The sequence below is a fragment of the Amborella trichopoda genome, chromosome 10 (assembly GCF_054954075.1).
Source record: "Amborella trichopoda isolate Santa Cruz 75 chromosome 10, AtrichopodaSantaCruz75HAP2 v2.0, whole genome shotgun sequence".
NCBI lineage: Eukaryota > Viridiplantae > Streptophyta > Magnoliopsida > Amborellales > Amborellaceae > Amborella > Amborella trichopoda.
Genome location: NC_142345.1, coordinates 37,496,843 through 37,641,021, shown reverse-complemented (window position 1 = coordinate 37,641,021; position 144,179 = coordinate 37,496,843). Strand labels below are relative to the sequence as shown.

Below are 144,179 nucleotides of genomic sequence, written 5' to 3'. Positions count from 1 at the left end.
AAGTTGCATTGTAAAGAACGGGAAAAGGGAAAACCAAGGTTCAGAGAGAGAACTAAAACTCCACATGCACAGAGAAAGAAACAAGTTAGTTTTGAAGAACAATGAATGCAGAGAAAGAGAGAGGGATGTTTTTCTCTTACCATTTGTTTTTGCAGTGCAAGAGAGAGAAGGAAAGGATTGAGAAGCTCTTTGATATTGGCGCGGCTCAATCAGAGTAAACCAAACATCCATTTCTTTCCTTGGCATTTTCATCTCTGATCGAACCGGGCCAATGTCGCAAGAACTCCTTCAATGTATACATCACACCACTCCCTGTTAGGTACATTAACGTTGTAGAAACCTGATCCATTCATCCTAGAAAGAGTGAGAGAGAGAGATAATGTGCTATATATCTAGAGGAGAGAGTGCACAAGGTGAAGGAGGCATAGAGATAAAGAGTGATGAACTTCGTATGTATTGAGAGAGGGAGAGAGAAGAGGGTGAAGAGGCAAGAGAGAGTTAGAGAGAGAGAGGACTGAAGGTTTTAGAGAGAGAGAGAGAGGATGGAGGGATGGGAGAGAATGTCGTGGACAAATTTAAAGGATTTTGAGGGCTGCAGGGGCATTTAATACCGTGGACAGGAGTATTAAATCCTAAGTAAACACACCCCATAATATTCCTCTCTATTTATTGCTATGCCCACCTCATTTCCCTTCTTTCTCATTAATGACCCCAACCGCTTCATTTGGTTTTATAAAACCCCAACCAATAAAGTATGCATCCCATGAATTAAGGCCTGACCCTGACGATTCACCAATTAAGGTGCACAAGAGCCCTGATTCATTTAGTGGAAGTCCATAACTTTGCAAAACCCTAATGGCACTTTTGGGAATATGACTTTAAGCTGTGGACCTGGTTTTGCTAACCATATTAACAAATTTTGAATCTGAATCTAAATAAATGGGCCCCTATATTCTAACCATTCATGGAAATGGCATGATTTTGTGAACCCATTAATGAACAACCCTGGAGTTTGAATAAGTGTATTCATTTGGATCCGTAGGGTGGTCCAATTGCATAGCATGCGCTGCACATGACTCTATTCAAGATGGACTTGGCAATTATGAAAACTTGAAGGGGTTTGAAAATGGTGCCAGTCCAAAATAAGCCAAATATGTACCTATCAAAGATAAATATATTATGGGGAATTTATCAAGTTATACTTAAGATTTGAACTGCTTAACATCTTAGCCATATTTATTTATCTAATTTCCAATAGGCCAGTATTCTTTGATCGAATTTCAAAGAGCCCATCAAATGACATCACAATGGTTTTCAAATTGCTCGAAATACACATTGGGTAAAATGTTAAATAGCGTAGGCACGCTTCTCAAATTTTTTACTAAGGGAATTGTGAGAAACTTTGATTCTAAACTCTAAGGACCACACAAACTCTAGTGAGCCATAGTCAACTTAGGCATAGTTTAATTGTCTCAAAATTATCCAAAACCCCCGAGAGCTTTCCAACATTCAAAAAACCGCTCAAACCCGACCCATAGTAACAAGTTAAAGCTACCAAAATATACCAAGAGAAAATTACCATATTGCCCCTATGCGCAACAAGGAGTGTGTCACGCAGAGGTTGCATGCGCCACTACTCGTCGGGCTACGTGAGTCACGCGACCCAATGGGCCCCTGGCAGTGATTTTACATGCCCTATTTCTTTTTTATAAGTATTTTTTAGGCAGTTTAAAACATAATATTCTATAAAATTTGAAATAAACCTCATTTTTTTTATTAAATTTGGCCCCTTGGATTAAACCAACTATTTTCAAGTCTAACCCTATTCAAAACTTATAAATATCACCTCTAATATCTTACATAAAAAACAACCCAAAAATTAGTTAGAAAAATCCCTACAAATTACTATATAACCCAAAAAATTCTAGAAATTAGGAAAATCCCTATGTAAATCATAGAAAAATCCTATTATTCATGATAAACCTTAAGAGACCCCAAATCCCTTAACAAAATATAGGAAACCATCTTCCATCCATAGAAATAATTAGGTAATTCATACCTAAGCTCCCTAACTCTTTTTTAAGCCATAATACAATTAGATCTAGGTAAAATAACTCAAGATCTAGCGAAATCTAGCTAGCAAAAGCATTCAAAAAGTAGATGGTGACACAATAAGAGTGGCCTGATCTGAACCCGAAACTCTGGGTTTCAGGTGCCTAAAGTAAGTGATCTCCTTTATTTTTTTTATTTTACTATTTAGTTTTTAGTTTATTCTTTATTCTTAGGATATTTACTTAGTATTTAAAAGTGTTTAAGGTCATATATGGATTTGAGACCTAACACTACTAGTAGACTCAGAGGAGAACTGGATCTGTAAAGATTTGCTTCGCCTCTGAGCCTATAATTTGAACGATCTCATTATCTCTACTAATTTCTAAAATTAACTCGTTTCACAAGATATTTGAGTTGATCTCACTTAGAGTTCGGCACAAATCCGAGCGTAAATAAATAGTTCTAACTTTTGGGTTTATTTTGACAAATTTTACCACAAAATCAATGAAAACCTTAGATCAAATGCCCTTCATCTACCCTTTGATCTAGGCATCAATTCTAGATAATCCAGAAATATTATCTACTAGCTATGTATCCGTATTTCATCGCAAACCAATAGAAGAATTTAACCGCCAATATTTTTCATCTTATGAATTGTTGCTACTTGAGGCTTAACCCAATACTAAGTTTGGAATTCCTCTAGGGCATGTTTGCCAATTGCAACAGAAGTTCCATCCCAGAAGCGAAGTTCGAAATTCGGTTCATGTAGGCCTCTAAGGGCAGTCCACCTAATCCATAAACGCAAAGTGCGGTCCTCCATTGCACCCTATGGAAACCCACGCTTCAAGGCGTGAAATACCCATCTTTTTCTTTTTTTTTTTACTGCTCCAAACCTCTAACTACTCATATTTCAAAGCATGTAACACCCCCATTTCAAAGCATGTAACACCTATCTTATCTTTCTTTTAACTACTTCCATAAAACATTCTCTGTCACCCACAAAAAAAACACTCACTATACCTTCTAGTAGTACAACACGAACCCTACACCGAGCTCTATTCTCATCAGACCGGGTACAACACGAACCCTACAACGAGCTCTATCCTCATCAGACCAGGTACAGTGTATTTCCCTCTCTCTCATTCCATGCTTGCTCTTCTCATTTTCTCCTCTCTAAACTCTCCGCTCTCCTCCTCTAATCTCTCACCCACCTCAAACCTATTTCTCTCTCCTCCCTAAACTCTCTCTCTCTTTAACCGTCATTTCAACCACAAGCCCAAAACCTACTCTCTCTACATTCCATTCCTGCCTAATGAGAAGTCAGTATAAAGTGTCTCTAAAACGATCGTCCTCTATTATGGCTTTTCCTTTTTGAAAATCCAATAAATACTTATTTGGTGCCGTTCTCACCAGTGTTGTCACGAGTGTTGAAAATCCAATACATACTTACGGCTTTTCCTTTTTGAAAAGGTCAAAGTCTTTGGATTTTAAACCTAGACGGAAGCAAAGAGAAGCCTAGTATTGTTGCTTCAATCAGCTTTGGGACGATTCGGCCGAAGCGTCAACCTCCTTGCTGGAAGCAAAGAAATAGTTATATAAAAATACTCTTTTTTTATTTTTTATTTTTTATTTTTTGACTTTTATTTTTTATTTTTATTATTTTTATACATTTTTACACATAAATATTTAATTTATTTATATTAAATAAAAAAAGTCCAAAATCTTCCCTCGAATCGACCGAAGCACTTAATTGCTTCAATTTTCTCAACAAACTGAAGAAGACTCCGAAGCAAATCTAACACATTGATTCCCACAAATTTGTTGCTAACTTTATGTGACTCAGTAGTGCAGTTCAATGTAGGAAAAAAATCAAAATTTGCTCTTTAAAACATTCATTGTTAGTTAAATTTTTATGCGTTTACTTGTATTTGTTATTAGAGTTGCATTTTGGTCTTTTCTAGGACCGCCTTTCCTTTGTTTTTGGGTATCTTTTGGAAAGTTTATTTCTGGAAAGGAGGTAACGTTTTTATTTTTAGGAAGGTTGTCCTTTAGTAAGAAGGTAGGATAAGTCCCTTTTTCCTTGCATGAGTTGTTTTTATTTTTCGAAAGTTTTTCCTAGAGCAAGATTAACTTATATAAGATAACTCTTGTAGAAAGATGAGTTATGGTTTTTTTTAGCAGTGAATCCATTTAGAAGGGAATGTATCAGTAAATGGTTTGTTAAAAGATAACTAGTAGGTTGACGTGCGTTGCACATCTAAATGTAATAAGAGATAGAAGAATGACAAAAATACTTTAGAGAAAAAATAAATCAGTAATACATATTACTATAAATATATGCAGATATTGATTAAAATAAAAATAAATAAATAAATGAAATTTCAATATACTAATCTAATGTTAGATGGAAGTTAAAACATCATTATTTCAACATCCCAAATAATTGTATTTAAATATCAAAGTTTTTATGCATTTATAATTTCATTGTAATAAATTTGGAAAATACTTATAAATAAAATATAAAATATAGAAAATTGGCTTAAAATGACCTCAATTTATATTTCAAAAGCTCTTCTTAAAAGGAATGTCATTAATTGAAGTTTGAAGCATAATAAATTCAATAATTTAAAATGCAAGATATCTAAAACCGATTTTACATAGGGTAAAACATATTTTATTTGGGGAAAAGTCTATATAAGGTTGACATCTTTGTAGAATTAAAGTGCACATTTAAAATCTTTCAAAAAAGGTTATTTTGATATTGGAAAAATATCAAATTAATTATCTTGGCATCGAGATGTATAGATATAGAGAAAAAAAAGAAAAAGAAAAGAGATTTCAAGCCCTAAAAATAGTACATCTTGCAACACATTCTAAATCCTAAAAGTCTATGTATCTCTCTAAATCCTAAAATTTTAATCTTAAAATTTTAATTTTATTTATCTAATTAGAAAGATACCCTATTTTCAACTCCCTTTAGTTTTAGAACATACAATCTACCTTATCTCAGGGTCCATTTTTATTCTTTTGACACATGTACACCCGATAACTCTAGCTTAATAACATAGTATAAATAGAGAGAGATAAAGAGTAGGAGGTTTCCTTTTGTCAATGGAAGCTTATCTTTCATAAAGATAGAGAAATAGAAGGTTTATCTTTTAGAAGATAGATGGAATAGGACGATATTTATAAGAGGTTTTGGAAGTGAATCAAAGGGGGAATGTCCCATTATAATAGATGGTTTTTTTAGTAAATGGAACAAAGGTTAACATAAGAGAGAGAGAGAGAGAGAGCTTTTTTCTTGGTTATGTCTTGCTTGTGGTGCATGGTGGAGGTCGCGACTCCCCTAGTTATATATTTTCTTACTGTATCTTCTCAATCAACTCTTTCTCTATCTAGAAACACTGTTGTACCACTGGTTATTGAGTGTTGGTGATTTTCAGCTGCGTGGCATGGCATTTGTTTTTGGTCTAATAGCTTAAATAAAGGATACAATTTATTTGTTAATTATTTGTTCATTAATGGTCAAAATCATGTTTCTTGTTTATTGTCTTGTCATTTGTTGTTATTTTTTTTTTTTTTATTTTGGATTGATCTTTTGGTAGTTCTTCTTTTCCTATAGCTAATTTTTTATTCATTGTTGGTTAAAATCATGCACCTTGTTGATTGCTATATCTATTGTTTGTTTTTTGTCTTTATTTCTTTACGTGTTATTCTTTTCTCATAGCTCATTGTTTGTTGATCTTTTGTTGGTTCATCTTTTCCCATTGCTAATTACTTGTTCATTGAGGTCCATTCCTAATGGATAGGGAACCCCTTCTCCACTGAACTACCCAAAAAAGTCATGCTTCTTTCTTATTGCTATATTTTTTTTTTTTTTGGCTGATCTTTTGGTGGTTCTCCTTTTCTAAATAGCTAATTGTTTGTTGATCTTTTGTTGTCTATGGTTTTCTAATAACTAATTATTTGTTCATAGTTGGTTAAAGTTATGCGTCTTGTTGATTGCTATACCATTGTTTTTTATCAGTTCGTTTTTCTTGGGTTGATCATGTACTACTCATTCTTCTTTAACAGCTAATTGTTTATTGATCTTTTGATATTTATTGTTTTCTCATAGTTAATTATTTATTCATTGATGTTGCTGGTCAAAGTTATGCATCTTGTTGATTTCTATATCACTTGCTCTTTTGTTTTTTGGGTTGACCTTTTGCTACTCATTCTTCTCTTAATGAATTGTTTGTTGATCTTTTGCTAGTTAATATTTACTCATGGTTAATTATTTGTTTATTGAAGGTTAAAGTCATGCTTTTTGGTGATTACTATATTCATTATTTTATTTCTTCATTCATGTTGGTCATTTGTTGCTTTTTCTTCTCATAGCTAATTGTTTGGTGATTACTTGCTAGCTATTTTTTTGCCTCGTACTATTGGTTCATTGATGGTTAAAGTCATGCTTCTTGTTAACTGTTATATTATTTATGCTTTTTTCTCCTGTTTTGGTTGATCTTGTGCAAGTTTTTTTTTTTTCTCATAGTGAATTATTTGATTATTGCCAGTTAAATTCATGCATATGTTATTTATTTGTTGTTGGTTTGTTATAAATTGGAAACCTTAATGTAGTATACAATTTTTTTCACATTGTCGTATGTCTTGAAATTATTATAAATGTAAATGGATAGTACATTATGCAAAAAATGAAATCGTTGCAATTTAGGATTTTCAGTAAAATGTTCTTTTTCCCTTCTTATATTTCCTTGATTTGATCTCCAATGAATGATACTTCCTTGACAGCTAATTATTTGTCGATTGCAAATACGGGTACAGGCCCTTCTCCCCCACTAATTTACCCCAAACAAACAATGAAATATTTGTCGGTTTGTTTATTTGTTGGTTTGTTTTAAGTTGTAAATCTTAAAGCAATTCATGTTCCCAAGTTGTAAATCTTAAAGTAATTAATGATCCCTTGGCTGATCATAAGTTGGTGGTTTCTTTTTAAGTAACAGATAACAAATTTTAGTTTATATTTACATATAAATTTTGATGGTTTGCATGCTTAAGTTATTTTGCAGAACTTCCTGTAACTGGTTTACATAGAAATTTTGATGGTCTGCATGCTTAAGTTATTTTGCAGAACTTCCTATAACTGGTTGGGTTGAGTTGCTTGTTTGGTTTTAAAAATTTTATGTTGAAATTAACACCCAATATGTTGGGTTACTGGTGTTTATATATGACAATATAATAATGCATTCATGTTGTGCTGACCCAATGGTGGGTTTGATTTGAAAGAAAGACTTTGAAGTGCAGTTTTACATGTCGACATGTAAATATCGATTGTTTTATGGAATGGCCGTTTTTGTTGAATATTAATTTGTCTTTTGGTGACTATGCTCACTCCTTCTCTCTAGAAGATTCATAAGTGGCGGTTTAATTGAACCGATGAGGTGCTTGGTGAAAAGAGGTGTACAATGTGAAGGGGTGCGTGGTGAAAAGAGGTGTACAATGTGATGGGTCATGTGGCCCTGCATAGACCATATGTATAGGCGGTTAATTGAGTCTCTAAATAGTAAGATATTATTGTGATGTAGTGTGTGTTGAGATAAAAAGGGTGAGTTAGGCATAAGTGAAAGATTGCGGTTGCTCTATTGTACTACAACCTTGTGTTCTATTCTAAAGCAATAGTGAAAGTGTCGATTGATTCAATCCAAGCTTCCTATATATTTTTTGAGTCGAAACTCTTTTATTTTATATTTTGAATTCTTTTTTGTTGCAACAAAATATCTATCAAACTGGTATCAGAGCAAGGCTCGAAAAGAATGGTGTCCTCAAGTATGATGTTCCAACCATAAGTTCCTCATCTTACAAAAGAAAATTATGAAAATTGGTGCATTCAGATGAAAGCACCATTCGGATCACATGATGCATGGGAAATTGTTATAAAAGGATATAATGAACCCAAAACCCCAGAAGAAGAAGCAGAAATAACAAACAATCAGAAGGCTTCCCTAAAAGAATCAAGGAGACTAGACAAGAGAACTTTGTTTTTAATCTATCAGGGCATTGACGAAAGCACCTTTGAAAAGGTTACTTCCGCCATCTCTACGATACAAGCATGGGAGATCTTACAAAATATTTTCAAAGGAGAAGAAAAAGTGTAGAAAGTTTGTTTGAGGACATTAAGAGCCGAGTTCGAAATGCTTCACATGAAAGAGACAGAATTAATTTTAGATTACTTCTCAAGAGTGTCGGCAATAGCAAACCAACTCAAGAGAAATGGTGAGGTGCTAGATGAGGTGCGTATCATGGAGAAAATATTAAGATCTCTTACCCATAAATTTGAGCACATAGTCGTAGCAATAGAAGAAAGTAAAGATTTGTCGACTATGACTACCGATCAACTCGTGGGTTTCTTGCAAGCCCATGAACAAAGAATGATGAAGAAAACAAACACCTCTTTGGAACAAGTGCTCAAAACTAATCTCTCCCTGAAAGATGAAAGAGGAGGATTTAGAGGCAGAGGTCAAAAAGGATATGGGACATTTAATAGAAGTGGACGATACTATGACAATTCCAATTTCAATGCCGGAAGAGGAAACAACTAGATATTGCAATCCTCAAGAGGTCGAAGTGGTAGAAACTTTACTCGACCATTCAATCGTCAAAGATATGACAGATCTTGGATTTAATGCTTTAATTGTAAAAAATTTGGCCATTACAGTTCTGAATGCAAATTTAAGAACTCTCAAGAAAATGGCAAATAAGTGAACTTTATAGAAAAATCCAAAGTGGATCAAGAACCAATCCTCCTGTTGGCATGAAAAGAAGAAGCGAGTGAAAGTAGCAACTCATGGTTTCTTGACGGTGGTGCAAGTAACCACATCTACGGAAGAAAATAAATGTTCGTGGAGTTGGATGAATCAATGAATGGAAATGACAATATTCAAGAGAGATCACAAGAAGAAAATACCCCACCCTCAACTCCTCAACTAGAGTCAAGTTTATCTATTTCTTCCATGGATGACAGATCAAATGAAAGGCCACCAAGGACACGGAGTTTGAGTGAAATTTATGCTCAAACAGAAAATACTAACAATGAGCACAGTTTATTTTGTTTCTTTGTCGACTTCGAACCTGTAAGTTTCGACTATGCAGTTCGTGACAAAAGGTAGAAAAAAGTAATGGATGAGGAGATTCAAGCTATTGAGAAAAATGACACATGGAAACTTACAACATTTCCGAATCAGCATAAAGCAATTGTTGTGAAATGGGTTTATAAAGCAAGGAAGAATGAGAAAGGTGAAGTACAAAGATACAAAGCAAGACTGGTTGCCAAAGGATACAAGCAAAGAGCCGGAATTAACTACAAAGAGGTTTTTGCTCCTGTTGTTAGATTGGATACTATTAGATTAATTATTGGTCTGGCTACTCAAAGAAAATGGAAAATTTTTCAAATGGATGTCAAATCTGCATTTTTAAATGGTTTTCTTGAAGAACTTTATATTGAACAACCATCGGGTTACATTATAAAGGGGCATGAAAATAAATTTTATAAATTGAAAAGGGCACTTTATGGTTTGAAACAAGCTCCAAGAGCCTGGAATTGGAGAATCGGCAAATATTTTCAAGAAAATGGTTTTTATAAGTGCCCCTTTGACCATGCTCTATATTTGAAGATGAATGACAATGGTGGTCTATTGATAGTTTGCTTATATATTGATGATTTAATTTTCACCGGAAATAACCTTAGCATGATTGGATATTTTAAGAAATTATGATTACTGAATTTGAGATGACAGATATTGGGCTTATGAATTACTTTCTTGGAATTCAACTTAAACAATGTGACGAAGGGATATATAGATATGCACAAATGGAGAATTGTAATTCTGTAACTACTCCGGTAGAATACAAGATAAATGGAAGATATGATGATTCTAGAGTGGATGCCACTTATTTTAAAAGCTTGGTTGGAAGTTTGCGTTATGTGACATGTACTAGACCTGATATTTTGTATGGAGTAGACCTAATAAGTCGGTATATGAAAGGTCCAAATAAAACTGACTTGAAGGCAGCCCAAAGGATTATTCGTTATCTAAAAGGCACATTGGATTGTAGACTGCACTATTCTCATTCAAATGAACTCAAGATTATTGGTTATTGTGATAGTGATTGGGGAGGTGACCTATATGATAGAAAAAGTACTATATGCTATGTATTTCATATTGGATCTACAGCTTTTACTTGGTGTTCAAAGAAGCAACCAATTGTTACATTATCTACATGTGAAGCCGAATATGTAGCAGCATCATCATGTGTGTGTCATGCTATTTGGTTGCGAATTGTGCTAAGGAATTTGCAGGTACCACAAGAAGGCCCTACAACGACCAAGGTCGACAGCTAATTAACAATAGTATTGGAAAAGAATCCAGTATTTTATGGAAGAAGCAAGCACATAGATAATTTCATTCCATTTGAGTGCATGTGAAGAATAATGAAGTTGAGCTTGTGTTTTGCAAATCAGAAGAACAAGTTGCAGACATTTTGACAGAGCCAACTAAAGACTGAAACATTTTGTTAATTAAGAATGTTACTTGGAATGAGAGTGACAAATTAAGAGGGGATGTTGAATATTAATTTGTCTTTTAGTGATTATGCTCATTCCTTCTCTCTAGAAGATTCATAAGTGGCGGTTTAACTAAACCGATGGGGTGCTTGGTGAAAAGAGGTGTACAATGTGACGGGGTGCTTGGTGAAAAGAGGTGTACAATGTGATGGGCCATGTGGCCCTTTGTAGACCATATGTATAGACAGTTAATTGAGTCTATAAATAGTAAGACATTATTGTGATGTAGTGTGTGTGTTGAGATAGAAAGGGTGAGTTAGGCATAAGTGAAAGATTGTGGTTGCTTAATTGTACTACAGCCTTGTGTTCTATTCTAAAGCAATAGTGAAAGTGTCGATTGATTCAATCCAAGCTTCCTATATATTTTTTGAGCAAAAACTTTTTTATTTTGTATTTTGAATTCTTTTTTGTTGCAACAAATATCTATCAGTTTTAAGATATCTTAATTGCTCTCCAATGCCCCTTTATATAATCCCGAAATCTTAGGCATGGAGATTCAACTTTCATCAACACCTCCAACATCATAACTCAGGAGTAGTTCAGAGAAAAATTCTTAGTAGAGCATTACCAAGAGATTTCTTTCATTTAGTTTATTGGTTGAAGAGGTTAAAAAGATTAGATATACTGACAATGGGTGTAAAAAAGGTAAGAAGAAAGGGTGTCATATGGGCTTCCAATGAAACGCTTTGGATAGGATGACTGGTAAGATGGTTGCACTTAATGGTGAACCATTCGATCGTGAGAGATCGAAAGACAAGGAAACGTTAATTAAGAAAACATACATGAGCTCAAGAAACTAATCGGGACATCTAGCTTTGGATGGGATGCACTGAGAGGTATGGTGACAACTGAGAACAAAGTTTGGGATGAATACATAGAGGTTAGTTCATAGTACCAATGCCTATTCCTTTATGGTATTTATACTATATACATAGCTAGAATACTTCGTACTACATGTCTATAGCTCTGTGGGAACACCTATGGGCTGCCAAGTTTAAAGGCAAAGAGTGCCATTATGTTGACGAGCTAGAAAAGATATTTGAAGACATTGTTGCTGACGAGAGGTGTAGTGAGACTTTTGTTAATGGAGGAACGGATGTAATGCACCTCTCTTTGAAGTGGATTACTCATCGACGTCATTAGACTCTACATGTGTGGATATTGTTGATGAGGATAGTGATTCATCTACGCCAGGCGATGCTCGAAGTACATCATCTAGGCAATCTAAGAGGCCCCACGCAAATACTCCCACTAAGCTGTCTAAAATTAATAGTACAAAGTGAATTAAAATTGCTATAAAATAGTTGGGCTACTTATTATAATTTTACTGCATTTGGGGGTTCTATATCGTCATTCTTGCTTCGATGACTTACTGGATTCTCATTCAATAAACTAATATCACCCCCAATATAAATTCTTCAATGTATAGATTAAAGTGGATAATTGCCAGGTCTCCAAGTTTGATAACTTGTAGGAGTTACCAAACATAGGTTTTCAGGCTCCCTCTAAATTCTATACATGTTACTACATATAATATTTTTCAATTCAAGGAACCAGAACATCCATCTTTACAGGGTGAAGAAGCTTTCAGGCACTAGTTGACATTCAGCTTCCAGTTGTCAAACAAACCCCTCGATGCAATGGCTTTGAAGCTAAAAGCACGAACACTAAATGATGATGTTACAATTCATAAGACAAAAAGACAAATGATGATGTTACAATTCATAAGACAGTAAACCATTTCTCCATGTAGAAATAGATTCATAGTTCACAATGGATTAAGTGATATCTTGAGACATTCAAATCCCTTATATTTATATTCGTAAGACATATCAAGTACCAAAAGTAACTGATTCGATTTATTAGTCGAGAAACCTTGGGTACCTGATAATACCATGATAAGATTGAAACAGAGAGAAAGACTTACTTTTTGATAGAAATTTCCCTGTAGTTGATCAAGAGTAGGAATGTATTTTTAATTAAAAAATATCTTCATACCTTTATTTTCTAACTTTCATTTCATAATAGACCCAAGGTTTTAAAAGATATCTTGGGGCATAAAAATTGTAGATTTTATTTCTTCCAATCCTCTGAGCTAATTTAAATCTGCTTTTTAGGCCAAACAAATCTAAAAATATATGTCTAAACATCTCTCCCTTCACGTTTTCTCTCTCCCCATCTGCCGAACCCATATTTCTCTCTCCCCATCTGCTAAACTCCTCTCTATATTTCCTCATTTTCTCTCCTCGTGTCTCTCACTCTCTCTCTTCTAGTGCTCCCCTAACTCTTTCTCTCTCCCTGTGATAGACAAATTGCAAAACCCAATCAATGATCAATTTGATAGATAAATTGTATAACCCAATTTGACTGCCAACTCATCTAAAAGTTCCAATTTGACTACCAACCCATCTGAAAGCTCCAATTCGACTACCAACCCATCTGAAAGTTCCAATTTGACTGCCAACCCATTTAAAAGCTCCAATTTAACTGCCAACACATCTGAAAGAGTAGAGGATGTGTTTTGAGAACCTTTCGAAGCTCCAACGTCACTCCCCGCCCATCTAAAAGAGCAGATGATGTGTTTTGGGAACCTTTGAAAGCTCAAAGAATATCTTTTGAGAACCATATCTACACTGGTTCCTGAAAATATTTATTGACATCCATTGAAGCTTTGTGCTCTATCTCTGTTCTCCATATAATTTTAAATGTTTATGCTGTGGAGAAAGTGCGGGAGACAAGGGGAGAGAAAAAGAATGGGAAAAAAGGAAAGCGAGAGAGGACAGGGAGAGAAAAAATAAGGGGAAATATAAGGACAGAGAGAGAGAGGGGGGAGAGAAAAAATAAGGGGAAATATAAGGACAGAGAGAGAGAGGGGGGTTTGGGAGACAGGGGGAGAGAAAAAGAATGGGAAAAAAGGAAGCGAGAGAGGTCAGGGAGAGAAAAAAGAAGGGAAAATATAAGGAGAGAGAGAGAGGGGGTTTTGGAGATAGGGAGAGAGAGATGGGGAAGAAGGCATAGGAAGAGAGAGAGTGAGAGACTGGGGGGAGCTAAAGAATGAAGAATACGGAAAGAGAGAGAGGACTGGGAGAGAAAAATAGTAGAATACAAAAAGAAAAAGAGTACTAGGAGAGAAAAATAGTGGAATATTGAAAGAGAGAGAGGACTGGTAGAGAAAAAATAGGAGAATAAGAAAGAGAGATGGGGTGAGAGAGAGAGAACGGGAAGAGAGAGAATGATGTAGAAAAAAGATACATTTTTTAAGTTTGACGGGAGGAGAGAGAGTAAAAGATGCAAGAAGAGAGAGAAAGAGAGAAGTTTGGGGTATATAGGTGAAGAGAGAGAAATGATTGGGTTTAGAAAGAGTATGTCTTTCTCACATTTGTTTAAGTTAAAAAATAGGTTTAAAGTAGCGGGGGCTAGAATATATCTTTTGAAACCTTGGGCTTATCAATAAATGAAACCTAAAAATAAAGAATATGAAGATATTTTCCCTTTTTAATTTATATAGAAATCTTACCAGATGCATGTGTAATTACGAAATATCAACCAGATCATCCTTCGAGGGCATGAAACATCGAATATCTCCAAATATGAATGATTTTGATCATTCCCAATATAATCAATGCATAATTTCCTTGCCTCATGCAATCCAAAATAAAAAATGAAAAGCAAAAGTGTATTAGATATGTAACGCCCTTGCAGATTCCAACTAGAATAAGTGACACAAGAAATCTCTAGTCTGTAACTGGTTTGAATCCATGTTTGAGAGCTTTGTTCCAAACCACATCAATCATATCCACATCAATGGCTCCGACTTCATGGTGCTTCCAACCTTCTAATAAATGAACCATACCTCCAGCATGGCATGCGTGTACGACGCCTCGACCCATCACATACTGCTTGTTAACAAAAGATTGATATAAATGATCAATAATCATCTCGAATTTCATTTAATAACTTAGATTACTTATTCCTTATGTTTCTTACCTCGCAGGATCCCAAGCCCTGAACATCTTCAGGCAATCTTATGGCCGCCATTTTCCCATATTTGCAATCTCTTCTAGATTCTGTGATCACCGGAATTGCAAATTGATGGAAATATGTTCCAGGGGGAGCCCATCTTTGGTCCCTTGCGGACATCCATTTACCCACAATCCAAGTCTATATTCAAAGAAATAAGAGTCACTGGTTTTAAATTCTGATGTTAAGAAAAAATTATCAGTGCTTCTTAATTGCTTCAACTGCCTATTCTACAGTTTTTGAGAAAAATATATATGGATAATTTCTTCACTCAATTATCAATCATGGCCTCACAATTTAAAATAGAATGGCATTTACTTAAGGGAAAAGTTTATATAGAGACGAGGCTCTAAACGATCAAATTAGAGCTTGACGAGGCTCTAAACGATCAAATTAGAGCTTACTTCAAAAAATTTGCTAGAAGAGGTTATTTTGATGCCCAAATATCCTCAAATTGATCATCTCGCCATCAAGATGCATTGACATGAGAAAAAAATGGATTTCAAAGTTTGGAAATGGTGTATTTTGTATCACATTTTTTGACTGTCAATTTTCAAGATTTTCAAGTTTTTATAGATGTCAATTTACACTATTTTTTAAGCTTTAAACTTTATAAATAAAGATGAAAATATATTTTAGGCTATCACAAAGATTTTCAGTATTGAAACCACATTTCTCGATACTATTTGAAGGTAGGCTCTAATTTGATTGTTTAGAGCCTAGGCTCTATACAAACTGCACCCTTTACTTAAAAAAGATTATCATTCTAAGCTACATTTTATAATGAAAGGTTGTTCCTGATAACAAAATGATACTTGCATTACAAATGCAAGTTGATATGGCACATTTACCGGGGGAAAAAAAAAAGAAAAGAAAAGATCGGTCACATCTAGGAATAGTTATCCTAATGCATTTCGACCTGCCGATTTCCTTTTCAATTTTGTGGAACACGAGTTACACTATCTAGAAAGACCTGCCTGCTAGAGAACTACTAAATTTTTCTCAAATAGGTCTTACACTATTTGAACCAACCTTGAAACAACTTATTGATCTGACCAAGGGTTAAGTGGTTACAAGTAGAGGGGAACCTTAAGTCTCACATAGAACCTGCGCAAGTAACCTTATGTTTTGTTATGTAAGCAGGAATTCTAGCATTGAAAAGCCAGGTTTGCAGCTCCTACAACTTAGCCACTAAGCCAAGAGTCGAAAAGTCCCAAATATGAATTATGACCATGTCTTTTTTGTCCGACCTCCAAAAAGATCTCTACAAGGAAATAACTATATTTTTCTGGCTCCTAAAAGAAAGGTTGAGACATTATCTCTGATAGACCAGGCCTAAAAAACAAGTATTTTGAAACATATTTCAGATCCCTATTTAACTGATCAAAAGTAAAATAGCAATAAAAAGGAATATAACAGCTCCATTACATACAAAGAAAGCAACATTACACTTGGGGCAAATTTCTTAAAAAGAGCTTAAGAAAGCACAAGAGCAATAATTCGCATTTGATTTTAAATTTTGGTCTATAGTAGCGAATGTCACCTTGCAGTTTTTGCCTTCGTCATACCGAGTCACATGGACAAGGAACTTGCGATACTCAACTGGGGCTTCGTGCAATATGCTCTCGAATCGTTTCTTGGAGTTTGTGAGCATCTATCAGAAACCAAATTCATGAAACATGAGAGAGACGGAGAGAAGTGTGTCGTATGCATGTTTGTGTGTGTATGTTTGAGAGAGAGAGAGAAAGAAAGGAAGAGAGAGAGATCTACCAAAACCCGAACTTTTCGAATGCAAAGATAGATAGCTATGGCTCTTCCCAGTTTAGATGTAGCCCCAGTCAAGAAAACATCATCCACCTTCTCATTGATCTCACGTAGAATGACTGCAGCAGTGAGAGTGTTTCCATGGACAACTCTCACTCTAAGATTGGGGTTTTTGTCAACAAATATCTTTCCCCCACCATTAAGTGCTTCACTCTGATTAATTCATTAAATTAACAAACAAAGTTACTTAAATAAACTAATCAAGAAACAAAAGAAATGGTTTAGGAGGTGAAGTATGCCCAAATACAATGACATGATAGTACCTTATTCAAAGCTGCCAAGCTTAAGACCTTAACTCCAGCTTTATCTGCACTTAAAATGGCCTCCTCAATGGTATTATTGATCTCATCTTTACAGAAGGGCAAGAAGTACTGCAAAATTGGGACCACTAAGGTTAGATAAGCTACTTTTTCTTGTTATTTTCTCTTGTTCTCATTCATTTCAATCCTAGAAAACCCATTTTTTCATGTGAAGTATTGGATGGTCAAGGACAACTTGTTTGGTTTTAGTTTGGATGGATAACAAAGGGCTTAGCCCTTTGTCATAATATTATTAGTTTGTTTTTACTAATCTAGAAAGTTTCTATTATAAAACAAAAAGCAGGTAGTGTAAAGACGAAATAAAAAGGTTTATCAAAATGCATCTAACTTATCAACTATATAATATATTACTCATTTTGAAGTAATCTAACTCATGATCATATGTATTTCTATAGAATTTTTTAAATTAAATTAAATAAAGTTGGTAATATGTTAAATAAGTGTTCTACTGAGTCTGTACAATGTAGACCTAGTACAACACCAATTAGGAAGGTGCAGAATTAGTTCAAGTGGAAGGCTAAAAAAGGGTAAATGATAGACCCAAAAGGATATGATTAGAAGTAGTGAGACAAAATATTGGGACTTATGTTCTCACTGAGGGTATGACCCTTAATAGAGTAGAATGGCAGACTAAGATTGTGTAAGCGACCCGAATTAGTAGGAAAAAGGTTCTGATGACAATAATGATGTTTAATAGTTCACCTCTTATGCGCATTCTTATAATTTTTTGTAAATAAAATTTACTCTTTCATACCACACTTTGAGATTAAAAAAAAAAAAAGTAATTTACATACAGAAATAAAAAAAAGGAAAATACGAAATAGGCTAATTTTAGGCAAAAATTACATAGAAGGCCAGTCAACTCAAAGGTTAGTCAACCCATGTAATAAACTTAATATTGGATCAACCCATATTTTTTATTTTTCTCAAAAATTTTAGAGAGAAGCTATCTCAAATTTTAAATTTTAGAGAGAAAAAATATCTCAAATTTCAAATTTTATATATGTTGGTATTTTAGTCCTAAAAGAACCACTTTCTTACTTTGGGGGGTGGATACAAAGAAAATAGTATTGGGAGTTAATGTTGTGGTTTAAAAAGTATTTGGGGAGCACGTTAAGAAATTATGGTTCAGGTTTTCTATAATTTTCCTTAAAATTATTCTATTTTCTAGGATATGCAGTACAATTCCTCATTTTATTTCACCTAAATTTTCAATACAATGGAACAAGCCAGATACATTAAACGATACAGATTGATTGATAATGATGCGTCCCCTAATTTACCAAAATCACATCCTTGCAAGAAAGATATCCCTATCATTCATCAACCTTCATTAAAACTTCAACAACCTTCATTAAAACTTAAACCAACATTGGGACAGCAATAGAAACAGCTCAGATAACACTACAATTTTGAATTTTCAAAGCCGTTAGGACGGTGGAAATAGAAGGCTTTCTTTTGTTTTTTGTAGGGGTGGGGACCATAAATAATAAAATAAGCAGTCAAATCATTTTGTAGGCTTTGTATGAGGCTCCAATCTTAAACAATAAACGATAAGGAGCACTTCCAAATTTTGTCATAAGACGTAATTTTCGTGTCAAAGAATTTTAGGATGGCCCGAGAATCTATTTTTATTATTACGAATAAAATTTTAAACTCTACAAATCAAGCACATCTATAAGTATATGAAAATCTTGAAAATGGACGGCCCAGATAATGTGTTACAAGATGTATTATTTATAGCACCTTAAATATTTTTTTCCTTTTTATATATCCATATATCTTGATGTTATGATGATTAACTAGATGGTTTTCCAACATCAAAATAGTTTTTTCTGATGACTTATGAAGGTACAATTAAGGTGTCAAACTTACATAAACTTTTCTCTAATAAATTGATACACTCTATGTTCTACTTATGTTCTCATGGATTTTAAGGAATAATTTTTTTATCTCGAAGATAGCATTCTTAATAACTTAGAAAAGGCCATTTTTGGTGAATCGATGACCAAAAAGATAACTAAACGTGCTATGCATCAAAAAGATCACCTTTTTAAGTGAAAATGAAAAGGAAATAAGCTCTTTCATCTCCCTTGGCACTCAAACGTGAAACGTAACAAGAAGGCACACTTTTGCCATGCACCTGTCACACCTATTTCTCTCTCTCTCTCTCTCTCTCTCTCTCAACAAAAAGAGATTCATGTAATTTTTGTTGCCACGCATGTGACCAATATATCACGCATCTCCTAGGGTTGCGTCTTCATGCTTTTCACGGAAAATAGATTTGTTTTGTGTACAATATAATAAGAGTAATGATCTTATAAGACCTTCCCGCACCTATGTGCGTAAGATTCAAAGGATTACCATTAAATTTGACACAGATATCTAGAAATGTTAAGTCTCACACCCATGTGATATCTTTTTTAGATATATATAATAAATTAAATAGTGATCTTGTTGGGTCCTACATACATAGATATGGGAGGATCTCATAGGATCATTACTCTAATAATAATGACGACAACAACAACAACAACAATTATTACTATTATTATTATTATTATAGTGGTAATAATAATATTAACTATTATTATTATCATTATTATCGTTAATATTATTATTAGCAGCATTACTATTTTTATAGTATTTAATAATATATTATTATTATGTATATTATGATGTTATTGACGCGTGATAATATCATTTTTATAATAATATTATTATATATTATTAATTTTATATAATAATATTAATATTTACTATTTTTATAATATTATAAATTATTTTAATATTTATATTATTGTTGTTTGATTATTATATATCACATTAATTTACCAATAAATTATTATTGGTAATGTAAAATGATGACTTTCATCATTTGCTAGATTGAGTTGTTTGTTTATTAATGTGTGTGTGTATGTGTGATGGAAGGTATCTGTTTATTAATGTGTGTGTATGTTTGTGTGTGATGGAAGGTATTCTATTATGTATTATATAAAATAATATGCATTGCATATATTCTTAAGTAAATAAATAATTAAATATAATATATTGTATTATATTCTGTTGTGTCATATTACACTACAAGTTATACCATACGATATCATATCTCTCATACTTTTACAAAGTAACATTTTGCATAAACCAACTTTTATTTTCTTTTTGTAACTTTAAGTACCCTTATTTTGTCTTCCTTTTTTGCTTACACAAAATGTGATTATAGGTCCAAAACAATTGTCAAACGTATTCTTGTGGAAAATACTCATGATTGTGCATACTCTAGGATAGCACAAGCCATTTTTGTTCTTTTAAGTATAGATACTAGATACCCAAATATTCATATTGAACTTCAATGGGAACTTCTCTATTTATTGAGGCAATCCCGCATTGATCTAGTGGCCACTGGAGCCACAAAGGACTGTATAAGCGGATTCGTTTCTGACGATAACCTTCAAGCGTATCGTAGAGAGAGAGTATACCTGGAAGCCATATCTTGTGACACCCCAAGTCTGTTGCATCTTTTTTCTGAGGTGGTAAGAAGAGATGATCATGGTATTCCCCCTGAAGGACGACAATCCCAACATGAACAAAAATGCAATGGACCACGGTGGCACTAAGCATAACCTCATCTCACATGGCAAGGAACTGAAAGACCGCATCAGAAATGCATGATGCAACGAAGCGTACACGTCCACATTGTGAGCAAGGAACACAAAATCCGCTACTCTCGCTTCTTCACCTAATCAACAAATACAGTCTTCATAAATTAAGAGAATAACATATCATTTAAACATAGTTTCCACACTAGAAAGGAAAAGGATTTGAACAGCTCAATTTTCTCTTAACCACCTTTTTCTTTTTCTTTTTCTTTTTTTTTTTTCTCTACTTTTTTTTTAATAAAATTGTTTATTGGGATGAAGAGAGGTCGGAGGTGGTGTAATGTGTGAAAATCGAGATCTCACAGATACGCGAATGTGTTTCTTGGCAAACACTCCAGAAAAAAAGGGCCGACCCAATTCGTGTTGCATATATGGTAAGGTCGTTTATTTTTTGTGCGAGGAAAGCTTAGTCTAACTGCCAAACACAAACTTAGGTGACGGGATGGGGGGCCATTTACTGGGTCCTAAATTAAAAAAAAAACTTTTGAAGATCATGACAAACCCCAAGCTATCAAATTTGAAACACAAGCTAAAGGTGGATATGATCTTGTACTAGAGGCAAATACCGTTGTACTATTTAGACCCTACTTTGTATAGGGGAATCTAGTCTACTTTCTTGGTTTGTATTGGGAGGCTATGCTTTAATTTTTTAGGAAAAATTATTGATACCTACTTAAGGCACTTTGTAGACATTCTACCTATCTATTATTTTTAGTGTCACACCCATAACTCAATTGTTGTTTTTTTTGTTTTTATCCTAATTAAAAAATTAATGTTTTAAGTACTAACCTAACATTCCCCTCCCTAATCCTACCTGTTAAATCTCTCTTTCTCTCCAATATCAATCAAAATGTTCATCGATTACTAGAAGCCAGTCCGACGCAGTTTTGTGCTTGACCACATTTTAATGAGATAAAGAGATATATATATATATATCGGGAGGGGAGAGAGAGATTCATATCAAGAGGGTAGAAAGAGAGAGAGAGAGAAGAGAGAGAAAGAGTTTTAATGGATAGAGTAAGAGAGAGAAAAGACAGTTTAATTTTTAAAACAAAAACTTTTTAACTAGCTAAAAGTAAGAAAAAGTGTAATTGAATTATGGATGTGATACTAAAAATACTAAAAGTGGAATGTATTTTAGGGGATGTCTGTAATTTTTTAAATTATTTAAGCATCAAAAGATACAGGCGACTGAGAAGGACCTTTGCTGTTCTTCCTTTGGAGATCCCACGATTTAGGGTTGAGAGTGTGAAATAGGGCGTCGTAAAGGGGCATGGAAAGGCAGAAGTTGGTGTCTTGCTCCTGATGATGTAAGCTGTGGTATCTGCATTTGTCAAAATAATCAAAACTGGAGATTAATGCATAGCCAAAAAGTTAAAAGTTAATGGCTAATCCTCATTCACTTCGGAAAAGGGGTTGGCATCATGGTGGTAGCATCTCCACACCGTAGTCACCACATTGTGGTTTTTATTCTCGTTGACATTATCTTATGGATGCTTTCAAAAAACTCCTAAACTATTTGAAAAAATTAACTCGTAAACTATTTGAAACGCTTTCAAAAATTAACTCCTAAACTATTTGAAAAAACGAGTAGGGGTTTATCTTCCTCACTGAATTACCCAAAAAAAAAAAAAAAATCATATTCACTTGGAGATGTAAATTTAGAAATAGAGAAGGAAAATAACTTTCACAATGGTACATGCATCAAAAAGAAAACCATAGATAAAAAATTCAAAAATACTATTGAAAAATAATAAAATTCAAACTAAAATAAAAAAAAAATATAAGTCCATAAGGCAGAAAAAATATATAAAACATAGACTTAAAAAAAATTGATTAACAGTTGGAGCCATTTCAAAAAAAATCCAGAAAAGTGGAAATATAAAAATATGTCATATTACCTAAAAAAACAAAAACTCACAGATCAGAATAAAAAAAACTGAATCACATATAAAAAATTTTATATATTGATCAATAATTTACTATAAATTTGATATATTCTTTTTTAATTACCCTAGATTTACTCAGCTCGACGAGGACCAAGTCCAGGTCGACTACAATTTTTACCCACTTTTAAGAAATTCTAAAAAAACACTAAATTATCTAAAATTAAACAACATCCAAAGAAATTTGTGTCCAGATAGAAACACAAGTGACACATTGGTCATTTTAAAAAATCAATGGTCGATTTTGTCTCTTTCGTATTGTTATTTCGTTTATTTGAAATAAACGAAATATTGCGCGAAATTTCAGGCGGTGGAAGAACGATGGTGACTTCGCCAACCAGTTGGTGTTAACGCCAGTCCAACCAATCACGTTCCAAACATAATAGCTGAAATGACCATTCAGGCCAGCTTTTCCTTTGCAATTATTATTGCTCTGATGAAATATGTAGTGAGAAAAGTTTTCTTTTTTTTTTTTTCCTCCTATTGTAAATTTGAAAGTTAGAAGATTTATGCCACGTGGGTGCATATTGTCCGTTCATTCCTTATCTCGAAGGACTTTTAGGACCCTAGCTCTTGAGATATAACTTCCTCAATCTAGCTAAGAAGAATATGGAGCTATAAATTTAGTCTTTTGAAAATGAAAGTCTTGAAAATATGTAGCGTTGCAAATCGTCAAGCGCTATCTAATTAAGCTCGGGCTCTTTTCCTATAAGTTTTGTCCTTTGAAAATATTAGTCCACTGATTCTAAACCAGATCTGAATTCCTCATGAGTTACGCTACAAGCTCCGAACCAGTGTTTCAAATCTAGGATTGGTGGGGTAGATTATTTATCCACAAATCCACGTCAAATTGTTGCATCAGCAATCACAATCAAATTTGGATCGATCTGAATCGGTGATTGAGAAAAATATTAAAATTAAACAAAATAAAATCAAAATCAAAATATAGGTTGGGGATTTAGCAGCGACCTAAAAAAATTATTCGATAAACTTAAAAAAAAAAAAAAAATCAAGGGGGCGAATCAAGCTAGAACCCTTGGCATTGAGAAACCGGCTCAGTCCCATCAGATTCCCATCTGAATGGATGATACAGATCAAAAATCACTGCTCCAAACAAAAATGAGAGGACTAAGGTGTTACTAAGTGCAGGTGAGCCTCCTTTACGTAAACTTAGTTGTTTTCCAAGGATTAAAAATATAAAGATAAAAACAACACCAAATGCCGAACCTAAATATAGTTGCAAAGGAATCATAATAATAATTTTAGGTTAGTTACCTACTTTACAGTACTGAAATATTGAATTGATATTGTGGCCTTTTTGGGGTGATCAATATCTGTTCATTTGAATGCAAGATATTTGCAATCAATTTAGCTAACACGCCATGTAAATGATACTCTTGAAAATGATTTATGCGCCTCTTTCCCAGGTCAACAAAAAGTGAACTATACATCTAGTTCTCTTTCATATGCAATTGAATTTGAATTTGAATTTATGTCTCTTTTTATCTTTCATATGCAATGGAATTTGAATTATGCCCCTTTTGCTCTTTCAGATGCAACTGTTCAATCTAACATGAGGCCATTATTATCTGAAAAAATATATAAAGAGATGATTTATTTTTAATATAAAGAGGCCAGAATCACTGTTATCGTCAGATTTTAAATCAAGTGGTTGTAAGAGCGTCATTGACTAGACTCAAAAGTTGAAAAAAATTCCCAAACCTCACGACACACTAGAAGCTTTTCAATTTGACATCTAATAGTTAGAAGCAATTGTGTGCTCTCTCCTTGTAATACAGATAAATAGTCGCATACGGATACAATCTTTTATTATCTCTATATTTCGATTGTGCAATGCAGTAGGCCCTTTGTACATCAAAAGACAAAAAACAGAAAACCCACAATGAAAAGGGAAAATTTTACTTACGTTGGAGAGTAAATAAGATATCTTATGAATGGGAAGCAATCGAAGAGCTTGGCAGGAATAACTTCAACATTGCAATGGCCTAGGGACCTCAAGAAGTCAAAACCCAAAATATAAAGATAGATAAGGCCTGTAGATGTGCCTCCAAGCCACATAGAACCTAGAAGAGGGATCCCCATAACCATACTGAGGACCATGTGCTCTAGTAGACTTGCATTTCCAGCTGCAAAACCCATATATTATTAAAATATCTCACCTTAAAGACCACATAGTGTACATATAAGGAGCAAAAGAAGGACCCAATAAATGATGTGAGTATAACATTTAAATAAAAAAGAAAGCCCCAATAAATGTCCACACTGTGCCCAACAAAAAAATAAATGTACCAAAATATTTTCTCTGCATCTTTCACCAACTTTTAGGCACTTTTATTAGAGAAAAGTGCCACACCTACCCTTGGCATAATGTGAGTGCAAGGAGATTGCCCTTGAGACATTACCTATGGTATTTTAATATCTTTAGTTTAAAACCTACCCTTTTTCTATTATGAAATGAGATCTTTTTAGTAGTTTAGTGTAACTACAGCCACATAATTGATGAGGGGTCTAAAATAGTACAATTAAAATTTGTTGAACAACTGGAAAAATCAAGACTATATTTTAAGGGAAAAGTTTATATAAGGTTGCAACCCTAAAATATAAACTCACAGATGCACCTTAAATATCTATCGGAAATGTTGTTTTAATGTTGAATAAGCCCTCTAATCGATCATCTCGACATTGAGATATATGAATATGAAAAAAAAAAAAAATTTTGAGTCCCGAAAATAGTGCATCTTGTAACATATTATCTAGACCGTCTATTTTCAAGATTTTCATATATTTATAGATCTACTTGATTTTAACTATTTTTGGAATTTAAAATTTCCTAATTAGGTATGAAAATAAATTTTAAGATAAGACTAATAAGTTTTTACAACAAAATTACATGTTATGATAAAATTTTAAGGTGCACCTTAATTGGATTGTTTAAGGTTGCATCTTTATAGAAACCGCACCCATACTTTAAAGGGTGTGGTTTGAATAGACCCTAGGCTCTAAACAATCAAATTAGAGCCTACCTTTAAATAGTATCCAGAAATGTGGTTTCAATACTGGAAATCTTTGTGATAGCCTTAAAATATATTTTTCATCTTTATTTATAAAGTTTAAAGTTTCAAAAGTGGTTTAGATTGACAGATCTATGAAAACTTGAAAATCTTGAAAATTGATGGTCAAAAAATGCATTACAAAATACACTATTTTCAAAACTTGAAATCAATTTTTTTTCTCATGTCCATGCATCTTGATGTCGAGATGATCAATTTAAGTATTTTTGGGCATCAAAATAATCTTGTCTAGTGAAATTTTTGAGGTAGACTCGAATGTGATTGTTTAGAGCCTCGGCTCTATATTAACTTCTCGCTACTTTACATAGGGAAAAGTTTATATAGAGCCGAAGCTTTAAACAATCAAATTTGAGCCTACCTCAAAAATTCACTAGAAGAGGTTGTTTTGATGCCTAAATATCTAGAAATTGATCATCTCAAACATCAATATGCATAGACATAAGAAAAAAATGGATTTCAAGTTTTAGAATAGTGTATTTAGTAACGCATTTTTGGATCGTTAATTTTCAATATTTTCAAGTTTTCATAGATCTGTTGATTTATACTATTTTTTCAGCTTTAAACTTTATAAATAAATATAAAAATATATTTTAAGGCTATCATAAAGATTTCCAGCATTGAAACTATATTTCTCGATACTATTAGAAGGTGGCTCTAATTTGATGGTTTATCGACTTACATAACTATTCAAAACTATCCGAATATTGATTTTGATAAGTTTTCATCAAATTCCATTATTTTTACTCTAAATCACACCTACCGAGGTATCGCTTGGGGATCTTGGACCATTCTCCTCAATGATGGTTTTCAATACGGGTTTTTTACGTACTTGAACTTACCTACCCAATAGAGTACTTAAATTCGTTAAACACAGAAAGGGCTCCACCGTCCGTTCTCTTCATCTAACGTTGGAAATGCACTGTTTTTCTGGTGATGGATATGTACCTCTCTCTCTCTCTCTCTCTCTCTCTCTCAGTTCTTTCTATCTATGCATGTACATGAAAATAATAAATGGAGATGGGATTTAGTGCACCTGTGAAAGACTGGGTTTCCACAGAGGAATGGTGGAGAGAATGGTAATGGTTGTAGAGGCATTTGTATGAGTGAAAGGCTCTGTGGAAAAAGTAATACAGAGGTTCTGCAACGGCAGCATGTATGGCCATTGCACAAAGGAATCCATTTAAATTCCACAAAGGAAAGCTCTCTGAAAACCAGGAGATACGGCAAAATAAAGCAGCCATCACTGCCTGAAGAATAATGAAATTATCCCTGCACCAAAGTCGAAGAAAAATGGAAAATAAGTACCAAAAATGAGATTTGGGGTGAGATAATTTAGGGAAATTTTCAGTTGGGGTGATTTGTATTGAGAATTACCAGTCCCACTCTCTATCAATCTGCTGAAAATCGACCCCTTGCTTCATAATCCTGTGTTTTTCCGCCAAGAAATGTATAGAAGAGTAAGAGAACCACAACTGGTGAATAAAGCATCTAAGTGTTGAGATTAGGAGTATGTGGAGACACCAATCCTCTTTTGCTTGATAATTTTTCCCCCAATGTCTCAATCTCACAGTCTCTGCAATTAGTGGTCCATATAGAACATACTGCTCCAACACAAACAGAAAAAAAAAAAAAAAGTTAGTGAGAGAGAGAGTATAAATGGAAAGGAAATCCAAATCTAGAGAGAGAAATGCCTTGAAGTTGCCCAGGTTTGCCCAAGGCCAAGAAGAGAGGAAAGGCTTCTCCATGACTGTGGGAATCTCAATGGAGAGGCTTCCTTTTAGGTGGGGCTGGGTTTCTCTCTCTACAACAGGCTCATGTATGTTTGGTTTCTCTCTCTACAAAAGGCTCTATCTATGTTTGTTTATATATAAAATTAAACATTCATGGGTGATAAAGATCTAGGTGGATGGGCAACTTGGGTCTCTCTCTATTCATGCAAGTTGGCCTTTTGTTGGCCTTACAAAGGCAAAAGAGAAGGGCACATAATGCTAATCGGTTAGCAATCATTATCGCCTTCTTAAAATGATTCATCGCTCAACCCTCCCAACAGACAATGGGGTGGATGGAAACATGGCACTCTGCAAATGGAATTAGAATAGCGTGAAAGAGATGGAGATAGTAAGAGAGGAATCTTTTCTTGGATTAAGACATAGGAGAGGCCCTCCAAGACGTCCTTAAAAAGAAAATTGGCCCTTGCAATTAGGGAGTGTTTGATAACAGGAAGACATTTCGTTGAGAAGTTCTCAGTACTGTTCAAGTTCCGTGTTTGATAAAAAAAAGGAACTTCGTATCACAACTTTCCATCTTCCCGTCTCGCGTTAAAAAAAAGTTATGTCCTAAAGGTCGGAACTCAAAATAGGAAGTTTGTTACTTCATACCCTTTCGATAACCCTTGGCTCTTTACACGCCATCACCGCTGAGAACCCCTTCTCCGCTGAGTACGCGTTCTCCGTTGAGGACGCCTTCGCCGTTGAGCACCCATTCGCTGCTAAGCACCCCTCTCTTCGCAGCACGAACCCTCTGTTCTTCGAGTTTACCCGTTGATCTAAGGTATGCTATTGACTCTGATTTTTGTAATAATCTTTCTTTGTAATCTTTCTCTCTCTATCTCTTCTTCGAGTTTAAGGTTACTTGATCTTTGAGCTCTGATCAGAGTACGTATACATTAAAAACTTTATTGAGCTCTGATCAGAATACGAATACATTAAAAACTTCATTGAGCTCTGATCCAAGTTTTCAAGAGCTTGGATCTCCTAGATTTGAGCATAAAAACGAAAACTATTTCTATGGCTTCTCCTTAACTATTTCTAGGGCTTTCTGATATTCTCTCTGATCAATTAATTGATTTTTAAGCTTTTATCTGAGCTTAAACATTGGAAATCTCTAGGGTTTTATGGGTTTGTTCGAGTCATTACACGAAATTTAAGCTTGTTTTTCAGCTTATGCTATATTTCTACTTCTTCTTCTTCTTTGTTCCCCTATTTTTGTGGTGGAATAGCTCTCCCTGTTGTGATATTAGTTCTTAGTTTATTGTACTCATATTTAATCCATGAATCTAGTGGTTCTACACTGACTCTTCATTATTGCATTATAATTTCTCATTTAATTTATGTCTCATATCATGATAATTGCTCTATCTTATGTAACTGCAGATGATTGGTGTTACTGTTTGGATTATGGCAAAATTTGCCAGTGGAATATACTTCACAATTCCATGGATTAATTTATCTTTTTCTTCTGTTTTATAATGTCTTAAAATGAGTTTTAGATTGAACTCAAACTAAATAGGGAAAAAACAAAGCTGTGAAACAAAAGATAAAAGAGAAGCAAAAAAAGAATAACAGGATGCAACAAACTAATTTGTAACTACATAATCCTTGTTGAATTGATTCATTTCATTATCTTTTTTGGAGTTCAATAGGCTTGGTTATTTAATAAAACAAGGCCCCATTCAGATGGCCAAACAACTTCAGTAAGAAAGGTAGTTTAAAAGAGATCTGGAAAGAAGTCTTTTTTCCCACTATTGGGGCCATTTAAATGTAGTTTAAAAGAGATCTGGAAAGAAGTCTTTCTTCCCACTGTTGGGGCCATTTCTGGAAAAAGTGGAGTTGCATAATGGGCTCGCCATACATAGTAGTGGGCAATGCTCCACTATTTTTTTCTCCTAAATGAGAGGGGGAGAAATCAATTTTAATCCTTTTCAACTAGCATGTCCAAACAGGCCTAAGATATTAGATTATGTATATAGTAATTGTTTTTATTTACTCTGAGATTGTATGATAATTTGGCAATGATATCAAAACTATGTGCATGCTATTGGTGTTCGATTCAATTCCCAGAACTAGTGCTCAAGTTATTACAGGTTATTGTTGAATATATTGATTTCGTACTGCTTGCATTGTGCATGTGTGTTTGAATGGGCTAATTTCTTAGTTCTTGCATTTTTAATTATGTATGTTTAAACTATTACAGGTTATTGTTGAAAGGGTTGGTTTTGTACATGGTTTTCTTTATGGGTGCATGAATTGTGAATGTTGCTTGATATAGATGCATCAGTACTGAATATATGTAGTGCTCAAGTTATTGCAGGTTATTGTTGAATGGGTTGATTTCTTACTGCTTGGATTGTGCATGTGTGTTTGAATGGGTTGATTTCTTAGTTCTTGTATTTTTAGTTATGTATGTTTAAACTATTACAGGTTATTGTTGAATGGTTGGTTTTATACATGGTTTTCTTTATGGATGCATGAATAGTGAATGTTGCTTGATACAGATGCAACAGTGCTCAAGCTATTACAGGTTATTATTGAATGGGTTGATTTCTTATTGCTTGCATTGTGCATGTGTGTTTAAATAGGCTGATTTATTAGTTCTTGAATTTTTAATTATGTATGTTTAAACTTTTACAAGTTATTGTTGAATGGGTTGGTTTTGTATATGGTTTTTTTTATGGATGCATGAATTGTAAATGTTGCTTGATACAGATGCATCAGTGTTGAATATAAGTAGTGCTCAAGTTATTACAGATTATTGTTGAATGGGCTGATTTCTTACTGCTTGCATTGTGCATGTGTGCTTGAATGGGCTGATTTTGTACATGGTTAGTTCTTGTATTTTTAATTATGTATATTTAAACTATTATAGGTTATTGTTGAATGGGTTGATTTTGTACATGGTTTTCTTTATGGATGCATGAATTGTGAATGTTTCTTGATATGGATGCATCAGTGCTGAATATATGTAGTGCTCAAGTTATTACGGGTTATTGTTGAATGGACTGATTTCTTACTGCTTGCATTGTGCATGTGTGTTTGAATGGGTTGATTTATTAGTTCTTGCATTTTTAATTAGGTATATTTAAACTATTACAGGTTATTGTTGAATGGGTTGGGTTTGTATATGGTTTTCTTTAAGGATGCATGAATTGTGAATGTTGCTTGCTACAGTTGCATCAGTGCTGAATATAAGTAGTGCTTAAGTAATTACGAGTTATTGTTGAATGGACTGATTTCTTACTGCTTGCATTGTGCATATGTGCTTGAATGGGCTGATTTATTAGTTCTTGCATTTTTAATTAGGTATGTTTAAACTATTACAGGTTATTGTTGAATGGATTGGTTTTGTACATGGTTTTCTTTATGGATGCATGAATTGTGAATGTTGCTTGATACAGATGCACCAGTGCTTAATATAAGTAGTACTCAAGTTATTACAGGTTATTGTTGAATAGGCTGATTTCTTACTGCTTGCATTATGCATGTGTGTTCGAATGGGCAGATTTATTAGTTATTGTGTTTTTAATTATATATGTTTAAACTATTATAAGTTATTGTTGAATGGGTCGGTTTTGTACATGGTTTTCTTTATGGATGCATGAATTGTGAATGTTGCTTGATACAGATGCATCAATGCTGAATATATGTAGTGCACAAGGTATTGCAGGTTAATGTTGAATGGGCTCATTTCTTACTACTTGGATTGTGCATGTGTGTTTGAATGGGCTGATTTATTAGTTCTTGTATTTTTAATTACGTATGCTTAAACTATTACAGGTTATTGTTGAATAGGTTGATTTTGTACATGGTTTTCTTTATGGATGCATGAATTGTGAATATTGCTTGATACAGATGCATCAGTGTTGAATATAAGTAGTGCTCAAGTTATTACAAGTTATTGTTGAATAGGCTGATTTCTTACTGCTTGCATTATGCATGTGTGTTTGAATGGGCAAATTTAACGGTTCTTGTGTTTTTAATTATATATGTTTAAACTATTACAAGTTATTGTTGAATGCGTTGGTTTTGTACATGGTTTCTTTATGGATGCATTAATTGTGAATGTTGCTTGATACAGATGCATTAGTATTGAATATAAGTAGTGCTCAAGTTATTATAGGTTATTGTTGAATAGGCTAATTTCTTACTGCTTGCATTGTGCATGTGTATTTGAATGGGTTGATTTATTAGTTCTTGCATTTTTAATTAGGTATGTTTAAACTATTACAGGTTATTATTGAATGGGTTGGTTTTGTACATGATTTTCTTTATGGATGCATGAATTGTGAATGTTGCTTGATACAGATGCATCAATGTTAAATATAAGTAGCACTCAAGTTATTACAGGTTATTGTTGAATAGGCAGATTTTTTACTGCTTGCATTATGCATGTGTATTTGAATGGGCAGATTTATTAGTTCTTTATTTTTTAATTATATATGTTTAAACTATTATAGGTTATTGTTGAATGGGTTGGTTTTGTACATGGTTTTCTTTATGGATGCATGAATTGTAAATGTTATGCATCAGTGCTGAATATATGTAATGCTCAAGTTATTGCAGGTTATTGTTGAATGGGCTGATCTCTTACTAGTTGGATTGTGCATGTGTGTTTGAATGGGCTGAGTTATTAGTTCTTGTATTTTTAATTATGTATGCTTAAACTATTACATGTTATTGTTGAATGGATTGATTTTGTACATGGTTTTCTTTGTAGATGCATGAATTGTGAATGTTGCTTGATACAGATGCATCAGTGCTGAATATAAGTAGTGCTCAAGTTATTACAGGTTATTGTTGAATGGGCTGATTTCTTATTGCTTGTATTATGCATGTGTATTTGAATGGGCTGATTTATTAGTTCCTGTATTTTTAATCATATATGTTTAAACTATTATAGGTTATTGTTGAATGGGTTGGTTTTGTATATGGTTTTCTTTATGGATACATGAATTGTGAATGTTGCTTGATACAGATGTATCAGTGCTGAATATATGTAGTGCTCAAGTTATTGTAGGTTATTGTTGAATGGGCTCATTTCTTACTATTTGGATTGTGCATGTGTGTTTGAATGGGCTGGTTTATTAGTTCTTGCATTTTTTATTATGTATGCTTAAACTATTACAGGTTATTGTTGAATGGGTTGATTTGGTACATGGTTTTCTTTATGGTTGCATGAATTGTGAATGTTGCTTGATACAGATGCATCAGTGCTGAATATATGTAGTGCTCAAGTTATTGCAGGTTATTGTTGAATGGGCTGATTTCTTACTGTTTGCATTGTGCATGTGTATTTGAATGAGCTGATTCATTAGTTCAAGCATTTTTTATTATGTATGTTTAAACTATTACAAGGTATTCTATGTATGTTCAAATGTCCTGTGTCATTATAATCTTGCTGAGAGAGAGAGAGAGAGAGAGAGCACAAAGCATATGTGCAATTTCTCTATGTCTCTTGTGCAGATCATGTATACATTATTATGAGAATCATTCTCTTGTGCGAAATTGTTAGTGTAAAACCCCTAAGTTCTCATAATTCATGACTCTCTCTCACAATTATCTCTTGAGATGGATGAGTGGTGATGTAAGGAATGATAAAATTCGATAATTGTATAATGTATATTGGCTCATAGTCCATAATGATGTGTGCAATGGATATATATTGGCTCATAGTCCATAATAATGCCATAGCGACGTAGTTGTGGGAGGCCTACCTAAGTCGCTAGCACTTGTAATTAAACATTGTAGCTTCTGTGTATTGGATGTGAATTCTCCTTGGTAAATTATGAATGTTTAATGTTCTATGAATCTATCAATACGAAAACTCCAGTATGGCTATTGTGAAACTGTCCATGCAAATGTGGTAAATTGATTGTACTGGTTTTTTGTTGTAATTTTCAAATGCTATTTGTTCTATCTTCAAGTGTAGATGAGATTTTGGGATCAGAACTTGGTACAAACTACATGTCTAATTTGGAAAGCATATAAGGTTTTAAATTTTACCTTTCTTTCAACTACATGCTCGATTATTTGCGATAAAGGCATCCATCGCAAGAGCTTTTGCTGACACTTCCCCATCTTAGATTTTGATTCTATTGGACAGATTTTACTGCAAAACCAGTTCCCAATCCAGCTTTCATTCTTACTTGGTATTCATTTTGATTCCCTTTCCATTTCTCAAAATGATATAGCAATTTCCTTTGCAGTTAAAGTCATTTGCAGTGCCTGAACTAACCATAAATAATATCTTCTTAGGCACATTTGAAAAGAAATGCATTGTTTAATTCAATGAAGGTCTTTTTCTTAGTTTTTTTATTTGATTTTGAGGTGTTCTTCTTAAGTGTAATTGACCATCATCTCTCTTGATGTAATTGAATCATATCTTGACCAAATTTATCAATTTAGAGATGATCACATGTTGTGTGTAATAGATTAACACCACAGACAGATACATGTTGTTTTTGCATCAAAGGAATGCAACAAAATGGGCATTTGCTGAATTTATACACTTTATAATGCCATATAAACTATTTAAGGGACATTATGAGAATTGTTTGAGAAATTCGATTACTTTAGATTTTTCTAGTGATCTACTTGTGTAGAATTTCGAGTTTGTTCTTCATAATAGCCTTTTGACTCTAGGAGAAGAGACAAGCTCAAATAGTAGAGATTGATGGTCTTATAACAGAGTTTATGCATATTATCGTATGGTTGGATGACTGGCTTAGGCATGGCTTAATTCAAGCTTGAATCACCCAACTTGAGCTTCAATTGATTAAGGGAAGGTGATACGCGAGCTTGTGTTTGCTTGACTTGTTTACTTAAACAAGCTCCTAAGTGAGTCAAGTCCATCCATAGAAAGCCAATCCATATAAAATGAAATTTGAAACGATGTATAAATTAATATGGGAATCATTCTCTTGTGTGGAATTGATAGTGTAAAACCCCTAAGTCCTCATAATTCATGACTCTCTCTCACAATTCTCTTTTGAGATAAATGAGTGGTGATGTAAAGAATGATAAAATTCGATAATTGTATAATGTATATTGGCTCATAGTCCATAATGATGTGTGCAATGGATGTGTGGGGTTCAATGATTATATATAATATAATAGCTTTGTTCTCTCCCTATTTTAGGATGGATCCAAACACATCATCAAGCATAGCGATTGAGATTATACGATCCAAGAGGAACTTGCAATGGACACAGGCAGAAGATGATCATTTCATTGAACTTATGGAAAAGGAGAGTAGAGTTGTATCCAAAGCAAGCGAGGGGGGGGTTTAAAAAGGTTCCTGGAAACAGATGGTAGAAGCAATGGCAATTAAGTTTGGGCCAATAAAAAAAAAAGTAGGTTAAAGAGCAAGTACAAGTTCTTCAAAATCATGTACAGTGACATAACAAAACTTATGAATGTATCCAAGTTTGGATGGGATGAAAGGAGGAAGATAGTAACAGCCGAGAGTGCAGTTTGGATTGACTTCTAAGCGGTATGTAATTACTCATTTGCATAGGCTTAAAAAAATTTGAATATGTTTAAATATGAATATCGCTAAAAATAATTTATGACCTTTTATATGCAGGAGAATGAATGGGCAAATAAATATCATAACAAGACTTTGCCCCTAATATTCACTGCTAAGTAAGATCTATGAAGGCAACACAACAGATGTGACATACAAATCGACTGGGGGTGGCATTACCATTGAGCCAGAAAGGCCCGAAACTGCATTCTCTAATGACCCTCCCCGCAGAAGTCCAGGTCCAATCTAGCTCATCCTCATCTGATGACCAAGTATCATTTGGATCAAAAAGATGACGGACCCATACTCCGATAGGAACACAATGCCAATCAAAGGAACCCACCTTCGATGACTCCATGACTAAAGTTATGATAGAGGTGGCCGAAAGCATTAAGATGCTAGCACGTGAAACTGCAGGTAACAACAGTACTCCTATGGTAGATGGTCCATCCAAGGTTAGGAGAGACGCCTTTAAGATTGTTGAAGACACGTGGAGAGCAATTGAAGTTGGTGATAATGCCTTTGTAATGGCGGCAAGGATCTTTCAAGATTCTACAAAGACAGAGATATTATTAAACTTACCGCATCAAAAGATACGACAGGCTTACTTGGACGAATACCTCTAAATACTTGATTGACTATGTTTACTTTATGGTTTCCATGGTATAAATATGTATGTGGACGACTTCTTTCATTTGTAATTTGATGGCTTCTTTCGTTTTAATATCAAAGATTGCTTCATGGTTTTCGTTATGGATGTGGATGGCTTCTTTGATGATATGGTTTGATAAAGATTACTTTATGGTTTGCATAAATTCTTTCATTTCTATGTGGATGGTTTCTTTCAATTTAATGTCAAATGTTGCTTCATGGTTTTCTTTATGGATGTGGATGGCTTCTTTCATATTATGGTTTGATTAAAAATATTATTTTAATTTAATATGGGTGCCTTCTTCTATTTCTATTATGGATCCCCAACGGCATCGGTTGGTGGTAATATTTTTTGTTGCATATATAATGTGGTGCATTGTATGTTGGTATATCACTACACAAAAAAGAGAATGCGTGTTCATACTGCGATTTTTACTAGGGCCAATTATGTCCAATACTTGCTGTCATGACACCCTCGTAAGTGCTTCGACCAATTACGAATGGAAAGTTATGTTTTTATCAGTCTATATAATTTGTTAAAAGAGAGGACAAACATTACAGATACAAGATATTTGGCAGTTGATGAACAAGTAGCCATATTTTTAAGCACTGTCACACTCAATCAACGAAATAGGGTGGTCTAAGAACGATTCCAACATTCAAGGCAGACCATAAGTTACTACATCCATAGAGTTTTACAAGCTACTTTATAATTAGAGCCCTTGTGCCTGCAACCAGCAAGCAATAAAACACCCGCCCACATTGCTAGTGATACACTAGAATTTTACCGATATTTCAAGGTATGTGAGTGTCAAGTAATTCACATTGTTGTTCTCACATCCATTGAGAATTAATATATAATAGTATGATTGTTTTCTCTTAATAGGATTGTGTCGAAGCTATTGAAGGGACTCATGTCCCTGCTCGAGTTCATAGTCGATTGCATAATCGTTTCCAAAATTATTTCGAAGACTTTTTCTGTTTAGAATCTCTTTGCTCATGACATAGGGACTTATGGTTTCACTAAGAATATAACCCTTAATAAAGTAGAATAGCATACTAGAATTCAAGTAGCTTACCCTAATTAATGGATAAAAGACTTTTATGATGATGACAATAATGAATCTCTTTGCTCAAGATTTGGGTTGTGTTGGTTGAGTTCAGAGTGAGTTACATGGTTTTTTAAAACATTGGTTAAGAAAAAGTTAAGATGTATCCTGAATAACTAACATGATAAGGTTTTTTAAGCCAGAATGTTATAGTTGCGGTTGGTTTCTATATGCGCTTCCATTATGTACTTGCAGGTTAGGAAGGATCTGTATCAAATTCTAAAGTCCTATATGACGCAATTAGTAATGAAGGCAGTAGGCTTGCAGTGCCTGAGGGTAACTCCATTCCTTCCTATGCTTCGTTGCTTCGGTTTGTACAATATTTCTGTGTAATATTTGACCTTACAATATACTCATTGCACAAACATGGTACAGGAAAATATTACCTTATAGATTGTGGGTATCCTACTATATGTGGTTTCATAGGACCATATCGAAGAGTCCATTACCATCTAAACGAATTTACTTAAGGCCCACGAGCTCCTCAGAATCACAAGGAGTTATTCAACAAGCGGCATTCCATGCTTAGAAATGTGGTGGAGAAGACATTTGGACTTTGGAAGGCTAGATTTCCTGTACTCAGGAATCAAATGCAGTATTTACAAACACAAGTTGATGTAGTTATTGCATATGCAATATTGCACAACTACATCATGATGACTCGGGGAGCCGATAGCAGAAGAGAGTTGTGTTTTCGAAGGAAGGTTGAGAGTCAACTCGTAATTAATGGAGATGATGGTTTTTCGTAATTGACTCAGGGGCACGTTGATCATGACGTTGGCGTCAATCTGCGAGATGCCATAGCAACGCAGTTATGGAAAGCCTACCTAAGTTGCTAACATTTGTAATTAAATTGTTCTAATTTCATATGAACTTTTTATGCTGTGTTCATTCTATTACATTTTGAATAATGTATGTTAAAACTATTACAGGTTATTATTGAATGGGTTGGTTTTGTACATGATTTTCTTTATGGATGCGTGAATTGTAAATGTTGCTTGATACAGATGTATCAGTGCTGAATATAAGTAGTGCTCAAGTTATTATTGAATTGATTGATTTCTTACTGCTTGACATTGTTTATAGACTGCTTTAATTTTGCGATACAATGAAGTTTAGCATGGAACATTTGCGTGGAAGTTTATCATGGAACATTGTCTATAGACTGCTTTAATTTTGGCTGCATATGACATGTTATTGATGTGGAAGTCTATAGATGGAAATTACGTGCACCTGTTCTTTGCAAATAAAGAAACAAAAAACAAAACCTATTCTATATAATTTACATGACTACCACTGATTTACGAAACTTCAAGATGATATACACTTTATAAAAATTACATGACTGCAACTGATTTTGAGAAACTTCAAGATGATATCTGCCCCCATGATGTTTCTTTCGATAAGGGCAATAGGCCGGTTTGGAAACCAAAATGCATTTTTATCATGTGATGTTAGTGGTGGACATATGAAAAATGTAACTCTTGCCGATGGAATGAAAACCAGTCTTTTCTCTAATCCAATACAGATACCCAGTTCAAGATGATATCTAACCCCATGATGTTTCTTTTAGTAAGGACTATAGGCCGGTTTGGAAACCAAAATGCATTTTTATCATGTGGTATTAGTGGTGGACATATGAAAAATGTAACTCTTGCCAATGGGATGAAAACCAGTCTTTTCTCTAATCCAATACAGATACCCAGTTCAAGATGATATCTAACCCCATGATGTTTCTTTTGTAAGGACTATAGGCCGGTTTGGAAACCAAAATGCATTTTTATCATGTGATGTTAGTTGTGGATATATGAAAAATGTAACTCTTGTCAATGGGATGAAAACTAGTCTTTTCTCTAATTTTCTTTTATCCAATACAGATACCCAGTTCTTCTTTAACTTCCCAAGAGGTTATCAAACACAGAAACCAGGAACTTCTTAACTTCCCAGGAGGTTATCAAACACAGAAATCAGGAACTTCGTAACTTCCCATAGAAGTTATCAAACACAGAAACCAGGAAATACTTAAGTTCACAGAACTTAAGAACTTCCAATTTACAGTTCATGAACTTGCTTCTAGTTATCAAACAGACCATTAGAGAAAGAGCGTTAAATCATTAATGGAATGCTGGTGTTCAAGAAAGATTGGTTAGGTACCGATCGCTGCCCAACTCTTGAATTAAGACATGCTCCGGCTTTCCTAGGCACACTTAAAATGAAACGTCGTCGTTGTAGTGAGAGAGAGAGAGAGAGAGAGAGAGAGAGAGCTTGATCATTAATGGAATCTTATTGTTCAAGAAAGTTTGGTTGAGTTTCAGTCATCCCCCAGCTCTTGGATTATGACAAGTTGTGCCTTTTCTAACCGCCCTTAAAATGAAACTTGGCAGTTCCAATGAGAGAGAGAACGAGAGAGCATAATCATCCATGCATTGTTTGCATTCAAGAAAGGTTGGTTAGGTTCCAGCTATCCTCCTGCTCTTGGATTATGACTAACGATGCATTAAAGTTAGATAAGATGATCTAGCACAGTATATATAGATTTTAATTTTAATTTTTCTCACCAACTAGAATATTTACAAAGGTCCAAGTACAATAAAACAATTGAAATAAACAAATAAATAATCGAGTGGTTCGCACTTGTTACCGCTAATTACAACTTTTTTTATTCAATGAATAAAACCAACACAAGACTTATGCGAATAAGAAAGTATAAGAAATAAAATGTTGCAAACCACAAAGCAAGAAGCCAGAAGATGACTTCAACCAGACTTAGTACACCCCACATCGGGTTCCTTCATCTAATGATGCACAGGATTAATGGTCTATCTCAGATCTACAAAGTATGAGAAATCCTTAGCTACAACTTTATCAATATGAGAGCAATAAAACATCTATGAGCATAGCCTAGTCCCTAATGTCTAGTAGCAGTGGGGTGTGCCCCTTACTTTGCTTTTACTAATGGAAAGAGAGATGAGAAAACTAACTTAAAGGGATGAGAGAGAAAATCCCAAGGGGTGGCATGCCACCTAAGAGAGAGAGTAGAGAGATAAGACACGAGAGGTATAGAGATTAGAGGGAGGGAGGGCCCCTATTTAGAGAGTTTCCAAGGGTTAAGGTTTCCTTATGATTAGTCATCCTTAGTGAGATTAAATCAGAACCATTGATTATAAGAGATCTGTGGGATAAGAAATTTTAGTCATCCAAATCTTTAGATCACCCATTACGATTCAAATGAATGTGCTAGAACCTTATTCTTCAGCTTCCTAGACATAATTCTATCAAATAATAAAATATAAAAAATAATATCATACTTACATTTATTTTCCAAAATCTTCTGACACATACTTCTTTATTGAAATCAAATCTCCTTTATTGCAAAACCTTTTATTCTTGTTTCAAGCAAAATATCTGCAAACCACTTTCCATAAATGTTCTCTTGTTTGATTGCCTTGATTCACAAGGTTAGAAAATAAGAAAATTATCCCCACTAAGTATTACGTGCCACCCATGGAGCCCTTATATGGGACCCCCCACGTACATCACAATGGTAGACTTGGTGGGCTCCCATTGGCCCTTTCAAATATTTGTGAATTATAAAATTATTAACGCTATTTCTAGAATAATGCAAGTAAAAAAAATTCTCTCTGAATATGTAAATATTGAAAAATCAACATATCTCAATTTATATATCCATTTTTTAAAAATAAAATATCCATAGAATCATAAAAATTCAAATAATCAATCTAAAAATTATTTTAAATCAAAATAATCAATTTCAAATAATTTTCATGGGAATCGGATCCAACTAGCTGTAGAAAATATAATATCGTTGAAGTGATCCATCTTCTACGTGGACTGTAATCTATAGTTGCTTTCTCAAAATAACTCAGCAGTACCCATGACCTACAGACTATTGCAGAGATTCATGATTGGGCTGTTAAAGTCAACCAATAAGCAAGGGAACACAATCTCAATCTATATATTACAAGTTCTCCCCTAGAGACGAATCCAATGTCACATAGAACTGATGCAATCACAACTTTATGGTGCATAGGGGTAATATATCGCGCATGTACATGCTTCACCCTTAATAGTGACTTGTTTTCTGGATACAGTTACCACATGTACATGTTGTTTGATGGTTTAGTTATGATATTTTGGCCCTTGTCTCTAGAGGCCAATCATCACACACAGGGATCACATAGTCCCTTAACTCACTCTCTTGAGCAACTTCGACCGCATAAAGAGATCACCCTTAAAACCTTTATCGGTTTTGTTCCATGCCCGGGCAATAGAGGTTTTCTAACTCTACTAGCCTAGCATATCAAGCTAAATCTGAGTATCGACAAATAGCATTTGTCTATCTCCGTCCCTCTTGACCATAATCTCTTACTCCCTGATGACCATATTCTCTTGGTCCCTCAGGACCATGCTCCCACTGGAATTCTTTGTTCCACTATATCAGATATTGATTACATGCTCTCATAAGGCCTTTAATGGTTAGAAGCCCAAAAATGCAGTTTTCCTAGGGACCATAAAAATGAAACTTGGAAATTGCAATTAGAGGGAGCGAGAAAGAGCTTAATCATTAATAGAATGCTAGCGTTCAAGAAAGTTTGATTAGGTTCCATTTCTCCCCTAGCTCTTTTTTTTTTCTCGTAAGTCAGTGGAGGAGAACACCCCCTACTTGATTTTTCATTTATAATAAAAGAAAATATAGCTCATAAAGTTACAGCCCTATAGTAGGGAATTTGTACCACATCATGAAGTAACACAGGAGAGAAAATCCAATGGTCTAGATCGCTAAATAGTGCAATCTGAGAAAGTTTGTGACTTCCTTAACAAATGTATCAGCCACCATATTAGCCTCACAATAAATGTGGACTAGGGACCAACTTGTAACAACAATTAGCATCGTCAATATCGAGCACCCACAGAGCTTTGTAACGATCATGGATTACATTAACTAACAATGATGAATCATTCTCGATTTGTGAAAGGAAACAATTAAGCTAGATGGCTAGGTCCACCCCTATTAGCAAGGCATGAAACTTTGTAAAATTATTTGATGATATTATAAAGGGATTGGCACACGCAACAATAAAGGTGTTGTCATCACTTCTAATAATGCCTCCACCACCTGCAAATCCAGGATTCTGGAATGAAGCTCCATCAACATTTAACTTAAAGTGATTTGGATGAGGAAAAGACCATACAACCAAAACAGGGTGTCTTACTTTCAGCCGACACCATGTAATCTAGAAGTTATCTATGATTGCTCTCTCTGGCCAATGAAAGGTCCGAGCTTTAGCATCCGCCAACTCTTTGACATGAGAGGTGATTCCCCTAAGCAAGTATTCCCGTCTGGATATTTTCCCCTAAAAACTTCAATGGTTTTGTTCCTCCCATAACACCCAACTATGGTGAAAAAGAGATTGCCAAACTGGTAGCTGCAAAAAGTGAATTGTTAGATTTAATCAACTAAAAACAAAGTTTTAAGGAATCCCAAGACTCGAAGTGACCAACCAGAGGACAACATATTTATGGCCAAATTCGCCCATGCATTCCATATAATATAACACAAATTTTTCGTATATCATATACTGGGAACAGAAAAATTCCAAAAGTTTAATCCTTTGTTACAATGTACATTAGCCTAACTTAGGCCGAATACCCTTGATTCGGGTTTTGAAACCTATACATTTGATTCTATGAAAGAAACTATGCAGTCATACATAAATAAAAACAATACCATGGGCATATGACCCGTATACCTGAGCTTAAATGTAGGGGGACTGTGGTATGACATGTTCTTCATTGATATCACCCTTCAAGTGGGCTTGAAAAACTAAAATATATCTATTTATATCAGATATCACTCAGGAAACAGTCATAGAAGGAATTGGTTCTGGCAATACAGTCATTTTCTATCTCTCTCACACTATCTCATTGATTCAATCCTCTCAATCTAAAGGAATCGAACCGTCATCTTTATCAAGGAATGAGATTTATATAGATTTGTCAACTTTTAACCAAGAAATCTTTAGTTCTTATCCATCTACTGGTCTGCATCCTCTAAATTACGAAGTGATAAGCATGAAAAGTATGATCCTACATATATCCTTTGATTGTACGTCTTGAACCCCTTAATCCAATCTTCAAGGTGATAACTATGCATTTCAAATACTCGTGCAGGTGTCTACTGATGACAATCACACATCTCAATTAATGTTCTTCCTCAATTTGAATTCACGGATGCCAGATCCAACAACGATACCAAGTGAGCAAAATCTAGGATTATGTTACTCTTGATCGAACGTAAGTTAAGCTTCTGCAATACAGATTTGACATATCTTCGTATTTCTTCAACCGCTTTCAGATGGTAGATCAATTGATCATCAACTTTGAAGAATGAAATAGAACTCAAAGATTAACACAATGGTCTGAGTTTCACTTTAAATAGATCACGGATAAGAGAGATCTCGTCCTTCGAAGTTAACTTATTTCTGTTGGAAATTGTGTTAGTATAACCAATATGATACCAGTAGATTACGTGTGCAACTGCTTCTTAATGGAAAATCCATTGAATTTGAAACTTGGTAATCTGAAAGATGACTAAAAAATGAACACAACAATCCAAGTCTCACTTTAAATGGATCACAGATGAGAGAGATCTCGTCCATCCAAATTAACTTATTTCTCTCATAAATTGCATCAACAAGACCAAACCGCTTTCAAATGATAATTCCTTTGGATATGAACTTTAATGAGATGATAGAGAACTCAAATATGAACAAAATGATTTAAGTCTCACCTCAAATGGATCTTAGATGAGAAAGACGCGTCCGTCCAAGTTATTGTGTTTCTGTTGAAAACTGCATCAGCATAACTAATGAATTGCAGATGCAACCGCTTCAAATGTACAAGTCAATAAACACCTTTTAAGGGTGATAAAGCATTGAATCATGAATCCAACGGTCCTAATCCCATGAGAAATTTCCTCATATCGAGGGAGAAATCCCAATTTTGGTAACCAAGTGTCATCCTGGGTATAATGTACGAGGGATAGAGCTTTTAAGGCTCCAACTATCGGGCGATATCGATGAGGGGTTAAGCCACCTCTAATCAATATGAAACTTCAGGAGGAGGGCTAAAATGCCTCAAATATGGGTCCTTAAGAGTCTCAGCTTAATCCCGAAAACATCAAGTTTCATGGGTGTCAGTCAAAGCATACCTTAACAGACAATGAATATGAACATGGGTTAAGGTCAAGTCCAAATATTGCCCAAGTTATATCACTCCTGGACTTTAAGGCATATGAGGCCTTAATATGTATATCTTCAGGGATTTACCTCAATATATAACATATGACAAGTTTCCTAATGAAAACCTCATATTCTTAACTAACGACAAATTAAAAGTGTCATATCACATCTTACCCAAGACTCCTCCAATATTCAGTAAAGAGGCATCCATGTGCCATAAGAGTATATGTATCCCAGAGTTTTATCTCGAATTGAAACATCTTCATGATCTCATATCATAGAACGTAAGTTACGATGCACATATGTAACTGACGATGGATTCAGGAAAATATGTATATCAAACCTCATCAGGTTCTTCCATATATTGCATGGATAGGCATATCGGGCCTTAGGAGTATATGTATCCTAGAACTTGTCTCACAATGAGATAGCTTTCATATCTTCTATCATCGACCGTAAATTAAACTTGAACATGCTTAATCGACAAATTATTGGTATCATATATTTATCGATCGTAACTCAGAATATAAAGGCGATGACTGACGAGTCAAGGTTTCGAAGGGCATACTGGAGCCTTCATATCATGAATCCTGAGCATATCATATATTCAGATCACGGGGCATATCTAAGCACGTGTTATAAAGAACCATGCTCGTAATTGATATCGAACTGTACTCATAACTGATCAGCCATCTGTTAAGATGGTACATTATCGACTTTATTGTATATTTGACATATTCTATCTATCAAGCGTTTGTTAGAATACATCTAACCTCATATGTGACTAAAAACACACCCAACACAAATATTCAATAGACCTTCTTATTTGAATCTAAAGGCAATCCAGTTTATGAGCATAGTTACAATAGATGTTTTCAAAATTAGTCTTTTGCCACTTCTCCAGGCAACCAACCTCCAAATAACCTATGAAAAACACAATAGAAAAGTAGGTGGTAGATATTATCATCATTAGAACAACAAAAGGGACGCACAGAATCCATTGAGATCCCTCTTTGCTAAAGAAGAGAAGAGGTAGGAAATCAATGATGAATAGCCATCCAAGTAAACCATTTGGCCCTCGGATAACACTTCGAGAACCACAAGGCCTTGAAGATTGGCTAAATGGAACCCCTACATCGAATAAAATTCCATATCTCCTTGATGGAGATTAATTCATTAGAAGAATGACTCCATTTCAGAAAATCTCATTGTGGTTTCATAGGGAATGTGAATGCTTCTACCTCCTTCTAAAATCTAGTTTGAAAACCATAATTAGGATAAGGAAGCCTCCATGACTTAGGAGAACCCTGCAAATAATCAGCTACCTTAGGGTTAGCAAAAACTCAAAAATCTTAATGGACTTGGTCACTACTTCCAAATAGACTTCTCTGAAAGCCAACGTTCTGCCCAAAAATATACTATCTGGTCATTCCCAATAATCCACCTGACATTATGTCATAGATAAGATAGTCTCATCTAGATACCTTTTTATTCATGAGAGCATATTTTTTTTCACCCCCCAAACATATGAGTGTGTCTTTGAAGTACTTGTGTTTAATAACCTGTGATATTAAAAAATGGTTTTCAAAAAGCCCCAGCTCATGGATTATGACAAGTTGCGGCTTTCCTAGCCGCCCTTAAAATGAAACTTGGCAGTTGCAATTAGAGATAAAGCGAGAGAGAGAGGGAAAGAGAGAGAGAGAGAGAAAGAGTTGAAACAATGATGGAATGTTGGCGTTCAAGAAAGTTCGGTTAGGTTCTAGTCATCCCCCAGCTCTTGGATTGTGAGAGGATGCAACTTTCCTAGCCTCCCTTAAAATTAAATTTGTTAGTTGCAATGTGTGTGTGAGAGAGAGAGAGAGAGAGAGAGAGAGAGAGAGAGAGAGCTTAATCACTAATGGAATGTTGGTATTTAAGAAAGTTTGGTTAGGTTCCAAGTAGTGTTCACAAAATCGAACCGGAACAGTTAATTGAACATGGGGCCAGAAGCGGTTTAACAGGCCTAAGCAATAAACCAGCTGATTCAACCGTTTTAACCGAGCAGTAAAAAAATTGTTGAAAAAATAAAAAAATACAAAAAAATATACTAAAATATGAAAAGGATATAATAATTGATTAAAACAAAACACATTCTAATGAAGTTGAAAATTAATTAAAAAATGGATTTTAAAAATTCGATTTGTGCCTAGGGGTATTTTTATATTTTTTTTAAAAAAAAGATGGGAAAATATTAAAATAAGTGTTAATGATCAAAACAATTTTTAATATTTACCATAATATAAAAAATATTAAAAAAAATGCATTACAAACCAATTTCCTTATTTTTGAGATTTATATATATTTTTTGAATTATGCTTTTTTAAAATACCTGTCGATCACCAAAATTGCCCAAAATCAGAATCGGCAAGTGGCCCATTCCGATCTAACCAGGCGGTTACCAGTAAGATCACCCGGTTTTTCCAACATGGGTTCCAGGTCATCCCCGAGCTCTTGGATTATGAAAGGTTGTGGCTTTCCTAGCCACCCTTAAGTTGAAACTTTGGTGTCCTCTCTAGGGGGTAGCAATGGGTTGGCCCAGATCCAACCCAAGTAGGTTTAAAATAGACGCGGACTCACTAATTCGGACAAGGTTCAAGTCCAAGTCATTTGGACTTGGGCCCAACCCAGGACTAGGTTTAGAAATTAAAAAATATATTTATTTATTTAATATTGTTTATGTAATTTTATAGTTTATACCCCTGTTGGGCCAGATCAGGTCGACCCCGCCCCGACCTGATAGGGTCCAAGCTAGACCCAAACCCGAACAAGAAAAAGTCATTTGGACTTGGATCCAACCAGAACCTTGGTCTAGAAATTTTAAAAAATAAAACATCTACAATGTTTATATTATATACTTTATACTTGGTCAAGTCGGATCAAGTTGACCCCAACCCAACTAGTTTGAGTCCAAGTTGACTCGGTCCCAGACCAAACCTGGGTCGGTCCAAGTCATTCAAACCCGAACCCAAACAAGGTTCAAGTCAACCCAACCTAGTTGCCACTCGTAGGCTGCTCTCTCTCTCTCTCTCTCTCTCTCTCTCTCTCTCTCTCTCTCTCTCTCTCTCTCTCTCTCTCTCTCCACCCTTGAACTGAAACTTTGATATTCCCTCTCTCTCTATTTGCCCATCCCGAGGATAAATTGCCCTTTTGTGCACATCATATACTTTATCGAATGGGGACAAACATCGTCTCGAGATAGCGCTCCTGCATGCCCGAAAATAAGAAGAGTTCGAGTTCCCAATTTTTGAAATCATATCATTCTTTGCCTCCATTTCACTTAACCATTTTTCAACAATTCAAGACGTTCTTTCATGGGTGAAAGAAAGGAGTTTGTTATGACTTCTTTGAAGGTCATGAATCACAATTTTACTCGACTCGAACGTTTCAACGGGCTGAATTTCAAGAGATGACAGCAACATGTTACCTTTTTGCTCACTACTCTCAAAGTAACTTACATTGTCACCAAGTCAATGCATGCAATGCCGCCACCATCAAATGACTCCATTGACGAGCAAACTCAATTAGACAAGAGATGGATGGAGGATGACTATATATGCAAGGATCACATCCTAAATTCCTTGGCGGACCAGATCTATGACATGTATGCCTTTATTGACGAGGCGAGAGAGCTTTGAAAATTACTTGAAACCAAGTACCTCATGAAAGAGTCTGGTAACAAAATATTTCTGATCTCCAATTTTTTAGATTTTAAATTTATTGAAAAAAGCCTATACTATCTCAAGTATATGAGTTGCAGCTTGTAATCAATGAACTTAAAGATTATGGTATTTCTTTAGATGAATATTTCCTAGTTGGCTCAATAATTTATAAGTTACCCCCATCTTAGAGAGAGTACCAAAAGAAGATGAAACACAAGAAAGTTGATCTTGATTTGGTCCAACTTCAAAGATCTCTTAGAATTGAAGAAGAGAATAGGCTTAGGGAAAAGAAAGATGAATCTATTAATTTTCACACTAAAGCAAACTTTGTTGAGCTAAAATCAAGTGCTCATTTTAACATGAAGCTTTTCTTTCCCAATGTACTTAATAAAAATTATAAGGACCAAAAGCTTATTGCCAACAAAAATAAAAAGAAAGCCACTTGTTATGTATGGGGAAGACCAATATACTATTCAAGAGAGTGTCGACATCGGAAATGGCTCAAAAGGCCTAGAAACCAAGTGAACTAGACCACTAAAGAAAAAAAATTTAGCAATAGTCACCGAAGTAAATATAATCGATAAAGACAACGGATGGTGGATCGAGACCAACACTACCATTCATGTGTTTAATAATGGAGACATGTTTAAAACTTTTGAGCCAGTGAGTGATGGTAATTCAGGTCAACTTGAAACCCAAGCTATGGCAAATATGCTTGGAAAGGGTATGGTGGAACTAAAGTTTAGTTCGGGAAAGGTGCTCACCTTAAAAAATGTGTACTACATATCGGACATGAGAAGAAACCTTGTTTCAGGATCTATCTTGAATAAGAAGGACTTTAAAATGGTCATTTGGTCAAACAAACTCATCTTGATAAAAAATGGTGTTTTTGTTGACAAGGGATACTCATGTGATGGGATGTTTAAATTTGATATTGTTAATGAAATGAATAACTCTGTTGCATATGTTGTTACTTCTTGTAATGTATGGCATGGTAGATTAGGACATGTTAATTATGCTTCTATTAAATATTTGGTTAAATTGGAATTATTTTCTAATTGTGGTGAATTAACTAAAGAAAATTGTGAAGTATGTGTACAAGCCAAAATTACTAGAAAACGATTTCCTTCAATTGAAAGAAACAATGAATTGCTATGACTTATACATAGTGATGTATGTGATTTAAATAATGTTATAACTAGAGGTGGAAAAAGATATCTTATTACCTTTATTGATGATTTTTCTATATTTTTTTATGTTTATTTGCTTAAACATAAAATGAGGCTTTTGAAAAATTTAAAGTTCTCAAAGCGAAACTCGAAAATAAACTGAAGTGATAGAGGATGAGAATATTTATCAAATGACTTTAATGAATTTTGTAAAAATAATGGTATTATTCATCAAGTAACTTCTCTTTATGCCCCTCAACAAAATGGACTAACAGAAAGGAAAATTGAACTTTAGTTGAAATGATGAATGCAATGCTTATTTCTTCTTCCTAGCCTTTGAATTTGTGGGGTGAAGCTTTAGTATCTGCATGCTTTATTTTGAATAGAATTGCATATAAAAAGAGTGATAAGACCCCTTACGAGCATTGGTTTGATAAAAAACCTTCTTTGAATTTTTCAAATATAGGGTTATCTTGCATATGTTAGATTTCCATATCCTAAAAGAAATAAATTGGGTCCTAGAAGCTCTAAATGTGTTTTTGTGGGATATTCTCATCATAGTAAAGCTTATAGATTTTTGTAATATAAATTCTGACACAATTTTGGAATCTAGAGATGTTGAATTTTTTGAAAATCTCACTTGTAAAAGTGAATTGAATGAATCAAGTAGCATGCAAAATGGAAATAATAATGAAAATGATTATAATGTTGATGAAGAACATGTAGAAAATAATGATGATGAAATAATAAAACCAAGAAGAAGTAAGAGAATTAGAGGTGATCCATCTTACAACTTTGGACTAGCTTTTTATATTTATCTTGTTGAAGTTTATCAAAATAAATTTTGAATTCATTACCTAAAATCTCAAATGTGGAGGAGGATCCTACATCTCTAAATGAAGCTTTGGCATCTCACGATGCAATTTTTTGGAGGGAAGCTATTAATAATGAAATGGATTCATTAATAACTAATAAGACTTGGAAATTAGTAGATCTTCTACCTAGTCCTAAACTCATTCATTGTAAATGGATGTTTAAAAGAAAAATAAATTCTGATATTTCTATTGATAAATATAAAGTATGACTAGTTGCTAAAGGTTTTAAACAAAAAGAAAGAATTGGTTATTTCGACACATATGCACCTGTGACAAGAATTGCTACACCATTAGATTGCTCTTAGCAATAGCCTCTATCAATCATCTAGTCATACATCAAATGGTTGTAAAACTACTTTTTAAAATGATGACTTAGATGAAGAAATACATATGGAACAACCCCAAGGGTTTGTGTTGCCATGACATGAGAATAAAGTTTGTAAATTGGTTAAATCTCTTTATGGACTAAAATAAGCACCTAAACAATGGCATAATAAATTTGACAATGTGTTGATGTCAAAATGTTTTAAGAGAAACAAGGTTGATAAATGTGTATATAGTAAGAAAATAAATTTTTTATGTGACATTATTTGTTTATATGTAGATGACATGCCTATCTTTAGCTCTAATCTAGAAATTGTGGAGGAAACTAAAAAGTTCCTCGCATAGTGAGAAAAAGAAAATATTAATCTTGACTCAATCTCACTACATTAAGAAAATGCTTATTAAATTTAAGCATATTGATAGTAAGCTAGTCTCTACCCCTATATATTCTCATATTAAGTTAAAAATAATAACGAGAGGTGTATATCTCAACTTGAATATGCTAGAGTAATTGGTAGTTTGATGTATGCAATAACTAGTACGAGGCCTGATATTGCATATGCGGCTGACAAACTTAATAGATATACAAGTTGCCAAAGTATAAAACATTGGGAAGCTATATCTTGAGTATTAAGATACTTAAAAAGAACTATCAATTATAACATAAAATATGTGGGTTATCCCGAAGTATTGGAAGGAGTGATGCTACTTGGAATAATAAAATTCAAGATTCACTATCAACATCCGGATGGATATTTACATTAGCAGGTGGAGTGATATCATTGGGGTCAAACAAACAAACATGTATTTCACACTCTATTATGAAGTCTGAAATTGTTGCTATAGACTCTACCGGTAAAGAGGCTGAATGGCTAAAGAATTTGTTATATGATATTCCTATATAGCCAAAACTAATACATGTAATAACAATATAGTGTGATAATTAAGCTACTACTGCGAGAGCTTGTACTGGTGCACATAATGGAAAATCTACACATATTACGGGAAGGCATAACTCCATTAAAATGCTAATTGAGGATGGAGTAATTAATATAGAATATGTTAAGATCAAAGGAAAATTTGGCTAATCCTTTAACTAAAGGCCTTGCAAAGACGACTGATATACATCATTTTTTACGTACTTGTATCCCCAGTACGAATAAAGAGAGAGCTGATAGTAACCTGGTCCCGCCGGTGCTCAAGACACCGCCAGACCATGGGAACACTATAGCAATAAGCATAATATTGGACGACCTCTGAAGAAATGTCAAAATGGCATCAAATTGCATGAGGGGGTATTTTTAGATACCCTAAGGATACCTGTAAAGTTTTGTCGTGTTTTGACAATTTTTATATGATCAATACAAAACTCAGTTTGCAAATCCAATTCCTATCATGTTGAAAATGGACCCTATAACTATACCCTCATTTTTTGTGCCTCAAAATAGTATCATACTACCGCCATTAGATCTGGAGAGTCGAAAAAACCCTAAGTACCAAATTTCGGCTTAATCAGATCCTTCGAGACCATTATAGGCCTAACTTACCATAAAATGGTGAGTTTTACGTTATTGCAGTGTAGCCTCTGTGAATCAATTTCCATGTATGAAAACTATGTTTTCTCATTTCGTTATTATTTTCAAATACTCATAACTTACTCATTTTGAATCCAATTGGGCTTGAATTAGGACACGAACTTGATCTCGACGATACACTCGTTTTAAGATATGGCACGCGTCATAACGTGACCCGGAACGAGAGAATTTCTAGAGAGAGGATGTGCTTAAAACATGAAAATTCAGATTTTCAAAAGAAGGACATCCAATTTTTTGAGACGACATAGCTCAAGATCCTGATGTTCGATCGTTGCAAGAGTCCGTTGCTACCGTGCTTCGAAGAGCTACAATTTGATATGATTTTTATATATGATCAAAGGCCAGATGACATTAAATTTTGAGGTCGAAGGCAACATACTTTTTCGGTCGCTAGAATCCCATTTTCCGGTGACTTTCCAAAATAACGTGCTCAAACGGAGACCAAAATGGACGAAATTAATCACAAAATGAAGGCTTGGAACATCATAGATCGTGTCAGATTGGTGATCAAAATGAAAGCTTAGAACATCATAGATCATGTCGAATTGGTAGTCGAATAATCACAAGTTGATAGAACTTGGTCAGATTTTGGGTTCTTTCTTAAAAATCTGTTTCAAGAAGATCAAAGGATATCAACACGTACGCAATAGTTCAAGCATCGATTCTACGACGATTGAACGCCCAAATTACCACTATAAACATCCGGAAGAGCTCCTAAGGCCTAACAATCGCAAGATGCCCCTCATGGAGGGATGGCTTTATCATTTGTTGAAAAGTTCTTAGGAGTATTTTGGTTATTTGGTTCAAAAAAGGGATTAATATTTTAATTCATAAAGTGTATTTTTTGACAATTTTGATAGTTTTTAAGCAATCCACCCTTGTTTTATGGTTGCTTTATAAAAGGAACTTTAGTCATTTGTAATACTCTCTCTTGATCTCTCTTGAAAGTGTTGGAAATTAATGAAAAAAGCTCGAGAATTCAAAGGTTTAGGCTTGTTCTTTTTGCTTTGCTTTCAAGTTTAAGATACAAGATGGGAGGAGAAAGAAACATTTCCTAAAAAAAGAAAACACCCCTAGGAACCCTTCGCTCCCTAGACCCTCAAAGTCCCAACTCCCTTAGGATCCCCAAATCCCAATCCCATACTCATTAAGACTCCTAACTTCTATACACCTTAGAACCTCGAGCTTCCAATCCTACACCATACTCCTTATACCCTATACCCTAGCCTACACTATACACCATAGTGCACCATACACCGTAGCTAGCCTATACCTTATCATATTCCATGCACGTTAGTTCCTATACACCATACATTAACCCAATCCTCCTAAGCTAGGTACCCAGACCCCTAGACCACCCAAGGCCTAGACCTCTCTCTCTCTCATGTGCATGCAAAGGGATTGATGAAGTTGCTTCTAGTCTCAAGACCATTCTAGGTCCACTCTCTCCCCTCTTTCTCATTCTGTTTCTTTCTCTCTCTTCTCGCTCTCTTTATCTCTCTCTTCTTTCTCTCTCTTTTCCACTCTCTTCTCTCTCTTTCTCCGCTTGGACCCAGGGGATCCGAGCCTCACTCTCTTCTTCTCCTCTCTCTCTCTCTCTCTTTCTAAATAATATCATAGTTAAAGTTTGAAAATATTGTGTATAACTCGGCTAAAACAAGCAACGCCCATAGGCCGAGGCCGAATTACACGGCCAAGTTTTAGAACGCTGGCACATACCATAAACCAAAATATTGGTGAAATTTTAAAAGCTTTGTCGTGCATATCATGACATTTCTCTTGTTTAAGCTGTATTGTCCTCTCAGAATTTATTTATGAAAAGTAATGAGAAATTTTTAATCAAAAAACAGTTTTGAGAAACAAACTAAATTTCCAAACATACTTAAAAACGAAATCTGGGCTTGTGGACCTATATAGACAAGACTTTAATTGTTCCAATCTTACGGCTGAACTACCAAAAGGACAAAAAAGTACATTGTGGATGAGTCTTTACTTTTTCTCAACTAATGGCATAACAAACTTTCGAGACTAAATGCATCTCTCCCTATAGATACCAAACTTACAATCATGAGTGAATCAACAACTATCTTCTATATAAAAATAAATACGAACAGGTTTGTGAACAAGTGTCATCAAGAAATTACTTTCAATGCTAGGAGCTTGGTTGGGAGGTTCGTTCGGATAAACTTTTGTATTTATCTCGTACATAGTTGTGAGTTGTGATGATATATATGGTGAAGTATCATATTGCTAGTATCTATTACATAGCGAGTTTTCATAAAACTATTTGTGTTCTCTTGGGTATATTCTATTTCCGATTGAAAATTATTTGTGTTCTCTTGGGTATATTCTATTTCGATTGAAAACTATTTGTGTTCTCTTGGGTATATTCTATTTCGATTGAAGAATAGATATATAATTTTTAAAAAATAAAAATATATTTTTTAAATTAAAAATATTCATTTATGATTAAAAATGAATTTCAAAATATTAGATCTATAAAATATTTTTCAATTGTGATAGAAGAATATTATAGTATGCTCCCATAAGAGCAGGTTATATAATTTTCTAAATAAAAAAAGTGTAGCATTTATTGCCCCTCGCAAGGGAAACAATAATTACTATCCATTATTTACAAAAGGGTGCGGTTTGTATAGAGCCGAGGCTCTAAACAGTCAAATTTGAGCCCACCTTCAAATAGTATCAAGAAATATGGTTTTAATATTAGAAAAATTTTTAATAGCCTTAAAGTATATTTTCATCTTTAATTGTAAAATTTAAAACTTCAAAAATGGTGTAGATTGAGTAGATCTATGAAAAGTTGAAAATCTTAAAAATTGATGGTCAAAAAATACAATACAAGATGCACAATTTCCAAAACTTGACATCCATTTTTTTTCTCATGTCCATGCATCTTGATGTTGAGATGATCAATTTGATGTTATTTGAGTATCAAAACAACTTCATCTAGTGAAATTTTTGAGGTAGGCTCTAATTTGATTGTTTAGACCCTATATAAACTTTTCCGACCAACGTCTTTTAAAAAAAGACAATTGAGTTCTTGAGTATCTCATTCCGGAAAGCACTGTCGGCATAAAAAATCTTCATGAGGGCTCTAAAACCAATTTCCAACACCAACAATAAAGTTTGAAACTCAAAAAATGCTACAAATCTTGCGGATCAGTGAACACTTATTTTTGGGGCAAAATAGGTAATCTAGATGATTTGTTGCAATATACACTATTTTTAGAATTTGAAACCCTAATTTTTTTCACAACCATAATGTTCAAGCCAAAATGATTGATTTAGAGGTTTTTTAATGCTTGAATTGCAATTTTTAATGAATTATGAGATCAAGGTTAACTTATTTTTATAGCACTGCAGCCCAATAACAATGAATAGTATTGTATGAATAGCACTTTTGTAACAACCTTTAATAGTGGATAGTGTTGTATGAATAATACTCATGAATAGTATCTGTGAATAATATACATGAATAGTGTCAGATGAATAATGTTTTATGAATAGATAGACTATATGAATAGTGGCTGCCTATATACCATGATTAGTATGATACTTTAACTATAATCTAAATGGACAACATAAACTTTTTCACGAACTTTAGCCTAGTAGTTATCAAGTGAAAATAAAGAAGTAGTGTTTTCATTAATTGCTATTAATGGTACAAAGCAAATAGTATAAAGCAAAAGTCTCTTTTGAGACGGAAAAACATGTAATTGATTAATATGAAAAGAGGAAAAGCTTTCCATGCTACCTTTCTATTAATTACACAAAATGCAATGTTTCATTAAATTAAGGGTGTGGTTTGTATAAAGCTGAGGCTCTAAACAATCAAAGTAAAGCACACCTTCAAATAGTATCAAGAAATGTGGTTTTAATACTGAAAATCTTTGTGATAGCCTTAAAATATATTTTCATCTTTAATTATAAAATTTAAAGTTTCAAAAATAGTGTAGTTCGAGCAGATCTATGAAAAATTGAAAATCTTAAAAATTGACGGTCCAAAAATGCGTTACACGATGGACTATTTCCAAAACTCGAGATCTATTTTTTTCTTATGCCCATGCATCTTGATGTCGAGATGGTCAATTTGAGAAAATTTGAGCATTAAAACAACCTCTTCTAGTGAAATTTTTGAGGTGAATTTGTTTGTTTAGAGCTTTGGCTATTTATAAAATTTTTCCTTAAATAAAATGCAATGCCTAACTATTTACTAATGTTTAATTTTAAACATTAGTTAAATAAAATACAACATTTAATTTTTTTAAAAAAAGAAATGATCATGGTAATTTACTAATTTTTAAAGTGCAACTTTTTATTATTCAAGATTTAGTTTGTACAATATTTTTTGAAATTACTTTTCTTATTTTTACTAATTTCCTAACAATTTACTTGCATTTTTCTATTTCTAAATGAATTTTTAATATTTTAATAAATTTTTTATTTTTTAATGTTGAAAAAAAAGTTGACCAGTCTACCCACTAATTGGATCGGTTTTGATAGGACCAGCCTCTTCACCGGTCGATCCTATAACATTGTCCTACACTAAAGAGCCTAATCCTATAAATGTCATATAGGAACCAACCTCCTAAGTTGAGTTGGGCTCAAAACATCTATACACTCTCCAAGGGAAAACGAGTGACATATAGGCTCCATTGAAGATCCCTGTAAAATAAAAAAGAATACAATATTTCCAATATTGAAGTAGTGTGTGAATCAATGCACCCCAAGTAGGGGCAATTAAGAGGATTGGCAATAAGACACCCTTAATAGCTACTTATCACAACCCCAAGGTCATACATCCACCCATAAAGGGAAAGAACATAAATACATGCTTAAAGCCCTAGGCAAAGCACGTTGACAATGTTAAAAGACAAATTTAAGGTTGCAATAAATTATGAGGTTCCAACATGAAGAAAGTCAAACCAAAATAAAAATTTGGAACAAACCGGGGGCTAATGAACCCTGTGTGCACATTACGCTGCAACAGTTACCTGCTATTCCAGGCACCAATTCCACTACCCTTTGCCCAATTCCTATGGCCAAAATCGCCTACATGTCATAGTTTACATATGAAATAAATGCAAAAGATCTCTTTTGGGCATTCTATCAAATATAGTGTGGGTGACTTCACTAGAGAAACCATTAGATTCAAAAAGAAGATTAGGCATCGAAATTTTCACTCCTATCACTGATAAATTATTACTAAGATTAGTCCTTTAATTGAATTTGATGATTTACATAGGAAAAAGTTATATAAGGTTAAAATCCATCATAAAAAGTTGTTTGGATATTGGGAAACCATCTAATTGATCATCTCGACATCGAGATGTATGAATATCAATCAATGTTCGTAAAATCGAACCGGAACGGTTAACCGGACATGGGCCTAGAAGCGGTTTAATCGGTCTAACAAATAAACCACCGATTCAACCGCTCTAACTGGGCATGTCCCGAGCGGTCAAACAATTGTTGAAAAAAATTAAAAAAAATATAAAAAAAGAATACTAAAATATAATATGCAAATAAAGAATTATTAAAACAAAACACATTCAAATGAAGTTGAAAGTTAACAAAAAAAATAGATTTTAACCCATTTTATATTTTTCAAAGGCTATTTTAAAAATTTTCTAAAAAATATGGGAAACTATAAAAATGAGTATTAATGACCAAAAATTTTTTTAATCTTTAACATAATGTGAAGAATATTTAAAAATGTATTACATATCAAATTACTTGTTTTTTAGAATTTATATACATTTTTTTAAAATTTTGTTTTTTAAAATACAGGTTGATCACGTTAACCATCCAAAACCGGAACCGGACACTGGCCAGTTCCGATCTAACCGGACAGTTAACGGCTAGATCAGGCGATTTTACAAACAATGATATCAATAAAAAGAAAGATTTCAAGCCCACAAAATAGTGTATCTTACAGCATATTATATGGATAGTCTATTTTCAAGATTTTCATGTGTTTATAGGCTCTTTTAAGATTTTAAAATTTTATAATTAGAAATAAAAATAGATTTGAAGTCACCTTAAAAAAACTTTATATCAAAATTATGATAAAATTTAAAGATATACCTTAATTAGATTGTTTAAGGTTGCAACCATATACAAACCACACCCTATTACATAAAAGGGAGATATAATCTCTCCTCCTTCCTCCGCCATTCCCCGAAGTTCCGATGATCTCAGTGATTGGTTTAGATACAGAAGAGAAGGAAAGGAGAGATTTAGAGAGAGAAATGAAGAGAACTTTTAGAGAGGGGAACAAAACACGAGAGGTTCTCAATTGGTTAGGGAGAGAGAAAGTTGAGAGAGAGAGGGAAGTCATAATAAAAAAGAAAAAGGAGTGTATATAATGAGATACCCTTTACCTTAAGTATAAGATGGTCACAATTATTTACAACCATGTGATACAATTACTTACAAGTTACAACCGTTTAATGTGAAATTTGATAGTTAGGATGCGTAATAAAGTTAAAAAACATTTCTTTTGAAATTTGAGTTTAGTCATTAGAATAATTGAATATTTTTTATATTCTTGCATTGCATGTCCTATCAACTCGGACGCCTTGGAGGGCGTATTATCATGAAAGTTTGTCTTTGATGGCTTGGACAAAACGATGCTCTGGTTGTTCAAAGTTTGCAATATGAAACTCATTTTTTTAAAAAAAAATTGTGAGGTTTTGTTCTATTTTTTTTAACTTTAAACAAATAGTGGTACTTAGGTCATGTGGTTGGTGGCACGGGTCACATTATCAAAATGCTTGTTCTTATTTTGAATTCTAATCCTAAACAAAGAGCAATTTAATTATTTCTACTACATTTTTATAATGAGATATTCAAATGAAATGAACTTAGAGAGCAATATTTTAACATTAAATGGGATGATTTGACCATCAATCATTTAAATAAAATTTTTATTTATTATACATTATATTTTCCTAAAGATTTCTATTAGTATTTTAAAAATCAATGATCTAGACTAGGAACTGCCGGTCTAGATGAAGATTAGAAGGTGACCTGGTTAATTCTCTCTGAAATTGGGAATAGGCCCTAATTTCACTATTTAGAACAAATTCCCATTTGTTAATGTGTTTTTGCTATTTAAACCATGAAACGAATATATTTCTTACGAATTGAGAAATTTCTAGATTTTTATTTTGTGACTTGATATCCCTCATCTAGATAACAATCGAGTTCGGATCCTCCCATATGATTCGGGCTTTAAAATGCACTACTCAGGTCTTCTGCTATACAAAGAGCAATTTTTTTAAACCATATTAGTGGGGTGGAACGTTCACCTACATGTGTCTGATCGTTGAACTTGCAAAAAAAAATTGTATAAATAAATAAAATAGGTAATGTAAAAAATATATAAATAAAAAAATTAAATAATTATAATCATCATCATTATAACTTTTTTCCAATTAATTGGGGTCAGCAACACGAATCATAGTCCATCATTCTACTCTATTAAAGGTCATACCTCAATAAAGCTATAAGTCCCCATATTTTTTCGGACTACTTCCAACCACTTTTTTTTGGGCCTTCTCCTTGCTCTTTTCAGTCCTTCCACATATATTCAACTTCTAGCAGGTGTTGTACTTGGTCAACGCCACACATGGCCAACCCACCTAAGTCTACACTCGCTCTCATCTTATCATCTATTGGCGCTACATGTAAATTTTTGCTAATATATTCATTTCGAATTCTATCCATTTTTGTCTTGCCACTGATTCATCTCAACATCTTCTTCTCCGCTACACTCATTCTATAGGTATATTGTTTTTTGTCTAGCAAATATTCTGCTTTATAGAGCGAAGCTGGTCTCACAACAGTACTAAAGGACTTGCCCAAGTTGAATTGGTTAGTGTTTGACAATTTAAACTAATTCCTAAGCTCGATTCCTATCAAGGGTAAGAAGAAAAAATAAACTTTTAAAATAGTTCACAACATCAAATGAATAAAATAAATGAAATAAAAACCAAACAAGGTTCGGCTTAGGATTTAATTTCTATCCATATTAAAAATAGCTAGGCAATAAAATAATGAAGGGAGGTTTAGCAAAAAAAGAAAAAAAATAAAGAAAGAAAGCGTGCATAGCAAGGCAAAAAAAAAGGGGAAAAGTTTGAAAAGTTTATAGAAAGCCTAAGCTCTAAACAATCAAATTAGAGCATACTCAAAAAATTTATTATAAGAAGTTGTTTTGATGGTCAAATACACTCAAATTGACAATCTCGACATCAAGATGCATGGACATGAGAAAAAACATAGATTTCAAGTGAAAATAGTGCATCTTGTACCACATTTTAAGATCGTCAATTTTCAAGTGTTCATAGATCTGCTCGCTATATAGTAATTTTTAAGCTTTAAATTTTATAATTAAAGATAAAAATATATTTTAAAGCGGCTACATAGATTTCCAATATTGAAACCAATGGTTTAAAAAACGGATCGGTGACCCGGATCAGGCTCCCAAAAAACCTATCCGGATCGAGAATCGGGTGAATCGGTCAGAATAAAGCTTAAAAAAAATCCGAAAAAATTATTAAAATTCATTATAAATATTGTTTTTTAGGAATTCAATAAGAAATGAGAGTACTCCATTAAGAATTTTCATGTTTTTGAATGAATATGTGAATATTGATATGTTTTTTCCCTGCATGAACCGCCATACAGCATTTAATTTATATCACACAAAAGGATAAACATAGAATTATAATGGAATAAGTATATCAATATACATGGACTACAATAAAGCATAAAATTAGTAACATATGATCTAAAAAAAAAATGATAGACGACGTTATTGTTCTTCTTGGTCACGCTGGTGCCATTGATTGAATTCGTTTAACAATTGATTGATTCGATCTAAAAACGAATCATCGATATTAGCAGGCGTCTAACTATTCCCAAACCCCTGAGTGTTAGTGTTTTGTTGTGTTCTCAATCTAAAATCCCCGAAGATTGTCCATCCTTCATGCTCACCTGCACTGTCGTGCTCATCCCTACACTGTTGCTGTTGGGACTCGATATGTGAATAATATAGCTCGGATAGGGTGGCTTCAGAATCATCATTTCTCATTTTCTCTTTGAATAATATGGATTAAAAAAAAAAAAAAATAAATTTTCAAAAAAATCGATCATGGATTAAAAAAAAAAAATCACAAATTTTCAAAAAATTCTATCATGGATTACAAAAAAAAATTCGATCATGGATTAAAAAAAAAAAATCACAAATTTTCAAAAAATTCAATCATGGATTACAAAAAATTCGATCATCGATTACATAAAATTCGATCATGGATTACATAAAAATTGATTATGGATTACAAAAAAAAACAAACAAAAAAAAACAAAAAATTCGATAGTGGATTACAAAAAAAGAAAAAAACAATTCGATCATGGATTACAAAAAATTTAATCATGGATTACAAAAAACTCTATCATGGGTTACAAAAAAAGCAAAAAACAAAAAATTCGATCATGGATTACAAAAAAAAAAACAAACATTTCGATCATGGATTACAAAAAAAAAACAAACATTTCGATCATGGATTACAAAACATTCGATCATGGATTACAAAAAATTCTATCATGGGTTACAAAAAAAAAACAAAAAACAGATCATGGATTACAAGAAAAAAAAACAAAAATTTCGATCATGGATTACAAAAAATTCGAACATGGATTAAAAAAATTCTATTATGGGTTACAAAAAAAAACAAAAAAACAAAAAATTCGATCATGGATTACAAAAAAATCAATTAAGTATTACAAAAAAATCTTTCATGGATTACAAAAAAAAAAAAAAAAAAAAAAAAAAAAAAAAAAAAAAAAAAAAAAAAAAAAAAAAAAAAAAAAAAAAAAAAAAAAAAAATTCGTACGTGAATCGGCGAGTCACTGTGCAGAATCTTCCGGTTCTCTCTAGAACCGGACGATTCCCACTTTCTTCACCGATTCGATCCGTCCATGGTGATTCTCGAGTCGAACCGGGCGGCTTTTTTTTAAACACTGATTGAAACCATATATCTCGATACTATTTGAAGGGGAGCTGTAATTTGATTGTTTAGGGCCTCGGCTCTATACAAACCGCACCCAAAAATATGCATGTAATTTCCAAACTTATTCTTGATTGAAGGCGTCGCCGTTGAGCTCACAATAACATGCTTTTTGGTTCTCTTCTTCTTAAGTTGAGACCAAGCAGTCTAAGCTTGCCCTACGTCACTGCTGCTCCTCTGTTTCTTCGCTGCGTCACCATTGCGGCCATGGGAGAGAGCTCCGAGCTTTCTTCTGCTTCTAAATGCAATAATCTTTCTCATAAGAAAGATGAGGCCTATCTTCAAGCTGTTATCCAGAAGCGTATCTCTCTGTTTGAGAAGATCAAAGCAGAGCAGCTAGCGCATCGGCAAGCAATTGGAGGAGAGAAAATCAAGTAATAATGCCATCTCTCTCTTTCTTTCTAATGGAATTAACTGTTTTTTTTTTGAGTCGGGTCTGCAACTCCCTTTTTTTGATGAAAGTTAGGTGGTTTTTCATTTGGGCTGTGCTTGAATTTATCTCTCTGTATTTATTTCTCTATCTCTCTCTATTTTATCGAAGACATTGTCTCTTTGAGTTGGGGTGTCGTCGAATCCTTTTTTTATATGTAATGATGGTGGTTATTGAATTGGAGTGTGCGTCAAACTCGTTTTGTTGATGAAATCACCCACTGTCCTTTTTTTTTTTTTGAGTGGGTAAGTCTCAAACTCCCTTTTTAATGAAATATCAGTGGTTTTTGAATTGGGGTGCGTTCAAATGGGTGCACTGCAACTCCTTGTTGCATTGGTTTCTGAACTGGGTTATCCTTAAATGTGTTTGCTTCAATGTTTCTTAGTTGTTCTTGATAACTTGAGACTTTTGTTGATATCCTGTCGTGCTGTAATCCAATGTTTTCGAAATTGGGGTGTTTGCAAATGCAATACATGCCTTTTTTTTTTCTCATGACCAAGTTACTTCATTGTGCAATTTTTTTTTATTATTTTAGATTTATGATGGTTACTATTATGTATTGAGTATTACTTTGTCTGGCCTTTCTTTTACATTCATATGAAGACTGCATTTCTTTTTGTAAAAATTGATTTGAGAGGAATTGCGTTCATGATGATTGTGAATTTTTTCTGGTGTGACGATGCACTATGGGCAGCTGTTCATGCTTTTTATTTGCCTTCATAATTTAAGTTCCAATGGTTTTTTTTTCTTTCAAACATTTAGATGTTTATTTAAAGCTTTGGTGGTCTTTTAAGGTGTTTCTTTCTCTGTATCCTTGATTTATGCTATTAAAAGAAGGAAATTTATGGTCACTCTTCGTTTACTTTGTAGGATCACATTGCCTGGTGGTAAGGTCAAGGAGGGAAAGAAATTGATAACATCACCGATGGACATAGCAAAGGAAATATCCAAAAGTCTAGCGGGGAATGCTTTGATTTCCCAGGTTTGTTTCTATTTCATCCGTATCAAAGGATATTATGCTGGTAAGACTAGGACATTTGTAGGAACACTTCCTGCTTATATCTTTGGATTGTTCAGGTTTGGCCTAGGTACATAACAATTTTCACATAAATTAACATAAAATTGATATCTAGGATAACTTATTTCTCAAGCATGGGTTGCTTCCAGTTTAGGTACCCAAAAACTTGTTTATGAACCCCTCTTGAGGCGTATGCCTGAAGGAGTTCTTCAAGGTGTGCTACACATTACAGGAATTAAGATTGACCTTTATTTTTGAGTTATTGTGGGCCTGAATCTGATCATAAGGTGCATGGTTTATTCATTTCAACTGGCATTTCTCTCGCTTGAGGCATAGTCTTCTAACGTAATATTATCTCTCCTCCAGAATTGCTAGCTAGTTATCCAATAACCTGGCCCCTTGAAAGTTTCATTTAACATGGTCATTGGATAGTGTCAGGAATCTCATCAATAGATATATGATTCTCTGCTGAATCAATCACTTTACCAACTAATGGATGATAGTTGGGGAAGCACTTTCACCTCCCCACATGGTTCAAAATAGATAGACTTAACAAATAAATTTCTAGATGGTTCTGACTCTCAACTTATTCTATCCACCCAATGCATCTTTTTACATGCATGTTGAAGCACATGTTAACATCAATGAACAATGGCCAACGCATCAATCTCCACATCCATAAGGGGCTGCTTATGGAAGTAGTCTTTGATTACTAAATCAGGTTTATGGGCAAGGGGCTACCTGAAGAAAGTAATCGATAAATGCATCACAAGGCAGTCTCTACCCTGTGTCCATTGTTTATTATAATCCTCAAACTTCACATGGTATTATTAGTTAGGTATCCAATGGCTTTCCCAAAAACTGAAACAGTAGCCATTCCCTTCAATTTTCTGTGCAGCACATCTGTCCCATATTGTAGATATTTCCTAATTATCACCTACCACCAAAGAATCAGTTCTTCTATGCCACCCTTCACAAACATGCTTTATTAACCAACTTAATATCTTGAATGTCCCTATCATCATTACATGAAAACGCCATTCCTGATCTCATTATTCTGACTACACATTGTCTTGGGGATTCTGAACAAGAATAATAGATGAGAATGTTAGCTGAGGTGGATTTCATGATACACATATGTCCACTTTGTGGTAAAATTTGCTATCTCTGTAAACTTTACAGGCACTTGGTCTACATTTGTTTCTGCGATGCTCCAGAACGAAGGGAAAGACTTAAAAGTCATTAGAGGCACATCATTATTACTTGTGAACCTTTCCATAACCCAAATTACAGTCTTTTCTCTTTCACACTGTACCCTTTTCTTTTTTTCTTATTGCTATCTCGAAATTCAATTTTTCTTTGATGTCTTTTCAAAGCATGCAAGTAGAAATTCTAAAGCTGGAGTTTGTTCAATAGATTCTTCAAATGGCTGTATTGTTACCAAATTGGCTTTTGAAAATTCAACATGGCATCCCCAGGATTTTCTCTTTTAATCTCCATCCCTGAAGCAAAACCCCAACCTAAGAATCATGCTAACTTGCTTAGGGATCTTGTCATAGCAGTAAACACAAATGGAGACTATAGTTTCTCATTGTTGGGGTCCCTAGAGCTTTAAAAAGCCTCCTTTTGTCTGCCATTCTTTGTGGGAAAAAAGAGTAGCCATTGAAATGGATGTTGTTATCCACATGATTCATCTGTTAGATTTCACCAAAACTTTATTTGAGGAAATGTTAACTTACATGGTGACGGTTATACCCCTTCTTGAAATTTATTGATAAACTATTCTTGGATATTTAGTTTTGTGCCTTTCTGTCTTCTGTTCTTCATGGGACAAAAAGGTAGTCATTGAAATGCATGTCTGAATCCACATGATTCATCTCTTGGATCACACCAGAACTCTCTTCGAAGAAATTCTAACATACATGTTCATATCCCTTTAATATTTGGAGTAGACTTGCTTTGAATATTTAACAGTAGACTTGCTTTGAATATTTGGAGTTGTGCCTGGAGTTGATCTCATGAGCCACCTGAGCTACTTTTAAAATTTTACTATTTTAGCAAAGTCCTTGTAGGTTGGGTCTATGATGAAATGCTTGATCTTGTTAATTTTCTGGATGGGACTCTGGCAATGATTTTGCATAGATGCTGACCGAGTTTATGGATCTAAAACAATGTTTTTTATTTTTTTGAAGCTGTTAACAGATCATGGGTCTAAAAACAATGTTACCCTGACATTTTATTTGACTCACCATGGTATTGTGGACACATGACACTTTGGCACCTAAAGAGATTGTTTGATTTTAGATTCAATTCAGCATAATTTTAATTATTAACAACAATATATTCATACATCTTAGATTATCTTAACATTTATTATACATTATTTGTCTCACGATCCTAGATTTTAAGGTTTCTTGGATGTTCATGGTGCTATTCATTGGGGATATGAATTGTTCTCTTATTGTAAATTTGTGAGAGAAGTAAAACTTCCTCCAGTATAATTTGAGAATTTAAGGACCCCTTTTCCTTGAATAGTACCATGAGGAGTTAATTATGTCAGTTGGGTTGGATGCTTGGAAATGGTTGGAGTCTTGATGTCATGAGGCAGTGGAAAATTTTAAGGGCAGTAGATAGAGCTGCTGCATCAGCCATGGGTGTCCTTCTACTCAATAGACGTCTCCTTGTATGTCCGTGTTGGACATGGATGAATTAGAGCTTTCAAAGAGGAAAATGGACTGAATGGTGCTAATTGGAGATGGTCCTCGAAATTATATCATTGAGGCTGTCAATGGAGTCTGGGTTCTTTGTTTCATCTTGATTGGATAATGAAGCCTTCCTAGGGAAATGATTAGTAACAAATATTGATCTATTATGGGGTTCCTTTAATTAGATCATTGTTTCGAAAAGCAGACCGCTCAGTGCATGGGCGGCCGCCGAGGCGGATCTGGGGGCCTGGGCGCATCGCCCAGGCCTAGGCGCCTATAAAAAGCGGAGGTTCCTGGGCACCCACTTAGGCGCCCTGGAAACCACCTAGGCACCCGCCCAGCACCCAAACCTGGGTGGCCGCCAAGGTACAATGCCCCCCCCAGAGGTGGAAAAAGGTTTCGGTGGGGGCTATTTTTGTCTATTTTTTTTATACTAAGGGGCCAAAAATGGGGGGTTTAGGTTCATTTGAAACCAAAAACTGATTAGAGCATATTTTAGAGAGAGAAAGGCCCCAAAAAACTAGTTTTTGGTATTTCTTTAGGATCGAAGGGTTTCTTAAAGTTATGTAAAATTGATCAAAACATCATCCATTGATATTGGGTTCAATTTTTGATGTTTTATGAATCTATTGGGGTTTTTTTTAGAAGATTTTGATTCCTTAGAAGCATCTATAAGGTGGAAGTTTGGAGACTCAGCAATCAAAAAGTAAGTGGTTTTTTTTATTGCTTATATAAGTATTATTTTGAGATGCCTTCTTCGGGATCTAATAGGAGTGGTGATCTCGGTTGGAAATATGGCTACAACCCATATCTTAATGATAAAAATTGCATAAGATGCAAGTTTTGTGAGAAGGATACAAAAGGGGGCATCAACCAGTTCAAGAAACATCTTGTCGGTTTTAGGGGGGATGTTGCACCATGTAAAAAGACTCCTGATGCTGTTAAAGAGAATAACCAATTTTTTGAGTATGGTAAAAATGAAAAAAGATTGAAAGATTTTCCTCCATATCATAGATTAGGTCTGGGGTTCGGGTCAATTATGATGATCATGATAGTGATTAGGATGGGATTGGGGAGGGATGTCAAGAGCTAGAACAATCCATTATTAGGGGGAAGGGAAAGGGAGTTATAATTACTTCTGGTTCTGAGAGTAAGAAGCCTCGGGTTAGAGGCCCTATAGATAGTTTTTTGCCTCGGCCTGACCCTGAGGTTGTAGGAGAGAAAACAAAGAAGCAAACCACCATTGCAAATGGAATGAAGAAGGAATAGAGAGATAGAGCTGCTTATTATGTTGCTACATGGTTTTATGAGGCGGGCATTCCTTTTATTACCGCTCGCTTAAGCAGCGTCTATGCCACGGTAGAGCCAATTGGTCAATTTGGGCCTGGGATGGAACCCCCAACCCCATATGAGCTTTCAGAGCCTCTTTTGAAAAAATGGTCAATGTCACGAAGGAAGCTGTAGAAGTTACGAAGGATGCATGGGCTCAGTATGGGGTTTCTATTATGACTGATGCTTGGAGTGATAGGAAGAAAATAAATTAGATGAATTTGCTTGTGAATTATCCTTTAGGGACTATTTTTTTGAGGTCTATTGATGCTTCTGATCATATTCATGATGCCTATTACATATTCCAAGTTATAGAGAAGGGAATCAAGGAGGTTGGGGAGCATCTTGTTGTACAGGTTGTCACAATGCTGCTTCTAATGTTGATGCAGCTAATTTCTTTCGCTTAGCTTATCCTAGAATCTTTTGGACATCATGTGCAACACATTGTATAAACCTCATGCTTGAGGCTCTTGGCAGTTTAATCGAGATTTCAGGTGCAATGAAGAAGGCAAAGTCAGTTACAAATTTCATTTATAGCCACCATCTCACCCTCAGTATGATGCGTAGATTTACAAAGAAGAAAGAGATTGTGAGTCCTGGGGTCCTGAGATTTGCGACCTGGTACTTATGCCTAGATAGCATACATTCGAGGAGAATGCAGTTGAGGCAGATAATTTACCTCGAATGATATACACACAAATGACCCAATTATGACTGAATTTGATAAGTGGGTAGATGTGCTAGTCCTTGATCTTGATATCCAGGATATTATATGTGCTGATGAGCTGATGAATTACAAGTGCTCATTAAAGTCTTTTGGCAGTCCAATGGCAATGAGGCAAAGGACTAAAATTGATCTAGGTAATAATAATATTCTTAAGTTCATCAAGTTCAAGTAATCAAGTTTCACTTTAATAATTCTATTATTTATTTATGATTTTATTCTATATCTTTGCAGCCAATTGGTGGAGCCAACATGGGCTCAATTCTCCAAATTTACAAAAGTTGGCCATTCGGATCTTAAACCTAACTACTACTTCCTCATCTGGTTATGAGCGCAATTGGAGTACTTTTGAAGGGGTAAGGCCGTAAGGGTAATTTGTATAATTGTATTAATAATACATGAACCATAGATTTTAATTAGTTTCATTTGATTTTGTTAGATTCATACAAAGAGAGGGAACATGCTTGAATCAAAGAGGCTCAATGACCTAGTTTATGTCAAGTATAATCGATTCTTAAGGGACAGGTTTGTTAATAGAGATAAGAGAGACCCCATTAGATAAAAAAATATAGACAATGCTATGAAGTGCTTAGTTGATGATGATGAGGTCGAGGGGCATGAAGGATTGACATGGGACATGATCATGAATGCTTCAGGGACATTAGCTGACCCTCCTACGGCCACTAGATCTTCTACACAGAGGACGAGGTTGGAGGAAGAGGAGGAAGAAGAGGCAAATTCAGAAGAGATGGAGGTCGACCAATATGTCGAGGAGGGTGACAACTCCGATGGCGATGAATATGATGCAAGTGCAGTTGACCCTATTTCTGATGATGAATGATGAATGTTGAATAATGATTAAACTTTGAACATTGATTGAACTATTGAAGATTCTTATGAGTTTTTCTTGTTCTTGTTTTTCTTGGTTGTGTATTGTGGTTTTGTGGATAGTGGATTTGTAGTTCCACTAGTTTGATTTGGTAACTTTGGTTTGATAATTTGGTTGTTAAATTTTAAGTTTTAATTGGATATGGACCGACTTATGGTTATGCTTATGGAGTGTGTGTCAATGTGTAGTATACTTTGAATTCTGATATGCTCTAAATACCTAATTCTTTTATTTTATACAATATTTAACTGTAGAATCCTTTTTGGATTCAACTGGCCGCCCAGGTTCTGGGCGTCTGCCTAGGCGCTGTGCGGCCTGGACCCCCCAGACCGCGTAGGACCCGCTTAGCATTTTATGAAACTATGAATTGGATTAAATGCAATATTATTTGTGGTTATTTAAGAGCAAGCACATGGGTAATGTTAGTAATTTGACAAGAATGGAAGCTCATGATGTTGGAAAGGTTGAACATGACGGACGGTGGCACTTGAACTATCGGCATAAAAGCCCCAGTGGATGGAATTCTTGAAGCTGAGAACATTCAAGTTCTAATGGGCCGGAGGTTCAAATTCAAACCATCCCATTTTGATTATTTGGGGCTTCGTGGCACCATTCCATCTGAAATACACGCACACATGCACAGATCTTTGAAATCATGGTCTTTTGAAATGGTCGTGGAAAACCCATGGCCTTAGAAATTTGGGGTAACAAATTCATGCATGGAAAAAACTGGATTCTTTGGGAAGTCTTGCTTAGGGATCTTCCCACTGTTGTTGGAGAAAAGGTGCAATGACCTAAACTCCATAGGGAGGAAGTAGTTGGGATATTTGATATGTTAGTGTTTTGATGTTTGTGTGCCATTCAAGTCCTTACTCACTCCATTAATGTATTCAAAATGATACTTATGCGAAGGGAACTAGGATGCCATAAATTTTGGGGTGCAATGTGGGAGACCTTGTGCACTGCTTAAGGCCATTTATCAATTGAGCGTCTTATATGAGATGAGGGCAACTTTTATATGCCTCATGTTTGGAAGTATTTGTGAAACTCTACTGGAGGCTTGGGAAAGGTATCGAATTTCATTGAAAACACATGCCATGGGTTAGGCGTTGGCCAATAATATAAATGTCTATTTTGCCTTGTACATTCTCGTTGGTGTTAGAAAGTTAGTTATTTTTTCTTGTGTTTTTTTTTTTGGGTAAATATTGAAAAAGTTAGTTATTTCTTCTTGTGTTGATCCATGCTCAATGCACAATTGAAAAATTGTTTATAAAAAGAAAAAAACTAACCAATTGGGTTGTGTTACGTGATCAGGTGCAGTCCAAATGAGGGCAAGCTTGATAAGCCTAATGCTTCGAAGTATGTGTTAAGCCCTAGTAGAGGTTTGGAAAAGGTTGTCATTGGAAGATAATTGGCATGTGTTATGGGTTAGCAAATCCAGGGGGAGATATAATCGTCTATTTTGCCTTATTCTTTCTCCTTGGTGTTAGTTTGTATTTCTATTTACTCAATCCACAATTATCAAACAATCGATTATTTTCTTATTGAAAAAGAAATAAAGGATAATTGGCTATCCGTGTGATGAGTAGATGGCCAAAGAGGACGATGCCTGGAAACCTCAACCAAGTGTCATGTCTCATAATATGCCTACCTTGGCATGTTCGTTGGACGTGACACATTGCTTCATAATTGTAGGCTAAAGTTAGTTTTTTCATGGCTATGTGTTCTGGATCAAATACCCATGGGCCGGAGCATCACTAGTTGCCAGTGTGCCAAGTAAAGTAGCTTTGATACTACATTCTATGAAACTTTAGCAAAGGAGAGGGAGGACAAGAGAAGAAAGAGAAATGAGAGTGGCATGGAAGTCAAGGTGGTTGGGACTTCCACTCAATTGATTTGGAGACCCATATACTTTAACATACATAAATGTTTGGGTTTATAGCAATTTACTGTTATATCCTTAGTCCAAAGGAAATTACAATGAGGAACAATACACAAATATTGGGCATAAGAATAGTGAATACTGCATACAAGGATAAAACATATAATAGTGCTAGTACACACATGATCCTCCACCACTAAAAGGACATAGACAGGTGTTTTGGGTTTAACGTAGCTTGGTATGGTTAGTCACTTAGTTGAGGGAACAAACTGACTTGGGGAATTGGACATAAGCATTCTGTATTTCGTGTGCAAATCAATCCTCAAAAGGAGCCTCTGAAATTTGTTTTGATTTTCAAGGGTTGCTCAGTGAAGCCAAAATTATTTACAGTTTTTTTTCCTCTTGTTAGCAAATAAGGTATTCTGTTGATTAACCAAATGATGATGTTGATTAGCCAAACCTTTTATTAACAAAAAGGTGGTGATGTATTATGTATGCTCTTTTAATGTAGGGTCCGTTTTATTGTGGCCATGGTTGCACCAAAACCCCATGCTACCCTTTCCCTCAAAACCCATTTATGGATTAAGGACCCAAAACCTCTCCTAAACACTTGCAAATTCATTTCTTCCCCTAGAAACTAGATTTGAAGTTCCTAAAATGCTGCAATCTGATGTATCTAGGGTCCATTCAAATGGAGGGTCCAGATTAGATGCTGAGAGAGCAGTGAAGACGGACAATTTTTATGGCTTTATATTCATTTCTCCAGATCCATGATAGTGGAGGTCGAAAGGAACTATCTGCAGTTTTTGCTCCTTTGATGTTTTTCTTTTTTTGGGTGTGTTGGGGTGGGGGTACTGTTTATTACTGTACTTTTTCCATTTCTTTGTACCTTAAGTGGACGCGATACACTGGTTTTGACCCACATTGTTTGGGCTTTCTCAGCACATTGTGGTGGTTGTTTCAGAATGTGATTAACACAGAAGAATTTTACATACATTGTCGTAATACTCACCTGTGACTATACAATTGGTTGAGACTTAAATATGTTTTATCATGCTATTCCATCCCTTAATTGGCCCTTCTAAATCCCTTAAATTGTTCCTAGTACTCCTTAAGGAGGACATAAGTTGAAGCATATTGTGCCATGCCCTTCTCAAATTACTTTTGTGTCGCTTCTAAAGTTTTGAAGGATAAAGGGGATGCTAAACTTCCAAAATGGGGATGCACGGTCTTTTAGTGTCGATCAACCATCTCTGCTGTATCATATACAGCCAGAAAGAAAGATAATTAACTGTTGGTATATGTTGTTCCTTAAAATTTGACGATAGCTATAGGAAATAAAATTCAACTCCACTTTTCGTACTTCCATGCAACCTAAGCTCTATGCCTAAGATGCCTAAGATGCTTTCTAATGTCTTCAACTTTCCTGAGTGAGAAAAATGGTACCTGGGGGTTATATTCCTCTGCCAACATGCAGGATTGTGAATTTGTCAAGTTCATGCTATTAATTATCGTGACTTTGGATGATTTTCAGTCTTTTGTACTTATTTATGTCACTCTTAACACTCTGATTCGCCTATTAAAAATATTGCGGGCTTACTTCCTTATATAATTCCCCATGTTCATGTCCTGCTTTATTCAAACTTGTTTTTATGATAGTTGAGTGAGCTATTTTTTTCATTTTGTAATTTAAAATATGGATTCAGTCCTTTTAAGGCCTCACATAAATTTTTTATCTTTTATCATGGTTGGATGTAGGTAAATGGTACTCTATGGGACATGTCAAGACCTCTAGAGGAAGACTGTGAACTAAAGTTGTACACTTTTGACTCCCATGAAGGGCGTGATACCTTTTGGCATTCTAGTGCCCACATTCTTGGACAGGTGCAGTTTTTGACCTCTGGAATTTTTCTGTTGTATAGTTTCTAAGGTTAGTAAGTTTGTGGCATTCTAGACATTGTATATCCCAATGAACGAAAATTCGGCTGCCTTGCCGCCTAGGCGACCTGGCTGAGAAACCACCTAGGCATAGCCTAGGCGGTGGGGTCTGGGCGGGCATGCCTAAGGAAGGCGCTTAGGCGGTCAAGGTGGGCGCCTAGGTGGGCTCAAGGCTGGTGCCTAGGCGGTTTGGGCATCCACCTAGTGCCATCCCTTTAAAAAAAAATAAAAAAGAAAAGAAATTACAAATCCACCCAAACAAAAATAAGGCCTGGTATTGCCCTTCTCTCTCTCTCTCTCTATCTCTTTCTCGGGTCCATGTGCTCTCTCTACATATGAGAAGAAGAAGAAGATGGACTCCAAGTATTCGATGCACGACCTCTCTCTCTCTCACTACACACACAAACATACATATGGACCCATATACTCTCACTTTACATGTAAGAAGAAGATGGCCTTCAAGTGTTTGATGCGAGGTCCCTCTATTGCACATACTCTCTCTCTCTCTCTCTCTCGATATATCCTCCAAGTGTTCAAAACTTCTCTCTCATAAATATAGATCCAAAAGAAAAAAAGAAAAGAAAAGAAAGAGGATGATCTTTAAGAATTTCATACGAGATCTCATGCACACACACATACGTGCGTGTGCACATGCACACACAAAACACGTACACGCACACGCACACATTCATAAAATACGCACACAAAAAACATATGCCCCCCACCCCAACCGCTACTCTTAGGGCTGCCTTTGTGTTTGGCAGGCCGCCTTGGCACCTAGGTGGCCAACACCCTTGGCCTCCTCTACCTTTTTGAACATTGGTATACCCGACAATTCATGGCTTTCTAGTAGTTAGAATTTATTTGAATATATCAGATTAGGTATCAGTGACTTTTACATTGGTGCTATCTTGGATTGTTTATATAGGATTGCTTATATAATATGTTTATATTAGAACTCCTTCTGAAGTTGATGATTGTAATGGTTTTCTGTTTAAATGCAGTCCCTTGAAATGGAGTATGGATGCAAATTATGCATTGGACCTTGTACAACCAGGGGAGAGGTAGCATTTGACTTTATCTATTTGTTCTTATCTCTAAATGAATACACTGGTAAACATACTATCTTTGATCCTAAGCTGTTTTTTATAAGACAATGCACCTTGGCTATCTACCTGTGGCATGGATGGATCTTTTCTTTTTCCCGCTAACTGTTGATACTAACGAATTCTCATAAATTGGTCATTTTATTTTGGGAAATTTACATAGCCCCTTCCCATATGAAAAACACACTCTATTTAAACTTGACATCTGTTTCTCCAACTTTTTCTTTTCCTTATATTGAACCGCTTAAATACGTATCTTGGATAAAAATTCTTTTCTGGACCAAACATATTTCCTGTTTATTAACCATTTACTCTCTCTCTCTCTTTCTCTCTCTCTCTCTCTCTCTCTCAAGGAGTATCCAGTCCATCGATAAGTGCATAAGAATAACTAATAACCCAGACTGCCTGACTTTCTCTCTGAAAATCGGACCAGTGCCTCTCTCTCTCTCTCTCTCTCTCTCATTAATAACCCAGACTGACATTCTCTACACCCTTCAGAACTTCAGAATACAAATGCCTCATCTCTCTCTCTCTGGATTGGACATGGTCCCTTACTCCAAATCTTCCCCAAAAGGAGAATATCCATCTCCAAACCTCCCCTGATTTGGCATTTTCCCCTGTGCCTCTATTTTCTCCCCCTCTTCATGGGAGGCTGTGTCTCTCTAGAAAATCCCATCATCACCTGAAAAGCCCACCTTTTCTGACAACCCCAATGTTACTCTCTCTCTCTGCTTTGCCATGGCTTATGCTGGTCTCTCTCTCTCTGGCCCTATAAGCTCTTTCTTTAGTCTTCCATGACTTCTTGTGTGCAATCCAATGGGCCATTCTCTTTTTAATGCATCTCCACTCTCTTTTTGATGCCCCTTCAAGAAATTCAGAAAGCACTGGTTGATTTCTGGTCTTACACTTTATATTTAGGGTTTTTAGACCCTTTTGGCCATTCCAATTGCCACATTCTTAGTAATTTCCAGCACATTGATGGTCCTGAAACTCGTTAAATTCCAGCTCTCACTGAAAAAATCAGCCTTCAGACGAGAATTTTGGCAAGATGGTTTTTGCTAAGTTGTTTTAAAGGAAATTTACCAAAATACAGTTAAAAATTTCAGCTATTTAACATTTTACCATTTATGAAAAGGCACCTAAAATATCAACTATTGTAATTCGTGATTACCGCCTTTCATTGGCTTTTTGAAATTTAATCATAAGAAACAAGGTCTTAGATGCATTTCGTTAAATTTCCCTTGTTCTAATGGTTAGTTGTGTGGCTGTTTGTTTTTCAGTAGGAAATCTTTTGGGTTTCCTCTAAATTTTACTTCTGTGGATGAGCTTTCAGAGTTCTTATAATTTTGTTTGTTTGGTTGTTAATTCAATTATTTCCACGATTTCTTCAGTTAAGAGAACTCGTAATATATCTAGACTTGAGAGAGAGAGAGAGAGAGAGAGAGAGAGAGAGAGAGAGAGAGAGAGAGAGAGAGAGAGAGAAGGTCATGGTGTTACTATCTCCGATGTCCCAGAAAGAGGTCCTGGACTCCATTCCCACCAAGGTCTCAAGTGAGCTTTCTTAATAGAGAGAGAGCTCTGAAATAATGTTGGAATGTATAGGGAAAATGAAAAGTTTTGGGACAGGATGTGGGATTGAGATTTTTCTTGACGCCTTTTGTTTTGGAAGTTTGTGTTATGTAACTTTCCTTCTTTTCTGAGAGTTTGCATTTACATGATTTTCTTTAGGAGGAAAGCCTTTAGTGGAGGCGTTGTTTTGGTTTCTAGTACCATCTCTATAGGATCTCGTCGAGACCTTTTCTTTGTTTCTTGCATATTATTTGCAATATTCATATTTATATAAATTCGTCACTTGTTGGTTGAGCAAGACGGGATATATTGCAATTAGCTGAGATGATGTAAGTCAATGCATTTTGCAGGGGTTTTACTATGATGCCTTTTACAATGACTTGACCTTGAATGAGGAGCATTTTGGACATATTCAATCCCAGGCAAAAAAGGCTGTTGATGTAAGATGTTAGCTTTTTGACACAGCAAGTGCATTTCGCATCTGATTTACTTTGTGATATTTATTTTGCTACACCTATTGTTTATGTTTTTCTGATTGGTGTAACATTTTTTTGGATACCACAACATGTACTACGTTCTTTCTCTTGTTTCTTCTGGGAACTGCTTGAATATCTAATTGATCTCAATGATGATATTAGATGAACTTTTTCTTTGTTTATCTGGTATTGGATTTTGGGCTTCTTTTTTGGTAACCATCACTGCCATGTTTTAAGGTCTCATTTTCCTTTTTTGGATAATTAGCACTGTACCAATGGTTCTCTATTTTTGTCTATGCTTTTAGGCAGACTGCAACAATGTGTAAGGGACTTACTGTATCCAAAAGGTTTACAAAATCAGTAATATAAACTGTACAGAAATTTCTTAAGAAAGAGGATTGGATATAGGATGGGTAATGAGGATGTCTGGTTATCTGGTCTCTACCACTTCTTTTCTGGGCATCAGCTGATGGTTTTCTTTTCTATGTTTGTATATAAACTTAACCTGGAGTTTGAAGCACATATCTATGATCAGATCAAAAAGGTGTTTTAGCCTCCAAGGGCAAGGGTTGGAAGTGGGAATCCTTGGTCCTTCTGAATCGCCTTCTATGAGCAGGTTAGAACCCCAGTTTCTCCCAAACACTTGCAGTTGGATGAGCAGGGCATGTATATTTGCTAAGGTCGAATCAGCAATGCCCATAGGTCCTGAAAATGTAAGGAGAATCCAAAAGGATGTCTAAAGATCCACCAACCCCAGCTGGACCTGGTGCCCTTAGAGCTGACATCAAAGTGAACTTTGATGACACCTCAATTTTTGGCTAGCCATCTAGAAGATTTAGGAGTTGGATTAGGTTTGGACCATATGATTGGTTAGCCACGTCTACCACCTATAAAGCTTGGAATTCTTTGCTGCAGAATGCCCACGATATAAACATAGCTTTGATTGGGTCAATCATGGTGTTCATTTGTAACTGGGAGCTTTAAATGCTCTTTGGCCACTCCAAGCGTACTGACCATGGAATGGCTAGAACAGTCAGTCTCCATATTAATTAACATGAAGTTAGGAAGAGGGGGGACAGCAAACATCTAAGAAGACTATCCAGGACCTAGGGGTCACCGACTGCCATTTGAAGAGTTCCAGGAAGCAAGACCATATTTTGGAGGCAAGTTGACAATGTAGCAATAAGTGGTTGACTGTTTCTCCAGTTTACCTGCACAAATTTAGCTGGTTTGTCAGTGGTTTACATTTATTTCTTTACATGGTTGAGGGTGATGGTTTTGTTGGAAACAGCAAGTGAAGTCCTATGGCTGTGGATTGCAATTTGTGTCGATAAGGGTTCTATAGGGGAAAAAAGGAAAAAAACAACAGAGATTTAGCCTGATGTTGTGATAGAATGAAGTGGACCTTTAACTTGTCTAGCAGCGCCATTCGATCACCGACTTCATTGTCTCTCATATTTCGTCTAAAGAGCAGAATCCAAATGCATTTTTGCCCAAGTCTTCACATAGCCTAAGGCATTTCCTGCTACAGGGCAATGAATGGAACTTTTTCCTGCTGTATTGCTATCTCTCCTTTTTTCACCCATTTTATCCTGGATCTCTGGTGGTAGAATATATCTTCCTGCTTTAGAGAGGACTCCCCCCCCCCCACAACAATCTCCTCACAAATCCTACCCTCTCCATTTCCGATTCTCCTCACCCTTTCCCTTGTTGTTCTAGTCTCTTTGACTGCTGTGAAATTTTCCGGGTGCTGGAAACCACTTTGCTTGTTCTATACCAATTTCTTCCGTATGACAACCTGTGAATCCTCTGAATAAGGCTCGTGAACTTTTGAGATATTCCTAGGAGCAGAAAGTTGCTCCTGATCACACATAGCCGTGGCCCAGATTTTGTTGAAAAGGGGTCATTCTGTGCATCGGTCAATGTGCACCAGATATTATGACTGTAACAAGGAGAGGGATATGTGTGCTGGAGATGATTTTGGTTCTACTGTTTCCACAATTTTGCATAGTTCCCAATTGCAATTTGACAAAGGTGCTCCAGTTCAATCTACCTTGATGATGCTACCACAAATGTTTTCTATGAATATCCATAATTCCACCTGTACAAGGGGATTCCATGGGCTTGAACCCAAATCTTCTCTGTGGGGTCTGCCCACCATTGAAGGGAACCAAGGTTTGAGGTTGAGTATGACTCCCTTGAATCTGAAAGCATTTGATGTAAGTAATCTTTGCTCTCCAGAGTTAGCAAGTCACAGATGATTTCTAGGTTCTGGTTGCCCACACAATGATGCAACTGATGTCGTGTTTGGGAGGACTCATATCAGTGCCAAGCGCAACGTTGATATTTTTTGAAGATAATATTCTTACCTATGGTAATGGTGTGTAGGCCATTTAGTAAGGTTGCATTAATTTGTGGCTGTTGGTTCAATAGATATGGATGGTTCTTGGCTGCATAGGGGTTGGGGTTTCGGTATGTACTTGAGTGGGCTGTATGCCATTCTTCTGAAACTGTTTCTGGTGTGTGGGCGGGGTGGGATGGCATGGGTTCTTAGGGTTTTATCAGGTCTTTACTGACTTTATGGTTGGGGAGCTCATGACGAGAGGAGGTTGAAGTAGATGCGTGTAATAGGTGTTGAGACTAGGTGGCACTCGAAGGCTATGTGCTTCCTTGTATTGGGTATATGGAGCTCTTCTTGCGTTGCCTAGGCGTGAATCGCCATGGAACTATTAAAAAGCATATTCCTCTGGTTCACAGTGAATTTCATGGGTCAGAAAATTTGCTTTCTTATTTTTACATTTTGTAAATATGTTCCTAAGGAACTTGTCTAGGTATCCTTCCTGTGTCTTTTCAGTTTCATTTACAAATTTCTTCTTGAATATCCTCATAGTCAATATCACTTATCACAGGTTCCACAAACTGCTTGCTGTTGATAGCTCACTATTGGGAGCTATTCCAATCGCCAGATCTTGACGGTGGAAATAGATTTGTGGGGCAGAAAGTTGAGGGCTAGAAAAATCCACTTTGGTGGTCCACACACACGTTGATGGGAATGTTGATGATGGAATCTAGGTTTGTAATTTTATCGTCATGGTCTCCATCTCTCATGACCTGTAGCATTTTCTGGGCTATCAATGGCTGTGGGTGAAGTTGAGATTCAGATTCCAGTGCCATTCAGCCCTTCTATGTGACTCCGTCATGCCAGGCTTGGGTCTACGAATTGTTCTTATTTTAAAAGCAAAACGGCAATTGAGTTTCTATGTAGAGAAAATTTAGCACAGGGAAAATTTAGGTTTCACTTGTGATACTGGTTCCAAAGATCAAGAATTAACTGGTTGAAAGCGGGTGACCATAACACCGCCTTTTTTTCATTGGATAGTTAATTGTCGCAGAAGAGACAGTACTATCTCAATGATCAAATACAACAACCGCTACTTAACTCAACCAGAAGAAATTGAGCAGGCAATCATAGAGTTCTTTTAGACTCTATACACAGCTCCATCTGGCCCCAAACCGAGAATGTCATCCCTTGACTTGTTAACCTCATCGATGATCAAGCTGTTTGGCTAGAGCGACCCTTCACAGAAGAAGAAATTATAGAAGCTATCGATGCTCTTGCCAAAGACAAAGCCCCTGGTCCTGACGACTTCCCAATTGCACCTTTTAAGGCTTTCTGGGATACTTTCCATCTTGACTTTATCAATTTCTTCGAGGAATTTTTCCTCTGGGGAACTCTCCACAAAGCTATTAATGCCACTTTTCTAGCCCTAATTCCCAAAGTTGAAGGGGCCGAGGAAATCAAGGATTTCCGTCCATTCAGTTTGCTCAACTCCCCCGACAAAATTCTGGCAAAAGTCCTGGCTTCTAGGATTCAACAGGTCCTCCCTTCCATCATCTCTTCATCTCAAACTGCCTTTATCGAAGACAGACAGATCCTAGATGGGGCCTTAGTGGCTCACGAGTGCATCCACTCCAGGCACTTGGCCAAAAAACCAGGTCTTATATTCAAAATAGATTGAGAAAAAGCCTATGACCATGTTGATTGGTCAATTATGGAGGAGTCTATGGCAAGGATGGGTTTCTGGGATCGTTGGAGGAAGTGGATGAGTGGGTGCTACTCCCATTCACACTTTTCCATCCTCATTAACAGAACCCGAAAAGGTTTCTTCCTGTCCTCGAGCGGTCTCCGTCAGGGAGACCCCCTCTCCCCCTTCCTGTTTGCCATCGCTGCGAAAGTGTTCAGTTGTTCTATTTCCCGGCTCTATCAAGCAGGACTCCTCTCTGGCTTCAGGAGCAGTTGACACGGCCTAACAGTGTCCCATCTACAATATGCAGATGATACCCTGGTGTTCCTAGATACCTCTCGAAGCGAAGTTGACACCCTCAACCTCTTCCTAAAATGCTTTCAAACAGCAACAGGGATTAAAGTCAACATGGAAAAATCTAAAATGATGGGAGTAGCTCTATCAAATGCAGCTGTCAGAGCGATCATTCGAAATTGGGAATGTAAAGTGGAGGATCTCCCTAGTATCTATCTCGGCCTTCCACCAGGACTGGGGAAACCCAAGAAGAGACAATGGTCTCAAGTCCTAGATAAGGTAGATAGACGTCTGACAGGGTGGAAAGGTAGATACCTCTCAATGGCAGGGAGAACGACAATGTAAAAGCCACCCTATCAAACTCTCCAGTTTACCTCATGTCTCTCTTCCATATGTCAGCCCAAGTGGCAAACCTGCCTAGAACAACTCATGAGGAATTTCCTATGGTCGGGGCAGGCTGAAAAGACAAAATTTCATCTTGTAGCTTGGGACAACATTTGTCTACCTAAACATAAAAGAGGTTTAGGAATCCGGGTACTTCGAAAACACAACCTGGCACTCCTAGGGAAATGGTGGTGGCGTCCAGCCACCCAGCCTTTCTTTCTTTGGGCTCAGGTCTTACGGAATAAGTATAGGATACCCGAAGGAGCTTGGGTGCCAGAAAGGAGTCAGTTGCATAATGCCTCAGGAGCATGGAAATCTTTTCCTCGGCTCTATCTCAGTTCGAAAGATTAATAAGATTTCACCTTAGAGAAGGTTTTAGAGTGAGATTCTGGTCAGATTTATGGCTAGGACCCTTCCCTCTACGAGAAGTGTTCCCTACCCTCTACACACTTGCTTTAACCAAAGAATCTTCTGTTGCTGATGAAATGGTTTTGTCAGTAGACCAAAGAGTTTGGAACCCATCTTTCTAAAGGAACCTAACAGAAGAGGAAACCAATCACTTTTAGTTGCTCACGACAGCTCTACACTCTCGCTTCATTCCTACTCGAGGAAGAGATGCTATAGTATGGACTCTAGCTCCCTCTGGTATCTTCTCTGCAGTCTCATTCTATAAAAGCTTAACTCAGCCCCCCACTCTTCTGAGGAATCCCACTGCGGTACAATCGAAAGTTGGGTCAACCATCGCCCCACTTAAGGTTCAAACTTTCAACTGGCTTGCCTGCTCCCAAAGAGCTCTCACAGTGGACCACCTCCAAAAGAGAGGGATCCCGATCCCCAATAGATGTGCTTTGTGCCTGTGAAAGGAGGAAAGCATCTGGTCTTCAAGCCTTTCCTTTCACTTTCGACATCCTAATCCTATGAATGTATCTATGACCTACGCCCTCATTTGTACCACCAATTTCTTCTACTGCAATGTTCCCATTGTGTTCATCATTTAATAATTTTTTAAAATAAACTTTCCACCTTTCGTTGACCACGTCATCTTTCACCAAGACCCTTTGATCCTCACTCTTAATGCATATAATATGATTTAGATCCCTACACTTTTTCTCTCTTATGTTTGCTAATTTGAAGACATCTTTTTTACCTTCTCTTGTTATGTCTAATCAGCATAAATCGCCACAATGGCTCAAAAACAATCCCATGTTACACTTAGTAGAGTTTTTATAAGATCTAATTACTTGTTGAGGCCACCGGGCAGATATAGAAAAGGAGTTTGATTAATTGGTTATATCAATCCCAAGATTGGATAGGCTTTATCATCCACAAACAGATCATTTTTTCTTCAAACTTAGAAACATGAATTCCATAGCGTGCAAGGACAAAATCTTCCCACTACTTGCGAAAAGGAAAACTTACCCGCTAGGGTTGACTAGGTAAAAAATGTGTTAGTTTCTCATGTACAAAAATGGGGCTTATAGAGACTGCCCGATTACAAAGATTTACATGAAGCTTTCAAAAATTACAGCAGGACTGAAATTTGCCAAACTACAAAGGTGTTTATGTTATGTGCTAAAGGTCCTGAGCAAAAAAGGAGTTGGACCCGGCTTGATCTTCTACTTGGATTCTAGCTCCCTCTTTCGCGAAGAGATATGCGAACTCTTTGGACGTCCACCATATATGCTTCCGAGAGACGTTCATAGCCCTGCAAATGTGATCAATTTCGTCAAAATAGAGGTTAGGTGCCATGGTGGAGAAATAGTCCTACTTGCCCAAGAGAGAACATTTTGTGAATCTCCTTCAACTATCAAGTGTGAGCCCCAAGAGTGGTTGAAACATTTCAGGCCTTGTAGGAGGGCTAAGGCTTCTGCATGATGGGAATCCTTGAGACCGAGATGTTCAGAAAAAGTTAGGAGGATGTTGCGCTGATGGTCTCTAAAGACCCCCCCAGCCCCTGCCGGGCCAGGATTCCCAAGGGAACAACCATCAAAATTCAGCTGATGCTGCCTTCTGGTGGTGATTGCCAATTGTTGAGTCTTGATGCCAGTCGTGGTTGGTGATGGAGAATATTGTCCCATTGACAAAGGAAAAAGCTCCTTGGTATGCCCGAGAAGACCTTGTGATTAGAGGCCCAGAAAGTGACCATAGAGATTGCCTTGTGTAAGAGTGCTGAGGTATGGAGTTTTAAACCTTGAAAGATTCTAGCATTTCTCTCCACCCAGATGGTCCATATGGTTGTAGCTATGGTAGCCTTCCACAAGATTCTTCCAGCCTTCAATCAATGTGAATCTAGTTCGTAAAAGATCAAAACCTTGACTGAAGGCTGGAAGAATCTTGTGGAAGGCTACCATAGCTACAACCATGTGGACCATCTGGGTGGAAAGAAATGCTAGAATCTTTCAAGGTTTAAAACTCCATACCTCAGCACTCTTACACAAGGTAATCTCTATGGTCACTTTCTGGGCCTCTAATCACAAGGTCTTCTCGGGCATACCAAGGAGCTTTTTCCTTTGTCAATGGGAAATATTCTCCATCATCAACTGCGACTGGCATCAAGACTCAACAATTGGCAATCACCACCAGAAGGCAGCATCAGCTGAATTTTGATGGTTGTTCCCTTGGGAATCCTGGCCCGGCAGGGGCTGGGGGGGTCTTTAGAGACCATCAGCCCAACATCCTCCTAACTTTTTTTGAGCATCTCGGTCTCAAGGATTCCCATCATGCAGAAGCCTTGGCCCTCCTACAAGGCCTGAAATGTTTCAACCACTCTTGGGGCTCACACTTGATAGTTGAATGAAATTCACAAAATGTTCTCTCTTGGGCAAGTAGGACTATTTCTCCACCATGGCACCTAACCTCTATTTTTGACGAAATTGATCACATTTGCAGGGCTATGAACGTCTCTTGGAAGCATATATGGTGGACGTCCAAAGAGTTCGCAAATCTCTTCGCGAAAGAGGGAGCTAGAATCCAAGTAGAAGATCAAGCCGGGTCCGACTCCTTTTTTGCTCAGGACCATTAGCACATAACATAAACACCGTTGTAGTTTGGCAAATTTCAGTCCTGCTGTAATTTTTGAAAGCTTCATGTAAATCTTTTTAATCGGGCAGTCTCTATAAGCCCCATTTTTGTACATGAGAAACTAACACATTTTTTACCTAGTCCACCCTAGCGGGTGAGTTTTCCTTTTCGCAAGTAGTGGGAAGATTTTGTCCTTGCACGCTATGGAATTCATGTTTCTAAGTTTGAAGGAAAAATGATCTGTTTGTGGATGATAAAGCCCATCCAATCTTGGGATTGATATAACCAATTAATCAAACTCCTTTTCTGTATCTGCCCGGTGGCCTCAACAAGTAATTAGATCTTATAAAAACTCTACTAAGTGTAACATGGGATTGTTTTTGAGCCATTGTGGTGATTTATGCTGATTAGACATAACAAGAGAAGGTAAAAAAGATGTCTTCAAATTGGCAAAAAAAAGAGAGAAAAAGTGTAGGGATCTAAATCATATTAAATGCATTAAGAGTGAGGATCAAAGGGTCTTGGTGAAAGATGACGTGGTCAACGAAAGGTGGAAAGTTTATTTTAAAAAATTATTAAATGATGAACACAATGGAAACATTACAGTGGAAGAAATTGGTGGTACAAATGAGGGCGTAGGTCATAGATACATTCATAGGATTAGGATGTCGAAAGTGAAAGGAAAGGCTTGAAGACCAGATGGTATATCAAAGATTAGCATTGAGCTTGTACCTCTTTGTCTTAGTTGTGGACGACTTAACTAAGCACGTACAGGATGAGGTACCATGGTGCATGTTGTTCGCAGATGACATAATTTTGATTGATGAGACCCGAAATGGCGTCAACACAAAGTTAGAATTTTGGAGGGATGCTCTAGAATCCAAAGGTTATGAAATTAATCAGACTAAGACAGAGTATGTGGAATGCAAGTTTAGTAATAATAGTAGCAGATACGAGGAAGTAGTTGAGATTGACGGCCAGGAACTACAAAAATGACCGTACTTTCGATATCTTGGGTTGATAATATAGGAAAATGGGAGATTGATGAAGATGTCGCACACAAAATTAGAGCTAGGTGGGCGGAGTGGCGATGTGCAACTGGAATTTTATGTGATTGCCGCATACTAATGAGGCTGAAGGGCAAGTTCTATAGGACAATTGTGAGACCAGCTTTGGTCTATGGGGTTGAATGTTGGGCGGACACAAAACAATATACCCGTAGAATGAGTATAGTGGAGATGAGGATGTTGAGATGGATGAGTGGCAAGACAAGAAGCGATAGAATTCAAAGTGAATCAATTTAGGAGAATTTAGGTGTGGCACCAATAGGCAATGAGATAAGAGAGAGTAGACTTAGGTGGGTTGGCCATGTGTGGCGCCGACCAAGCACAACACCTGTTACGAGTTGTGAGTTAGTTCAAGTGGAAGGACTTAGAATGGCAAGGGGTAGGCCCAAAAGGACGTGGTTGGAAGTAGTTCGGAAAGATATGGGTTTATATGGTCTCACTGAGGATATGACCTTTAATAGAGCAGAATGGCGGACCGGGATTCGTATAGTCGGCTCCAATTAATTGGGAAAAGGCTATGATGATGATGAGGATACTGGGACTTGGAATGAAGCACCACATGCTCCACTTATTTGATATTTGGGTACTATACGTGACTTTGGTGTTGCTGGGCATATGTATTTATGTGTTGATTTGTGAAGCATTGAACCTTTCGCAAAAAGGAAATATGCACAATCCGTTGTTGGGCCTTTTAATGGCATCAGAAATTTTAATGGCATCACAATTTCTGACATATAGTCTTTCTTCAATCTCTTTGCCATTCTCTAGATGGTTAGAGATTGTTGATGGGGTTCCCTCTTTGTCTTATTGATTTGTTAAAGACAAGCTAATGGTACATTAGAAATTGAGGCTAGTTTGGGGATGCAAGATTGAACTTTTAGATTATGTTTAGGGTGAGTATGTTGTGCGTATGTGGTTTGTATCTTGGGATTGAGCTGACAATTGAGATTCATCTCTGTTTTTCATTTGACATTGATGTGTTACTGAGCCATGGTGTCATTTTTCTTTTATGGTGTGCTTATTGGCTTAAGTAACAGCAGAAGATGATTTTTTGTGCTAGTAATATTCAGCCATATATATATATATATATATATATATATGAGCCTCGTAGGCTTGTTGTCAAAGGTAAGATTAGGTTGCTTTCTAATTGGGTCTTCAGCAACTAAGATCCATGTTCTTTTTTTTTTTTTTGGCTTGAATGATATGACTAAAATCCTTGTTATTACAGGAAAAACAACCATTTGAGCGGATAGAAGTATCAAGGCAGCAGGCTCTAGAGATGTTCACAGAAAATGGCTTCAAGGCAAGACGTGCTTTCTGTAGAAAATAACATGAAGTGAATGGGTTTGTTGTATTATTAGTTGTAATTCAATAATTGATGTCCCTATCATGGGTCACAACTTTCCAAGTACTTTTTATTTCAGGTCACTCCTGAATGTTAAAGTTTTAAATTGCAGGATTTTTGTCAAGTAGAAATTAATAATTCAAGGATAAGGGGTTTGCATTACCAGTTGTTTCATTGTCAAATAGGATGTCATGCTGGTGTTTTTAAGCTCCATATCAATATGGTTATTCATTTTGTGCTTTGCTATAAACTTCCTGTGCAGATTGAGATCATAAATGAACTTCCTGAGGATAAAACCATTACGGTCTACCGGTGTGGGCCCTTAGTTGATCTTTGTCGGGGACCACACATTCCAAATACATCTTTTGTGAAAGCTTTTACCTGTTTAAAGGTAAAGATTCATGAGGAGCATTGAGATTTCTTCATGAACTTCCATGCAAGTCTTTATAAAGGTCATATATGCTTCCTTTTTGCAGGCCTCGTCTTCCTACTGGAGGGGAAAGGTAGACCGGGAAAGCCTGCAAAGAGTTTATGGAATTTCATTTCCTGATCCAAAAAAGTTGAAGGTTCTATATTTTAAGTTTCTCTTCTCTTTAAATTCGTTTTGCTTATTTTTATTATGGCACCTCTTCTCAAAATCTAGTGGTTTGCTTGGCATTAGTGATGTTAAGCGATGCTTAGTGATTTGATTAATCAATAAAGAATGTTGTCGTTAAAGGGTTTTGTTTCATACTAGATTCCATTTCAACTCGACATCTCTATATTTGTTTTGAGGTTTTTGTGTAAGTGAAATTTGTTTGATTGATGAGCTTCTATTCTTTTAGAGTAGTTGACTTGCATTTTTATTCAGATAGAATCAGAAATCAGTGTTTTTTTCCAGTTATGTAGAACTTCATTGCATTGACAATAAATTTTGTTATGTAAGTGTTCCTAGTTTGTTCGCACATGTTCCCTTTGAGAATCTTGTTGCTCACATATTTTCATTGCGCTCTTGTAATTCCACTTTTGCTAACATCCAAAGTTATTTCATGTTTTCAGTTGTCTATCTTTTGGGTATTGGGGCTTGCTTTCATCCCTCTCATGTGAGAATCAGTGGTGTTAGGTCCGTGTGCACTGGTAGCACAGAAGTGTTGACGCTGTAAATTCATTAGTGGACCCCCAGACACAATGATGTGTCCTACGAGAAACAGTATTTTCCAGTTGGCACTAGTTTGGTAGGACTGGTTTTGCTTAGTGAGGTCATTCTATGGCCTCAGGTGACTCGGTATTACAAGTAAATTGGACTTGGTTTTAACTGATTAGGGTTGAACAGTACTCTTCAAGTCCTTGCTGATTGAGTGTGCAATAGGTTTGGAAGCCTTGCCAATTTAGTGCCCAACTTGGCTTTAGTAACTTTTTTTTTGAAATTGGTGACTATATAATTACCGATGGTACTCACATGAGGTGAGTGAAAGGCATCTCACAATCCAGGTACTTAAATGCACAACTGATTAGTATAAACAAGAAAGTATGGTATAAAGTTTAATATAAAAAAAAAGGAATGGTCTAAAAGGGGCAGGTGTGCTACCATTGGCTTCAATAAAATTCACCTTCCTCATGTGAATATTTAATTAATTTAATCAAAGGGTTTGGATGTTATTAGAGGCTAGTTTGTTTTGAAGGAGTTCCTTGTCCTGGTTATTGGCTTCTATCTTTAGGGTTATTGATGAGGAGTTGTATTCTATTGCTCTTAGCTTTATCAGGAGTTCTCAATCTTTATTGTCTTGGACTTGTGTCAAGGAGACAGGAGAAAGTGACATTGCTGCTCTTAAAAGTTTGTAACTTTGCTTAGGTGATTTTGGTCTCTTACTGGCTCCGTTTGGAGTGGATTCCTGTTAGCTATAGAAGGATTAACCTAGTTGGGGCTGATAAGATTAAATTTGTTTTCACCTCTGAAGTCATATCTTTGATTGGGTTTTTTTGATAGTTTCAAGATGATAAAAAGTACTGTCTTGCAATGCAGTGTTATTGGGAATAGCCATAGTAATCTATTTCTGGATGAGTACTCTGGTGAGCAGGTTCTTCATTTTGAGTTTCCATGGTCTGGTGAAGATTTTAGGATTCATTATCTATATTTAGGCAGGTCTAAATTAATTCTCTTATCTAATGGTTGGTTGATATGTTTAATAATATCATTATTCGGCTATCCACTAGCTTTCATATTTTGGTGTTAACCATGCGGATTTTGTGCTGTGTTTGAGTGATAGAGAATGCATTTGAGTGAAGAAGAGGGGAGGTCTAGTTCTCTTCTAGTGATTTGGGTGGCAGGATCTAACGTGTAAAATTTTATTGTATTTCTAGGGGCTTCCTGAACTGTGAGGGAAGATGGGTTTCCTTTTATGAAAAGTTATCGTTTCTCATATTTGTCCTCCTACTTTTATCTAAAATATTTTCCTTGGGCTGATCAGTGAACTCAAAATGCCATCTTTTTTTTCCTTTTTAAACCAGGATTGTCTGAGATTTTATAATATCATGAAAATTTCATGATATTGGGTGCAATCAAAAGCTCTTGTTTTGCTTCCACTTGAAGAATTTCTGTGTGTTTCTGATACTTTATTGGTTGGGCTTTTTGATCTGGCAACTTTTGAATTATTTGTGCATATTTTTTTAGCCTTGATGGGTATAATTTGGCTTTTGCCTCAAACTTTGATTCCTCTACATTTTAAGCTGACTTGATTGTCAATTGATATGATCATCCTGCTTCTACCATATATACACGTAGAAGTAATTTTCAATGCTATTGTCTTATCTTTATCCCTATGTTTTGTTTAAGCTGTAAACATTGTTAATAGTTCCACTGCTGACCATATGCTTGTCATAGTAATTTTCCATGCTGTTATCCTAAATTTGTCTTTGCGTTCTATGCCAAGTTATTGGTGATGTTAATTTTCTAATGCTGACAATAATCTCTGATGTAGGAATACTTGATTCGGTTGGAAGAAGCAAAGAAATATGACCACAGATTACTTGGACAAAATCAAGAGCTTTTCTTTTTCCATCCTCTCAGGTGATCTCTTTGAAGTTACTGCAGGCCTTTTCCTCTTATGGACTGAATGTTTATTCAAATTTTCTTTTGCTTTAAGCTTAAGTTTGGTGTACGACTCAAATGGAAAATGGATTTTTACATTATTTTCTGGTTGTCGATGTTTGCTTCTGTGAATTGTCTCGGTAATATGTCAGTTTCTTATGGTAAGTTGATGACCTTGTAAATGCTTTTTTGCATTTCAGTCCTGGAAGTTGTTTCTTCTTGCCACATGGCACTAGAATATATAACAAACTGATGGAATTCATACGAGATCAATATAGAGAGAGAGGTTACCAAGAGGTTAATATCCTGCACTAAATTATTCGCAAATTTACTCAATAATATTGTTTGGGAACAGAACCTTATGACAGTTTTTCAGGTTTTATCGCCAAACATATACAACATGCAACTCTGGGACACATCAGGGCATGCTGCGAACTACAAGGAAAACATGTTTGTTTTTGAGGTCAATTTGTTGTCCTTTCTAATTAAATTCCGGTGGTATATATTTTTATTAACATGTATTAATTTGGGGTAAGATTACTTCTTGTGCATGGTATATAATACACAGTTAGGGCCTCCACAATTTGTTCTGAAAATGGAAAGGCTTAAGATGTACATTGTTCTACTGGGGAAATCGATCACCGAAACTACTGTTCACCTCTACTTTTTGCCTTGAGAGTGGATGGTGGATGCCCTATTATATACCAAAACCAAGTTGTGATTAGTATATTTACCCCAAAGTAATATATTATATGCATGATTGTGCTTCACATTATCCCCATATGATTTGTGTTTTCCAGGAATGCATTCTGTGGGTACTTTTTCTACTTGTGTGTCTTTAAGGATTTTTTATCCATAAAAATTTTTCTTTACATTTAAGTTACTTCTTATGTTAAGCTTTCTGGCTTTTCTACTCTGATCTCAATCTTCATGTATTTTATGTAGGTTGAAAAACAAGAATTTGCACTTAAGCCGATGAACTGCCCTGGGCATTGTCTTATGTTTGAACATAGAGTTCGGTCATACAGGGGTAGCTTTCTTTTTAGCCTTGTAGCTTGACATTCATTGGATTACTAAAATAAATATTTATCGTGTACTTTTCATTTGGAACTTGATTTGAATGCTTTGTTGTGGAGCTATGTGTCATTGCTATGGGTATGCGTGTCCATGTCCAACACAGGTAAGGGGGTTGGATTCCTCATGCCATGAAGAAGAGGATTTAGCGACGTGGCAATATGACAAAGAAAACTAAATCCAACAATGTTTACTAATATCCTATTTAATGAGAAGTAGCAAAAATAATCAACAAACCTTAATTGGATGAAACCGTAGCTTGTTTTTAAAATTCCATGGGCATTTTCAAAGTTTTCATTCGTCGATTCAAAATAAAAAAGATCAAGTCTCTAAAAGGATATAATAATTGTTAATTAACAAGTTGAAGAATTAGAAGAATCCGAATCCGTATGTGTTTCGATATGTGTCCAACACAGGTATGGCAATCCATGAAACATAGTTCTGGTGTATCATATTTCATTAGATGGATAGTGACTTTTGCATCACTGTTTTAGAAAGCAAAGTGCATACTTCTTTCTGCTAGATATGTTTTGTGTATTCTATTACTAGTATGAGAATTTTACAATCTCATATTGGCCTTGTAGAGTTACCTATACGCATGGCAGATTTTGGGGTTTTGCATCGAAATGAACTCAGTGGTGCCCTTACTGGTTTAACTCGTGTTCGGAGGTTCCAACAGGTGCATTGCCGTACTTTACTTGACATATCTTAATTATATGTTTTGTTGCAAATATGTGCCCATAACTGATATAGATGCAGTCGGGTTATATTGTCCGAATTGCTGGCTTTTCTTATGACTCCTATAGATGCATATGTTCCAACTTTCCATTGTTCTTGCAAGTTAAATCATCTCAATCATTAAATGGACGACCAACTATTTATTGATTTTGAGGTCACAAGTTTTTATAAGACCTAGGTCACAGACTCTTTCTGGTTAATGAGGCAAGGAAGATAGCTTGTTATCAGTATTTGAAGTTTGATATCTGAATGCAAGCATAATTGGTCTCCCTTCTTACCTAATGTATCCTTTGTAAAAGTTGAATGCTTATCTAAAAGGGGCTGTTTTTTCCAAGTTTATTATTAAGTCTAATATTATTTTTTCAAAACTAATATTGAGGCAATATGATTACCTTTATATGCCCTATTAACTTATTTAGTTCCTGAATTACTGTTTGTGCTCCTCATTTCAGTTAGTCTAAGAGCATTATGTAGCAAAGGAACATACACATGGGCACACACATGCAGGAATCTACTTGTACATAATATCATTTACTTGTATATAAATACCCAACATTACTTATTGTTTACACGAATTTTTACATCACATGGCAAACTGACCCATATTGGAAGGCCCATTTGAAACTGGCAGCTGGTATTTGGGCCTCATCATGCCCCCAAAAACTCGAAATATAGGATAGATAATATTTCTTAGTTAGAAGCGGCCAATAGATCTCAAGTACACAAGGGCATCAACTCCGACATTAATCCAATGTCAAATATCTCAGAAAACTGCCAGAAAATGGAAAGTGACAATTTGGCCCCCAAATGGATGCAACTTGGGCCCGAATTCGAGGGATCCTCATTTTTTATGGTGGAAGGCCCTACAAATAAAGACCATGTGCTTTGGGCCAGTTATAGCTCTGATCTGTCGTCGATTTCGCATAAAAGAGCATGGTTAAAGCAAAATAAGATGGACTCCTAAGATGGCCCCCAAAATGCGGCTCAAAATGATATTGGATGAAGAATATACTGTGAAAATAATCTGTGGAACATAGTGTACAAGTTGTGGATCATAGAAAAGGGAGTAAATTACAAAGGAGCCCCTGGAAATCAGTCCCTAAGGGGCTCAAAACCCTCACGAATGAAATTAGGTGACCGGACAGACCTAACCCCCAAGTTTTACATTATTTTCGACGTCATTTGATCACATTTACTAAAAGATTTGCATATTATTCAATAATTAATTTTCTTGCTCCTTCAAAAATAAGCCAAAATTCTGCAAAAACACTTAGCTTGTCATATTTTCCATTGCTGCTTTCTCCCAAATTCCGTGGAGTTTAGATCCGTGGTTCGGATATGGTGTCTTACAGTTCATAAGCTTTCTGACAAGGTGCATATCGAGGGGTATCTTTCGTTGGAAGATAATGAAAATGTAAAGAGAAATTGGGTACTTCTTACGTCGTGCAACTTTCATGCCCCATGACCCATAGCCGGTTTTCCTGTAATATTTGTCGATTTAGGGTGTCTGTTTTGATGAAACTTGTTTGGATTGGATTCCTGACTGAATGAGCTTTCTGTTGTTATATCGAAAGCAATGATTGACCCGAGGATGACGAACGAAAGCGGCAATGATCGACATTTGATTTGAAACCCCGCTGAAATCATGATTTTTATCTCTTCAAATGTTGATAGCCCACTATGGGGGCTGTTGAGCGATTCTTGGTGCGAAACAACTATGGGATTGACGCTTACAAATTTTGGTACCGCAATGAAGAAAAACCAGCACAAATCCAATCAAATAAGAGGAAATTGTGTAGGGGAAGATGCATAAAGCTGAATTTTCAAAATTCATCGCAAAAGACCCAAAACTTTACAACATCTAGGAGTTTTCTGTGCAAATTTGGTACAAAATGATTGTGTTGTAATACTCCACGATTTAGTGGCAATAGAAAATCCACTTTGGCATTAGAAATTATGGATTGAGTAAGGGTTTTGAGTATGTGTAGTGGAATTTTGGATACTGTTGATCGCCAAAAGCTACTATTTTAGTTTGGACTTGAATGAGACCTGGTACCAATTTCCTAAAAAGTTAATAATGCACCCATGTTTAGGACTCTTGCTATATAAAGCCATAAGCTCCTTATTTTCAAGGGGGGAAATCATTTGTTGTAATTGAGAGTTTAGGAATTCTAGAATGAGAAACCCTTTCCCCACAGTGGGAAACCCCAAACCCTTCCCTTAACCATGGTTAATCTCCACTTCAGAACCCTACTTGAATTAGGTGAAAATGCCCAAACTACCCTTTGACATGCAAAGTAAAGACAAGTCTACCCACTTGCCTAAAACCCACTCAATGCATAAAACCTTAGGGGCTAGTGGGGTGCCCTCCTTTTAGGAGAAATCTAGGGTACGTTCCAAAAGGCCATCCCTCTCAAGGCGTTGTAGCAGAGTGCAAGGCTCCTCTTGATACCCAATAATTGGGTTGTCTAAGAGGGCCTGCTACATGGACCTGGGATGGTCGAAATCCACAACAAGGTAATTGTTTGGTGAATTGTTTAATGAAAATTAGATGATGCTTAAATTCTTGTCTTATCCAATTGGAGTCAAAAAAAAGAAAAAGAAAAAAAAAAAAAAAAAAAAAGAAATCATCACAACTCGAACACGCAACACAAACCGGCAACTTCCAATTTTTCCAGTGGAGGAGCCATAAGGACATGTGGCCGATTTCTATGTGTGTGCGCGTGTGTGTGATAATATGTATAAAATTGAGTCCAAAATTAAAACAAACGCACACAAGAAAACAAGAAAAACAAATCCTTCAATTAAGCAAAGAAAATACTTGATGGGTTCAGGATCTCTTGGGCTGGTGTAGCCAACCTTCTTAGATAACCAGGTTTTGGGGACTGGGATATGCTCTGATGCTCTCTCTCTCTTGCTAACTTTGGGTTGATTTTGTATGCCTTGTTTGGGTCTTGATGGGGTTGGAGTTTCTCCCTAGAACTTGGGGAGCCTAGAGGTAAAGCTAGGGTTTCTCTCTCGAGGAGTTTTTCTCCTTAGTTTACTCTCTCTCTCTCTAGGAGAGTTTCTCTCTCTAAGCTCTAGGTGAGGGTTTCTCGCTCCAAGAGGGCTCTCTCTCTAGAATTCTTTATACCCTAAACCTATCAAATGAGCTCCCCCTTCAAAAGTGAAGGGCTAATGCTTTTATGTATTGAGGGTTTAGAACAAAGGTGGATTATTAACTTTTGGAAAAATAGGTGGATAGATTATCAACTTTCTTTCTCGTCCAAATCCAAAAGTGTAGCTTTGGGACGTCAAGAATGTCTAAAATTCTACCATACTTTTAAAAGCTTCGTTCAACCCATACCTATGGTATGTGGCCTTCATTTCTTGATTTCTAACACGAAAATGGGCCATCGGTCGTTGCCAAATTGTAGAGCATTTCATCATGATCAAGTTGCATCAATTTTGTCAAAACAATTTGGTGGAGTTTTTGGTCTGTTGTGATGATTTTCCAAAATCCAGCTTTATGCATCTTTTTATACATAATTTTTTTTGCCCCGTTGAATTCTCGTCAGATTTCCTTATTCCTAGGCTATGAAATCGAAGACCGTGATCCCATGGTCGTTTTGCCCAAAAAATTGCTAAATAAAATCCATGGATTAAGTTGTGAGCATTGGAAGAGGATAAAATCATTATTTTAGCATGGTTTCCAAATTGGACATCAATAATTACCATTTTCGCGAGTCATCTTCGGGTTGATTGTTACTTTCCATATATCATCGAAAAGCTTATCAAGTCACGAATCCGATCCACAAGGCTCATCCAAAAGACCTCCCGGATCGAGAGAAATCGCAAGAAAACCAGCTATGGGTCATTATGGGGTATGAAAATTACATGGCATAAAAAATACCCAACTTCTCTCTAGATGTTCATCATCTTTCAACAAAAGATACCTTATCCATACCTCGAATGCAAGCTCTATAGGGTTTGGGAGTATGGTTGTGGAAAATACTATTTTTTTTTCTCCAGAATTTTGCGCCTGTTTTTTTGAAGGAGCATGAAAATTAATTCTAAATAGTATGCTCCACACCCAATTCTTTAGGAAATGTGACCAAACAACATCAAAATGATGTGAAACTTCTATGTGAAGGTTTTTCGGTCACCCAATTTCATCCGTGAGGGTTTTGGGGCCATTGGAGGCCAACTCCCAAGGGTTATTTAGTAATTTTGGTCTCTTTTCTATGCTCTACAGCTTGTGTTTGCCATACCTCCCCTACCTGACATTGTTTTGAGCCGATTTTTAGGGGAATATCTTGGGGATATTTAGGACTTATCTTTTTGCTCATTTTGGGTTGCATCTGTCTTACCTTGCTTTGGTTATACTCTTTTATATTGTATTCCGTAGTTGATTTGGCCCATAAGGAACCTCAATGCTCATGGCTCAGTATGCATCTGTTTGGGGGGCCTTCAACTATGCTCCTCATTTCCGATAGTTTTTTGGCATGTACATTGCCGTATTCCTGCCAGGGTTGGCAACCCCACTCATTCGCCATATGTGGGCTGTATTTCACTGGGATTTGTCACCACCCCCCTATCTTTTATGGATTTTTGGGGCGAGACAATGCCCAAATAACTGTCCTCCTGTTTCAAATGAGCCTTTGGATCAGGTTCGCCACGTGCGTCAAAAATATGTGCAAGCACTTATATCTATCATTCTGGAGAAGATGGTTTGCCATATGCGTCAAAAATATGTGCAAGCACTTATATCTATCATTCTGGAAAAGATGGCCAGTCCCTTCTCTTTTTCTTGTTTGCTTTTATTGCTGTAATTGTATGCATTAGCAAATTAACACTTGAGAGTTTATGTTGTAAAATTTGTGTATCACTTGGGTGCTCCAGAGGTTAAATCATTTTTCTGACATTGTCATGATATGTGCTAATCTGGTGTTGCTAATTATGCATGTTCTCATCATTATTTTATGTGGATATCTTTCAACTTGAGCCCCTGCTTACTGGATATGATTATGTTGTTGTGTATGCTTGCAGGATGATGCTCATATATTTTGTACGGAATCACAAGTAAGTTATAATCTTAAGATTTCTGCAACTAATTGTATTTTGCATTGGATATAAAGAAACATTTGTACTAATGCTTTTAATAGTTCAATTTTCCCTGCTCTTATTTCTTTCAAATTCTTTTTTCCCCTGCTCTTATTGCTTGTATGAGATTAAAAGAATCTTGTGGTGCACACATTCATGTGGCTTGTACTGTTGAATCTGAACGTCTTGAATTGAGTTTTTTAGGGCTATTTCAAAAGAATGCTAATTTGGCGTGAAGAACCGGAAAATTAGGTTATACTAGTTCTGGTTAGTTTTATTTGGTGTTGTATGATATTTTCCCTGGTTTACTTATTGATTGTGTTAGCTTGTCTTCACAGTGATCAATGCAGATGTACATTGTCTTGGTTGAGAAATTCTTGCTAACTATCTATAATAGTGTTGATCTTTTTTTCATCCTCCACATTTCCTTCTCTTGGCTGACTTGCCCACTTGATAGAACCATAGTTGTTAAGAGTGGGAGTGGGTGCGGGAGAATGGGATCCACCAATGGCTGAAGCTCCATACTTTGGGTGCATCTGGGAGTGTTGTCGAGGAAGCTGGCTTGGGAACAGCTTGATATATGTACTATCTGTAAAAGTTTTGATAAATGTATAATCCAGTTTTTAGCATTACCGAAACGTGAACAATGAGAACTTTTTAGCCTAAAAGTCCCATAAGGATCATCACCCCCAACCAAGCTCCCCGCATTTAGGGAGAGAACTACATCCTATCAAGGAAGATGACATACTACCATATGTATGCTATCTTCCTTGAAAGAATACTATAATTTAGGGACACTCTTGGCATCAGGGTCAGGGTCCTTTGTTGATGAAATGGGTGGCATCTTATCTTTCCGTGATGTTCAATCTTGTAATCGCCATATCTGATATTTGGGATTCTTCCATGCTAGTGTGGCGATTGTATATTTTCTTTGGTGAGATCTAGTCTTAGGGGCTTCAATAGGCAATAAGATGAGAGAAAGTAGACTTAGGTGGGCATGTGCAACGTAGACCTAATACGGCATTGGCTAGGAGATAAGATTTGGTTCACGTAGGAGGCGGCTCGATAAGGGAAAAGGAAGATCCAAAAAGGAAATGGATAGAGGTAATGAGAAAAGATACGGTGACTTTTGGTCTTACTGAGGGTATGTTCCTTGATGGAGAAGAATGGAAGAACAAGATTCATGTAACTAACCCACATAATTGGGATAAGGCTTGGATTTTGATGATGATGGATGATGATTATGATCTAGTCTTTGTAGTAACTCAGTCATAGTTTATTTTAGTTACATGTCTGCATCTTGGTTATCGATTGAGGCCTTATTCTTGAGTTGAGATTTGCCCCCTTGGTCGCAACTTCTAGTTTTGTACTTGAAGACCCTGGGATAACTTGCTTTGATGTGAAACAATGCAGCCTTGATATTCAACTTTTGTCAAATATGAAAGAATGAAAAAAATCAATTTATAAAGCTGACATAGAACAAAATAACTGTGTGGTGTAAATGGCTTACCATAGAACTTGCCCCATGGGTGAGGTGAGTGACTCAGGCGACTTTGAGTCAACTCACCTGATTCCATAGTTATTGGAATCAAGAGCTGGACCATTTCCTAGATTGGATTGGGAGCAAGGGATCATGAAAGGCTAGAGGGTCCTTAGGTTTGGGATCACTATCTGTTCACCCCAAAATTTAGGGATCGACATCGCAGTATGTTGGGGAGATCGATCCCAACTTCCAGTGATCTAATGATAAATTCTACAGGTCTGCACTCTATCTGCTTAAAAATTGAGGTCCATGTGTTCACCTAACTAGGGTTCCCTAGGTCAAGAGCGTAATCCATTTTTATTATTTATAATAAAATGATTTTTTAAAAGATTCAAAATTTTTATTTCTAAAATGTAAGAAACCCAGTCATTCTATAATTAATAGTTTGGTACTTCTTTGAGTGCAAAACATAAGTATGAAGATGAAGCTCATGGTAATTCGCGACCTAATAACGAGCCCAAAATGGATAGAACATGCAATTAATTCTTAGAAGTGTACTCATGATGCAATGTAGCTGTTACTTCGCATTGAGATGAAGCTCAAGGTTCGAACTCATGACCTACTAAAGAGGGTGAGAGGGCTAGACACCTTGGTTGGGAGATCACGGTGACCATACTTGAGTCCTCACTGAGCTGCCCAAGAGCCCCAAAAAAGTTCCAATGGGAAAGATGCCGAAAAATCCCTAAACAAAGAACGAATTAGTAATGAAAAAAGTGATATGCAACATAAAGCGCATATAAAAGATGGAAATGATGAGAAATTTATGTTATTGGCTGAAATTATCTGAAAAATTAACAGAACACCAAATGCTACTGTAGTTTATAATTTTTCGCTACTCCAGTGTTGCTAATTGAAATGAGGCCCATCAATTTTTCACTTCACTGTAAAAAATGAAGTGTAAAGATTAAGTTAGGCATCGCTTTGCACTAAAAAATGTCCACACTGTATGGATTCAGACTTAGCGTCTCACATACACACAAGCACTAACTCAATAGTCTCAGAGGCATAGGCTCAAAGTCTCACAAAGGGCTCCCCAATGACCCTTTGCCTGTGCACCTTCTTTCCCTTTACTACCTTGATAGCTTTCTGCATTGGGTCATTAACTTGCACATGCATGTTTATAGAAGGCTTTATAAATCATCATGAATTTTGGGGAGGTGACATTTTACGTGATTAGCTCCGCCTGTCATGTCCTTCTCACAATATCCACATCACACCCACCCCGAACCCTTCTCTGACATCCTCACTCCATGTTGCTATGCAGGATCTTCCTCGATGTCTCCTGAACATCCGAAAGCAAGCATGGTGAAGGCATAAACACCTAACCAAGATATATTTATGTATATCTAAATATGAAAAATTTAAATTGTTGAGTAAAATAAATGTTATACACACCAAATATTTTATAGACATCAATATACATATATAGATATATTTATGTATATCTTGATCTGAAAATTTAAAATTGTTGAGTAAACTAATGTTATACATACCAAATATTTTTATGGACATCAATATACATATATTAAAATATATCAAAGGCATTCAAAATATATCTTGTTAGAAACATTTAGTTAAAAAAAATTCGATTAGCAACATTGTTTTAATGCATCTATAAAAACATCTTTTTATGCATCAAAACGTGAAAAAAAAACTGAGAGTACTAATTTTAAAACAGTTAAGGCACGCTAGATACACAAAAAAGCAATAAAAGATTAATTGGTATCATGAAATTTTTTATAGAAACAATTAGCAACAATTATGTTAATACATCTATGAAAACATTTTTTTACGAATCAATATAATTAAAAAAATTGAGCTAATTTTTCTAAAGAGAATACTACTTTCAAGACAATTGAAGCAGGCTACATGCTTAAAAACCCTATTTTAAGATATAATCAGTATCATGACATTAAAAATGGACCCAACATTATAAAGAATAATAATGTCTCTAACTTGTAAGAAGTCTCTTTGTATGTATGAAAGTTGAAAAGAACCCGAATCTTACTCATTTTTTTGATAAAATGAAAAAAACAACAAATGCAATATTTCAGTTAAATTGAGTTGTAACAGGAAAAAAATAAATCAAATATATAAATTTAAATTAAAAAAAAGCCCAAAATTTTGAGGCTAATCCCCCAATCCTCGCGCTCAACGCAAATTGATGTCTCCAATTCTTGTCAAAGTTTCCTCAAACAACCCCAATCTACGTTGGTGGTATAAGACCAATGGGCTAGAAATGCAATCTTTTTAAAAATTTCCATTGTATAAAAGCTCAAGGGTTTAAATGCATGAGTATCTCAATACAAAACCATAATACATATATTCCAGCCTGCAAACATGGTTTATACACATTTGAATAATAAAATTCAACCCTAATAGGTTCCTTACAAATCCCTTACTCAAAAATACAATTAGCTCAATACAATATTCAAATATTCACAATGTACATCTCTACAACATATTGTATGATTTGCACTCACAATTCTTCATTATATCAAAATTGTGATAATTGCATCTTCATTCTTCATCCACATCATATATCATAATGTCTCATACACATCATACACTAGATCATAATAATTCGATAAGATTTCAATTCGCATAAACAATAATGGATAGCATTAAAGTTCATATCGCAAGATTAAAGAACAATATCAATAGACACACAACATACTCAATTTAACCAATCATGAATCCATGTAATAACTGTAAATACATCAAATTAACATGTAAACATGCATGGAGAAACCATGGTTCAAACCCCTTGTGCCAGGGCCACGAAATGGCCTTTTGATGACTTAATTTTGTCCTATTGTCTAAGGCACGGGTGATAATAATAACTCAAGGAGATCAATCCAATGGGAAGCAAATGATCACTTTTATTTCACTTAATGGGGATCAAATCATGAGAGAGACATATATCAAAATAACCCTTCAAAGTTAGAGAGGGATACTACACAAAATAAGGAAGTTTTGATGAAACTACACCATGTGGTCCATTAGGGACCAAACGAACTTTTCAGTATTAAAAAAGGAACGCAAGGGACTATTTCTTATGCTCAAATATGATGAAATAAATCTCTCATCAGTTGTATAGTCCTAGTAAAAATTTCAGAAAAATAAGATCAAGAAAATCAAGTTGAAACTACTCAAGATCATGGAGTAAGCAAGCTAGTCTATACATACTATGTGTATGGACTACATTATTGCTTTGAGACTATTCAAATATCAAGTTTTCATGATAAAAAATGAAGAAGTTACTTTAAATTAAGAATTACAGCAAGCTTTGATGATGGAAATGAGGTAGGAATTAAAAATATACGAAGAGAAATCAATACCTTAATGAAGCAATAGTATGGGTTTGATCACATAAATGAGGGACTACTCCATTGAAGGGTTTCAAATGAAACCTCAAGGAAGAAGATAGTCTCATGGGTGGTCACATTTTTTTCAAGGGGGCTCTCTCTCTCTTTGAAGTGAATACTCAAGTTGGGGTTATAATTGATCCCATAAGGTACTTTTATACGTAGATATAAAGATGGATTTGATCGTGATCCTTGATGCCTTAGATCAACGGCACATGAGAGGCTTTTATCCAAGCCACTCATATATATCTTATCACCAAGATCAATGGATGAGCTTTTAACACCCTTCACTCTTTTAAAACTTAGGTTTATAGTCATTTTACCTTGAAGCCCTTAGCTCCATGTTTTATTTCCCATTAAGTCCAAATTCATGTTTACACTTATGCCCATCGTTTTCAAATAATTTGTGAGAGTCAATAAAATACAAGGACATGGACATAAAGGTACTATGGGACATCCATACATGTGGATAAAATATCTTATGACACCACCAATAGGATTTTAGCAACACTACAATTTCACATGCGTCAAGCCCATAAGGTGGTGCCACATGAGATATACCCACATGCTACAAAATCATATGTAGATAATAATATGAATTAAATTAATTATCAAAATCCCATTACTTCACACATGCCAAAAATGACTCATACGAGCAAAAAAACATTTGACTTAAATCAAACTTAAGTCATAACAATATATAACACTTTAAATAACAGGATAACATGTTATAACATAATACCAACAAAAGAATTAATGGCAAATAGATCCTCACATGGATATGACATCAGCATGATGTCATCCACGAGAGGGGAGGTGGGGGTGCCACGTGGCATCCCTATGGCTACTTGGGATCCATGTGGCATCCCCATAGAATGTCCTTGTTTGGTATTTATGTCAACTAAATTTGAAAATCATATTTTTATTGTTTAAACAAATCTGAAAAATTCTTCAAAAATCCAAAAAAATCTCTAAACGAGTTCTCAATAGTATTACACAATTTCTCATCAATATAAAATCTTTTCTCATCAATTTTAGATTAATTTGGGCCAAAGGTAAATGAGATCTCTAGACTTATAACACTAGTCGGAGTCTTCCATTGGGCTAACCCTAATGACATTCCACTAGTGTCTTAAGCCGACCCAATGGACCTATATTCCACAGTCTGTGGTAGAGACACATAATTGGTCACATCAAAGTCACCGCGGGTTCAATGGATTACTGGTGCACTCTTGGGGGACATATTCCTACTTAAATACTGGGGTCCTCTCAAAATACATATGTATTAGCTCTTCTAAGTTGGATAATGCTATGTAAGAGTGGCTTTCCATACGACTGTGGGTGCACATGCCATGGAACGGTCTCATGTCAGGATATGGGCTCATGTCCCATGAGTCGACCATTCCATACAGGACGAATACTTTTTTAAATACTGGAGTTCTATTATTTTCGATTGGATTCTCCAAGCCCTGGCTTGTCACATCAACTATGAGGTATTCTAATCAATATAGTCTTGACTGGGAGGTAACCCTCATACCTCCCTCAGAGTTCACACTTTCAAAACGTATACTCTCAATGCCTCAATACTTGGGGTATATGAATCTGGGCCCCATTGCACTAGATTCAGTCTCTCTCTAACTCCCATTGAGCGTAAGACTATTGCCTTTAAGTCCTTGAAAGGCCACATAACCAACATTCTCCCACTTGGCCTTTTGAGGCCTTTTAAATGATTTTCTCTCTCATTCTTATACACAACGAAATAATTTAAAACATCAATTCTCTACCATAAAAGTAATACTCATATCAAGCAATGGAGCAAGTATCAACAACCAAGTTACGTTTCTCAATCTCATATCTGCACAAGCGTAAAAACCATTGTATGCTCCATAAGCTTAGTCAATCAACATGGTCCATTAACACAATCAATAGTCCTGAACTAATAAAAGCAATGTGCTCAAACATATGCATTCGCCAGAGCAAATTGTCATGAACTCTTTCTATGTCTGATGTATGTCACATAAACCACAAATCACAATTTAAATGTCATGTTCGATCTCCTTCATCCACATTCAAATATCATGTAGTTTATATGTCAACATTTCACATCATACTCATATCAATGCTTGACATACTAATCTACTAGGTGCTAATTGCAGAAGTAATCCTCATCTTCAACAATCACATATTCTAATAATGCAATGTGTATCCCTAAAGGAAAAGAAATATGGGAACATATGGCATGGCAAAGAATACAATACTTTTATGGGCAAAATGGTTAACAAGATATATGTTATGTGCTATAGTCTCTCCATCACCAATCTTATATATCTCCTATGTATTCTCGGGTTTCCTAATCACTTTTATACAAACTTTTATGTGCATGTTCATGACAATTTATGCTCATAAAGATTGACATATATGTTCACATCTATATTCTTACTTGCTCTCTCAACATTTATTCGTGTGCTCAAAAGTTCAGAACTCTATGCACATATCAATTCTCAAGTAACACAGATTTTTACTCGAACAAAAGTTCATTAAAGTCATGCTTTAATCTCATGTTTTGTTCTCAAAGTTTCCTTAGTCACGAACTAGTACTTTATCTATTCAAAACCAAGGTGTGGGAGTAGTGCTTCGACTTTCAAGCATTTCACCATTCAATACATTCAATCTCTTATTGATATTATACTCGGATTAGATGGCTAGCAGGTGCCATCATGAACCTGTTAATTAGATCCAATCCCAAGATCAAGAGAGGTTCAATTATACATGTCTAAGTGACCAAGCACATTATAAGTTCGAATCAATTAGGACAATATCTCATGTAATGTGAGACTTATCAAAGTTTATTGGATTTATCTTACATTTAATCTCACAAATTATCTCATGATAAACAACCAATTGCATTAAGTCATATGCATATAGTCCTTGCATAGATAGTCACTATCAGTGGGACTAGCCCACAAAATGAGGTGTCCTTATCATCATATAATCATATCATAAGCCATATATAAATATGTGGCTCTACATAAGGTCTCACATGCTATTAAAAACATTTTCAAGTGGCTTATGCGTACTCTACTAAAAGGCCTACTAGCCTTTTAGAGACAGTTAGAAGGTATCTAGTAGATCATCTATGTGAAAGTGACTGCATATGATCACCATGGCATGAAATGCATGTATAGTCAAGTGAGGATTTATTACCACAATGTCACACAATTAATCATTGAAAATTCAAAAGTCTATCAAAGAGATGCCTCACAACTCTAACGAGTGGCATGTCTTTAAGTGACTTAAAACTTCTCACTGTGGCACTAAATGAAAACAATAATACTTATAATGCAGCGGAAGAAAACAACCCATGAGTTTATATTTATAAAATGATCAATTTCAAATAAGAGGTCAAACACTCCTTTCGGCTTTTATTTACAAATCATTATTATTCAATGCCTCGTCCAAATTTCTCATAAGTGATATTAATTTGAGATATAAGTGTTTCCAAAAGCAATACCAACGTTCTCTCTTTGAGGATGGTATGGTTTTACTACTTAGACTTACTAAAGATGCTCCCACTGAAACCAACATGGTTGTCTTTCAAAATAACTTGAATTTGTCTTGGAAAGCAGTTTACTTTTAAGTAAAAATTTAAGGGTTTAAAAAAGGACTTTATTCAAAGATTGATGACTATAAGATACTCCAAAATATTACGACACACGGTTATGTGGTTATACCATAATGTTAAAAGAACCTCTTTAAGGGTGATCTTCCAAAATGGAAAAAGCATGGAGTTTAGCATAGTCATAACTCTTTAATAGGAAGACAATACAAAGTAGCAATACACAAAATGGGGTGGAGTCCCCTTTATGGTTTCTAACATCTTCTTGTGTTAAAAAATTTTAAATATAGAAATTCTCGTGCAGAAAAACAAGTGTTTATGATAAAGTCACTTTCATCACATTTCCTTAATTATTACAATCCATACTTAAGATACATTTTCGTTCGATTGATCTCCATTTCCAAAATAGTGAAGTACAAGCTACTTAAAGGAAAATGTTATCTCATACATGAAAATCTTTTTTTTTTTTTTCTATGACCATTGAGCTTAACGTGCCATGTAATAATCCTCATATGTTATTCATAACATAGTACCATATTTACTTATTCACATAAGAATTATGGCAAGATCATGCATCACTAAGTACTCACAATATGATAATATAACACATCACATTATCTCATCATTTAGGAAAGCTCGAAATAATGAAGCATGTAGCTTGAGGCACCATAAGGACTAGTCAATATCATATTCATGATGCATCTCATGAGTTCTCAAATCATGAAGCAACTCACAAATAATAAACATTTATCATATCTCATAATTCTCAAGCAATCACAAGTACAATCCTTACACATGCCATATATATTGAATTAGCCATATCCATAGAATCGGTAATTTGAATCATAGATCATAGATCTAGAATCAAATTACTTAAGCTTATGCCATATGTCTTAAGCTTATATAAGAGTGGACACAAGCATTCAAAATCTCAATATGTAAGTATCGACTTAATACAAGTTTATAGTTTATGTGACGAGTCCAAACCTTCCAATTGTTAAACACATATGATACACCAAGATATTCTACCAATAATTAATTACATGATTTCATAAAACAAAAATGGTTGTTCTCTAAGAAATGAATTCTCAATATATTAAAATCATGCTCATAAGTAGAAAGAAGTCGTGTCTTATGGTTTTAAAGTGACCAAAAATACCTTTGTCTTCAATCTATGATTTGGTTTCACCCTTTATTTATCTCTTTTGTAACTATGATCATTGTCTCATCCATCTACATGTATCTTTAGTCTTGTTGTCAATTTCATCACACACTATCCTGGATTAGTCCGAATCTAGACCAAGACTCAGGTATTAAAACTTAACAAGCACGATTCGGTGGAGTTTATATAACCCTGCCACTGATCTAAAACACCCTAAGAACTCTCAAGGACTTTCAACAACTTATACTTTATAGTGGGAGTACAAAAATATAAAGTACCCATGCCCTTCTCACACATTGGATATAAGAAATAATGTTTTTCTGGTTTTACAGGATGAGCACGGTCCAATTCAATGGACATAACTTTAAATTTACACATCATTTAATCATGAGACTTGTTCTCAGATAAAATAAACTCAAAATTAGACAACTTTCATTTAGAAAGTAGCATTGAATAATGGTCCGAAGTGGATCAAACAACAAGATTCGGTCAATTTTTTCTTTGTATAGGAGAAATTACAGTATGATACCCCTCAAGTAAAACGACCATAATTTTCCAAAGATGGGGAATTTTCCTATGAGCCCAAAAATACATTTAAACTAGACTCGATTCCTCAAAAGTACAAAGTGATCTTAACTCATTCCCATAAGTTTTGATTGATCAAAACTCGCACTGAAAAGGGTATACAGTTCCTGGAAATGTCTTTCTCAGATCTGGCACACTTTAATAAATGGTCAATAACTTCCAAAATATACGCAATATGGTCATGATACTTTTTCCATATGAAGATACACTCAATAACACAAAATACTATCAAATATTATTATCTTATATAAAGTATTGAATGCCCTACCATTCGCTCACAAATATACAACAGTTATGAAAAATATTCATTCACAGTTCTCATGCCAATGACACTATCAATTCTCAAATTCAAAGCACATACATCATGGCAATCATGATCAAATGTTTATTCAATTTGAAAATTAAATTATACACAATATAGGACGACTACGGGAACATATTTAAGCCCTGCTCTAATACCATTTGTTGGTGGTATAAGACCAATGAGCTAGAAATGCAATCTTTTAAAAATTTTCCATTGTATAAAAACTCAAGGGTTTAAATGCATGAGTATCTCAATACAAAACCATAATACATATATTCTAGCCTACAGACATGGTTTATACACATTTGAAAAATAAAATTCAACCCTAATAGGTCCCTTACAAATCCCTTACTAAAAAATACTATTAGCTCAATACAATATTCAAATATTCACAATGTACATCTCTACAATATATTGCATGACTTGCACTCGCAATTCCTCATTATATCAAAATTATGATAATTTCATTTTCATTCTTCATCCTCATCATATATCATAATGTCTCATACACATCATACACTAGATCATAATAATTCGATAAGATTTCAATTCGCATAAACAATAATGCATAGCATTAAAGTTCATATCACAAGATTAAAGACCAATATCAATATACACACAACATACTCAATTTAACCAATCGTGAATCCATTTAATAACTGTAAATACATCAAATTAACATGTAAACATACATGGGGAAACCATGGTTCGAACCCTTTGTACCCGGGCCACGAAATGACCTTTTGAGGATTTAATTTTGTCCCATTGTCTAAGGCACTGGTGATAATAATAACTCAAGGAAATCAATCCAATGGGAAGCAAATGATCACTTTTATTTCACTTAATGGGGATCAAATCATGAGAGACATGTATCAAAATAGTCCTTCAAAGTTAGAGAGAGATACTACATAAAATAAGGAAGTTATGGTGAAACTACTCCATGTAGTCCATAAGGGACCACACGAACTTTTCAACATTAAAAAGGGAACTCAAGGGACTATTTTTTATGCTCAAATATGATAAAATAAACCTCTAATCAGTTGTATAGTCCTAGTAAAAATTCTAGAAAGATAAGATCAAGAAAATCAAGTTGAAACTACTCAAGATCATGGAGTAAGCAAGCTAATCTATACATACTATATGTATGGACTACTCTATTGCTTTGAGACTCTTCAAATATCAAGTTTTCATGACTAAAATGAAGAAAACTATTGTAAATTAAGAATTACAGCAAGCTTTGATAATGGAAATGAGGTAAGAATTAAAAATAAACGAAGAAAAATCAATACCTTAATGAAGCAATAGTATGTGCTTGATCACATAAATGAGGAACTATTCCATGGAAGTGTTTCAATTGAAAGCTCAAGGAAGAAGATATTCTCATGGGTGGCCACATATTTGTCGAGGGGGCTCACTCTCTCTTTGAAGTGAATACTCAAGTTGGGGTTATAATTGATCCCATAAGTTACTTTTATACTTAGATCATAAAGATGGATTTGATCTTGATCCTTGATCCTTGATGCCTTAGATCAATGGCACATGAGAGGCTTTTATCCAAGCTACTCATCCGTATCTTATCACCAAGATCAATGGATGAGCTTTTGACACCCTTCACTCCTTAAAACCTAGGTTTATAGTCATTTTACCTTGAAGCCCTTAGCTCCATGTTTTATTTCTCATTAAGTCCAAATTCATGTTTACACTTACGCCCATGGTTTTGGAATAATTTTTTAGAGTCAATAAAATACAAGGACATGGGCATAAAAGTAATATGGGACATTCACACATGTGAATAAAATATCTTATGATACCGTCAATAGGATTTTAACAACACTAAAGTTTCATATGGGTCAAGCCCATAAGGTGGTGCCACATAAGATATACCCACATGCTATCAAATCATATGTGGATAATAATATGAATTAAATTAATTCTCAAAATTCGATGACTTCACACATGCCAAAAATGGTACATATGAGCAAAAAAAACATGTGACTTAAATCAGACTTAAGTCAAAAAATATATAACACTTTAAATAACAAGATAACATATTATAACATAATACCAGCAAAAGTATTAATGACAAATTGGTCCCTACATGGATATGATGTCATCCACGGTGGGGAGATGGGGGTGCTACGTGGCATCCCTATGGCCACTTGGGATCCATGTGGCATCCCCATAGAATGTCCTTGTTTGGTATTTATGTCAACCAAATTTGAAAATCATATTTTTATTGTTTAAAGAAATTTGAAAAATTCTTCAAAAATCCAAAAAATTCTCTAAATGATTTCTCAAATTATTACACGATTTCTCAAAATTTTAGATTAATTTGGGCCAAAGGTAAATGAGATCTCTAGACTTATAACACTAGTCGGAGTCTTCCATTGGGCTAAGCCGAATGACATTCCACCAGTGTCTCAAGTCGACCCAATGGGTCTATGTTCCACAGTTTGTGGCAAGGACACATAATTGATCACATCAAAGTCGCTGAGCCAGAGCTTCCGTCATCGGGGGTTCAATGGATTACTGGTGCACTCCTGTGGGACATGTTCCTACTCAAATACTCTCAAAGCACATGTGCACTAGATCTTCTAAGTCGGATAACACTATAAAAGAATGGCTTCTCCATACGATTGTGGGTGCACATTTCATGGAAGGGCTTATCATATCAATTATGAGGTATTCTAATCAATATAGTCTTGACTGGGAGGTGACCCTCACTCCTCCTTGAGAGTTCATACTCTCAAAATGTATACTCTCAATGCCTCAAATACTCGGGTATATGAATCTGGCCCCCAGTGTATGAAATACCCAAATTCAATCTCTTTCTTACTTCCATTGAGCATAAGACTATTAGCTTTAAGGCCTTGAAAGGCCACATAACCTACAATCTAAAACCCCAAACTAGAATTGGCTTTGGAGTTTGGATCTAGGGGATCTAAGCTCTTGAAAAATTTAGACGAATAGTAATCCAAATTTGAAATCTCACAAGTCCGACTTCTTTTTGCCTTTTTGTGAGACAGCCTATAGTTGGACAAATTGAAAGTGGTGGTCATGTAGGATTCCCGGGGTGTAAATTAAAAAATTGCTCTTTTTCTTTTTATTCACAATTGAGCACTTCTACTTACAATGCCAAACTACACAACAGAAAACATAAAATAAAACCTACATACAACTTTTGGATCTTCATCTCTTACTGCCTTAAAATGAAGATATAATTTTATTGATACACAAAAAAATAAAGCTAAGTTTTTAAATCAAATAGGTATCATGATTCAAGTAGGAATCCCTCTATAAATAGGAATCCTCGTTCAAATAGAAATTGTAACACATAAATAGTAATCAAGGACTGAAATAACTGAACTAAATTGGAAATAGAACTGTAAATAAAGCTAGGAAGACTTACCTGAATGTTGCCTAGGGTCACCCTCGTTAGACATAGTACACCTACACCCAGTTGCCTGACTGATGGCGCACTGGTTCCTTGATCTTCTTGAGTCCTCTAATTGTTATGCAATTTTGGCAATACCCTTCAACACAAGTAATACTATGAGTATGCGAGCATGATCACAAACACTATTTTGGGTATCTTTTCAGCCCTTAATCTAGGGCATGCCACAATGTGTCACCACCCTTTTGAAATGACCAGTTCAAACTAGACTAGGCTGCCTCTAACGCAACACAAAAAGAAGGGCCACGGCCCACAGGTGGTGCGTGCTACCTCTATGGGCTACACCCTATAGGTGGGGCTTGCCACTCTCTATGGGCTAGGCCCTATGGGTGGGGCGTGCCACCCTTGTGAGAGCTAGCGAGAGGTAGAGAGAGAATAACATGAAGGAAAGAGGAGAGAGGCCAAACTGCAATTGCTGGAATGAGAAGATCCACCCCCTATTTATAGTGCTCAGGTGGAACCTAGGGTATGCCATACTCAAAATAGTCTCCAAATGATCTTTGGACTCATAAGGCAACCTGTGGTGTAAAGAAAGAATTAATCTAAGCTGTCCCTTATTCAAATCAGCTATCATGATTGAGTAGGAACCATTATCCCTCAGATTCTTAACTCATATCCACTTCTATTCAAGCTAGGATGGGGCCTTCCATAGTCCCACATAATTAGATCCCTTTTCTCTCACAAACTTTTTAATCTCATTAGAAAACTTTAGTCGAAGTAGAAGGTCCAATTCCTAACTAATTTGGAAATCAGAAGGTTTCCATAGCTAACCAAAATTCATAATAATTTTTTTGTAGAAAATATCCTTAACAAATAAAGGACATGGGCATCTCAACTATATCTGGTTGGACTTGTGCGCCATTTGGGCCCCGCATCCCACACCCATGTGGGGCTGGGCCCTTGGCCCCCCATATGGGTCCCATTATGCCCCTTATAAGTTGAAAAATATCATAACCGACCTTTTAGGAGTTTTTTATGCATAAAAATAAATTTTAAAATTTCTGAAAATATATAAAAATCACAAAATCATAAATAAGGTTGGAAAATAACATTTTTGACATTTCAAAAATTCTAAAACACATTCCAAACAAAACTAGAAGTGGATTGGTACCAATTGGCTAGGAAAAATGATTTTATGAGGCACTCCACCTGTCCTAGGATTCGTAATTCACAACCATCTTCTCAAACCAACCCAACGGAACCCATCATTCAGTCAATCGTAGGGGTTCATGATTGGTCCATTAAAGCTGGCTAGTAAATGGTGGAACCACCAACCTAGTATGTAGATTTTAGGTTCTCCCCCTCAGAGCAAGTCATATCCATAAGGATGCAGATGCACATATTGCTTACAATGTAAGGGAACAATCTCTTAAACACATGTACAACATTCCTTCTTTACAGGGCTGCTTATTAGAGTGTGGCTATGATATGAACATGTCATGTGGTGGTTGTTGAGGATTTGGCCCTTGCCCTCATAGGCTTGCAATCGCACGCAGGAGACCATGAAGCTCTTCTAGTTCTCACATCATCCCTGGGCATATCTCTCCGACTCAACAAGGGATGTCCCACTTTAACCCTCGATAGCAATGCCTTATGCCCTAGGGTAAAGGTTTTGGACATGACCTAGGGCCCAACCTCAAGGTCAGTCAATTAACACTCCCATTGGAGGGTGCACGTCTACTATGATTATTTTATTTTTATATGCTCTCAAGGCCTTTAATGGCCACAAACCCCAACATAGATAAACCAAATTTAGGCTTTGGGAACAAATTTCTTTGAAGATAGACTAACCGTTGTGAAGTAATCACATCTTTTCAGAGTTGCGCAAAACCTTGGTTGAAATCTTTGATCTCTCAAATCTGTCAAATTTGGTTTCTTCCTAAAATCTGATCTATCTAGTGGATAGATCACGCGAAAAATGGGTCTATGAACTAAATTTCAGCTGGAATCAGTTTCTTTAGGATCTCAGACCTTAAAATGGAGAAAACAAGGGGAACAGACTTCAAACCTCCCCCCCCCTCCCCTCCTTTTCTTTTTAACTGATACATGTGCAGTGCTCGGGCTAGTACTATAGGGATTTGCTGGAGTACTGCAGACAAGTGAGCGGAGGTTTGTACCATTCAGACAAATCTCTATAGAACATGAGTTCTGTACATCATATAGTATGTAATGTGCCCCCCTTCAGGAGTACATTACCCAAGTCAGTGAACATTGTGCAGTAATAATAATTAGATAATGGATGAAGGAACGATTATCGACTAGAAAAATATTTGAAAAGTAAAGGAGCAAGCGCCAATAATTGCTTGACATAAAAGCTGGGTGCTCAAACCTCTCTGAAATTCTTTCTTTAAAAAAAATGTGCATTCTCAGAATGCTAGAAAGTGAAGTGCAAAGAAAATGTTTAGACTTGCTCTTTAATCTAACTCTAACTGATCATCATCTTCCACCTAATACCTTAAAGAACAAATAACTAACAAGATTTGGAAGTTGTTATTAATCTTATCAAGAACATTTTGGCTCCAATTGGAGGCCTACATCCTGAAATTGACAAAATACATAGAGATAGTAGTTGTAAATCTCTTTAAAATCTTCAAAAGAAGACCAAGAGCATGCCAATTGGAGTTTTGTGCGCAAACTAGTGCCTTCGGAAATTAACTAACATCAAATAATTCTAGAAGCATGGCGATAGGTGACCTTACTGGTGATTGTTTTATCTTTACATTTGTAAGGATGCACTTGCTCAATATTGGGGCTTGCAAGGAGAATGTATGTGGAAACATTTCGGTTTATTATGCTTTGTTTGGCTCTATTTTTACCAATCTACTCAGTTGAGGACACTAGAGTGACTAGATGTCCTCGGGTATCTTTATAATTTGTATATGTATGCTATCATATCTGAATGGGGTTGTGCATGGAAGCCTAAGTTCCAATTCCTTTAAAAATGTGTTTGTTCTCTCTTCTTCCATGAAATTCTTTGTGCTGTTCGCAAGAAACCTTTAGTTTTTTCCTTTTTGAATTTTAATAAGAAACCCCAAGTGATTTACTCCTATGCTTAACATATCAGAGCTTCATCAAGGATCCATATACTGGGTTCATACTTGGGCAGGAATGACAACCTTCCTTTGTGTCACCAGCATGGAAAACTATGGCAGGTGCAAATAACAGGTAGTTATCCAAATTGGTCTGCCAACTTTTAATGAGAAAGCAGTAGGTACACATTAATTAGAAGATGACACACCTATGAGGTGTCTGATTGCTGAGAGACTCTGTCAGGAAGTTCCTCTCCTAGGTTTGCATGATATTGAGCGGTACAGTATGCCCTCCTCTTGAGTATGAGAAAGAAGGTGGTGAATTCAATTTCTTGCTCAGTGACACTGAACTCCAGTCTTGCAGCCAAAACATTGGGATTTAGTTGGCTTTAGGTCACTCATAAACAATCCAGTTCTAATCCATAGTGTAAATATGAGAGTTCCTCAAAAGAATGAAACATCTCATGAGGTGTGTCTTATCACATCATTACAAGTACACTTCAACAATATAGAGAAATAAAATGCGAGATTTTGAAAACATAGTTGATGATATTGCTGTGGATTATGACACTAAGAACCCCGACTTGTACAAATCCGATCACCATTGTATGCCTCTTATGGATCACGGATGAGATTTCCTGTCAATGTTTTAGACTTGGTCATGTCTGGTTACCTTGTTTCTGTGTACATGTTGTCAGTATTGAAAATGAAGTTATCTTCGTGTTCTCGTGGGCTAAATGTTCCTATTCAATTATGCTATTCAAAGGTGATTTATTGCGGTATTCAAATGGTACCATTGCATTTGTTTGCAGATAAAAGATGAGGTTAGGGGTGTCTTAGACTTCATAAAGCATGTGTATGATACTTTTGGATTCACCTTTGAGCTGGAGCTATCTACGGTAAGCATCTGTGTCATGTATTGTTGTTTTCTGCCTCATTACAGATGGATTAAATACTCTGAGCTCGATCGTTGGAGATCAGATGGCATGTTGTGCATTGATCAACTAATTGAACTTATTGTTTGTTGAGTGGATCTACGTGTCTTATGTCTGGGACCTTTGTAAAATAGTCAATTTCCTGATTAGCTTTTCACCGAATAAGACAACTTATTCTTTTGTTTTCATTATTTTGGTAGTGGTTTCATTTGTGAATGTTTACTCAAAATCCTTCCGTAACACAACAATTGAAATCAACCAAAATTTTCCAAGTTCAAATTGAAATGACTTCTTGAACCTAGTTTTAATAAAAAAATACTGTTCCCCTTGAAATGTCATATTTATTCTTCGTTGGATCATCTGAAGGTTGCATTAAAGTATTGTAATGAATATTTGGAGGTTACGTGTGCTCCAAACAAAAATGATCTTTCCTAGATGTGCATATTACATTTTTACAGTTAATGTGTTTTCCAGCTTGTTTGCCAAGTTTATATTATAGATGGTTATATATGTCACAGCTATAATGAGGGATTTCACTGGATTGGAGAAGTGGCTTCCAATTTACTCTAATGCTTTGTTATGGTATATCAGAGGCCTGAGAAGTACTTAGGAGATATTGAAACTTGGGATAAGGCGGAGGGTGCATTAAAGGAAGCGTTAGATGAGTTTGGCAGGGATTGGGAGGTAAATTTCGACATAAGCTATGCAATTTTTTGTCGGTGTTTCTCATTTTTAGTCATGCTTAATAGCTAAACGGTGCTCTTTGCTATATTTCCGTTCACTTGACATGTTGCTATATCATATTTGTGGGATTTAGAGGTTGTTTAACATTTGTTTTATGTGTTCCGGGAGGTTTACTTTATTTTTAGATGGACCGTGTATTATTCGATGAGATTAATCACAATAACACAGTTGAGAGTTTCCCCCCATTTGTGACTTTCAAGCGAAATTGTGATTTTAACAATTATAATGTCCTCTAATCTCTGGTTGTTTCAAAAGTCCCTGTAGTTTGGTTTTATGTCCAGATTTGGGTTCCTAATTCTGACTCAGTTTCTGATAGCCATTGTTATGCAAATGGTGTATGTGATGGATTACATGCTTTTACAGTATTTCACTGTATGTCACAATCAACTCTGTTAAACTGTTAAAGCAAATATTTTGGATTGAGAAACACTTAATTTGCTATATGAAATCAGAATTGAAACTTAAACCCCACTGAAGTTTAGTGACCTACTATCATGTATGTCTTAGTAAATTCCTTGTAGTGGACCTCAAGCAGTATGAACAGAGAAGCTCCCATGAACCTATATGGATTATTGAATCATAAAATAGTCTGCGCTTATGAGCATTCCCAAACCTCTTGAGAATAGCTGGGATTGGGTACTAGATCTTGGGGTTTTTCTTTATTACTGTGCCATTATAAAGAAGGCATCATGATTCTACAGGAGCGGCCTTTTTCTTCACTGTTTGGTCTCCTGTGAGCTTTTCTAGGATCATGTGCCTGTCTTATTGAGATTTAAGTTGGATAATGTGTTTTCCAGATGGTTTTGGCTCTTGGAATTGCATAAAAATATTTTGCAGCAAAATTTACTGGTCAGGAGAACTTCAAAAATCCAATTGTCCTTGAACGTCTTAATGCTTTTGCTCATGGTTAACATCTGACTACGATTGAGTTAATTGCTAATTTATAGTCAAAATTGGTAAGAGAGAGCTCCTAAGCCCGGGTTGGTGGCCTTGAAAGAGCTGATCTTGCAGGAAATTTGTAACCTTCATATTATTCATGCAGTTCTCCTATCATTTGTAATCGCAACAGTCCATCGTTTGGGACAAGGTCTGCCAACCCAAAAGTGGCATGTTGCGTTTTATCATACCGATTTCTACTCTCAACATTCTCAATAGGACCATGAGAACCTTCCTTTGGTCTAGTAACAGTCCTAGGAAAAATATTCCTCTAATCTCTTGGGACAAGGCCTGCAGGCCCAAAAGGGCTGGGGGTTCCGTGATCTCAGGATTACCGACAAAGCCCAGCCCAAAAGGGCTGGGGGCTCCATGATCTCAGGATTACCAACAACGCCCTTGGCAAATGGTGGTGATATTTTGCTACCAAACAAACCTCAGTCATGGATTGGTTCCTGAAAGAAAACCTCAGTATAACTGGCTTCTCTGCCTTTTTCAAAAGCATCTACCCTTGCCGGGATATCTTCATACCACAATTCGTTATGAAGTTAACTTTGGTGATTAGAGTCCTGTTCTAGAAACACACGTGGATCGTGGAGACCCCCCTGAAAGACCTATGGCCTAACCTCTATTCCCTAGCCAGTAACCCGGATGCCACATTTGCTCTTTAATTCCAATCCTACAACAGCCAGCAAATTTGGTTAACAATTTTTAGAGGAACCTTGCAGGACCACGAATTTAACCACTTGCTCAACCTCCTCAACCACCTTTCCACCCTCTTCATTAAGGGAGACGACCCCAACAAACCCATCTGGTCCTAATAGTATTCTGGAATTTTCTAGGTTACCTCTTTTTACAAAGCCATCGACCCACACCATCCTTCCACTTTCACCACCCACCATAAAGGTTGGATCATTGAAACCCCTCCTAGGATCCAAGCTTCTCTTGGCGCACCATTTCCGATAAAAAACATACTTTCGATTAGCTCCAAATGAGAGGTTTCAACTTTGCCAACAGAGGCCATCTGTGTGAGGAAGATATGGAGTCTCACTCCCATCTTCTCATCCACTGCCACTTCACAACAAGTTTGGAGCACACATTTAAGGGATTGCAATTACTGATGGGTCATCCCTCCGATTATTGTACTTCTGTTCTCCGCCTATTTCTTCCTCTATGGGGTTATTCCTTTGGAGAACATCCATCCAAGTCACCTTATTGTACAATACACATGCTACAGTAATTTCCTTACACTGCTACAATATCTTTCATGCAGATTGTGGGCTCTGATACCAGTAGGGAAATTTAAGAAAACAGTAAAATCAGCAAGAAACAAAGCCAAACACAAGCATAATTCAAAGAAACCTAGAGTTTCTTCTATACACCCAAGCTAGGGTTACAAAATGCTAAGGCTTTTTTTCTCTTTCAATTTCTAAAAATCATGTAGAATGACCCCATGAAGGCCCGATACACCTCCTATATATTATAATTTAATGTTTCAAATACAAAAAGTGTCCAAATAAATAATAAATTGGCCCATATGTCCTAACTTAACTTAAAATTTGTAATGACAGTTTTATCTCTATGAACAGTACCCATGATCAATACTCATGAATAGTAATTATGAATAGTACTTGCTAGAAATAAACTCTAAAACTAAAACTATAATATACATTCATGGAAATTGACAGTGTTTCAAAAACCGCTAGGCGAGTCCTAGGCGGATTGGGGGGTCCAAGCTGCCCAACGCCTAGGCGGGCGCCCAGGGCGGCCCAGTTGAATCCAAATAAGGATTCTGCAGTTATTTGAGTATCTAACTATAAGTTATATTCAAATTATACTACATATTAGCATTTAGCACACATTCCATAAGTATAACCATAATCCATAAGTCGGTTCATACTCCATAATCCATATCCAATTAAAACTTAAAATATGCCAACCAACCAAATTATAAAACTATGAAAGTAATACTTGAAGACTTAAATGACTCTTCAATAGTTCAAATGTTCAATACACCATACTTCAATCAAAGTTCAAAGTAACAACGTTTAATAATTATTCAACAATCAACATTCATTCATCATCAAAAAATCTTGGGTCAGCAGCATTGGCATCATATTCATCGGAGTCGACGAAGTCGTCACGCTCCTCGACATATTGCGACTCATCTTCCTTTGTCTCTTGTGAATCTGCCTCCTCTTCCTCCACCTTTGTTCTTTGTGCAGAAGCTCTAGTGGCCCTAAGAGGATCAGTTGATGTCCCTGAAGCATCCATGACCATGTCCCATGTCAATCTTTCAAGCCCCTCGACCTCATCATCAACTAACCACTTCATAGCATTGTCCATATAATACTTGATTACTTGAACAGTTTAACTTGATGAAGATGAACTTAAGAATATTATTAATATAATAATATTTAATACCTGGATTAATTTTGGTCCTTTGCCTCATCGTAATTGGACTCCCAAAAGACTTTAATGAGTGCATGTAATTTCAGCGCATATACTATCTTGCATTTCAAGGTTAGGGACTAGCACCTCTACACACTTATTAAATCCATCCATAATTGTGTCATTTGTTTGTATATCCTTGTCGATATAAAACAAAGTTGGGTTCAAAAAATAACCAGCTGCATGCAATGGCCGATGTAGCTGCTTATCCCACTTCTCATCAATAATCTCCCAAATAGGCTTGTAACGGGTTTCTTCATCATTGAAATTTTGGGCTCTCTCTTTTGCATTTCTCCATAACATCATATATGTAGCCCATAAAAGGCTTGTCACTATCAACCATGTGAAGGACTTTGATAATAGCAAAAAATACTTTAAAAGCGTCATTCACCCCTCGCAAAAAAGTCTTAGAAAGTATATTATCTCTCACCTTCTTTCCAACTTGAGCCGTAGACCACTTGTATGCTTTCCACTCATCCGAGGTAAACATTTACCTCAATTGTACTCTCCTTGAATGTATGCTATCTAGGCATAATTATCAGGTCACAAATCTCATGACCCTAGGCCTCACAATCTCTTTCTTCTTTGTAAAGGTACACATCATGCTGAGGGTGATATGGTGGCTATAAATGAAATTCGTAACATACTTGGCCTTCTTCATTGTTCTTGATATCTCGGTTAAACCGTCAAGAGCCTCAAGCATGAGGTCTATACAATGTGCTGCACATGGTGTCCAAAAGATTCTAGGATAAGCTATGCGCAATAAATAAGATGCAGCAACAATAGGAGCAGCATTATCTGTGACAACCTGTACAACAAGATGCTCCCTGACCTCCTTGATTCCCTTCTCTATCATTTGAAATATGTAATGGGCATCATGGATATGATCAGAGGCATCAATAGACCTCAAACAAACAGTCCCTACTGGACAATTCACAAGCAAATTCATTTGACTTCTTCTCTTCCTATCACTCCAAGCATCAGTCATAAGAGAAACCCTATACTGAGCCCATGCATCTTTCTTAAGTTCTACAGCATCCCTCGTGGCACTCACTGCTTTTTTTAAAAAAAGCTTTGAAAGCTCATATGGGGTTGGGGGTTTCATCCTTAGGCCAAATTGGCCAATTGCCTCTATTGCAGCATAAAAGCTGCTCAAGCGAGCAGTATTGAAAGGAATGCCCACCTCATAGAACCATGTAACCAAATAATACGCAGCTCTATCTCTCTCTTCCTTCTTGATTCTATTTTCAATGGTGGTTTGTTTTTTTGTTTTCTCTCCTGCAATCTCAAGGTCAGGCTGAGGTAAGAAACTACCCATAGGGTCTCTAACCCGAGGCTTCTTAGTCCCAGAACCAAAAGCAATTACAACTCCTTTCCCCTTTCCCCTAATGATGGATTGTTCGACCTCTTGACATCCCTCCCCAATCCTTTCCTCATCACTATCATCATCATGAAAATGACTTGAACCCCGACCTAATCTCTGCTATAGAGGCAAATCCCTCATCTTTTTTCATTTTCACCACGTTTATAAAATTCTTTATTTCCTCTTTAACAACATCAGGAGTCTTTTTACATGAGGCAATATCCCTCCTGATACCGGCAAGATGTTTCTTGAACCGGTTTATGCCCCTTTTGTATCATTTTGACAAAATTGCATCTTATGCAATTTTTATCATTAGAATCTGGGTTATAGTCATATTTCGAACCGAGATCACCACTCCTATTAGATCCCGAAGAAGATATCTCAAAATAATACAAATTACTAAAGCAATAAACAAATCACTTTGAGTTTGATTGCTCAATCTTCAAACTTCCACCTCAAAGATGTTTCTAAATACTCAAAATCTTTTAAAACACCCCCTAATAACTTTGCAAAACATCAAAAAGTAAATATAATACCAATGGGTGATGTTTTGATCAATTTTGGTTAACTTTGAGTTACCCTTTGATCTTAAAAAATTCACCACAATCTAAATTTTTGGTGGTTTTCTCTCTCTAAATTTGGCTCAAACAAGGTTTAGGTTTCAAATGAACCTAAACCCTAATTTTTGGACCTTAAAAAAAAAAAATGATGCAAAATGCTCTCATGAAATTTTTTTGCGCCCCTGGGCGGGGCGCAAGCCTTGGGCAGCCGCCAGGGTTGGGTGCTAGGCCGCCTAGGCGGGTTTGGTACCGCCTAGGCGGCCGCCCAGGGATTGACCGCGCAGATTGGCCGCCTAAGCATGGGCGATGTGCCCAGGCCTTTCGGACCGCCTAAGCGCTGGGCGGTCCGCTTTTTGAATCACTGGAAATTGAATAAAAATTAAAAATAAAAATAAAAATAATTCTTCCCTCCATCGGTTATCCTCTCCAATGTATTTCCTTTCTTGTTCCATCAAACAATTCCTAGCAGCATCTTCTGAGTGCTCTACGGCATGGTATACCTCCTTTCAAATGGCGTGTGAAACCCCTATTAGCCTAGTTACCTTTCAAGCTAGTAATTTTTGTCAGACCAAAAGCCTTTTTTTTTCCATTTTCTTTTAAATTTTTTGTTTTAGGTTAATGGTGGGGTTTGGACGAGGATGTGGCGTTGCAATAGTCAACCCGCCATTTAAGTGGGACAACCATAAACATATTCATAGGGTTCGGTAAACTAACGATAAACATAATTGGTACTGCAATAAACATTCTTTCAACAGATCCTAGGGTTCAGAACTCCGACATGCACGTCATAATCCCTACCTAGATAAACATAATTGGTACTTCATAGGGTTCAGTAAATTAATCATTTTAATCGATTGTTTTGCATTATCTTCAATGCCTTGAAATGCTCCTTATGTCTGTCATTATCAAATATCTTGGATATTCTTCTACAGATCAATACAGGTGATGGTGCATTTTATGGGCCAAAGATAGACATTAGTGTATTTGATGCTTTGAAGAGGAAGTTTCAGTGTGCTACATTGCAGGTACTACTAAATTGCATGTTTCTAGTTTATCTATGAAGAGGAAGTATCTTGGAATTTCTCGTGAAGTTTTATCTATCGTTGACTTTGTGAATTTGTTACTGCAGCTGGACTTTCAACTTCCTGCTCGTTTCAACTTAACCTACTCAGCAGAGGATGAAGCTAAAAGAGAAAGACCCGTGATGATACACAGGGCTATCCTAGGATCTGTTGAAAGAATGTTTGCAATACTTTTGGAACACTACAAAGGAAAATGGCCCTTTTGGTTGAGTCCTAGACAAGCTATTGTTTGCCCTGTGTCAGAGAAATCTCAGGCTTATGCATTGAAGGTAACCAAAATGTTTGTAGTTCCTGTAAGTATATTAATTTGGGCATATCCTCCCTTGATCCTCAGGCACTGAGCGGATTCACTTCCTTGTTTCTTTGGTACTTCATATTATGTTAAGGAATATATGGTGTAGATACAATACTGATTCCCAATATGCTTTGAATGGTGCTAATGATTTCCATTTGAAGGTTGACGGGCACATGTTCTAAAGACAAGGATTGATGCACTAATTCCCGTAGTCTAGATACACTATTGTACAATCTAAGTATTTCAGAAGGATTTGATGTCTATATATATATATATATATATATATATATACACATACATTTTCAGTTTTACTGTTCTCTCTCAACCACCAAATCAGTCCTTCCTTCACTCTGCAAGAGAAATTACTGGAGCTAAGTTTATCTTAAGTATACGTTGTTTTGCTGGTATTACTTTTGTTCTTATTTCATAAGCTTGCAGTTGAGAAACAGGTATCCAAAAATCAGGATGAACCAAGAACTCAAAGGAACCCCAGTTGTGAGAACACTTATATTAATTCATTGGGAAGTCCAAGGAAGTATTTTTCAGTGTTTGGAATGTATTTATGATAACGAAATCCATTATCCATAATGTTCTCATTCCATTTATATGAGCAAACAAAATTTAATTGAATATCAATCATTATTATCAAGTGCAGGATTGGCTTCAAATGAAATTTAAAATGTGAAGGATGTATATATTGCAATTGGGATCTTTTGAATCTTATGTTGCTTGTGTAAGGCATATTTCTACCAACATTTTATCTTTTTCTGCAGGTTCGAGACCAGATCCATCAAGCTGGCTATTATGTAGATGTTGATACTACTGATAGGAAAATTCAAAAGAAGGTAAAATCCACGTCCGTTTATTAAATGATTGAAGATTGTCAATTCACATGGAGATTAGTAAATTTCATGTCTGTTTCAGATATACTTGATGCATAAATTTTCTTCCTTTTTCTTTCTTTGGGTGCTTATTACCATGCTTTTAGTTGTGGTGTTTGCATATTTCCTACCCTAGTTGCATGGGACTCCCTCTCAGAAACATTGCCTTTGGAGCGAAGCTTCATAGGAAAAATGTATCCACTCTCCGAATTATTGTTCCCAAACCCATACCATCCACTGCATAACATGTCCTACTTCCTCTCAGAATAGTTGTTTTTTTAATTTGAAATGATGATAATATTTGCTTCAAGGAGCATGTACAATTCTTTTATTTTTGGTTCTCCTTTTGGCTTTTTATTTGGATGGAGCGCAATTGTGCCCCATTCCATAGATAGAAATGGAATATTGCTAGATTTTGTCTTGGACCTTGCATTGCCCATTTTTCCTTTATGGATGGAGTCATCTACCCCTCTTGTCCTGTTTTTTATTGGGTTAGGGCTATCAGGTCCCAATCTACTTATGGAGAAGGACAGATGCCTGTCAGCCCCGGTCCTTGAAAATTGTAGAGAAGATATAACATGTATGAGGATCGGCGCAGAATGTTATGCAACTTAGTGATTAATTTTATGTTCTTTCCTGCGCAGGAGGAGCAGTGCAACATTATTTAATTGATACTTTAACTTGGGATTTTATCACGTACACATTTGTCACCCTTTTCAAATCCTATTGTATGAATTTGTCTGTGACCTTGAAAACATCATGCCATATTCCTGTTAGACGTGTAAATATAGGTAAACAATATATTTTTTTAAGTTATTGAGAAATTTGCATGGAGTTTTACTATTGATGTTACTATTGAAGAACAACGAAATTCCTGATGCTAATAGTTAATACTTTCTCTGTGAAAATCAGGATTTCTGTACATAGAGGAAGTTAGGATAGACTCTAATACAATTTAATCCCCTGACTTTGTGAAAGTATAACATGAGTAATTTTTTCATGCATCGTATTTATGAATGTTAAAATTTGACAAACATGAAAATTCATAAATACATGTGCTGAAATGGGGTGTCATTCAAGAATGCTTATATACTACTAAAATCACATTCTCCTATTTTATTTTTATTGTTAAAGTTTCTGAAAATAACTTAATAAAAAATATGGATTTGAAACAAACATCATCATCAGATGCTTATCCCAATTATTTGGGATTTGAAACAAGCAGAAAGCCATAAATCATTAAGGCAAACTAAAAGTTTTGCTTTCAAAAAAAAAAAAAAAGGTTAGAGTACATTGTACAATGTTTCAAAAAGCGCTAGGCGGCCGTGGGGGTCCAGGCTGCCCAGTGCCTAGCCGGGCGCCCAGAACCTGGGCGGCCCAGTAGAAAGAAAAATGTTAGAATTTTTATGATTTTATCCATAACTATATGTTAAATATAACAACATAACTATATAACACATAATCTATGATCCATATTTGATATTTCCATGAATGAGGAGAATTTTGATAGTCCATAGTCCATACTTTCATACAATGCTAAAACCATAAAAGTATACACTGATACACACAAGAGTTAGATAGTAGAAACTAGAAACTAACAATAAGAAAAAGAAAACATACAGAAATTCAGAAAATATAGTCTTGGACTACATAGTCAACAGTCAACACCAAGAATTAAACGTCTTCAACGCTTCATTCTTCAGTTATCATCATCATCAGGAATAGGAGAAGCCTCATCATATGCATCAGTTTCGAGGTCATCATCATCAGAGTCATTTCCCTCTTCAACATAACGCTCGTCCTCTATTTCTTCAGAATCTACGTCTTCCTCCTCTTCTTCTACCTCCCTCTTACTCTGTGTAGATGAGGCCCTAGGAGTCTTGGTTGCTCTACCCTTTTCTTTCTTTTTGTGCTTCCTTGAACTCAAATATTGTATAATCTCCTCCTTGGTAGCCTCAGGAACATTTTTACACGGGGCAACATCCCCCTTAATACCAGCAAAGTGTTTTTTGAAACAGTAACTACCCCCATTTGTATCCTTTCCACAATAATTACATTTAATATGATTTTTGTCATTCGGATGCAGGTTATGACCATACTTCCAACTTGGATCACCACTTCTAGAATAACCTGGAGAAAATATTTCCATAGAACAAGGCTCATTTTCATCTCTTTTTGGTTTTACTAAATTTAAATATTGTCTAATCTCATTCCGATGAGCTTCAGGAGCCTTTTTACAAGAAGCAACATTCCCTTTAATATTGGCAAGGTGTTTCTTGAATTGGTTAATAGCCCTATTGGTATCTTTTTCACAAAAATTACACCTTATACGATTTTTATCGTTTGGTTTCGTGTTATGATCATACTTCCAACCCGGATCACTTCTTCTAACAAAACCAGAAATAGACCTATCTAAATGACAAAGATTTTGTTCCTGTTTGTATTTAACTGAACTCAAATATTGGTTAATTTCCTCTCTAATAGCTTCAGGAACAATTTTACAAGAGGCAATATTCCCTTTAATACTGGCAAGATGTTTCTTAAATCGATTTATGCCCCCTTTTTGTATCATTTTCACAATAATTGCATCTTATGCAATTTTTGTCATTGGAATTCGAGTTATATCCATATTTTCAACCCGCGTCTCTACTTTGATTGGATCTTGAAGAATACATCTCAAAACAATACAAGCAATCTAAAAAATAAAGTTTTGCACTTACTTTGCTTGCTCAAACTCCAAACTTCCACCTCTGAGATGTTTTCTGGTGCTAAAATATTCAAAACCACCCTCTAATATGACTAAAAAAACTCCAAAACTAAGTTTAATCATGATGGGTGATGTTTGGATCCATTTCCCATAACTTTGAGTAACACTTCGATCCAATGAAAATCACAAAATGTAATTTTTTTTTAGGTTTCTCTGTCTCTATAAAATGGATTCTTGTGGGTTCAGGTTTCAAATGAACCTAAAACCCACATTTAAAAGCATTTTTTAAAAAAAAAGCAAACCCCCTAAGTAACCCTTAAAAAGATCCATTTTCGCCCCTGTGTGGGGTGCAGGCCCTAGGTGGCCACCTAGGGCTGGGCGCTGGGCACCCTCTTAGGTGGGTACTGTACTGCCTAGGCGGCTGCCCAGGGACTACCCACCTAGTTTGGTTGTCTAGGCCTAGGTGATGCGCCCAGGCCTTCTGGACTACCTGGGTGGCCGCCTAGGCACTGGGCGGTCCGTTTTTTGAATCACAAACACTATACTTGGAGTGCGACAGCATTTTTGGATTTTGAGGATGTTCCTATCACAAACATCTTGTCTTGTGCTATTGTACTTGAACTATATGGGGTGAAAGCTTGAAGAGCCATCATGGTAAAGTAGCTTAGTGTAGTGAAAGGGGCTGTTGAAGGTTGCGCCTAGTTTAATCAAGTCATGCTTGCTGTTGAATATTTTTGAAATGGTTGGAAAAAGAAATATGTTTCCTTTGGAATTAAGCTTCTATTAAGCTGTATGTATTTTCTGAAACACATGCGGAGCATATGATAATTCTTGTCAGAATGATCCTATCTAATGTATTGGAATTTTGTGATTTTCCCAATTTATTAAAGCGATTACTCTCCTTCCTGGGGTTGTATCTTATGTGCTGTTTTTTGGATTTAAAAGAAGCTTTCAATTGACCTCCTATGATGTGTATTTCTTAGATGATACAGTTCATGTAACTCTTGGGAACTTTACAATTGAATGTGGTCTCATTATCTGACCTCCATATGTTCTGTATTTCTGCTACTATGGGCTGTAAATAGTTTTGAGTAGAATAGTTGAATGTGGTCGCTAATTCTTAATTTGATCTCCTGTACTTCTGCAGTCCTGTAGGGCAGTGGAGGACATTTGGTCCTCAATGCCAGTCTTCATAATCATGTTCACATTTTTGTGCGCAAAGATGTCCTGCTATTTGTGTCTATAAATTTTAAATAGAAGAAAATAAAGAAAATGACTTATGGCGCTTTGGGGTTTATCGATGATAGCCTTGTCTGTGATAGTTCCATTTTTTATTTTTTTTAAATGCATATTCTTGTATATTGGTTGTATTTTTATAGAATTTTGGGAAGAACTTCATTTTTCATTTATAAATTGTCTCTCCACAAGATACTCTTTAGGATTTTAGCTTGGACCTGCTATTGAATATTAATTAACTACAAATAAATTTCTTTTTGTTGAGCTAATTGTCCTCTCCTGAACACTTAATTTCAAATGCAGGTACGAGAAGCTCAGTTGGCTCAATACAACTATATATTGGTCGTTGGTGAGGAGGAAGCAAACACCAATCAGGTTTTAACTTGACTTCTTATGGCATTTGAAGATTTAATGGTATTTGAAGATTACCATTACCTCGTAATACTGACCACAGAGTGCCTTGGCCTAGAAAAATGCTGTCATTTTTTTGAATGCAAACATTAAGTTGGGAATCAACTCACTTCCAACAATCTTCTCACGTTTCAAATTGATTGTGCTTGTGATACTCTTTTACCCTATACATAGGCAAAAGAAATTGTACTTTAGCGAACATAATCATGGGAACATATTTTTTCTTTTGGTGGGGAAGTTGGGATTCCAACCAGAGGCAATTGTGATCTGCCACTAAGCTGCCTTTTGTGTGGGCCCTACGTCCTCTTTACGAAGTTGTCATTTCTGATGAACCTTCCTTACTTGCAGGTGAGTGTAAGAGTTAGAGACAAGTCTGATCACTCAGTGAAATTCATGGAAGATCTCCTTACTCAATTCAGGGAAGATACAGCTGCATTTCGTTAGTTTATTTATGGGAATTATGGAGCTCAAACTGGTAATGGCTGGTTTGAACCTGTTAAAAGAATGAGCTTGCGCTCAGGTGGTGAAACTGTATTTTATATGAGGGGCTTGCTCTGTTTGTCTTGAAATCTGGATTTTGGCATTCTGATACTTAATTGGTGCCAGAAATTGGCTACATTTTGTGATCACTAATGCATTATTGCTACTCCATTACAATAGAATCTTCTTGTTTGCATCCGAGTTGGTCTTGAGAGAACTGCAAGACATGCAGAACGTATAGAAATGTTATTTCTGCATTTCCTTTTGCCTCTTGAAGATCAAGCAAAAGTTTATTTCAAAATGGCTGTATAATGAGATGAACCATTAAACTTGTAGAGATAGATATTTAATGTTATGGCTAGTATTCCAGGTCATCGATCAACGAGAAGGTGCTCATTGTTGCAACCTCGATGTTGTCTCTTTAGCCTAGCAGATCTATTGAAAGATAATAGTATACCTTTTGGCTGTGGTTTTTTATAAGTTGATGACATTCCTCCATTTTTCATGGGATGTAATGAAGTGCATAGTGTGTTGGAATGAATGGTTTGAATGAAACAGGCGATGTTTCTCGTAATGCAAGCGTTGTAAACAGGAAAGCTTCTGGGGCTTTTCACTGTTCGTAAACTCTTGTTTAGAATACCTTGCCTAATATCATATAGAATGACTTTTTGTAATGAGCATCTAGCTCATAAATTTGGAATCAGACTGATTTCTTTTACTATATGATATGAATTGTGGCTTTCATTTATTCATCTGCGAGGTCATCAGCAACATGCTTGTGCCTCTAGGTTCTTAGTACAACATTCCTTTTAATGGCAGGCTCTGTCTCAAACTTTCTATCATAGGGTTTTCTTTTAATACAATCTGTTAGGCTTTTTATAGGAAAGTGTTTTGTGCATCGCCGAGAGCATGAGCTTAACCTGATTTTGATCAAAATACCCCAAAAATTTCAGATGCAATCCGCATTAGATCCATGTATTTGCAGGTCCTTAAAACATTCTAAATCACTACAAAATAGTTGCCTTGGATGCATGTATTTCCGGCTCAAAGTATTGTGCAAATCAGATGATTCGTGAAGAATTAAAATGAATAGTCCATGAAATTATTCGAAATGGACTTTTTTGCCTCCAGATTGTTGTGGCGCATCTTAATATTTATCACTTGGATATGAGAAGGTGACACCGAAAATAGGTTCATTGTTTGTTGAGGCATCAAAATTTTACCCTTCATGGTGAAATATTATTTAATAGGTAAAAATCCCTTACAAATTCATTTAAGGGATTAAAATATCACAATTAACATTAGAGTTTTTTTTTTAATTTTCATGTTACTCAAGTACTTCAAAAAATATCTTCAAACATACTTTAATTGCTCTTATTCAAAGTTAGGAATTTTAAACATGCACAAGCATTTTAATAATTTGACCCATCCTGAATGAATATTGGTTGAATCATTCCAAGGGATTAAATTACTAAATTGTTAGGTTCCCAGCCTTGAAAAAGGGTAAGTTTGGTATTTTTGAGGATATTCTGTTTTAAAAGTCAAACCCTAACATTAGATATGTTTTGACCTCCTATTACATTTATTTGTTTTCCTTAAAGCTCATTACTCCTCAGTACCATGGCTTTACCATTAGTTTCTTAGTTCAACATTCCTTTTAATGAGAAGGCCTCTTTCTCATAAACATGCAAGGATAGATCCTGCTCCTAAAGAAGTCTGACTGCCTTTAATCCTACAAGTACTTGATAGAAAACCTCATTAAGAGATGATTACTAACTTCAATGGTCCGCCCCTTCTTATTATGAACCTAACCACCCTCCCAAAAACTAAACGATAAATTTATTGGCATGACAATGCTGTCCTTTCTGACAGTACAGGGCCTGCATGAGATACCCTTGAATTATGCATGAGAAATCAGCCATGGCCAATTTCCTTACATGCCATAAACAAGCAGCATATGCAGAGATTCCTTAGCATTTATCATTAGCGATGTCGAAACAAGTGCACTGCAGTGCTACTCTCTCCTCCATTACCATATTCATCATTTTCTTCTTCTTTCATCTTGTCGATCCCTTGTGTATTTGAAGCAAACAGGGGCGAGGGTCCGCAATAAGAAGACGCTGGTCCGCAATAAGAAGACGCTGAGTGGAGAGAGGGCTCGACAGACGGAAGCTTAGAAAGAAGGGCTTCCAGGCTTGTCATTGATGGCATTATCTTAATTCCTGATCCATGAAAATTGGGGTTCATCGATGACAAGTAGTCATGGTATTCGGGGTGGCAAGTGTTGGAGTCGGGTGCGATCGATGGTTGAAAGGGCCAATTGTGGGGAACACTGGGAGCTCCCCCATCGCCTTGGAGAGGGAAGGCAGCAGAAGATGGGTGAGGGAGTAGGACCCCTGGGATGCTGCCTAGATAGCTGAACTTCTTCCTTAGTAGAACCACATAGTTGAGATCTTCCATGACCTGAAAATGATTGAATCAGACTATACATTTGGTTAATTTTGGATGGTGGTTTCCAAAATCCTTGCACTAATTGCCTTTCTGCATGAAATATGTGAATGTGGTTCTGCTGGCAAGTGTGTGTGCACACGCAGGCATGCGTGTCCACCCCTTGCTCGTGTTTGAACGTGTGTGTGTGAGAGAGATCATTGTCCGTCAAAGGACCAAGAAATAACCTTGTTAGCTGCGCCTAACTGGATTACGCCTTCTCTAACGGCGATTAGAGCGATTGTCTGAATAAACAATGAGACACTCAAAAGTTACATCATGTAAATCAAACCTATATCTTGAAGAGCTGTAGAGAAGGGATGAACCTGAATGCCTGATTGAAACTGAGCCTCCCATGTTCTTGGGTGCTGAAACCTCAAAAGCACAAATTTTAACATTGTATTTTATTAAACACCACGAGAGAAACAATGTATTAATCTATCATCAATCATCAAGTATAGAGAGAGGTCCTCATACTCACAGAATCAGCTGGACTATGCCATGAAGATAAGAAATTGATCTCATGGTCTTGAGGTTCCTTAAAGATCCATTTATGGCTGTGATCCGAGGCGACTTTTCCAATCAAACTGGAAAGAACCCATGTTCAAAGTGTGCGTTAATATTTGTGATTGAATTATTAAATAGCACTCTTCGTTTTTTTCTTTTTTTATTTGCATTTGCTAGTTTATGGTATTACCCTTCTCCGTAGTTGTAGATCTCATGCGACATTTTGAAGAAGAGCTCAGGCTGTAGGCCTCTTGAATGCTGGAATTCAGAAGTGGTGTAGAGAGACGAACTCGCGCAATCACTGGTTCTCATCTCGGCAGTGTCGGATATGGTAGCTGAGAAGTCGCAGAACCCATCTTCCCATACCAAGATCCTGGTGTTATCACCATGACCACCACAGACCATGAATCACTAAGAATCTGAAATTTGTTTAGACTTTCTGATAATAGAGAGAACCATGAATCACCAAGAATGTAATTTTTATATCTTGAGAATTGGAACTTGGAGAGAGGGAGAACAATCAATCATTATGAATTTGAACTTTAGTCTAGATGGTTGGAGAGAGAGAGAGAGGCCATCCATACCAATTCCTTCTGTTCCCTCTTGATCTGTCACAGCCTCCTCCATTAACATCCCATCTGGAAAACAAAATGAAAATGCTTAAATGCAATGCATATTTCTAACTGATCGAAACATATGTAAAACTGAGAATGGCTGAAACTATTTCATTTACTACTCTCTCTATGCTTAGGCCAAAGGGTTGTTAAATTTTCTTGGAATCTATGTTGTTGTAGGATCTCGTCTTACTTGGGTGGTGGGTAGTTTCGAGGCAGGATCCTCCAAAAGACAGCATAAACCCAAGGGGAGTTTTCATGAACGCACATACTTCTCAATGTCTGTTGAAGAAGATGGGTTAGAGTTAATGGGAGGCCATGGCTTATGTTCTCTTCCATCAACTAATTACCTCTCTCTCTCTCTCTCTCTCTCTCTCTCTCTCTCTATTTGGGGAGACAGCCCCACCATCCTCCAGTCATGTGTAATGCCCACCAACAACCAGACCCAAAATTTATACCCTCTCTCCACTTCTCCTCCCTCCAAAACTTGCCTCTTTTTTTTTTACAATGAAGAACCTCACTGAAACGGTATTTATCATGCTTTAAATTTCACCATTGTTATCCTGCACTTTATCTATAGCTTTTCAATCCCGATTCCCAACGGTCTTCTTTTCAACCCCACCATTCAAAACTGCTCATCATCGGTTCAGCAGAAGGGGGATTTCCCCTTCCTCTTCTTCCCAGGGCCTAGTTTTTTACCAGACAGTCTCATCATTGTGGTTAGTAAATACTCAGTACCTCTTTTTCCTTAACTCTACTATGTACTACCGTGGAAATTCTCTCTCTCTCGTTCTCTCTCTACATTCACACATACACAGGAATAGACATTCTTTGAGTTCCCTGCCTATAGAATTAGCGTAAGGGCCCAGATTGAACCACAACAACCCATGTGGGAAGCCCATAAAATGCACGTATTGTCACGAAGCCCCGCAATTCAACCAACCGTGTGGCACTCGTTCCTTGGTCTGTTAGCAAACTCTTTGGGGTGTGACAATATACAATATACATACACATGGAAATACATGTGACTATAGATTATGTATATCCACCGCCCCCGACCTATGGAATAGTATAGAGCCCAAATCGAACGCCCTTGACTGATCAGACCAGCCGATAAAAACTACATCCATCACACATGTACATGCGCCTACGTGAAAAAACATTTAGCTTAGCGTCTAAGCTACCACTCTACAATTTCGACTAACCTACTTTTTTGGGGTTATTGTTTGCTCATCTCTCTCTCTCTCTCTCTATCTCTATCTATGTTTCTCTTTGCACTAGCTTGTTGGGTCCCCTATGTTAACCTACCATATCTATGTCTCTGTCTGCACTAGCTTGTTGGTCCCCTAAGTTAACCCCTTAAATATGGAGTTTAAAGCTCAAAAAATCTGCACTCGTTCCACTACCAGATTTCCTGGAAAATTCACCTCCATAACCCTTAAATATGGAGTTTAAAGCTCAAAAAATCATGCAAATCAAGCACATATATAAGCACTTGAAAATTGTAAAAATTGATGATAAAAGATGCACTATTTTCAAAACTAGAAATCATTTTTGTTTTTATGTTTATACCTTCGATATCGAGATGATGGGAGGATTTTCATTGAATTTTTTTTTTTTTGACAAGTTAATGAGGTGCACCTCACTTCTACAATATAAAGTTCGCACCATTTATGAATGTTTTCCACATATAAAACGTAATACATATATATACATATAGGGCAATGATTTCATGCAACGGTTACATCATAATATAATGCAATCACATTAAAAAACCATGTTAGAGACATTTGTTTGACACAATATTTTAAATATATACTCTTTTCATTCTAAAGAATAATCGCAATTTTTTTTTTTTTGAAAAAATACCCTAGAAAGTGTTTTTCTAGCCCAATTAATATAAGCCGTCTAATTTAGTGAGATGGTTAGATATAGGCCTCAGAAAGATTTTTTTTATGTTCAAAATTTTCATATAGTGTTATCATCATTAGATTAACAATGCTAAAAAGAAAAAAGTGATTTTGAATTTGTCAAAGCCTAGATCTTGGAATTCATCAAATGGACGGTCGAGATTCATTGTTGGAGGGTACTAATTTTGACCATATCAAAGGTGTAAATTAATTTGGAGCCATACAAATGCCGAAAACATGGTTTTCTAGAAGCGTGGTTGCATTATACTATGAAACAACTGTTGCATGAAATCATTACCCACACACACATATATATATATATATATATATATATATATATATATATATATATATATATATATATATATATGTGTGTGTGTGTGTGTGTGTGTGTGTGTGTGTATATATATATATATATATATATATATATATATATATATATATATATATATATGTGAGTGGATTCTGTCAGCCCATGAGCTGACTGCTACAATGTTAGCCAATGGCTCAGATTCAATCTAGCCCGATCTGACGGTCACAATCTCATTTCGTATTTTCATTTTCATTTTTTTTCTACAAATCCAAATCACTTAAAATTTTAAGAGTTCATTCTTCTCATCAAGCCACACCTAATAGAAATATATATATATAAAAAATTCAACAAATATAAATTGACCAAAATACCCACGAAATGTTTCGGAGGTATTTGGTAAATTTATATTTTACAATTTTTTTTATATATTTTTATTATATTCTTCTATTTTTGAAGAATAGATGCTCTAAATTCAAGTGATTTGGATTTGTAGAACAAAAATATGAAAATTCAAACACAAAATGAGGTCGTGGCCGTCAGATCGGCCTAGATTCAATCTGGGCCATTGGCTGACACTGTTTATTTTCGCCTATAGGCGTTTTATAGTATCTTCCATATATATACAGAAAATTCTTCCCAATGCCTATAGGCGAAAATGAACAGTGATTTCTCTTACCCTCATTACCGTCCAAAGTTCATTATACGGTCACAATTATCCAGTAGTGTTTCATTTTTCTTTTTTTTTTCTACAAATTGGAATAACTTGAAATTTGGAGTGTGTATACAACTTATTGAGGAGCACCTAATAAAAAATAAAAAATTATAATTTGTGGAAAAACTTGACCAAAATACCCCTGAGGTATTTTGGTAAATTATTTTCATGTAAAATATTTTTTTGATATTTTTCGTAGATTCTCATATTTTTTATGAACACATACTCTAAATTTTAGGTCATTCTGATTTATAAAAAAATAATAAAAAATAAAACACTATCGGACAATCGTGACCGTGCGCTGAACTTTGGATGGTGATGAGGGCAGGCGAAATCATTTTTCTCCTATAGGTGTTTTGTAGTGTGTATATATCTATATATATGCCGATTTGTGTACCGCTATAGTAAATGTCGAACTGCCTAGATCGAATATGGGCCGATATGATAATCACGGATGTATGGTAGTGTTTCATTTTTCAATGTTTTTCTATCAATTGGAATGATCTAAAACTTAGATTGTGTGTTCATAAAAAATAGGCGAATCTACGAAAAATATCAAAAAAAAATATTTTACATAAAATAAATTGGTAAAAATACCCCTTAAAAGTTTCAAGGGTATTTTGATCAATTTATTTTTCACAAATTATTTTTTTTATATTTTTATTAGGTGCGCCTTGATAAGAAAAACACACACCTAAAATTTCATGTGATTTGGAGCTGTAGAAACAAAATTAAAAATAAAATACTATTGGACAACGGTAATCGTCAGATCGGCCCAGATTCAATTTGGGCCGTTGGGCGTTTACTGTAGCGGTACGCACAAAGGTGTACAATAACTTTTTCCACACACACACACACACACACACACACATATATATATATATATATATATATATATATATATATGAAGATGCCACAAAACACCTATAGGTGAAAATGAACAGTGATTTTGCTTATCCTCATCACCATCCAAACTTTATCATACGGTCATAGTTGTCCGGTAGTGTTTTATTTTTCATTTTTTTTACTAATCGGAATGATATGAAATTTGGATCGCGTGTACATCTTAGTGATAAAAATATGAAAAAAATAATTCATAAAATATAAATTGACCAAAATACCCCCGATACTTTACGGGGGTATTTTGATAAATTTATATTTTGTGACTTGTTTTTTTCATATTTTTATTAAGTGCGCCTCACTAAGATGTACACACACTCCAAATTTCAACTGTTACCATGCGTTGAAGTTTGAATGGTGATGAGGATAGGTAAAATCACTGTTCATTTTCGCCTATAAGCATTGGAAAGAGTTTTATGGTATCAGAGCCAATTTATTCAGTAGAAAATTGAACCAATTTGTACATTTTATCTTGTTAACATACCTAAAGTCACTGTGACCCAAAGACCACCGTGAGCCAAGAAGGCCGTAAGGTGCAGGGACTGTTTCCGGTTGACTCAGGAAAAGAAAACTTATATAAAATGGAAAATTTATTTAGAACACTATCAAATAAAATCGCTTATGGTAGTTCTAATAATAATACTCTACGAGTAAAAAATAGAGAAGAAATAATAATAGATTTTATTGATAAACAACTGCAAAATTGGAACATCCCAAAGGTCCTCACAAATGATGTTTATAAAAATGGAACATTTGAGTTTAAAAGCAATTTTTCAATAAAAATGATTGAAGAAACTCTTTCAGTTATGGAAAATCAAGATAGCTTTCAACTCTTTTCAACTAGAATGATTGCAGATCATATCAAAAGGGGTTATAATTAACTTCATATAGGTCTTGTATAAATAGCAGTAAAACCATTAAATAGAGAATGACTAAATAATTCGGTTTTACTCTGTCTAAGAGATAGTAGGCATAGAAGATTCAGTGACACTCTTTTAGGGATCGTTGAGTCGAGTGTCTGCAATGGACCTATATATTTCAACTGCTTTCTAAATTTTTCTGTGTCCCTATCTGATCCAAATTTATTTAAAGTTTTAACTCTTAACCTTAAAACTCAAGGTTTTGACATCGACCTTGGATCCCAAAACTTGGCTTTTATTTATAGAATTTGTGATAAGGTCATGAACGTTCTTTATCTTAATGCAAAATTAATGGATAAAAAGGGACAAACAATATTTTTTCAAACTAATATGGAAAACTCCAATCTTGTCACGCCTAAAGTTATATGCTGAAAGCAAGTAAACTTAAACTTACCTTAAAATTGGTCTCTACAAACTAAGACTCGTTTACCTATTCCAAAAAATAAAGAGCCAAAACAAATAATTGAATATCTAAATGGAGAAATTGAAATCCAATTTCCATCCCTTAGAAGAACCAGATTGAGTATTCCAAATATTGTATCCCTTAGAAGAACCAGATTGAGTATTCCAAATACTGTTTTAGGTCCTAGGCTGCCAGCCAAGAATATTGAACCTTCAACTTATACTCCTAGAAGTTCAACTTTTTCAGTACCTCAATCTAATTATGAAAAAGCGCATGATGACAAAATCATTTTAGAATAATTAAGAAAAAATGAAAAACAGGTACAACACCCTGTTTATACTGTAAATACTCTCAGCTCTTCTCAGACTGAGCCTGATGAGCCAACCATGTTTAAATTTGATTTCAAAGTTCTGACAATTCAAACCCAAGATAAGTTTGTCATCAATGAAGAATGGGTAAAATGAGATTTTTTGTCTGAAGAAAATAGACAAATAGGGGAATGGTTTCTCAAATAATTTAATAAAAGACTGAAAGAACTCTTTCATATTAAATTTAATAAATTCATGATACAACATAAAGCAAATAGAAAATTCTTTAAATGGCTTAGGTATATTCTTAAAAAGGAAGGAATAAAATATCCAGAATTTCAGGATAATACTATCCAGAATATTAATACTGTCCAAAACACCTTTCATACAGTAAAAGGATAAAGCATTAAAGTTATCCATCCTCCTAAAACTAGTCTAAACTTAAAAGGAGAAAAACAAGAAATAAAAGCTTCACCTTTCAAAATTGGACTAAAAGATTCTGATAACCAGATGGCTAAAATTGAAGCCATACCCCATATAATAGAACAGAATAATTATAAAAATTTATTCCTACAGACTAGAGAAAAACAGACCAATAGAATAGAAAACGTCTTAAATAAAATAAAACCTCAAGAGAAGAAAGAAGATAAAGAAAATAGTGCAGTTTTATTCAAACCACCTTCTAGTATTGCCGCAGGAAAATTTAACCTGTAAGGAATTAAAAAGAAAGAAGACAATAAAGAATTGGTAGATGAGATGATGAAAAGATTTGAAAAATTAGATATTAAAGAAAAATCAGATAATGTCCAAATTCTTCAACAAGATAAAAGTTTTTCTGATCTTAAAATATCTAAAATAGAAGAAGCTTTTAAACCAAAAAGCTTAGAGCTTAATATGATTGACTATGGGAGAAAAACTAGGCCTGTAGCCCCAACAATAATGTATTTTCTTAAGCCCACTCTTGTAGATCTACAAATAGAGGATGACCTCATTACTATTTCAGCCTCTTATTCAAGACGATCCATAGTAAATTGGACTATAGATGGAATGTCTGATAATCAAATTCTCGATCTCATGAAACATATGACTATGTATGCCACCGCATGTAAAGCAAATGGAAACCAAGACCACGAAATTGCTAATGTCATTATATGTGGTTTTATTGGATGGCTTCGAGGATGGGATTTTCATATGGACGAAGAAGCAAAAAATAAAATCTTAAATGCTATTAAATAATGGGCTATTAAAAATGAGGTAGGACTTGGACAGGTCCTTGAGAATATAGTTACTGATGGAGATGCAGTAAATACTCTAATATATACCATTACACTTCACTTTTTGGAAAGTACGGCCCTTTTATCAGCAGATCTGAGGATCTACATTCAAATCTTCATTGTCCAACTCTCTCACATTTCAAATGGTATAAATTTATTCCAAACTGCTATCTAGAGAAAATAGTAAAGCGACCATTGGAAAGAAAAATTCATTACTGGACTTCCTCATTTGTTTGGGAAAAAAGTTAATATAAGATTGAAAAATAAGCATGGAGGAATTATTCATTATTCTTTGTATACTCTTAAAGAATTATTAGCAGAAATTTGTGCTGAAGGTCTTGCTTTCTATACAGATTTAAAATTGGAAAGACAACTGGAAAAAAGAATGACGGGGAAAAAGGAATTGGGAGATTTTTGTGAGCAATTCGGCTTTAACAAATAGAAATATAGAGACTCTAGAGATTCCAGAAAGACAAAGTCAGATATTTAAAAGGAAAGAAAAATACCTTTCTTAAAAAAAATTTACAAAATCACTCATTTAAACAGAAGGGTAAAAGAAAAATATCAGTTTGCTATAACTGTAGGAAAGTATGACACTATAAAAAAAAATGTCGTATAAAAAAGAAAATAAATGTTTTAGAAATAGACCTTGAAATAAAGAAGCAATTATTTGATATCCTCTTTAAATAAAAGAGATTATTCTGAAGAATCTTCTAACTCTGATGAAGAAATGCTCATCGGAGAGATAAATGATGAAGAATTGATTTTCTCCAGTTCAGATTCTGAAGATATTAATTGTCATTGTAATTTCTTGAAAAGCCTAAACTTAAATACCCTGACCAAAGAAGAAAATCTCATAATTGACCTAATTAATAAAATAAGTGACCCTGAGGCTAAAAAAGAAGCCTTAATTCATTATATCAACATGGCCAAAGAACCTTCAAGTTCTATTGCTCCTGAACCAACTCTTGTTCCCACTAATGAAGATTATAGCTTTAGTGATATTTTGAAAAGAGTTCAAAATAAAGCTCAAAACCGAAAGAACCTACAATTCATGATCTGAAAAATGAAATAAATGAGGTTCGAAATGAATTGATAACTCTAAAAACTAGATTACAAATTCTTGAAATAGCAACCACTAAAAATGAAAGTGAAAATGAGGAAGAAAGTCCTAAAGAAGAATTTAATAATCTGATGCATGATTATAAATCAAAATCTGATACCACCCAAAATGGAAGATACACTTCCAAAAGTGGCAGACGATCCACAAACTTTCAATAACCGTAATATGTTGAGAAAAATACAAGATTATAAATATGTCAACCTCTTGGATAAAATAATAACCCAAAGATGGTTTACTATCATAGAAATAGTGGTACAAAAAGCGTTCACTTTTCAAACTACTGTTCTTATAGATACAGGAGCCGATCTAAACTGTATAAATGAAGGACTAGTTCCAATCAAATATTTAAGCAAAACAACACAGGTTTTGAACACTGCTGATGGTAGTAAAATGATAATAAAATATAAACTATCCGATGCAACAGTTTGCAATAATGGTGCATGCTTTAAATTTTCTTTTATAATGGTTAAAGGATTAAGCCAGCCTGTGATACTTGGAAGTCTTTTCATAAACATGCTTTACCCCATTAGAATTAATAATACTGGGATAAAAGCTGATATTGAAGGATATGAAGTTAAATTTGACTTCATTGATAAACCAATAATTCATGAAATAAATAGTATCAAAAATAAGATTTCTACAAAAGAAAGATTTCTCTTTCATTTAAAAGAAGAGGTTAAGTATAAGACTATTGATGAAAAATTAACATCACCACAAATACAAAATAAAATTAATAATTTCAAAACGATACTTGAAAAAGTAGTTTGTGTAGAAATCCCTACCGCTTTTTGGAATAGAAAGCAATACATTATGTAACTTCCTTATGAACCAGGCTTTAACAAATAGAAAATTTCAACTAAAATCAAGTCAATATAAATGAATAGCAGACTCCTAGAAATTTGTAAACTGAAATATAAGAACTTCTTGACAAAAAACTAATTAGGAAAAGTTCTTCACCCTAGAGTTATGCAACTTTTTATGTAGAAAAAACTTCGGAGATTGAAAGGGGAGTCTCCCGTCTTGTTATAAATGATTCCTTGAATAAGGTTTTGAGATGGATTCGCTACCCTATTCAAAATAAAATGGATCTCCTTTATAGATTAGTCAATGCCTGTATTTTCTCAAAGTTTGATTTAAAATCAAGATATTGGCAAGTTCAAATATTGGAAAATGATAAATATAAAACAACATTTAATGTTCCCTTCAGACATTATGAATGAAATGTAATGCCTTTTGAGTTGAATAATGCCCCTTCAGAATTTCAGAGTATTATGAATGATATTTTTAATCCGTATACTAAGTTCATTATTATCTATATTGATGATGTCCTCGTATATTCTGATATAATTGACCAACATTGGAAACATTTAAATATATTTTTTAAAGCTATAAAAAATGTCGGTCTCGTTGTTTCGGCTAGAAAAATAAACCTTTTTAAAACAAAAATTAGGTTCCTTGAGTGTAATATCTTTCAATGAAGGATAATTCCTATAGATAGAGCAATTGAATTTGCTTTCAGATTCCCTAACATCATAAAAGATAAAAAAGAATTACAAAGATTTTTAGGATATTTAGCTTCAGATGCTAAACCTTTATTCCAGAGACTAAAAAAGAATCCTCCAGATTGGACTAATGAGCATACCATGACAGTTAAAAAATTAAAACAGAAAGCCAAAGAATTACCTTGTTTAGCTCTATCCAATCCTATAGCTTTTAAAATTATAGGAACCGATGCTTTTGAAATAGGATTAGGATGTATACTTAAACAAAAAATCCTAGATGAGGAACAATTTATACGTTTTACCTCTAAAGCTTGGAATTTGACACAACAGAAATATTATACTGTTAAAAAGGAGGCCTTAGCAATAATACATTGTGTCACGAATTTCAAAGTGATCTGCTTAACAAAAAATTCCTCATACGGACTGATAGTAAATCAGCCAAAGACATTTTAAAAAAGGATGTCAAAAATCTCGTCGCCAAGAAAATTTTCGCTCGATGGCAAGGTATTATTTCGGCTTTGATTTTGATTTTGATATTGAACATATTCAAGAGAAAATAATCATCTTCCTGACTTTTTGACTAGAGAATTTTTATAAGGAGGGAAGGAGAAGCCAATAGCCGAGAATACAGTCGATGAATATAGTCCCTAGCTCAGGAAAAGGCCTGACATTATATAATAGCCTAGGAAAACACCTGGTTACAAATAGTTCTAGCCCAAGAAAATCCCTGGCTTCCTCATCATATCCAAATGCTTTAATAAGAAAGCAAGCTCAAGAAATTCAAATATCTCCCCAACAATCCCCTTTGAACTCTAATAGTCCAAACCCTGATAGAACTTCATTTCTTGATAAAGCATATATCCGACTGATCATAATAGAAAATGAACATATGGAAAAAGACTCTGCTGAATTAGCTGTCATATATCTGCACCATCATCTACACCCTAATATGGGAGAAAGATGTAGTGAATGGTATGAAGCCATTTTAATGGAAACCGAGTCAGTATCAATAGTACACCACTATAGAAACAATGACTCGAAAATAACATACTCAAAATTTCAAATACATAAAATAATCTCTTATAATAACTGGGGCCTGAATCCCTTAAAACCAAGGGCATTAATTACCAAAGGATTTAAAATCAACTACTATCATTATTTTGAATATATCAAGGCATGGGACGAAGTCTTTGCCTACCATAATACAAAAAATACACACAGTTGGTATGTGCAGTTTAAAAGAATTGAGCCAACAGAATTTCCAAACTGGTTTAAAAGTTGGTTCCTGTTATGGGGATCATTAAGCCAGATACTTACAAAAAAATTTCAAATATCATAAAGAAAATTATCTGAATATAATAGAGCTAGTTTAAAACGAGACTATCATATTTATTTCATGGCTTTATATCTGATTCCCTGGATTTTAAAATGGTCCTACCAAATTTCTGAAGATGATTTAGACCGGTGGGATAATATTCCAGAACTACAAAGACAAATTTCTATTAAATGGTGGGATAATTATAAGAATGATTCTCTAGATCCCGATAAAATTTATATGAAGACAATTCCTTATTCCTCACCACATCAGATATAGGGTTTTCCGATAGCATTGCTCTGATGCAACAGAAAAACCCCACTCTGTCAAAAGCCGAGCTCAGGAAAAAAATTACTCTTTGCCCTAGAAGAAGAAGTAGAAGTTAAAATAACAACTTCCTCAAATGATACAGAAACCGAAGATTTGGATCCTTCAAACGAAGATGATTGTATGAGAATACTTTCCCAAATAAATTAGACAAAATATCAGGGACAGTACGACTCCATCACCATTCAGAACATGTGTCCCAAAGATGACAGTAAAAGAAGGTTGTCAACACACCAATCACTATTGCTACAGTAAAAAAATTATTATTGCCGATAAAAAACATTGTTGCTACAGTAAAAAGTCGACGAGAATCTTTCCTTTACTTTTGCTTTTACCTTATCTTTTACTTTTACTTGAAAGAAAATGCATCTTACCTTGTCGGTACGGACTTAGGAATATTTGAAGTCCGCCCTCTCCTCTTCTATAAAAGGAGGATCAGGCCTCAGAAGTCGACACCTTGGGATTTCCCTTTTGAATATTATAGGTAGGGTTTTAATACTTTATAAGGAAATGCTTTCTGAGTTATTGTTGTAGTATGTTTGAGTGATTACTGTGAGTACTTCAAGTCTATTTTTTGCCACTCACCTCTGCTTCGAGTTTACATGTAAGTGCCTATCTCTATTATGCTTCTTGCACCTCTGTTTCTATTATTATAAATCAATGTTATTATGTATGAATGCTACTCATTATTCTTTATGAATTTTAGTTTATCCCTCTTCTGCTATTTATGGTATCATATATATATATATATATATGGGAAAAGTTTAATAGAGTTGAAGCTCTAAACAATCAAATAAGAGCCTACCTCAAAATTTTCACTAGAACATGTTGTTTTGATTCCCAAATATCCTCAAATTGATCATCTCGACATCAAGATGTATGGACATGAGAAAAAAATAGATTTCAAGTTGTGGAAAAGTTTAATAGAGCTGAGGCTCTAAACAATCAAATAAGAGCCTACCTCCAAATTTTCACTAGAAAAGGTTGTTTTGATACCCAAATATTCTTAAATTGATCATCTCGATATCAAGATATATAGACATGAGCAAAAAAATAGAATTCAAGTTGTAGAAATAGTATATTTTTTAATGCATTTTTGGACCGTCAATTTTCAACATTTTCAAGTTTTCATAGATATATCGATCTTCACTATTTTTTAAGCTTTAAACTTTATAAATAAAAATAGAAATATATTTTAAGGCTATCACAAAGATTTTCAATATTGAAACTACATTTCTCGACACTTTTTGAAGGTAGGCTCTAATTTCATTGTTTAAAGCCTAGGCTCTATACAAACCGCACCATATATATATATATATATATATATATATATATATATATAATGATATTAGGAGACCCTCCCACACCCAAGTGTGTAGGACCCCAAATAATCACCATTAAATTTGACACAGATCTCTAGAAAAGTCAAATCCCACACCCCATGTGATAACTTTTTTAGAGATCTGTGCTAAATTTAATAGTGATCCTTTAAGGTCCTACACACATGGATATGGGAGGGTCTCATAGGATCATTGATATATATATATATATATAAGGTATATAGGGTAATGATTTCATGCAACTGTTGTATAGTAATATGATACAACAACTTTAAAAAAATCATCTTATGGCCATTTGTTTGATCCAAATTTTGAAATATATACACTTTTAATTCTAAAAAACAATCACGAAGAAAGAAAAATTTGAAAATACAACCTAGAAAGTAATTTTTTAGCCCAATTAACATAGGCCGTTCATTTTGGTGAGATGCTTAGATCTAGGCCTTAGAAGGAGTTTTTCATTTCCAATTTTTTTGGATGGGTTTATTATTATTAGATAAACAACATTAAAAAAAAAAATGATTTTGAATTTATAAAGGCTAAGATCTTGAAATTCACAAAATGAATGGCCTAAATTCATTTTTGGAGGGGACTCAATTTGACCATATCTAGGGTTCAAATTGAACTTTTGTGTGTGAAAATTTTGATGTCATAAAAATATCACAAACATGGTTTTCTAGAAGTGTCATTGCAGTATACTATGATACAATTGTTGCACTGGATCATTGCTCATATATATATAGGCAATGATTTCATGCAACCGTTGTATAGTAATATGATGCAACAACCTTAAAAAACCATCTTATAGCCATTTGTTTGATCCAAATTTTGAAATATACACTATTTTCATTCTAGTGAACAATCACAAAAAAAGAAAAAATTGAAAACACAACCTAAAAAGTAATTTTTTTAGCCCAATTAACATAGGCCGTTCATTTTAGTGAGATACTAAGATCTAGGACTTAAAAAGATTTTTTCATTTCCAATTTTTTTGGATGGCTTTATTATCATTAAATGAACAATGTTAAAAAAGAAAAAAATGATTTTGAGTTTATAAAGGCTAGGATCTTGAAATTCATAAAATGAATGGTCTAGATTCGTTTTTGGAGGGGACTCATTTTGACCATATCTAGGGTCCAAGTTGAATTTTTTTTGGAGGGGGGTTTGATTATTGAGATGAAGAGAGTGTGTGTGAAAATTTTGGGGATATACAAATACCCTTACTTTATCGTACAAATTTTTTTTAATCAATGATATTTTTTGTAATTAGGAGATGTATAATAGATATTTCTATAAGAATTTAGTAGAATTT

At 35.4% G+C, this 144,179-nt stretch overlaps 3 protein-coding genes and 3 long non-coding RNA genes across 8 annotated transcripts in view; 3 read left to right on the top strand and 3 right to left on the bottom strand.

Annotated features, from left to right (window-relative positions):
• LOC148780204 (uncharacterized) overlaps positions 1-532 on the bottom strand; it is a 783-nt gene extending 251 nt beyond the window's left edge. The window contains exons 1-2 of one of the 2 annotated variants that reach the window (XR_016042541.1): positions 141-532; positions 1-58 (exon numbers count right to left, since the gene is read on the bottom strand). The exon at positions 1-58 is cut by the window's left edge and continues 251 nt beyond it. This is a non-coding gene — a long non-coding RNA (uncharacterized LOC148780204). The remainder of the gene's footprint in view (positions 59-140) is intronic. The other variant, XR_016042540.1, reaches the window with a different exon arrangement.
• A 13,721-nt stretch (positions 533-14,253) lies between these two features.
• On the bottom strand, positions 14,254-27,372 carry LOC18427560 (very-long-chain aldehyde decarbonylase CER3). Of its 2 annotated transcripts, XM_006836609.4 has the most exons (11): positions 27,225-27,372; positions 26,908-27,134; positions 26,567-26,802; positions 24,369-24,588; positions 21,698-21,819; positions 20,316-20,575; positions 16,780-16,887; positions 16,463-16,669; positions 16,236-16,346; positions 14,660-14,833; positions 14,254-14,568 (listed from the first exon to the last, which is right to left on the bottom strand). In XM_006836609.4, exons 1-11 carry the CDS (start codon positions 27,276-27,278, stop codon positions 14,407-14,409), a joined length of 1,881 nt encoding a protein of 626 aa, XP_006836672.2. In that variant the 5' UTR covers positions 27,279-27,372; the 3' UTR covers positions 14,254-14,406. The 2 variants fall into 2 exon arrangements, with proteins under 2 accessions (XP_006836672.2, XP_088706067.1); XM_088849941.1 differs by lacking the exon at positions 14,660-14,833.
• Positions 26,597-35,587, top strand: LOC110006706 (uncharacterized). The gene is made up of 3 exons (XR_002279867.2): positions 26,597-28,083; positions 34,447-34,800; positions 34,894-35,587. It is a non-coding gene; the product is annotated as an uncharacterized LOC110006706 (long non-coding RNA).
• Positions 35,588-61,692: 26,105 nt separating this feature from the next.
• LOC18427561 (Threonyl-tRNA synthetase) lies at positions 61,693-127,110 on the top strand. Its single transcript, XM_006836610.4, has 21 exons — positions 61,693-61,984; positions 62,911-63,022; positions 72,346-72,471; positions 73,530-73,589; positions 75,551-75,640; positions 85,696-85,770; positions 86,075-86,203; positions 86,289-86,378; positions 88,770-88,858; positions 89,080-89,176; positions 89,256-89,342; positions 89,825-89,909; positions 90,538-90,632; positions 95,720-95,752; positions 113,647-113,733; positions 114,361-114,453; positions 120,753-120,845; positions 120,950-121,171; positions 121,971-122,042; positions 126,325-126,396; positions 126,781-127,110. Exons 1-21 carry the CDS (start codon positions 61,716-61,718, stop codon positions 126,874-126,876), a joined length of 2,172 nt encoding a protein of 723 aa, XP_006836673.3. The 5' UTR covers positions 61,693-61,715; the 3' UTR covers positions 126,877-127,110.
• Positions 68,094-68,553, top strand: LOC148780203 (uncharacterized). Its single transcript, XR_016042974.1, has 3 exons — positions 68,094-68,172; positions 68,256-68,341; positions 68,473-68,553. It is a non-coding gene; the product is annotated as an uncharacterized LOC148780203 (long non-coding RNA).
• A 1,624-nt stretch (positions 127,111-128,734) lies between the features above and the next one.
• On the bottom strand, positions 128,735-130,944 carry LOC18427562 (Serine/threonine-protein kinase WNK (With No Lysine)-like protein). Its single transcript, XM_088849940.1, has 7 exons — positions 130,714-130,944; positions 130,491-130,544; positions 130,097-130,279; positions 129,881-129,986; positions 129,726-129,767; positions 129,588-129,644; positions 128,735-129,375 (listed from the first exon to the last, which is right to left on the bottom strand). The coding sequence occupies exons 1-7, from the start codon at positions 130,857-130,859 to the stop codon at positions 128,896-128,898; spliced, it is 1,068 nt and encodes a 355-aa protein (XP_088706066.1). The 5' UTR covers positions 130,860-130,944; the 3' UTR covers positions 128,735-128,895.
• Between the last annotated feature and the right edge of the window lie 13,235 nt (positions 130,945-144,179).

Coding starts and splice junctions, on each gene's coding strand:
- LOC18427560 (XM_006836609.4), bottom strand. CDS start 27,278: ATGGAGAAGCCTTTCCTCTCTTCTTGGCCTTGGGCAAACCTGGGCAAC. Junction 24,589..26,566: donor GGAAACCCAGTCTTTCACAG/GTGCACTAAATC, acceptor TGGGTTTTGCAG/CTGGAAATGCAAGTCTACTA. Junction 20,576..21,697: donor CCAAAGGAAGAACAGCAAAG/GTCCTTCTCAGT, acceptor TTTGTTGATTAG/GTGAAGAAGCGAGAGTAGCG.
- LOC18427562 (XM_088849940.1), bottom strand. CDS start 130,859: ATGGAAGAGAACATAAGCCATGGCCTCCCATTAACTCTAACCCATCTT. Junction 129,987..130,096: donor ATCTACAACTACGGAGAAGG/GTAATACCATAA, acceptor GGTTCTTTCCAG/TTTGATTGGAAAAGTCGCCT. Junction 129,376..129,587: donor AGTTAGGCGCAGCTAACAAG/GTTATTTCTTGG, acceptor AATCATTTTCAG/GTCATGGAAGATCTCAACTA.
- LOC18427561 (XM_006836610.4), top strand. CDS start 61,716: ATGCTTTTTGGTTCTCTTCTTCTTAAGTTGAGACCAAGCAGTCTAAGC. Junction 90,633..95,719: donor GTGTTCGGAGGTTCCAACAG/GTGCATTGCCGT, acceptor GTATGCTTGCAG/GATGATGCTCATATATTTTG. Junction 114,454..120,752: donor AGTTTGGCAGGGATTGGGAG/GTAAATTTCGAC, acceptor ATTCTTCTACAG/ATCAATACAGGTGATGGTGC.